Raw genomic sequence first — 121,896 nt, 5'->3', positions numbered from 1 at the left:
AGCTTTCTATGTGATAAAATGTTCAATATGCTTTTTGCAAAATACAAATTCCTTCCTGGATAGAAGCAAAGCCTCTGTTTATTCAGCAGAACCGGTCCCCTGCTCCCCCATTCCAGTTCCTTCTTATGTCCCCCTCCCTCTGTTACATCACATGGCCTCCTGAGGGAGTTCTGGACACAGCACTGCTGTTGTTGGCAAAGGCACCTTGGAGAGGCAGACCTAGTGAGGGGTAGGAGCTCGGCCAGGAAGCAGGAAGTCAAGTTTGAGGGCTGAGTCCCCTAGCCATTTTATCCCAAAGGCTACCTTTTCATAGTGTTCAAGGCAAAAGAATTGTATGATGATTTTTATGAAGCAGAAGTAGCATGTGATACTAAATCCATAGACTTCTCCAAGAAATGCAGTTATCCTTTGGAGTATAAGAGAATTGGTTCCAGGACCCCAAGGATTCCAGTATAATCGGATGCTTGAGTCCCTCATGTAAAATAGCACAGTATTTTCATAAAACCAACGTGCATTCTCCCATAAACACTAAGTAATCGCTATGTTACCCAATGCAATATAAGTGCTGTGGAAATAGTTGTTATCCTATGCTGTTTAGGGAATAAAGACAAGGAAAATTAAGTCTGTTCGTGTTTAGTAGACGTGTAATTATTTTTGGAATATTTTCAATCTGCAGTTGGTTGCAATTGTGGATGTGAAACCCATGTATGCAAAGAACTATTTCATTTCATTTTGTTTTGTTTTTATTTCCCCATCAACTGACACCTAGGCCTGGCAGTACCTTGGCTTGGGTTGGACAGATAGTCGTTTCTGCTCTGGTGTTCTGGCTCTTCCAGGGTTGCATTCAGTCTCAGTTAGGGGTCCCCTGTGTGAGGACCCACACTTCAGTTGTTCTGCACGGACGCAGTGAACATGTTCAGTTACATCCAGATATTACTGGCGCAGTAAAATCATGATCATTGGAAGTTCTGTTAAATTTCTAGTGGCTGTTGGCCATATCTGAAACAATAGATATTGGAAGTATGACTTGCTTCATGATGGAATCAACAATAACTTTCTCTCTCTCTCTCTCTCTCTCTCTCTCTCACACACACACACACACACACACACACACACACACACACACACGATGATCTTGGACTGAGAATGGATCTCAGTGGGAAATTCTTAGCTAGTATGCTCCCAGCCTTAGGGTTGATTCTTTAGCAACCCCTCCCCCCCAAAAGATGATTTTTTCCCATTTATATGTTGAACCCTAATCCCTTATGTGAATATATTTGGAGGTAGGGCCTTCGGAAGGTGATTAGGTCTTTAGAGCGGGACCCTCACAAATGGGATTAATCTCTTTATAAAAAAGATCCCAGCGAGCTACTTTTTGCCTACCATGTGTGGGAATGCAGTGAGAAGGCACCATTTATGAATCAGGAAGTAAGCCCTTACCTGCCTTAACCTTGGACTTCCTGGCCTGCAGAACCGTCAGCAACACATTTCTGCTGTTTATAAGCCACCCAATCTATGACAATCTCCTGCTCCAAAGGGCTGTTACATGCTTTCTGTGCCTGTCTGTGCTCGGCTTGCACTTCACATGGCATACACTTCCCAGCATTGGCCTTTTGTAACTTTTCATAACAGTCTGCTGCAGCATGCAGGTTCACCACCAAAAATGACTGCAAACCTCATCAATAATGATGCAAAGCCACATCAGATTTGCACCTTTCACTCTACCGCAGCAGGTACATTCGAATAATTCTTAATGGTGCAAGAAGTAAATAGAAAACACCCCCCAGGAAACCCCTTTGACTGTTGGAGAATAAATAAGAAATCAGAGTCCTCAGTTCTGAGAGAAGGCACAATTTATTTAGTCAAATTATTTTACAACATAGTCTTCATTGACAGTTGTCAGCTTAACACTTAATATAGTTAAAAAAGTCAACGATTACCTGCAAAATTATATATATATTTTAATGTCTAAAAATAGATTGCATATATAGAGCAGGAAAAATCCCCACCTACACAAGGGAAAGTTTGGATGTTGCGTTCTGTGTTGTGATCATTGCTGTTTTGTTATTTACAAACATGTTCAAAGCATTAAAAATTTAAATGGACTGCTTTGCCCTGCTTGTAAATGCCTGTTAAATAACTGTACCAGTGCTTCTCTTCCTAGGAAGTCAGTGACTTAAACGCCCTGTTTTTTTTTCAGCAATAGTCACATTATGCTTTTTAAAAACCAGCTATAAAAACGTACAAATAGCCCAAATGTACAGATTGACAAAAGATGTACAAATTACATTTAAAAAAATAACAATGATTGATTTTATAGTAAAGTTGCATTTGTGACCGAGGTCAACTCGTTTCTTTATTCTTTTTAATTTTTTATTTACTTTTTAATACTGTGAGATATAGCAAAATAACTCTGCATAATTTATACAGTAAGTTGCCTTCTGATTGGTTGACCCTGGTCGGATGGCCTGACAAGCGCACAGCGCTTGCGAATCTGTTTGAGTTTAGAAATCCCTAGGACTTCTCAAAGTTCTGGGACTCACTGTCATTTAAAAAAACGTTATTTAATTCTCTTTCAGGAATGTTTGTATTTGCATGAGACTCTCAGTTCATATTTTGACTATTTCTGGACAGAATGGTCAGCCAGGTGCACGCTGCCCAAAGAGGGCACCTGCAGTGCCCATGGCATCTTAAATACACACATATACATATGTTCTTTCTTGCAAATTCCAGTTGGGTGAAAACTTCACTGGCCTTACAGTCAATGTTCCAGTTGCCATCCACTGAAGTAGGACCTCCTAAAATAGGACTGTCAGCTTCCTGCCTCTATTTTCACTAAGTCTCAAACCAGACCAGGACTGGTTATGTCCGTGGTTGGTTATTGTATTGAATCTTACAATAACGCAACACGTGTGTTAAGAAACTGCTTCGGTCATAAAAATATAAAAAAAAAATTTACAGCTTCTTTCTCAGAACCATGATATAAACATCCCAGCATTCTAAATGTTCAACTCAAAAGATGACAGGAGACTGAGAATCCAAAATGGCATACTGGCCCACGGAATGTTCTGTCTCTTTGTTCAGGCAGAGGAAACGAAAGTTACTGACATAGAAACAAAAACTGTTTTTAAAGAACAAATACAAAGGTTCTATCATCAAGAAAGAACATCCAGTTTTGTTTTTTTCTTTTCAAGGTAACACACGTCCTTTAGAGTCCAAAATATCCAGGAAGAGTAAGGACTGGGCCTTCAGCCGGAAGACCACCGATAGCTAAGCTTCTAGTAGTAGCTGCCTAAGTGTGAAGGCACGTGGGTGTTAGGATGGCGGGGGACATTGGGGTTGGGGTAGATCCCACCAGTGGGGGAGGTCCAGTATTGTGATGCTGCTCCAAAGAAGCTGGAAGAAGTGACGGGCATGGAGGTTGGGTGGGGAGGGACAAAGTTCACCTTCTGTTGGTGGGCGTGGTAGGAAGGCATATAGGAGATATCAGAAGGGTACTTGTACATGGACGACTCAGTCGGATGCGGCTGCAGAGCCTGGGCAATGCCATGGAAGTCAAATTTGTAGGCGTATCTTTTGCCATGCACTTTGGTCATAATGTTTTTGTCATAGTAATATCGGAGGGCCCGGCTCAGCTTGTCGTAATTCATGTTGGGCTTGCTCTTCCGCTCCCCCCAGCGCCTGGCCACCTCGTCGGGGTCCGTCATTTTGAACTCTCCGTTGGTACCCTCCCAGGTGATACAGCTGGCGTTGGCACTGTCGGAGAGTAGCTCGAGGAGGAACTGCCACAGCTGGATCTGCCCGCTTCCTGCGGCGTGAGGCAAATGGGAGAAAAACAGTCTCTGAGCCTGGAGAAGTCAGAATCGATGGGCCAGGCATGGGATTTACCTGTCCCTTCAAAGAAACCCTTGATTTCCTTTTATATTCAGGGTCACCTTGACCACCCCTTCTTAGCATCCTTATTTAACATAGATGCATAATTGTATAATATAGGAAGCCCTTCTAGATCTTGTAGCTATCCAGGAGCTCACATTTATAATCCCAGGGAAAAGTTACTGGAATTCCAATGCAAAATTCCAACCTACCACTTCCAGTGCATTGCAAGGCGAGAATAGAGATAAATACATATTTGTGGCTGTGGGGAGCCACATTTCGTTGAAACAAAGGCTAACTGGAACAAAGCCCCCCCCCCCCCAGCCAGCGCTTAACTGAGTTTTATTAATTCGTGAAGAGGGGAGAGGCTCAGGGATGAGGGGCTAAAAAAGGAGGGAAGTGTGTGAGTGCTGTGAACTGGTCTAGGGAGGAGGCCTAAGATAGAGACAGAGACAGAGACAGAGACAGAGACAGAGACAGAGAGAGAGACAGAGAGAGAAAGAGAGAGAGGCGGCAGCACAGGTTCTTCCTCCAGCCTCAGGCTCAGCCAACAGTGTGGCTCAGCTGAGCTCACACATACTACTTGGAGCTGTAGGTGGGCATCACTGACCTGTAGCAGTGCTTTAAAGGCTACACATCAGCGCCTCCGCTAGACCATCTGCATTACTTAAAGCCAGTGGAGGAGATCAAGAACTATCCTAGCCAGCTCTGTATATATCAATACATGGAAACAGGGCTGGGTTTAGTCCAAGTGGAGACAAATACTTTTCTTTGAAGGAGCGCTCCTCCATGACATACGTCTCAGTAGAGGTGTTATATCCATACATGTGTACAATCTGATGAGGAGTCAGGGTGGTCAGCATGTCCACCACCTCAAATTTTATCACTCCTCTGTGATGAGAACACTGAAAGTCCTTTCTTCTAGCTAGCTTGAAATATACACTAAATTACTGCTAATGATAATGCCTGCCATTGAGATGGGCACAATAAACAAAGTTAGATCTTAAGAGAATTCGTCTCAAGGCCTAGTAGTGAGGTGCTGCTTTTGGCCAAAACCAGCTGCATGTGATTCCACACACCTGGTAAATAAACTTTTGCCTCTCCTGAATCACTGTCTGATCTCTGTTTAGTGTTTAGTGATGTTCCCTGTGAGCATCACAGCATCAGGGTCTTGGAACATCTGCTGGAGTCACCAAGGGAAGGTGTTTCACAGGTTTCAGGTTGACCCAACCTAATTCCTTCCTGACAGAATTCTAGCTCTTGGCTCTTAGCTCTAAGTTCTGCAAAGCGGAATAGAGTGGCGGGGAAATGATAGGAGACGTTGGGTGGCTTTTGTGTCATTGGGCAAAACGGTCGAGGATAAAGAAAGGGCAAAGCAGCACTGGTAACATTCAGTTTCGTGCCACGAAAGTTGTGTGGCTTTACTACCTCAAAAGGCCTGTAGCTTATAAAAATCTCAGGGGTCTTGAGCTAGCAGAACCCAGAGTTATTTTTAATAATGAACCCTAATGCAGTGTCAAATTCACTTGTGTCACCTACAGGTTTTCTGGGACATGCCTCTTTGAGAAGGCCAGATAATCCTAACTCTCTGAAATTAAGATGATGACACCTTGGAAATGCTTATTCACTTGTGCCTTGCGTGGGAGAATAACTGAGAGCTCACTGAAATTGTCTTCTCCACATCTGTCCCCACTGGAACTTCACTCTGTACCATCTATTGCTAATCGAAGTGTCCGTACAAGACATTGTGCTGGTATGTTTACTTCCCACAAGCACCCCCGGGAATAGACATTGCCAGTTGGTAATAAATCCTAAAATCTTGTGTGTATGCTGAAGAAGCAGGTGCAAAGCATGTGAAAGAAAGAAGCATGTAATACACCCCAGCCTGATGTCTGAACTAAGAACAGAAGTTTCCAGAACATTCTGGAAAGAAAGGCTTGAAGGCCAATGTAAACTCACCAGGATTGGCTAGGCGACTGCTGGTTGGACCCAGGATCTGATAGGGATCTAAGAAGACACAAAAGGAAGTTAGCTTTACTGTTAACTAAAAATTGGATAGCACTGACAAGAACAAAAGCCCTGGAGTTTATACTTTTATTTCAGTGCCATAGGGATGCCTGACTTCGGAAAACTTTACTGCTCTTATCTGACCATCTCAAAGATCCTGACCACAGTTATGTTTGAAACAAAATGACATCATTTTTTTAATATTTGGTTTCTAAAATTTGTAGAGTGAATTGAAGAGTCACTTATGAAATGGGCTTGAAGAATGTCTCATGGTGAGTACTGCTCTACCTAATACTAAAAGCATTACAAATATCTGTTTTCCTGATGGAGTATAAAAACCACATGGCCAGAAACCAAGCAGTGTGGGTTCTAGGCCCCAGCTATGCTGTCAATTAATTTTTCAGGCAGGCTAAATATCAGTTTTTTCATCTGTAGATGGGTTGGGCTCCTCACTCAGTTCCCTCTGACTGATTTTAAGTCAGAAATAGTAACACCAATCAGAATTTGTATTTTAAGCTATAGAATCATTGTTTTTAAACCCTTGGTTTACTTAAAACTTCACAATTGTTTAGCCATTAGAAAGTTTGCAATATTGATTAAGGCGAGATCCATCTTTTTTGCAGTTGAGGATATCATGGCAGAGAGCTGGATCTCAGTTTGGCCCTATGGTCAAATCTTTTGCAGTTTGCCCTCCCCCATTTTTACGATTACAGCTGCAGTGTTAAACAATTCAATATGATTGCAGGACTTCTAATTAGACCGTTAACTCGAAGAGTCCTTAAGGCCATTTGGTTCACTTTTTTCATCCACACTTTTTGCCTGACCTAAAATATTATTGCCAGGTGATTTATAATTGTGCTGTGGCTGGCAACCCATGAAACCCTGCGTTGCTTGGGTTTCACAGCCAGCAGGTGCCTTCTTTCCCCTCCGATGCAATGTACTCTTGTTCTGTATTGGGTGAAGGTCCCATGTGTGCCTATCCCAAAACAAACAGCTACTTCAGAGATTAATCTGAGCCAAATCACGTTATGATGATGAGGCAGAGCTAGAGCTTGGGCACCATGGCAACCGCCAGACCTGTAAAGGCATTTGTATAGCACTTTGCCATCCAGAGAAAGCTGATGGGGCAGTTGTTGGGGACGCTGGCTCAGTGAAACTGACTCGAGTTGGGTGGTCACCTCTACTTTTCTATACGTACTCAAGCAGAGGTGATGAGAGCACAGGACAGGTGATGTTATAGAGGGTGTTAAAGACTTAGTCAATAAACTCCATCTTAGTACTAAAAGTTTCTAAAATCACAGCTTTAGAAGCTCTTCTGCCTTAACTATTTAATAGATGCATGATGAGCTGAGTATAGTTTTGAAAGTATGTTTGGTGAAGCGTAAAAGACTTAGACAAAAACTTGGAAGCCTGAGATTATAGCTCTATTTCTGTCATACATATATCAGCTGTGTGATTTTCAGCTAATTGCTTTACCTCTCTGGGCCTTGTGGGTGGTGGATATTCCTCCTGGTATCCATAAGTGATTGGTTTAGGACCCTCATGGATACTGGTATTTGTAATGCCCAAGTTCTGTACATAAAATAATATACTATTTTCACAGAACCGATATACATATTCCTATTTATTTTAGTCATTGCTAAATTACTTATAATAATATAATGTAAATACTATGCAACCAAAAAAATCTCTATATATTCAGTGCAGGCACAAATTTTTTCCCCCTGAATATTTCGATTGTGGTTTGGGTAAACCCCTGATGCAGAACCCAGAGCCATGGAGGGCTACCTGTATGTTGCCCAGATCCTCCACAAGTAAACTTTGTGGAACCCACAGCTACATAAGAACAAAGGAGAGATCATGCACTGAGGTGGTACCTGGCTGGGGCCGCTGTTCAGTGCTCTTACTCATGGTCTGTGCACCTCCAAGGGGGGGACCTGTGCAGGAGAAAGGAGAGATAGTAGATGAGTCACCGCCCATGGAGGGCAACGTTCAACCCGCAGGAGGACTGAGATGCTCATTTGATTTTGCACGCATATACCAGGCATCAGCATGGCCCTGTTCTCCACGATGGAGACTCGGCAGTGACTAAATAGTTCCTGTAGAGCTTACACCCTACTGTGCAGCCAATGCAGAACGCATTTTTAAAAAATGGAAGCAATAGGACAGCATATCGGCCAAGCCTGGGGTTGTGGAGTTCAGTTTAAAATAGGACACACAGGGAGGCCTTTAACAAGAAGGTGACATTGAAGCAAAGGTCACATGCTTCTAGAGGCTCCACTGTTGTGCCCCTTTCTCTGTGGTATGGCTGTCACACTGCCTCTTTCCTACCCACTGGGGATCACTGTTCTCTTTGCCCCGTCTCTGGCTTAGTCTGACCGGCATCTGAAACCTTTCTGAATCCTTGGAAGAATTATCTTCACACTCTTAATCACAAACACTTTCCTACCTTTCTATATTTTTTTTTCTATCACACACCCTAAACTCCAGGAACCTGGGGTCCTCACTGACTGTCAGACATGCCAATCTGGGGGTCCCCCATCTTCCCAGGGCCAGGTTCCACCTTTCAGTTCAGAGCTAATCAAATAGGAAGAAGGTTGCAAAGCCTTGATACCACCCAGTGGAAAAGAGTTACCTGTGTGTCAGATTTCTCTCTCCTGCCTATGGAACCAACCCTGGTCTGATTCCGCTTCATGGGCCCCATAGAGCCATGAGTTGTGCACAGAGTAGACAAATAATGAATGCATGTAACTGAAATGAATCCTGATTATCACTTGGGCACTAATTTGCAATGTCAGCCTGTTTCTTGTAAGAATTCCCTGAACCACCCATTCATCACTTAATACTGTACTTCCAAAGACAGCAAGATTGACACATTCTGGCTCAGGAATCCATGCATCACCCTCATCCCTTATTCCCTTAAAGAGAGATGCTGGGTGGGCTTTGACCTATCCTGCCTCGCCTGAGCTCCAACGTCTCTAACAATCCCCAGGTCTCTTCAGGAACCTCTTAGGAAATGAGGAGAGGGACACTGTTTTGACGAAGTCTCATCAGTTGAAGGAACAAAGTCGTAGAAGTTTGTTATCCTGACTTAACCAGTGGAATCCAAATCCAATGCTTCTTTTATTCACACAGAAACTTCAGAAGTTCTGAAACCAAGGGCAGTGAAACAAATCTCAGCTTTGCCCATTAAAAATGAAAACTTCATTCTGTCTTTCAAGGGGTGGGTATAACGGACAAAGCTATAAACTAAACATTATTTTTTTTCCCTTTTGATGCTGGGGGCTGAAGGTCAGACCTATGCATGCTAGACACATGGTCTACCACTAACTTACAGTCTTAAGGCCCTGAAGATGAACTTTTATATGAACTCAAAAAGCATGAAAACAAATGTGAGTCCTATTCTTTATCTCATGAACCATTCTCTACCATCATTAAAAAATGTTTTCCCCTCCAGAATGGTATGGTATTTACTTACTTTTGTTGAGGCCAGAATTCATGTTATTTCCCCATCCTCCTCTCCTGACTGAGTCATAAGAAGGGTCTAACAAAAAACAACAAGTAGAGAGACATTAGTGTTGTCTGTTTTGCAGAAAGCTTGCATGAAAATTATCTCTTAGTGGTCAGAAGAAATTAAATTTAATCCAACAATAAATTTTTAAGCATCACTAAATTCCTAAGGAATACTCTTCCCCTAGTGTTGGGGATGGGGCAATAAAAGAAATATTAACACTGATTTTACGAAGAGTTCATTCTTATCTAGCAGCCACAGTCATGGAAAGAACCCTGAATTTGAAGTCAGAAGGTTGACTCAAGTTCATTCCCTGTCATTATTTGTTCTGAGAGCTTGGATGAATTATAAAACCTCTCTGAGCCTTAATAGTCTTTAGTATGGAAATAAACAAATCACAGGAAGAATTATGTACCCACTGAGTTATGCTAATGATCAAATGAGATAATGTATGTCAAGTATTTGTAAAACTTTCTATAAATAAAAGCTAATACAATGTTAGGAAGAAAAAGTGTCTAAAACTGCACAGAATGAAGTCAATTCAAGCAGCTCTGAAGAGCAGGGAATGTTCAGATGAGAGATCCCATGAGAAGTGTCTCCAAACCAAGGCCCCTGCCCTTCCTTAGAGGCCAACCCTAGCCTCTTATTTCAGTGTGCTGGTATTGGGAGACAAGGCGGAGAGGTGTCCTGGGCTGTCAGTCTTCTCCATCAGGAGTGGGTAGATGGGGTCAGGCCAGATGGCTACAGAGGAAGGCCAGAGACGAAGGCCGGAGACATGGCTGGGAAGGGACCAACGGAGACATGAGTCCATCATGGAGCCAGGCACAATCGTGCAAGCTCCGCACTTGGGGGCTGGGGCAGGGGAATCATGAGTTTGAGGCCAGCCAGGGCTCTATCGTGAGTTCTCGGTCAACCTGGACTGTAGAGCTCATGTACAAGAGATGGGCGGGAATGACTCAGGGAGAGAGGCTTCCTGTCTGGAAGTCAGTAGACACCAGAGGCCTGTGTCTAGGCTGTCACTCTATGAACTGTGGTGATCTCTGGTCTTTCCTGAGCAGATCCGCATGCTCTATAGCCATACTCGGACACTGATTAACTGGCTGGAAATGTTCCTTATTTCCTTTCTCATGGTGTGATCCCGTTGAGACATGGAGTAGGAATAAAAGGAGGGCTTAAGGGTGCAGAATTATGACTTTCAAAGTCTTTCCACGAGCAACAAAGAAACCATAAAAGCCATCAGAATAAATGGAGCGAACCTCATCAAACAGCAGCCTGACGGGGAAACGCAAACCATGCCTTAGGGCCTCTTCTGAGCCTCTCCAACAAATTAGAATAAGAACCGGGAAGATGGGTGCATCTGATGGCTTGGTCTCATAGTTACTGGCTAAGAAGAACCAAAAGACAGGGACAGTTTTCTTGTGGAAAAATCCACGCACAGATGTGCATTCCTCATAGCTCTGGAAAAGCCAGCTCAGTTTTTAAATTACAGTCTTTGGCCCTTGGCATGAAAAGCTAAACAGAAAGTGGGGGGTGGGGCAAGGAAGGGGACAAAGAGACAAAATTCTTTTAAGTTGTTTTTATTTTTGACTTTTTCCCCCTTTCACAATTCCTACTGAAAATAGATCCTTCTTGCTTCAGAACAAACCAAGAGAATGGGAAGTCAAGTTGGTTGAGCTGGAATGAGCCTGAAAACTCTGTGGATGTTTTTGAGGGGTCTGTAGAGGGTATGCAATGAGATATGCAAAAAGAAAGGTGAGAGTCATTGAGGACTCTTCTACCGAAGGGGAGAGGTTGCTAATTTGGTCTCCAGTGATTTAGTGGGACCAATGTGCATTGCATTGCATGCTTGGGCAGAGAGTAGAGGTTAAGTATCATGAAACAAGTTTCCCATATGACATTAGAACCAAGATGGGGAAGGAAGGGATGGCCTTGCAACTTATTTAAAGTAGAGCTATTGAGAGCTACTGGAGATTAATTCAGAGTAGCATGGAGAGCTCTTGGGACTGGAGTGTGTCCTTGGCCAGGACAGAGTGAGACATACAGACAGAAACAAGGCGGAGGGGAGTGGCATGATGTCCAGTATGAATGCCACCATATAGAGAATGCCACCTCAGTAGAGAGGTGGAGGCAGAGACGCAGTGAAGGCTAGGAGAGAGCGATATTCAAGGCCATCGAGATGAAGCTAAGGAAGCTTTGTGACATGGTGACTCAAGCACGGGAGCCAAGGACACACGGTAACACCAGGGTGGTGGAAAATGCAAGGTGAGTATATACACAAGGGCCAGGGACAGGAAGCCACTCTAGGAACAGAACAGAAAGTAGAAAAGTGACAAAGTCAAGCCAAAGATAAAGAAAGCCACGGAAATCACCTGAACTCTGACTTGACGTTTCTGGCTTGTTGCACAGATAAAAATCTGCCTCAGATTTTTCTAATAACTTCTGTACGCAATCATTCATCTGCTGAAGGCTTTGATCCTACTTGAAAGCTACGTCATAGCTGTTCAGAAGAACTATGTCTTTATAGCCCAATCTATGGCCATGTTTAGAGTCGCCATTGAGTTTTCAGTAGTGTGTCTTCCTATTCCTCCCTTTGTTCTAGCCCCTAGCACAGAGCAAATGTTCTCAGAGCAGGAGAGAATTCTCTCTCTCCAACAGTGGTTTGGTGATCACCAGATTTTCCTGTAACTCTAAACAAGCTTCCATGATTTAAAGCTAGGAACTTTATCATGGGAGTGGCCTGAGGCTCCACCTTTGCTGCTGTGGTCAGGCCTGGGAAGAGGCTGAAGATCCTGCTGGGTTAATGCAGGCTACTGTGTGGCAAAAGTCTAGAAGTCCCAATCACCCATGTAGTATTCTCTTGTAGGTGAAAGAGGAAGAGTCAGAAACAAGTCACCCAGCAATCAGCGGGAACTGTGTCCTCAGTGTGAAGCTACAGAGCAATCATTGGACCTGCCAACGTTGGCAGCCACAGACTGAGCCAATGCATGGGACAGTGAGTTGATTCATAGCAACAAAGACCACAGGCCTCTTCCCATTTGCTTTCTCATTCCTCTCTATTTGCATGGAAAATCCCACCACAGGCACCTAAAACACAAAAGACAGCCCACGTCCATTTAGTGTGGAGCTTCACAATTGCACCCTACTTAGCTCTGGGTTTCCTGCAGACATCTACTCAGTGTAAATGGACATGAAAACCAGAGCTTTTGGGGCAATCCCTGCTGCAAAGTATGAAGATGGAGAAGGCTAAGAGCCAAGGGCAGGAGCTAAGGTCTGGCACTGTGTCTGAGAGAGGTCTGAGGAGCCACACAGCCTTGCAGCTGAAATGAAAGAAATATCCAAGTAAACACTGAGCACAGTGCTTAGGGCAGCACTGGCCTCAGTGAAAATCAGCAAGAAGGATTAGGATTTCATCTAAAAAATATCAGACCTGGGAACGTGCTGGTCAGCCTACCAGATACACATTACCCTTCTCTCCTCTCCTCTACTTAGTATTTTTCACTTCATGGCTAATTTAGTCAATACTTAATTCATGTTTGTTGTCTGCATCCCCTAACTGAGTGCCAGGCCCCCAAGGTTAGGGAGATTTGTTGTGCCCTGTGATCTATCCAACCACTAAGAGCAGTGCCTGTCACACAGCACACAGTAAGCACTTGTTGCATGAATGAATGGATGGGGCCAGTATCCTCTCTTTTTTGCTAAGTATACACCATTCCTTTTACTGTCCCCTAGGTGAAGAGAATCCAGGTTTTCTAAATGACTTCGCTTCAGGTGACTTAGGTCTGGGGGTGACGAGGAGAGTATGGACCATGTCAAGCCTATGCTCATTTCCTTGGTGTGAACTAGACAAGAGCCACCTATTTTGAGGCACAGACGAACAGCTTGTTCCCTCAGGAGAGCTGAGATTACACGCCACTCAAAGAAGTGGCTTGTATTTTACTTTATAGACAGTCAGGGACCACATAACCATGTTTCAGGAAATAGCATATGCAATATAGGAAGGAGTCTCCAGTGTTGTATCGCCTGGTGCTATGGTGACTGTCTCAGTTTCAGTACCTCGAATGATGTCCACTCAAGGATGAAATCGCCTGTCACAGTGTTACTGGGTTTTTTGTTGGTTGGTTGGTTGGTTGGTACTGGAAATCAAACTCAAGACCTTGCACTTGTCAGGCAATCACTGTGTCCCTGAGCCATATCCCTGGCACCAAATGTATTATTGGAATGAATCTTATTGTTAAATAGCACAGTGTCCTTGCAAAAATGACACTGTGCTACTAAAAAATGTGATGCAAATGAAAACTCACAATGCGTTCAGCTCTGGTACCAGACATACAAACAAAAAAACATCTATAAGCACCCCGGAAAAGCTGCACAGGGACTAGCATAGAAGCTCACATTCCTGAACTAACACCTCCCCACTGCGCCTGATGCTTGCTGGCTGCATCAGCCCTCAGCCCAGTTGCTGCTCAGTGTGGTATATGCAGCTTCCAGGTTGGTGTGTGCTAAGGTGATCCTGAGTGGGGCACATGGTGTCTGCGTTCTGAGAAGCGGCTTCCAAAAGATAGCCTGCGGCAGCAGCCAAAAGACACAGTGCAAAAAAATGTGCCTGCTCAGACCAGAAAGAGGGCCAGTGACCTCAGAACTTCTCTGTGGTGGCAGGTGGCTTTATCAGCAGAAACTGGTGCCCTGATTCTGACAAACTCACTTGTTACTTTAGTGAAGGCTGACACCCTCTGGCTTTACGGAGTACCGAGATGAAAAATCCTATTGTGATTCCTTTTCAAGAACCACCAAAGGACTTTGCTTGGGGTTTCTGGTTTCAGGCAGTCCTGAGATTTGATTTTTTTTTTTTTTTTTTGCCAAAGCAGAGAGATCCGAGTGCCGTTCCAGAGAGTGGAGTGTTGCCAGCCATTGGGGAGATCTCAGGCCCCTGCATAGGATGGCCTGAACAGTTCCTCCATTATGTGATGCTCAGCATGGCTGAACTTGACACTAAATGGCCTCTTGGATTCCAGGAGAGCCTCCCAGGGTAGAGAAATATGAGCTTGCAGAATTTTCCCTGTAAGACCCTGTTGGAAGGGGAAGGCTTTTGCTGGACTTGCCCCTGGCACAGACATACCAGTGTTAACTCACTTTCTGTGTGAAGGCTTTAAATCAGTCCAGGAAAGATGGCCAAGTGTCTCAGGCACGATGTTGCCTTATGCCTTGATACCCACAGCTAGCTGAAGGCCAGAGTCAGCCAGCATATGGCTCTCTGCTTTGCCATGACCCCAGCCCACGGGGATATCAGCAGCACACTGAAACCTCTCTCTGTGCGCCCTGAGACACAAGGCTTCTCGCTCAGTGACTTGGTAGAAAAAGATGCATTTACCCTGAACCTTCTCATTGAATTTCTGGTTGCTGCCGAGAAGGCTGTCTGCTCTGAAGGCTGTTTACCCCGGGCAAGCCTCTCTCTTGAATGCAGGCCTTTCGGCCAAGGGTTGGGCAAGGCTACAAATGAGTGTGCTGGAGAAGAATGCTCCAGTGAATGAGGGCCTGAAACCCAAAGCCCTCAGCTTCCAAGAAAGAGCCCAGCCCAGCACAGGGAAGATACACCACCCGGCTCTGACAGGAAAGAACCAAGCTGGTGAGCAGTGGTCTTTAGTGTTGGGCCATAAGATTAGGACAGGAAGCAGTAGATGGCTGAGCCTGGTAAGCCTGTGAGCCCTAGTTCCCTCTAACAGGCCATGTCTAAGAGGAGGAGTGGGCTCTGCTGGCCACCAAACCAACTCAGGGTATTTGTTCCGGGCCAGACCTTGAGAGCCTGCTGTGCTTCTGGAACTGTCCCGTCCCACGGTTCTTTGTCTGATGGTCTCTGGGCTCTGCCATGGGCCACTCTAGTGCTCCTGTTTGACTCACTGACAGAGGCAGCCCACCAGAAAGTGAGGAAGGCTTGCGCTTCAGGGTCCATCATGGAGCTGTCTGTTCTCTCTAGAGGCAGCTGAGCCTACTTCAGAAGCCACATGTAGCCCTAGGTTCTAGGCCCAGCTCCACCGTTACTCAGCTGGGCCCTGCCCAATGCTGCATGGCTCTTTTTCAACCTCAAGGTTTGCTCCTCTGAAAATCGCAAGCAGCAAATGTGTGATGGTGCTGCTGTGAGGATCAAATACACACTTGACAAATGGCAGTGTGAAGACGCACACGATAGGCGTCTAGCCCATTCCGTCTTTCTTGTATCCCAACAATGCACATCACAGTGCCCTGAGGTTAGAAAGCTCTGCAGTTAAGATGGGGTCTCAATGTCATTTTATTTGCATTTCTCCAGTAACCAGAGATGCTGGACTTTTTTTCATGTATTTATTGGCATCTATATTTCATTTATAAAAATCAAATAATAACAAATGCTGGTGAAGCTGCAGGGGAAAAGGAAGTTTTTTGTATCATTGGTGGGAATGTGAACTAATACAACCACTACAGAAATCGGTGCAGAGATTCCTAAAAAAATCTAACAATAGAAGACTTGTGTGAGCCAGCTGTTCCTCTTCTTGGTATCTTCCCTCTAACATTAAAAACCTTGGAGCACAGTGATATACACATACCTATGTTTACAGCAGCACAAATTGTAATAGCTAAGTCTTGGAAGTGGCCTATGTACTCATCAACTGACGAATGGTAAGAAAATGTGGTCTTTACACACAATGGAATGCTATTCTGCCAGAAAGAAGGATAGATTTGAGTAATTTTTAGGAAAACGAATGCACCTCAAAACCATGAGATTAAGTGGAATAAATCAGATGTGCAAGGTTAATTATCACATGGTTTCTCTTCCAGGAGAAATTCAAAGTATAAATTGTTTTACAAAATTTCCCCCCAAAAGATAGACAATAGGAAACAGTAGATAGAGCTTTTATAAACAAAAAGGGATCTAAGGATGGAAGGAAGGGGAAGGTGTGTTCTGGGCAGCCTGCTGGTGCATGGTGCCAGGGTTCTCCTGCCTCTCTTCCGCATTCACGCTGCTCAAGTCCTTGTACAGCTGAGCTCAGCACCGAGTTCCCAGCATTCTCCAGGGGCTATCCAGCCCTTGCTTCATACGTCCCAAAGAGCCACACAGGAGCCTGGCTTCTCGCAGGGCCTTATGAGGTGCTATCCAGGGGAGCCTCTGCTTAAGCTTAAAACTCATAGAAGCAAGAAAAAAAAAAAAAAAAAAAAAAAAAAAAAAAAAAACCACCTTGGATCAGGTTTCCTTTGCTCAGAGGTCTGTTCTGGAATCCACACAGCTCCTCCGCCTCAGAACCAGCCCTGCTGTGTGCAGTATAATGGGGGCAGTGTTTAGTATATTATGTGAGCAAAGAGGAAGAAAAATGTATGAGCAAAGTGGTTGGGAGAAAGAATGGCTTTGAAATATGAAGAATCTGGAGAGGGCAGTGGCACATGTGCCAGGCACGGCCTTGTGACCATCATCAGGCAAGGTGTCCTGAGGAGCCCGGGCCCTTGGTTCACTCTGTCTCTCCTGTGTCCAAATGACACCGAGTTCTCAATGACCTGTTTATTTTGATAACACCCTCCAAGTAGGATTTTGGGGGCTTAGTGGAAATGCAGTCCACACTGAGTTCAGTGGGTGTTTGCCACAACTCCCTCCACAGTGAGCATGACTGAATCCCAGATTCCTTTCCTCAGATCTTCCATCAGGTTCAAGAGGATCCCACATGGGAAAAAGAAAACAAACTGTAATTCTAGCACACAGGAGGCTGAGGCAGGAGTACTGGCATGAGTTGGAGGCTAGCCTGGGCTACACAGCAAGACCCAGGCTCGAAAATAACCAAACAGAAGAAAAAGAAAAAGGAAAAAAAAAGAAGAAAAGAAACAGCAGTCCTTAGGTAACTGGACATGAGGAGTAACATGAGGCAGATTGTGCGGAGTCCTGCTCTGGTCCCCATTTCACATGGAAACAGTCACGTGACATTGCCTCCCCTCTCCTTAGTCCTGCAGGACAGACTCTGGTTCTATCTCACAGGTCGGCTTTCGGAGTTCTGCAGGCCAGGGCCACCGGCCGCATTTAGTCCCCTTGTCCTGGCCAGCCTTCTGGTGTCTTTCTTGGTGCACTTACCTCCTTTGCTACGTGGGCATCTTTAGAACAAGAGACAATGCTTCAATCCCCTTTGTTTCCCTGCCAAACTAGGTTCTGCCCCTCACCCGCTGACTGAATTTAAGGGATCCTACCCCCAGGCTTTCATTCGAGCTTTTACTGAATGGCTGCCATGGGGCCAGACAGGTTTATGTACTGAGACAATGGTGACAATAGCCAGCATCTTTCCTCTGTGGTGCTTGCAAGCGGGCAGTCGTGAGTTCGATCCCTGGTACCAATAAAAACGAAAAAGACAAAAAATAAAATAAAATAAAATAAAGGGTGAACTACAGGGTAGATTAGAAAATGATGCCTGCTAAGGAGAAAAGACAGCTATGGGAAAAGACAGGCCTGCCGGGTGGCAGGTTGAAGACTTGACGTGACTGTATCACGGAAACAAAGCTCTCTGTGCTCTGTCGTTTTCTGCTGCAAAATCCCTAGTTGCCCTGTATTGATATCAGATCCCTTCCAGAAAGGCCATTCGTTCTTATTAGATCTTTATCTAGTGAGAATGGCTTCATGTGGGAGGATGGCATACTTAGCAAGAAACTCACAGCATCTCTCGGACGGTTCCATGAGGAATAGTGAAAGTTGTGCGTCTAATAAAGAGCCACCCAGCTCTGCATGTTTAGAGGGAGGGTGATTTCCCCACCGGGGGTCTCAGACTCAGGTTGACTCAGAACTGTCATTCCAATCAAGAAATGCAGAATCCTAACACTTCTAGAACTTGTCGTTGGGACTTGAGGCTGACGTGGTTTTCACGAAAGGATGTCTGGAAGAGGACAGGTCAGGGAACCCCAGAGGAGCGTTTCTCTGTTTTGTTTTGTTGTTGTTTTTTTTTTTTTTTTTTTTTTTTCCTGACAAGTGACCAAAAAAAAAAAAAAAAAACTTTGATTCCAGAGTTCTTCACCCACATATAGAAAGAAGCATAAGTAGTTAAGAGAAAGAGAACCATCCATTCTTGGAAGGTGTGGAATGCAGTCTTAACATATGCCATAAAACCGGAGGCCCGGCTTCAGTCTGTAAAGCACTTGAGACATTATCTAAGCCAGACATGCAAATTAGCACAGGCCTGGAGGCCCAAGCCTGAGAGAAAGTATATGTAGCCATGTAAGAATTTTAATAGAAATTGAAAATATGACTCATAGTATCAAAACTGCCTTCCTATAAACTCCACTAGGATACTGGGCACCACTGATAATTATTTTGCAGGCAGGCTAGAGGCATTTCAGGGTAAAAGATTTTTCAAAATTATTCCAAGAGTGATTTTTCATCTCTTTGGAAGAGTGGCACCTAATCCTTAGTGGTATGATTAGGCCTTTAAAGAACTTCCTGGAAAGAAATCCCACCATGCATCTCTAATGCTTTTCAGGCAAGGAAACAGCTCATTGCCAAGGGGAAGACTCTGCATTCGAATCCTGCACGCTTCAGCCACTTCCCAACTGTCAGGTAGGTGCTGGATCTACTCGGGCAGTGACTGAGCCTGTCTGACCCTCAGGGAGGTGGTCTGTGAAAGGAGGCATTTGGGGAAGACATAATCTGCTCTTCTGAAACACAAAAGTCTGTACAAGCAAACGGCACGTTTAGTCCTCTGGGGGATCTTTGGAGAAGAAATAACATAATGCACATAAAAATACTCCGAGGTGTGCTACAGACTTAGTTACAATCCTTCCCCAGTGTTTCAACTGATGGGAGGTAAGAAAGTCTTTCCTGTGCCCACTGAAGCTACTTACTCTGCATTTTTTCCCCTCAACAGAGGACTGAGAAAATACTGAATTAAACTGGCAAAGACTAGCGTTTCCTTCCTAGTGAATCCGGCAACTGTTGGTGGTATTTACCGTCTATAGGGCTGGAAGAAAGGAAACAGGATGAAACTCACAGTCAGAGACTACAGGGTGATCTGTAATTAGGTCCATAAATAGCTTTGGGGGAGGCTGTAGCCTCAGGAGTCAGCAAGAGGATCTTGAGGTGGGTGGAACCTAGCCAGGCACTGAGTGGCCTGCTGGGTTTTGACAGATAACATAATTATTCCACCTCGTGTTATCACTTTCTCTCTACACATGCCTGAAAAAGGACCCAGAATTGAAACTTCTAGATCCACATGTCGGGGAGCTGACGAATCCCTGAGATCAGAGAGGAACAGCCCTCTGCACCTGGTTACTGTAACCTTTTCATCAATGTCTCAAGGTCCTACAGGACAGTTAGTGGACAATAAACTCCTTATTTATCTCTGCTCAGGGCTCTCTGAAGAGAGGAGGCTGTTAATCTATAACAAGTTTAGGAAAGGGTTTTAAATTTAAAAATAATGCTATTTACACTTGGACTTTCTCTAAGCCCCCCCATCCCTGGCTGGCCCAAGAGATGCTTTTGTGTTTCTCTCTCTTTCTTTCCAGACAGATGGAAAGGCAGATAATAGGTATGTAGATAGATGATGGATAGATACATATCTAGATAGATAGTACTTGGATGGATGGATAATAGATACACAGATAAACGGTAGGTGGGTAGGTAGAATTTGGTTTATGAGCATGGGAATAAGAAAGCTTTTAAAAACAAACACAGAGGCCCCTTTGTGCTAACTTCAGGAATTTGGTTTCAGGGCTCCCCCCAGATGCCAGTACCCACAAATGCTCGAGTTCTTGTCCATAACTTATGCACATCTTCCCACACACTTTAAATCACCTCCAGATCATACCTAATACCATAGCGTACCGTACCGTAAATGCCATAGAAACAGTCATCCTGTACTGTTTGGAAAACAATCACAAAAAAACCTATGCACACTCATTCCATACAGATGTATGTTTTAAGTATTTGCAGCCAGTGGCTGGTTGAATCTGTGGTGTGAAAACAGTGGCTATGAGACACTCCCCAGCACCAGTGCCCCCCAAACCACCTCTCTGTTGTGGAATTTCTCCTTCAGTCCATGAGACAAAACCAATCGCACCGAGGCAGCCGTCGGTGGGGTGTCAGCTGGAGCACCTGCGCACCCATCTGTCTCCTTGCAAGGCGCTGGAACCCTGCTCCTCGATGCAGCCAACATGGCCACTCTTACTTTCCATGACAAACCAAGACTGTATAGCACAGGGGATGGAACTACATCAAGGAGACCGATGTCATGCTGGGTCTCAGCTTTGTCATCTTTAGTCCAAGTCAAAGTGAAACTTGGTGGCGATGACAGAGCTGAAATAGCACTGTGAGAACCCAGGGGTGAGTTAGGAATGCGGGACTCAGAAGGCCCTCTGCGTCCGCGTGGACTGTCCAGGGAAATCCGCCTAGGCCAAGCAGGGCTCCGGCCACTCGGAGCCAGGCGTGGTCACGGCCCCTCTCTGGCAGTGCAGAAGTGGCTGTGGGGCTGAGTGTGGCTGAAGGCTCTTTGGGGGGCTGAGTTACCTCCAAATACCTTTGCTCACCACCTTGTGCCACTTCCCCTCCTACCTCTGGGGCTTATGCAAAATCGCTTTTCTTTATGAAGAACAGTTTGGGGTGCAGAGACCAGAGGCAGGTCTGGGGAGGTGGAAGGCCTAAGAGGGAGGGCAGGAGCAGCTGGGGATGGGCCCAGGGTGCAGGCGAGGAGGGGCAAGCCCCAGAGGGGCAGAAACAACGGCCCTGTGGGTGAGGAAGCCGCAGGTCTTCCCCAGTGCAGGTGGGACCAAAGCCCGGAGCTCAGCCGTGGGGTGTGGTAGGGAGAGCACTTGAGGGACACGGAAGGAGATTATTCCAGCACGAGCGCTCATTGTGGTGATGCCTCTAAGGGGCTTTCTGGGCGATTCCAGTATCTGAGCACCGTGGGGCCCTGAAGCTTCCAGGGCAGAGGGCTGTTTGCCTGTAGTCAGAGTGGTCATTTTACATCTTGATTTGCTGGACCACCTGGGTGGGGAGCATCTATCAGGGGAACACATGCCATCCGCTTCACTCTAGCTTTATGACTTAGGCTTCATTGACCTGTGCCTCAGTGTTCTCATATGTAAAATGGGAATAATAATAATATCAAGCTAGCAAGGCTTTATGAAGCACAAATGTGAAGTGAACAGGAAAGTTCTGGGCCCAGAGTAGATGCTTAGTAAATATTAACTGTTATTGGGGGGCTGATAAGAAAAGCAAGGACAGGCAGGTTGCAATGAACAAAGAAAACCCATTTTCCCTGCAATGTCACTTTTTGATGGTCGGGTCTGTCCTCAGCCTCTTGCCACAGGGGCAAGTGGGTGACCTTCAATGGGCATTCAAGCTGACAAACATCTTGGGTGGCATTTGGCCCAAAAGGCCAAAGCAGAACTATAACCTCAAGATTACACCCCGTTCCTTGTGAGCCCTGCCCTCAGCCCTCAGGGATAGGTCTGCTCTCAATTCAAAGCTAGATGAGCTTCAGATGGGAACAGGTAACTGCCTGGTAGGGCGGGTAACTGCCGGGTCGCCACTCACAGCGTGGTGACAAAGTCAGCAAGAGAGCAGAGTCTAGTCAGAAACTCTAGGCATCACCTCTAATCGGTCCCGCCTCCCCCTGCACACTCTGCTCACTCTAGGTCCAGTGGACAGCCCAGTTCATCCGCAGTGAGCTGCCAGGTGACACGATTCTCCATCCACCCATCAGTGCACAGACCAGGAGACTGATCCGGAGGGTATCTTTGTTTCTGTAAGTTTTGAAGAACTCCTCAGAGGAATACAATGTAAAAACCTCCTCCTCTGCTGCAATAGGCTGCCTTTAATGAGACATTGCTGTAATACTTAAAGTTTTTTGCCTTCTTATCCTGGAACAAATTTACACTTGTCTGAGGAAACATGCTAACTGTTTCCAATCATTTAGAGAAAGTGTATCCCTGTCACCCTGGAACCACACGTGTGTAATAACAGTGCACACAGCACACCCACGGGAAGGAATAACAGTTCTTTTACTTAGAGAAAGGAAGGATAATGGTTACTTAGAAAGTGTCCCAGACAAGCTGTCAAATTGAACTCAGAGAGCTGGAGTCTGACTCCGGGACAGGGCTGGCTGGCGGAATTCCCTCAGGACTGGGGTTTCCTGCCTGCTAAACAACGATTCTTTGTTTCCAGTCTCTCCAATCTCTGTCTCTCTCTCTGTCTCTGTCTCTTTCAAAAACAAAATCCTAAACACCCTACACTCCAAAACAATAAAACATGCAACTTTCCAAAAAGAGTTCCATAGAAAGCAGACAAAATATTAACTCTGGAATTCCACAGAAAACATTTTTTAAAAATTAAGGAGGGAGAGCAAGCTACTGCCTCTTCCATAATCATAAATCTTACCTCTGGACCACAGAAACGGCACATACACATTCAGAAATTGTCCCTGCCTTTGCTAAAAATGGATTAAGGGAATTTCATCAGAAAGAAACAACAGCTCATGACAAAGCTCTTAGCGGGCTCTGCTGTGAGACCTCCATACCCTCCACTTTGAAGGACACGGTGACAGAAACAGCCCGGGGGACCACACAACCTGCTGCTGCGCGGGGATACTGTTTACTTTCTCTGAGGGACAGGAGATGACCTCATGGCACCACAGGCCTTTTCCTCTGGGCACATGTGCTCCCGCCATCTCCAGACACAAGAGAACAAGGCACGCTTGCGCTCACACATACACAGCCCACGTCCACACCGAACTCTGCTCTTCTCCACCCTGTCACACACAAACACACCAGGCTGCTGAAAGCCAGCCCCCCACACAGTGCCAAGCCCCAAATCACATTGCTCTCCCTCGCCGCATGGGACAGACATATGCTCAGTATGCAGGGTTAGAAACAAAAGTTTTGTCCTGAGCATCTTTAAAGGCAGGGAAGATTCCACCTGAGGGACCATCGCCCTGCCTCCGCAGATACAAGCTTGCAGCCAATCGCAAGCCAGTGCCACCCTCCTCCCTGTCCCTGAAGATTCTGAGGCAAATCCTCTGCTGAGCTTTCTGTCTCTCAGAGAAACTAACAAAACAACTACATTGCCGAACTGCCTTCCAGTTACAAGAAAGAGGCTGCCTCTCTCCTCATGCTGTGTCTCCCTTGGTGGCTCTCCCAGAGACCTGCCTGGGCTCTTTCTCAAAACACAACCTGGCGGTGCATCCCCTCCATCCCCACACGTGCACCCCACAGCCAAGCACCCAGGCTTCTGTGGGGTCTACCTTGTCCTTTCCACAGCTCCCCCGAGACTCTATGCTTCCCCAGGACTTCCCTGATGAAATCACACAGGGTATCTGGCAGACATGTATGTGCCGGACAGAAGAGAATGGGCCGATCTGGGGAGAGCGGCCCACGGTATTCCCTCCTTCGTCCGTCTGCCTGTCTCTCCTCCCGGAATCCCTGGGGGAAGGCACCGAGCTCATCACACTTCCAGGGCTCAGCCGGTGCTCTGTACCAAGCAGATTCTTAATAAGTAAAGGAATCCATGAAAGAAGGGGTGGAGGAGGGCATGACTCACAGAATTTAGGTCTATTCCTGCCTCAGGGACTGGCGACCTACAACATCTGCCAATATAGAAATAAATTTAACTGAGGTGAATGTCTCTTATCTGAAATGCTTGAGACCTTAAATTTTTCTGATTTTGGAATTCTTCAAATTAGGGATGTACAAATATGTATTTGTCCTCACTCTGTGTGGCTGGCCCAAGCCCACACCTTTTCTGGCCTTAGATTTCTTCTGTCCTATGAAAAGTCTGGAGGAGATGCTCAACGTTCAGCATTAATAATTTTTCTTCCCTTCATACGCTCAGAACTTTCTGTCTGTAGCACATGCTTGTGTATTTGACTACATCATTTTACATTATTAGTTCACAGTTCATAAATGTCTCTCCTTAATAAGTTTTTAAGCATTGTGGCGACTTCCTGGGACATGCTGGCATCCACCACAGACTTATATACAGTATTCTTCATGTGTCAATATCCATCAAGCCCTCAAGAATATTCTAATATTTTCATGGTAATGATGTCAGTTGCCATTATAATTTCATGGTAAATAACTATTTGCCATTATTAGCATAACTTTTGTTAAACATTTATCAGCACGTTACACATCATGCTGATTTAAAGTGTTTTTTTTTTTATCCCCGTGGGACACTGTAATTATCTTTTTTTTTTTCTTAGAGGCACTGGAGATTGAACCAAGACCTTCACACTGGGCCACAGCTTCAGCCCACTTTTGTTTTTTTATTTTCAGACAAGTTCTTGCTAAGTTGCCAGTAGTGGATTCCAACTTGCAATCTTCTTGTCCAGGAGAATGCTGAGATCACAGGCATGCGTCACTATGCCTGGCTAATTGTCCTCATTTTAGATAGGAGGAAACTGAGGCAAAAAAAAAAAAAAAAGTGACTGCTTTGGCCAAGATCACAGCCTGAGCGCCAAGGCTGCGTTCTTTATCCATGTGCTGCATTACTGGGATGGGGGTGGATGTCTACCTTGAGTGAACTGGAAGTAGTGAGACTTACAGAATGCTCAAGATGCTGCCCGCTGCCTGAATTAAACCCGCTGAGATGCAAGTGCAGGAAACAGCCAAGGCTTCCAGTGGAGGCCTGCTCTGCACCAAGGCCAGGGTGTATCTGAGGGGCCTAACGGATGTGGAAAAAGAAAGGGCTGCAGATAGAGGTGGCCACTCCTGCCCAGCACAGTGCTCTTAGCATGCCTTCAGTGCCCACTAGGGGCTTCCCCATGGAGGTCACGGAAGCTAATTTCTCCTTTCTCTTCCTTCCCGGTGGGGAACCTGCTGTCAGTCAGTCCCCCAACAGTGGGTCACGCTTTTTGATTTTCCCATCCTGCAACAGGCTCTGAGAGGCACCCAGGCTGGGGCTTGATTCAGCACACGACCAACGCTGGGTGTTTTATGAGTTCAATTAGGAACTAATAAACAAAGAGCTCAATATCTCCTGTCCTTCGGAGAGTTCGAGGTATTTTACCAGCTTCGGCATGAGGGGCAAAGGAAATGAGGGCTTAGCATGCAGAGCAGCTCTCAGAAGAGATCTGCTGATTCCCACTGTTGCTGCTTCTCTGGCCAAGCACACGGGGAGGCCTCGGGCAGGGTTTGCCCAGAAAAACAAAGAGGAGCTCGGACCTGGATGGCCGTAGACACACAGAGGTCTGCAACATAGAGGGCAGCACGGGAGATAAGGAGATGTGCAGAGTCAGAAGTTTTGGCTCCGGGGTGTTTGTGCTCTTGCAGAGGCCAGTTAAGGTCTAGAACCTCAGTGTCTTCCTGTCAGATCAAGCTGGCAACATGGACTGTTAGCACCAGAATGAGGACACAGAAAAAGGGAATTTGTGAGAGGTGTAAAGCTGTGAAAATCAGTACTAATTCCAACATCATCAATGATAATGATGAAAAGAATTCATCACACTCATAAAGGCCCTTATCAATACACCAAAGATCCTTGTCTAGGATGATGCCCATGTAAGGTCGAGGTCCATCACCTGGCGATCTGCAGGAATGCCTTGGAGGACGCTAGGATGGCTCTCATACCCTCTCTCTTGTGGTCTCTGCACCGTAAAGCCAGGTTACTCATGCCAGGTTGCAGGTTATGGGACTTGGAGAACTTTACAGATTCCAAGGTTCTGGACATTTGGAATTAATTGTTCATGTTTCAGCTTGAGTCTTGGTATTTTGTAACTTTAATTTTTCTTTCTTGGTTCAATAAAATATAAAATATATACAACATGAAATTTAACACACTTTAGCCCCTTGAAGTGTACAGGTCAGCAGTGCCACCTACATTCCCCTCGCCCTGTGACCCTCAGCATCATCTGTCTCCAGAACCTTTTTTTCTTTCCAGACAAAGTGTGCCCCCTGGACACCAACCCTTCGCTCTCCTGCTCTGCTCCTGGTGACCGCCCCGGTAGCCAGCCCTTACTTTCCTCCTCTAGGACTTTGGTTGCTTTAGGAGTCTCCCATGAGCAGAATCAGTCAGATGGTGCCTATTCCAGAGTGTCCGTGCTGCATGTCACAAAGATCTCCAAGTGATCTCTGCACAGTCAGGGCCCAGGGCATTACGCAGTGGGCACTGTGCCTGAACTCACCTTCAGGCGAAGAGAACGGTTTAGGGAGGTGGCTGGGGGTGACAGTTGCAACTGCTGTGAAGGAAAAACTAATACAAAACATCCAACTTTCTGCCCAAAGTGCATGTAAGTTGACACTACTTTCCTGAGGTGACATCTAGAAGGGAAAGGCTATTCCTATCAGCCTTGGAAACAAGGGACGTTTTTAAAATTAAAAAAAAAATTTCTCTGACACATAATAATTGTACATTTTTATGGGGTATCACATGCCACTCTGACATGTGTACAGTGTGCAAGGGTCAGATCAGGACCGCTGGCACATAAGTACATCTCCTCCAACACATGTCATTGTTTGAGAGTGTTCAACGTTCTCTGGAAAGGATTACAGGGCTAATTATTTTGAAATTCAATTAACTGTTCCCAGTCACAGTTATCCTACTGTGCTTACAGAACATGAGACTTTATCCCCCGCCCAACTCCATACCTGTTAACCACCCTCTCTCCATCTCTCTCTAATCCCTACCCCTTCCCAGCCTGCCAGCCAGCCTGCCAGCCACGCCTTCACCGTCTTCTTCTACGCCATCACACAACGGTGCCAGTGAACAGCTGGGCCCCTCACTAACCCATTCTGCCACCACTCACTTTCCTCACAGGGATGGTGCATAAGGATGTGTCTGATGTACCCCAAAATCCTAGCTAAGTAACAGTTGTGGCTGCCCTGGTAAATGGGCAACCATAACTCATGTGCTAATTCACTAACTGCGTTATATTTGATAACTAGTGGTAGGAGGAACACACCTGTTCTAGCCGGGTCCAGCCCATTCCCACTAAAATGTAATGTAAAGAGGCTTAAAGATTGTTATAAATTAATTGTTGAAGTCTAGTCATTTCTTGGGCACTCTTAAGAGAGCACAGCCATTTTTTTTTGAGAAGCTAGATGGGAAATTACCCTATTTTAAAGTAAAAGGGCATTCTAATTGATAAGGGCATTGAAGACACATTAATAGAAATCATCTCTTTAACTTGTTTTCTTTGTGTCCAATGCCAGCACCTGCCCTTTGTGGAGCACACATACACACACGTGCACACACACACACACACACACACACAGAGCTCTGGCCAAACTCTGATTTTCTTTGGGGCTTTCTGTGCACTTCATTCAAAGGAGATGGAGCCAAGGTTGCATGATGTCTTCTCTTTCTTTTTGCATTTAATATTAAAAAATAGAGATAGCTATTAGAGAGCAGAGAGAGGTGGGGAGGAGGGCTCAGGAGGGGAGAGGAGCCTGGCGAGCTTTGTCTTGCTAATGTACTTTGTTTTGTGGGTCGTTGAGTCTCAGACCACCTCACGAGGGAAGGCTGCTCAAGTGGAGAGCTTTATCGGACACAAAAGATGCACCTGCAAAACGAGACTTAATGGTCTCTAGAGGCCAGGCCTGATGCGGGGAGATAAAGGCTGCTCCACCTGAATGGGACCCTGGCCGCGTGGCGTGCAGTGCGTCTGCCTGGATACAGCATCAATTCATTTCAGAAGAGAGGCTGCTACTCAGCAAAAGGAGCTGCTCTCCAAGCAGCCTGAATAAGGGGGTGGTGGGACAAATGTAGTCCCCACACACAAAAGGGCCAGGGGGAGGGGGCGGGGGTCACAGGTAGAGAAGACAGCTGAAAGCTGAGGCCTGAGACCCAGACAGAAAGCAGTCGGTGAGCGACACTTTTCAACTTAGCTAAGCCAGTTTCTAAGATAAAACCTGGATTTCAAGCCCCATATTAGAAAATCTTCTGTTGTCTCTGATGCCCCAGAGCCTCACTGGTTCGTTCTGACGTTGTCAGGAGGCTGCAGTGTGGAGCGGTGATGCCCAATGCAGTGGTTCAAAGGCGTCCCCTGCCTTCCTCCCTTCCGTCCTTCTCTCCCCCCAGTAGTTGCTTCTCTTTCTCCTTCTCTCACTTCCTTCCAAGCCCGCACATGAAGTGAACCTGAATATATGCCACAAATCCAAGCAGAAGGGCTGTGGATGAGACCTCCGCTCTCACGCTGAAGTCCCTGGTCTTCGCCTCAGGAGAAGTGTTTTCCCTGACCTCAATATGTTGGTCATGAAAGTAAATTCTCCGTATTACAGACCTTTGCAATGTGATGTTAAGATAGGTCACAGGCCACGTGTGGCTCAGAATGCAGCATGAGTGAAGGTAACTTCAGTCTTTGTAGCCTGATTGGCTACATCTGATTCAGAAAGAGGAAAGAGCAGAGACAAGACCGGGCCAGCTGAGGTATGAGAGGGGCGAACGAAACATGAATGTTTAAATGCAGATTCACCACGTTATATGTTTCTTCTATTAATTATTGGGGTCATTGTCAAATTATAAATCATTAACAGGCAAAGTCTGGTGTGAACAAAATGTAACCCTGGGCAAGACACAATCTCCGTGGATTTCTGTTTTCTCTAGATACCATAGTGATTTTGTACCAAATGGTCTCCTTGCTTAGAAGAGCCTTATGTATGTCTGAAATATTATGCTGCAGGCTTTCACATGAAAGTACAGCTAACCTTTCTGTGTTCATTCTATATTCTGAGAGGTGTCAAAAATGTTAAAAGAAAAAAAACAGAGACGGAGAAAGAGCCAAGGAAGAAATCATCTTATCTTGCCACAAGCTCCTACTCAAAGGCCTTTCCCCTGTGGAATTTTCTTTCGGTGTGGGAAGATTTCCTATTCATTTCTTCCCTGCTTTCTAATAATTATGTGTTCACATTTTTTCTCCATTACCCAGGTACCATGAATTATTCACTTTTTTTAATCTACTACAGTATCTGGACCAGAACTTATGACAGTTTCATAAAGAGGCTGAGAAATGCTATTGTGATGTGCACTAAAGTCTCCATTTGCTAAAAATGATCTATGGGGATGATTTTCTTTCCTTCTCAATCAAACCAAACCAAACCAAAGCAGATCAAACCCGCAAACCTTTACTTTCATACGAATTGGCACTGTCAAATACCTTAAAAAGTGGGCATGCTAAAACCCTTGACATGTTCATCTCCTCATCTTCAGGAAAGCAAACCCATAATTTTCATTAAGCAGCATTCATTTCATCCCAAGGGCTACACATGTTCTTTCACGGAGTAATGACTTCAAGCCATATCTCTATGAAATTATTACAACATATTTCAAAACCTCTTTTCTCCCAGCTTTGCAGCTGGTGGCGCACATGGTAAAAACTTCAGATTTTTGTACGCTAGAAAACATCAAGTGCCATGGGAAGCTGGGGCCCAGACCTAGCTTCGAGGCTTCCTCCCACCCCCAGCCACACGGGACAGTGTCGTGGCTTGAAGAGCGCTCCAGTGCCGGGGACAGCACTCACCTTCCTTGACACTCAGGCGGGAGGACTGGTCAGTGTGGGAGGTTGTGTTGTAGGCCAGCAATGAACCTAAAAGGCAAAGAGAAGGCCAACGTGACACTCAGCTTTGACCTGGAATGCTTGCCAAAGGCCTGTGTGTGAGAGGCTGGGCCCCAGGGTGTCGGGGGAACCTCTCTGAGAAGCGGCCTGGTCTGTCTTAGGTCACTAGGGGCTTCCTTTGCAGGTCCACTCTTTCCTCTTCTCTTTTTTCCCTCAATTCATGAGATACACAGTTGTTTCACCATAAGCTTCTGCCACGATCTTTCTCCACAGAGCCAAAGCAACGGGCCAATCACAGATGGAAATCTCTAAAATTTACCTGTTGAAATTAACCTTTTCTCTTGATTTGTTGACCATCTCTGGTATGTGTTATAGTAACAGAAAGCTAACCCAGGTTAAAACCCAAACATTGCTTTGCAATGCAGAGGAGAAGGCATGAGAAGTGGATGTGGGAGAAGCAGAGGGAAAGAGGAGCTTCTCTCCTGGGGGGAGAGAAGAGGCTGACATAACCTGTTTGCCTGGTGCCAATCACGCAGGACTCCAGTACCTCCATGGAGTTGGCTCGGAGGACTGTGGAGGAACAGGGCCATGCCTGCCCTCCCTCCAGGGCAGCCACAGTTCTGTGCTGGAGGCCTGGGCACAACGTCATGGAAGGAACACAGGACGGGAACCCTGTCAACCCAGGTCGGTCCTGGTTCTGTTACCAACTCCCTGACTGACCATAAATGACTTTCATGTCTAGACGTTGGTTTGTTCATCAGAAAAACGAAGGGGCTGGATGAGAGCCGGGTTGGCAAACTTTTTCAATAAAGACCAGTTAGTGAATTCTTGAGACTTTATGGGCTAAGCACGATCGTCTTAGTTTTTGTTTTGTTTTGTTCCTGGGCCAGATTGGGCCCGATTTGGCCTGCAGCTTGTAGTTTGTCATACCTGGAGGACAACCAAGTATCTAGCACTGTCCTTTCTGCTGTGAAAGCCTTTGAGTTGACGTAAATGTAGTCATTTTACGGGTGGGGTTGAGGTGATTGGACGTTCATTTATTGGGCAGTGGGGCTGGGAAGTAGGATATGGAATGATGGCGATTCTACAAGTAGGAATTTTACCTTCCTTCCCCTACATCTAAAAGAAAACAACTGAACACAGGAGTGATGCACTGAAGTATCCTCATCCTCGAGTGCTGGTGCACAGTCTTCCAAGTGCCAGTACCCACTTGCACTGTGCCACACCTAGTCTAGGCATTTTGAAGGGATGATCGCTTTTCGTGGTTGCATGTAAAATGCTCATTTTCTTCCTAAAACTGCATTTATTCCTTTATTTAAAAAGAACTAAAAAGTTTAATTTCACAAAATGTAGGCATCTGGGGGTCTCCTTGTGATTGTTCTGGGGGAAATCTTAAACAACCACGGGAGCTAGCCCAGGGGTGTATTTTCACAGAGGATACCATAAGCCCAACACATGTGTCCGAGGCTGAGAGAGGCTTTCTCAACCGCCCTCTTCCTGCTGCTCATGGCCGAGGGGCTGACCGGGTGCCAGGCTGGGAATGGGCTGGCAGACACACCTATTTTTAGTCTCTAGCCCTGGAAGCAGTAGCAAGCAGTGCCTCGCCCAGCTGTGGGCGTTCCGTGATGTGCCCACCAGGCTGGATGTGGAGGGCAAGGATTTTGTAACAATCCTTTAACTCCCCAGGGCTTCTTCCTTCTAGCTTGGTGACTCACCCTTCTGGCCCTGAGACGGCTCCGTATGAAACCAGGAGGGGGACGGAGCGGGTATGGAGGCTGCTCTATGCCGAAGCACTGGTATGAGGACATTTGAGAGATGACACAGTTGCCTGAATGGGACGCCGAAGGCCAACTGAGTCTGATAGTTCTGTGCTCCAGAATATCCATGACAAACTGTGTTCGAGGTGACTTCATTTTAGCATAGGTTATTATGCAAATGAGAGTTTAAAAATTAGACCTGCCTCTTACCACTGACTGACTCGGTGACTTCTACCAATTTGTCTCATCTCTGCAAGCAACGTGTTTCCTCCCTGTACAACAGGCCAACAGTGACACCCACCCGACACTGGAGTTGTGAAGATTAAATAAAATCTTGTGTTTCAAGCACTCAGAGCATGCCTGGCTCATACTAAGTGTTCGATAAATGCTAGCTGTTTTATCCATCCTCCCGCAGACACCACAATTACATACAATAAAACCCTTTATCCAAAAGCTTGCTGAGCATGCGTCTTGTCCTGTGGAATTAGAGTTATGAATGGGTTCTGCTGCAATAAGAAATAATCCTCCATGACTGGAAGGAGGTTAAAAAACAGAATCAAATGTTCCAGGGGAACATGAAAAAAAAATCTCAGGAGTCAGACCAAGAATGTCTGCCTCTCTGTCCTCGACAATCTCTCCCTCAGGCTGAAACCTCACTGCTGCAGCAAATAAAGAAAAATGACGGCCTCTGAGGAGCGCACGGCCCGAGTCATTAGTGTAAAGCGAGCTGAGCGCACGGAGCTTAGATAAACCACATTTATTAAATTTCCCCCCCATCGTGAAAGGTCTTCCTCGGGCACACGTGAATTCCACAGGAAACTCCCAGAAGGCCAAGAGAAAGGGTCGTTTGACCTCTCCAAGGCTTGCATGAAATACATATTTCATGGTAACCTAGGAAAAGGATTTTGCCCCAAGACTGTTCTTGGTTCAGGTTTCGCTCCTGGAAGGCGACGCAGCCTCCCTCCAGGAGGGGCTGGCCAGGGGCACCTGGCCTCTCTCCCAGGGGGCCTGCATTCCCTTCTCTTTGCAAACTTTATGTAACCAGGTCCCAGGCTAGATGTGAAGGCAACGCACGCTTCTGCTGCCACTTTCTTTATCTTTTTTTTTTTTGAATATTGGAGCCTGAATCCAGAGACTTGGGTATGCTAGACAAGCACCACAGGCACACCCCCAAACTCATGACCATTCTTTTCTTAACATAGCTTGTTCTGCTGTACCACAGTCCTTCCTGGAATCCCACCTCCTGCTCAGTGGCTCTGGATTTCCTCCTCCTACTTTGAAGATCCCTAGGGGCTAGCCCTGAGGTGGTCTAGTGGCCCTGAGCTCCTGGTGCTTCATGACACCAGAGTCAGCTGGCTACAGTGGTGGTGGGGGTGAGGATGGAGAGCCATTGCTCTCGGGCCTCTTGCGTTGTCAGACACTTTTGTTCGGTTCTCTGGCATTCTCCTTGCAGGAGCCAAAGCCACCCTGTGTCACAGATGAGAAGATCAGCATGCAGAGAAGTCAGGTCATTGCCCATGTCACACAGCCAGAAGGTACAGGAGGCAAGATCCCCTTCGTGTCCTCTGTGACCTCCACGCTAGATAGATACACAGGCAAACTGCACCGCAGTGCTGGGAGGCAGGGTGGTGTTACCTGGAGGCAGAGGGCCAGGCAGTGATGAAATCGTGCAGACACTTCCTCTATTCCACTCCCTGGCCCAGGAGCTGTGCTTACTGAGAGACTGCCTATGTTTTGTGATAATTCACCCATTATGAGAATTTTTGTAATTCTCATGTGATACTTCAGTGAAAGCCTTTCTCTCTGTAAGTACTTGTGTAGCATGCCTGCATGTATAAGTGTGTATGTGGTGTATCTACATGCAGGTGTGTGTCTACTTTGGGGTGGCACCTTGTGTGCTGTGATGAGTGGAATGGCTTTTCCATAGCATGAGGGAAATGTGATTTCCATCACGCTCCTGCTTGTCATAGGACACAGTGTCTAGGGTCAGAAAGGAGACATGAGCAGGCCCGGTGGTGGCCTGCAGGTGGGGCAGCACCCTGGGCTTGCTTTTCTTCTGGGGCACCTGGAACAGGGCAGACGAGAGTCCGGGTGCCAATGGCTTTGTCTCAGCCTCGCTGTTACCATAGAGCCCACAGCGCCCCTCACAGTCAGCCCATTGAGCCCTGGCCCTTTCTCCCCCTCGCAGCGCTCAATAGCTCCAGCTGAGTGGTGGAGGGAGGGTCTGCACTCTAAACAACAGGCCTGGCTGGCTACCGAGTCCAGGGCTGTCTGCCCTTTTGTCCTGCTGGCATCTCCGCCTCCGTTCCCGGTCAAACTCTGGTCGGGCAGGAGGGATAACACAGTGCTTCGCCAGCGTCAAGGGCTAAGCCCATCACCTCCGCCTGACCCTCTGAGGTTGCAGGTGGGAAGACTTTGAAACCCAAAATGTGTTTTCCATTAAGTTTAAATTAAAAATGGGAATCAAGACAGATACCTTTTTCTATGGTCTCCCTGTCACACAATTTATGTCATTTTCTGGATTCGCCACAATTTGAAAGTCCCAGATGGACCCATAAACTCAATTCATTTATAAAATGCAACAAATAACAACCCTTCTTCCTACTGTATCTGCCAGGAGCTTCTGGGCTCCTGGACCTCGCCAACTCCCCCCAGTGGCCTGAGGCTGAACTGCCAGCAGGGGACATGGGGACAGCCATGAGGTCCGCGTGGTCTCCTCTCAAAGCAGCCAATCCCGTTCCCCGCAGCAAGCAAGGCTTCGGCCTGGTGGCTTTCTGAGAGTGGCTCTGGCCAGGCTGCCACCTGGGCCCTGCACTGGGGGTGCGGGCTGTGAGAATGGGGAAAGATTTGGCTTACTCTGCCTCTTTCCAAGAGGCCACGGGAAAGATTTTAGACAGTTTCTACAGCTTGACACATAGAACAGCTCCAGCAGGAGGGGAGGCGGCTGGGCCCCTGCGGAGAGGCCCCGGGTGGGGTGGGGGTGAGGGTGAGGCAGGAACTGAAGTGGAGAAGGGGTGACAGCCCAGGCACAGGTCTACTCTTGGCTGCACCACAGTGCGGGGCTGGGGAACAGGCCGCTGGCTGGTGCCAAAGCAGAAGCTTTTCTCTGAGTGGACACTTTGGAGCTGCTTTCTAAAGGATGCCAGGCCTCAGTGGCATCAGCTTTGAAATGGGGATTATGGAGTTCTCAGAGCGGTGCCCACAAGGGGGCGTCTGTCTGTGTTGAGGGAATGACATCTGGAGAGGAAGCTGCCTGGAGCTTCAAAATGACCCGAGAAACACAGGCGCCCTGGCCAGACCCAGGCTCTCAGTCCTCCTCCAATTCCACGTTATACGGCCACTCAGTGTGGCCAAGATGCCCAGGTTAGGAACTGCAGGCCAGCTGCCTCCCAGAACGCCTGGCCATCATGCAGGGCACACAGGGAAACTGAATGCGGCTTCCTGCCCTAAAAAGTATGCCTCCCCGCTTTTTTCTTTTTGAGATAGGGTCTCGCTATGCTGTTCAGGCTGGCCTTGGACTCACTCTGTGCCTCAGGCTGGCCTTGAACTTGCCTCAATCCTCCTGCCTCAGCCTCCTGAGTGCTAGGATTACAGGCATGTGCCACCAAGCCCCACCAAAAATACATTTCTAAATTTAAAATTTGGCATTTGTGATTTGAAAATATAGCTCCAGAGAACCAGAATGCCTCTTGTGAAAGTGTACACTTGGCCTTGGAGCGTGGTGATGAACCCCTATAATCTAGCGCTCCGGAGGCAAAGCACGAGACTCACCGTGAGTTTGAAGCCAGCCTGAGCTATGCGGTGACTTCAAGACCAGACTGAACTATAGAGTGAGAGCCTATCTCAAGCTAAATAAATAAGTAAATAAAAATAAAAAAGAAGATGAACATTGGGTGCCAGAACGTGGTAGCCTAAAGCTATTCTTTTTGCTACTACACTCCAAAAAGATTAGACTGCGGAAATGGCACTCAGTGTGACCTTACTGACTTATGACAATCCATGCCCAGGCTCCGATCCTCAGGTCTCCTCTACTGATTTTCCTTCACTGAGCTCCTTCCCACATCTGTGCTGAGGGGCGCTCATCCAAGGAAATGCCTGTGGCCCGTTCCTAACCCTAACAAATGCACGAGATGATAAAGCACAAAATTAGGACTGTTTCCCCAAGCACTGGGCCCCCTCCATGACATACAAGAATGCTGTGGGCAGCCAGTGAGCTGGATGTCAGCTGTGCCTGGGCTCCAGCAGGTGACCTGGCAGCCCCCACCATCTGACCCAGACCTGGAGGAAGGAACCTGCACCTAAACCACAGCTGAAAAGCAGCAGCAATCAGGAAGAAACCCCTTTGGATCTTTTAAATCTATATTGCTCAAGATGCCATGTTACAGCATTATGTGGGGCAAGATTTTCGTTTCTGACTGAACACAACTATTTGAAATTTCATTTTGGCAGGCAGACACGGTTTCTCTGTCAATGCACAGACCACCTTCTATAAAGTGAGCCTTTCCCACCCTGACTTGTATCATAAACAAGTTTTATGTTTTTTCCCCATAATCATTTTATTGTCACAGCTACTTTGCATCATATAGATGCACTGCTGTCACCAACTGTCCTCTGGAGTTGGTAATCTGTCCTGCACTTTCAAAGGTCTTCCACAGACACCTCCTCTCAACTCTGGAAATCAGATCCACTAACCCTCTTTCTGGTAACTTCACGTTTTGATTGTGTTGGGGCATCTTTCTTAATCTATATGTATTCTTAGAAAGAAACACTACATGCACACTCTTCCTGCCATTATGCCTCCAAAATGTCAAACTCTGCCTTTCCCCATCTCCATGACTGCTGCACATGTGGCCACCTGCCCTTGCCAGGACATTGACTTGGCATCCCCAGGACCTTAGCACATGCTGGGGATTTTGAACAGCAGGTGTTGATCTCACTTTGGTGCCTATTTCTCAGGTTTTTTGGTGATAAGAAATGTAGGTGGACAAGGCTGTTCATGGACAGGTCAGAGAGCTGGACCTGTGGGTCATGTGGCCTAAACAGGTTTCTGCCTTATCAAAGCACTTGAATATCCTCCCAGCAAGGACATGTACCGCAGAGCCCAAAATTATTGTGCCCTCTAGCTATTCAGAGTACATCCGCCCTGCTGACTCTCCTCTCCTAGGAAGAAATAAAAGGGTGCCAGGCCCCTCCACTCCCTGCCACAGATGACTCTGGAAGCAGCAGAAACAGCGGCGTGGCTCACATTTCGCTTTGCTGGTCTGCAGTCCCATCCTTTGTGTCCCACCACTGCTCCTATCTTGCCCAGATCATTGCAGAATTCTGCTCGAAGAACTTGATTTTTGCCACCTACAAACCCTTGAAGCCTGAGAATACAGATTAGAAAATGCTAATCATACAACACTCGGGAAGCTGGGTGGAACTGACCCCCTTTATGAAACCGTTCTTTCTGGGGGTGACCTTATACTGCAACAGGAGTCAGACATGAGGTCACTGCTCTGGGCTAGCAGGCGCTGCACCAACCGCTGTGTCCTGCTGGTCACTAGACACCTCGGAGAAGTGACTGGATAGCCCGGGGCACGGGCAGAGACTTCTGAAGGCCTGTTTTGATTTTTAGTTTTTCCAGCCAGTGTGTCTTCCCCTCCCCCTCTGCAGTGGACTGAAAGGTGGCGAGTTAAAGGTCCACTGGGTAAAGGAAAGCAAATGAGGGGTGAATCAACCCAGAGTCCAGGAGACTTACAATCACAAGCTTCTTCCCAAACTTCACCCTTGCAGAACAGCCTCCTGGCTGAGCTTTGGCCACTGAGCAAACACTGTGTCCTGAACCTGCCGCATCTGTCTTAGGATACCACTGGCCCCAGGAATTCCACCTCCATTCTCTGGGTGCTTGGTGTTAAGGAGATTCATATTGGAGAAAGCAGCTCCCTTCTGAAGTTCTCTCTGTTTTGGAGGCTACACTGGGGTGGGGTGGGGGGAGCTTCCAGAAGATCCAATACACCAGTGGCCTTAGCTACTCTGCCTGGGTTACGGTTTAGATCCAGAACATCCTCCAAAGCTCTTATGTCCTCTAGGTGTGGCTTTGGGATGGTGACTGGGTCATGGGGTGCTATACTCATCAGGGGATTCATCTACGAATGAGTTTAAAAGCCCAGTGTGCATTAGGCTGTGGGGCCTGAGTAGACACAAGTCTCTGGATGTCACCTGGAAGGGTGTGTCTGCCCCCGGCCCCTCCCTTTTTGTGCTCTGCTTCTTGGCTGTCATCCTGAGAACAGATTTCCTCCATGGCAGCCCTTCCACCATGAGCCTGTTTCTGCATTTGAACCAGTCCACCTCGGCCTGGAGCTTCAGAAACAGTGAACCAAAATAAACCTCTCCTCCTTCACATTGTAGCGTCAGGCATTATGTCTCGGAGGCAAGAAAAATGTCCCACATGCCACAAGGCAGAAGTCAGAAGGACCCACATGACTTCAAGATAAAAGAAAGTTTATCAGTTTTCAAAGATATACATCCTAAATCAATGAACCAAGAGTTTGCTGTAGGACCTTTAAGTTGCGTCTTAGGAGAACCCCAAGCAAAGCATTGTCTCTGTGTATTTATAGGCAGAAAGGGTTTCCAGAAAGTGGATCTCACGGATCAGCCTTTGGGAGCTCCTCCAGCCCCAGCTCACACTCCCTACTTTTTCTCCTCTGTCTTTTTGCTTCCTTAGACAGCTTGGGTTGGATCTCACGCCGCGGTGGGTTTCACAGAAGCCCCCATGACCTTGACAAGGTTACGGCCCGAGCTCCTTGGCTTCTGCCTCAGGTGGCACCTGGGACCCAGACCCGGGTGCCCAGAGAGATTTGCAGAGCTTCCGCCCGCCCGCCTGCCCGGGCGCTGGGCCGTACTTACTTTCCCTGAGGTAACTGAGGTGTGAGAGCAGCACTTCCGTGTTGTAGAGGGAGGTGGCTCGGAGAAAGTCCTCCTTGCTCATCTTACACAGCTCCTTGCCGTCCATGTTCTGGAAGAAGGAGCTGTCGATCTCCATCAAGCCGTACTCCTTTATCGCCCACTCCAGCCACTGCCGCACGTGCTCTTGTGTCCAGAGAGTGGGGTCTGCAGAGGACAGGACAGGACAGGTCAGCAGCTGCGCCTCCTCTGCAGCCGGGCGCCCTTTCCTCCCTCCTCTGCCTCCATCCTCCCCTCCTCTGCCTCCATCCTCCCTCCTCTGCCTCCATCCTCCCTCCTCTGCCTCCATCCTCCCCTCCTCTTCCCTCCTCACCTCTCTCCTCCGCTCCTTTCCCGCCCTCCTTTTCCTCACCCCTGAGTTCCCTTTCCTCCTTCCTCCATTCATTCCCTCTTTACTCTCCTCTCCCATCCCTTCATCTCTCTTTCCTTCCCTTTCTTGTACTCTCCCTCTCTCTCACGTGTCTGTGTCTTTCTTTCCTGTGTTTCTCCCTTTCTTCCTTCCTTCTTTTGTGCTCTCTCTCTCTCTTCTTCCCCCATCTCTCTCCTCGTTTCTCTCTCCCTTTCCATCTCTCTCTCCCTCTCCCAGTTCCTATCCAGGTGGTTTCTCCAGAACATCCCATCTGGCTGCCTGGCATTTGGTGCTATCTGAAGCACTCAGCACCCCAGGAAGGTTCTTCACTGCCTCACTGTGGACCCTGATCAGATCCTCTGTAAGACTTTCAGAAGGTCACTGAAACCTCTCCCTGTGCAATGGTGGCACCAAAATTACAATAAACAGAATCCCACAGACCCACAGACCAGTGTCTCTGAAAAGGGAAACCATCTATATTTTACAAATATGAATACTTTCAAGAAAGAACACAGATCCTTCAGGGGACTGACAAGTGGTGTTGATAGTCTTTGACATCCGTCCAATCTGGCTTTTCTTTCTGGGGATAGTTGTGTTGAAATCTCTACCAGGTCATCCTCTATAAACACTCAAAGGTGAGGAACTGTCCAGGACACAGGAAACTTCTTTGGCTGTGAGTAACCTGAACAGTGTAGGTCTCTACCACAAGGCCCTCATAGCTCTCTTCAGCCAAGGGTAAGGGTGGGGTGTACACTGTCACAGCCTGGAACCCATGTCTTTAACTGGCAACCAGTCATTAGCAGGTCCAAATGAACCCCTAAAGATGCTTGCCATAAAAAACATCTGCGGGGCTCTAGCCTTAGGAAATACCCATTGCCACCAAACATTTAGATAGAGAAGCGGCAAGAAGATGCTGTGTTTTGTGATGCTAGTTCAAGGTGTGCTGGCTGAGAAGCTGGAGAATCCTACAAGGCTTCCTGGAGGAGAGACTTATCTTAATACAAGGCAGGTATTAGCTCCCAGATTCTATCCGGCCTGTTCTGTTTGACATCCTTCTTTGGCAAGAATATTTGTGCTCCCCTTCACCAGCTCACCCTCTCTTTCATCTGTCTGTGAAGTCTCTTGGCAAAAACAGGACCCAGGTTGCAATGACTAGGGGTGGGGGTGAGAAAGGAAACAGGTCTCTGTGTCGCTCCCATCCTACAGATGCCACAGGCCTATGAATGCCCCAGAGCTTTTCCTCAGGTCTCCTGATGACTGCGCTTGCTGGTCTGTGTTCTCAGTCTCATCCTGCTTGTCAGGAAACAATCTGGCAGGGGCTGGGTCTACTTTACCAAGTGCCCGGCTCTGTCCACGCATGAGATTGGCTGCTGTATTTTGACGAAAGTGGAGGAGCTGGAAAAAGACAGCAGATCTAAGAGGAGCCTTGAGACGTTGAGGGAGGCACAGAGAGGGGGATGGTAGCCAGGATTATAGGGCCTACTGTGTGCAAGCTCCTCCACATGGCTCATTTTCCTTATTAGGGAAATCCTGTGAAATGGTTTTGTTATTATCATTTTATTGATGGAGACCAGAGTCTTGAAAGTTTAATCTCTAGTGCAAAGACCCCCTGCTAGCAAGAATCCAAGCCAGGATTCTTCCTGAAGTCAGAACTCAGTGGAAGAGGAAGGTTCCCTGAAGTCCCTCCTCTCTTCTTGCTTTCTCCGGACACTGCCTGAACTCACCTGTGAATGTCAAAGACCTTGCTCCAAAAACCCAAAGTTCCTTCAAAGCTTCCTGGTGCAACTATGTGTTCCTCTTTTCCAGATAAATTTCTTGTTTAGTTTTATTCTTTCACTCTCCAGAAGCAATTAGGCATGGACTACTGGTAAGTGGAAATACATTTGTACCATTTCAGAATTCTAAAGAAAAATGTCCTGGACAGAGTTGGATGACATAGTTATTTCATCCTTTGCTTTTCCAAATTCCTCACTTTTACCATCCAAGGCCTCAAATTCAGTTTTGTACCCTAAGTTTTATTTATTTTATTGTTTCCTGCCTTGCTTTGGGCTCTATCACAATATCATTCCTCTCCCTGTACAGCACAATGAATTATAAAATCTTCCATTCTGGATCATGCTGAACTCTTCCAAATGTATTTCCTGGATGATTTAGTTCTAGTTTCTTCCCATCTGAACATGGAACTGATGATTAACTAGGGCTCTCATTTTTACTTGTCCGAAAAATCCCATCATAAATTCAATCAGTTGTTCCATGGATGTTTTATTGCCTTGATTTGTGAACTTTGTCTAAGTGAGACTTTCCCTTATGTCCAGGAGGCTGACCTGGGGGAAGCAAAAATGTCTGAGGATCCTGCTTGAAGGTCCCTCCAGTGGTAAATAGCAAGGCAAATCTGTAGCTTATAAATTCATTAACTGAAGTGCTTTGAAAACAGTTTGATATGAATTTGTACTGCTTTCAATCATTACTGCTATGGTTCCCTTGGCCCCTCAAAGCCTGACATTCTGCTATTCTCTTTGAAAGCGTTTTAACACTGTTTAAGGATGAGAGGGTCACCTGAGGAGCCTGGTCCCTTCTGCTTTCTCTCCATGTGCTGTCTCAACAACAGTGCCAGCAACTTGGCTCAGAGTCCGTCTATGGCCCCTGGATGCTCTGGCCCCTCCAGATCTCCTTTCTGTGCTAGCAGCTATTATGCTGAAGCAGGGGCCAGTGGGAAGGTGTGATCCAGAGGAGCAAGGGTCTGGAGATGCCGGCTTTGCCTGGGGAGCACAGTTTCCCACTGCCTTAGCATTAGTACTGTTTTACTGTGTGTGTGTGTGTGTGTGTGTGTGTGTGTGTGTGTGTGTGTGTGTTAGCAGAAGATGCACCTGTGCTGCCCAGCACCACCTGGCTTCCCAGAAGGAGACAGGAGACCAGGCTTCAACGCTGTAAGCCATGTAATGTAGAGAAAGTGATCTGTGTGATGCCTGGCCCTGGGAAAGCACTCCAAGCATTCTTCTGTAAGCCACTCCACTTGGTGAAGAAGGAAGGTGAGCAGCTGCAAGTCCTACGGGGTGCAGAGCAATTCCGACATGCACCTCCTCTCCTGCCTCACCACCCCCCACACTTACAAATCTTTGCCACACTGTGTGGAGCCCAGAAACCTCTGTGGGTGGCTGGAGTCCTAGAGGAAGCTGAGCTGTAGCTTCCCATGGAAAAAATACACAGGGCCTGTGCAAAACCAGCCTTTGGATGGAGGAACAAGCTCCTCAGGATTACTTTCCAGAGAAGTCTAATCCCCTGTTTTAAAACACAACCTTATTTACACTTGGACAAACGGCAAGAGTTAGCCTCTTTGGTGAAGCTAGGATTAGTTTTGGTCTCTGCCCTGTAATTCGCTTTGTTTGAGATCTGGACATTCTTGTCCTTCCCCCTGGCATCCCTCTGCACAGGGCAGGTCTCAGACTGTTTTTGCTCAGGCAGCCCGGCTTGCTGATGCTAGCGGGGCAGAGTGTCCGGCCAACGGACTGAAGGATTGAACAATGGTTTTATTTTCTGTAACCAAAAGCACTATTACCTAGGAAAAAGAGGCTATTTTTACATAATGACATAATACATGGAGGCACACACATGGAGGCGTTCCATTTGTTAAATATAGTTATTTCTATTTTAAAACTGAAAGCACTGGCTGTAATTTTGGAAAGGTGGAACCCAGCAGATGCCAGGAAGCACATGCCTGAAGGGAAAGGCAGACACCAGCAGCTGGTCTCCTCCTGGAAGCCAGAGACAGCTAGCTCTGGGAGTTCATAGGATTCCTTTAGGGTGGCGGCTACCTCACCTCTGCTCCCTGGAGCAGCCTGGCTGCAGGGGACCAGGCCACTGACATAGTTGTCTTCGTCATGCTCCGTTTGAGAGCTGGTCACCTGGAGTCTGCAGCGTAAAGTTTTGGGGATGTTCATGACCCTTTCTGAGATGGCCATTAGGGTGTCAGGGGAGATGAACAGCTGCCCCAGTTTTGCATTTCCATAAAGATCAAGTACCAGGGAAGGTTAGGATGGTCCCCTGATGGGCCCACCCTTTCACTGTACATGCTTGAATGCCTGTGTATTTGCATGTGTGTATTTGCATGTGTGCCTGTGTGCACGCATGCATGCGCGCGCGCGCGCACACACACACACACATTCACCCACGGTGATGTGAATGGCAGCCAGGGAGCCTGGTTCCCAGTGTACCTGCAGGCACGATAACTCTGCGCTCGTTGGTGGTCATGTTGGGGGGAGGAGGGCCGTTCTTCTCATCCATGTAGCTGTTGTAGTTCATGGGGTTGGACTCGCCTGTGCCCACGAGCTTGCTGCATTTGCTCACGCTGCAGTCCACTGGAGACTCCCTGGAATGAGAGAAGACAAAGCGCAGAGGGTCAGCACTGTAGCCGCCAGCCTCAGACAGGCAGGCCAGGGAGCCACTGCCCCACCTGGCGCAATGATGAGGATGGCCATGAGGACGAAGCTCTGCTGCTACCTGCCATGCTGCCAGCAGCGTTTTCTGCAAATCCCAACCCGATCCTGTAATTGTGGGACTGAAACTGTTTGGCAGCTCTTCAGGAAATTTCTCTGGATGTATGGCTCTGCAACCCACCCCACCTACCCCAGGGATTGCCAGATGACTGTGCCTATTTGCTTGTCTCTGCCACTAGATCACCTTCTCTACAGCAGCACAGCACTGGGGGTCAGCCTTGGGTACAGGGCTATCGCACTGTGTGACGGTTAGCTGGCCCTCCCTCGAGATGCTATTTCTTGCCATGCTGTCACTACCTTTTGCTTAACCTCCAGTACTGTACATGGCGCCTTACCCGGGAAGAAAATGTTTTCTCAGCGGGATAGGAGTGTATTCGTCACATGCTGTTTGTTGTATTTGAATCTCCTAGTAACCCTCACAGATGGGCACAGCACGTGTTACTATCCCTTTTTCATGGTTAAGGAAATAGGTGGGGTGACCACTAGTAAAGGTGGATGGAAGCTGGGGGTGCAGCTCAGTGGTGAAGCACCTGCCTAGCATGGTTTAATCCCCAGCACTGAAAAAATAAAACAGACTTAGGATACAGGTACATAGTGTTAAGCTTCTCCATCAAAGCCCCCAAAGCCCTCTTGTACAAAGCAGGAAAGGAGGAAAAGAATACAGAAATTTCAGTGTGGTAGGAGGACTGACCCTTGAAATATTTTGTAGCTCTGACCACGGAGTACACAGAAGATGTAACATAGAATGACACAAAGGAGACAGAAAATCACCCTCCGTGGTCTCAAATGACACACCCCAATTAGCAACTGGTATTTTGCAATATTGGTGATTGAGCAACCAACTGGCAAGCTGGGTTGAAACACCTTTGTGGTCGTCTAGTGCTCCAGACGGGGCAGACAGAATACCCTACATCTCGCTCAGGGCAGCTTCAGGGGCTTCAAAGCATGTCCCGGGGCAGTGCCATTTTGCCCTGCTGAGTTCCTGCTCAGTTTGGGAGCAGGGGCGAAGGAGACCCCCCAAGGGCCTGCAGTGGCTGCTGCCACAGTTACACAGAGCAGGAAGCATCCACTCTCCAGCCTGGGAGCCGGCCAGTTCTCCAGAGAGCTCCAAACCAGGCCTGGAGAGTAGGGAGGTCAGATAAGGTTCAGATTACAACCTTCCAGCTCTGCACCGCCAACCTCTCCGGACATTCCAGAGGCCTGGCCGCTGCCCTCTGTCACTCTGCCGTGGGCAGAAACAAACCACCGAGAGGCCCTCAGGAGCAGAGCCACGCCAGCGAGGGACCCACCCATCCGCACAGCAGGGGAACAGTCACCGCTGAGAGGAGAGGGAACTCTGCGCTTGTCAGGACTCAGGCAGGGTGGGGAGGCCCGAGCACATTCAATAAAGAAAATTAAATGAATTTGTTTCTTAATCTGAAAGGAAAAAAATATTGAAGATCACTTATCATAGCTGGGAGATAAATGCTCCACTGAGATATTAGAAGTCAGACGGTAATTTTTTCCTGATGTCTTACAGAGGGGAACATGGCCTGAAAATGAAAATAAGATGTATAACTTACACATGTTAGAATTTAAGGTTTTACTATGCGCCTACTGTTTTTCCAGGCAGAGAACCAAGAACCAGCCGTCAGAGTCCCAGATTGCTGACGGTTTAATGTCCCCATGGCAGTGCAGGGAGGCAGTAGCACATCAGGGCTTTTCACCAGCGCTTGGCCCTTTGGCTTCTGCTGCCGAAGGACTTGGCCGGAGATGAAGCAGCCCTAGTCAGATCCGGAGCCTCTGTCTGCGCCGGGCTGGCCACGCACGCCCGCCCCGCCTGCTTGCGGCTAACCGCGTGTCTGCACGCATCTGCGCGCATGCGCACGAACACCCACTCTGCACCACGCGCAAGAAACACACACACATACTGCACCACACGTAACACACGGACACAATGTGAATGTGCACACGCGCCAACAGACTCCAACACACATATGAACACATACGTGCACACCACACCACATAAGACATACATGTGTAATGCAAACACCTCTACACTCGAACAAGCACTTTCCCCCACAAATGCACTTATTCCACTATAGATGACACACACACACACACATACACACACGCATACAGATGTGTATGTGACTTTTGTCCATGTGCATGCACATATACTCCACCACAATACACACCCATGTACATCTATGGCTCACCATATACCTATGCATGTGCACTCCACAAAACAAATACACAGACATCCTCACACACCTACAGGCATGCACACACTTCATCACACACGATAGACATGTGCACAGCAGTCTACCACCTGCATGCATCTTATACACACAGGCATATCTGTACATATCCATTACCTACCACATGTGTGTGCACACTCTCCACACAGGCACGGAGAGGCCCTTGCACACATGGTCATACACACACCGCACTACTGTCTGGTAGCCTTTCTGAGTTGTGAAACCATCCAAGTGTCAGAGGAGTCTGGAGGATTAAGTTGGCCTGCAGCCAGGACCGCAAGGCTGTGATTGGCTAGAGGAAGCTCTGTGGGAAAGGGTGGGGCTGAGCAGCACACAGTCGTGAGGCACCCAGAGCAGACCTGTGGGCAGGGGCTGGCGGGAGAGAGGGGAGCTGCCCACTCCACGCAGTCTCCCCATTACAGATATCGGGGAGGTGAGTCTTGAAACACGTTTTCACATCAGCTGGACCTGTGGGAATTTCTGAATGCAAAACTGCCCTTGACACGCCCGGAAGTCAGGACCTGGGAACCACGTCAGCGAAGTGACCCTTAATAGGGGACGATCTGTGTCACAGTTCCAGGTGCCAGGGTCCGTTCTGGATACCAGGTGGAAAGATATTTGAAAAGACAAGACATTTGGGAAGCCTGCCTGATGCAGGTTCTGATACGGAGAGGGGCCTCCGTGCTGTTGGTGGGGGACAGAGGAGTGGGCTTCACGTGGTTCTCCAGCTGGGCAGATGGCCTTTGTGGGCTGTCCTGGGGTGGAATCTGCCTGCTCACTCCAACCCACGGAGGTCCTAGCTGTTCCCTCCTCTTTCTCTGCTCTGGTCTTGCACACACCTGCTCCCCAGCCAGGCTGTCGTGTTTCTGGTCCCACACTTCTGTGCTAGGACCTACAAAGGGGAGTCCTTAGAGAGAAGTCCAGACCCCTACCCTGGAGCAGTGCTTCGGCCGCTAGGGAGGAAGGAGGGACGCGTAACTCTGTGCTGGCCGCCAGCCTCGCCTCCACTCTTCGACCTCAGCCAGAGAGCGAGGCCATGGGCTCAGGGGTGGGCACAGGTGAAGCCCAGCACGGAAAATGCTCCTTAATGAGGCAGCTGGCGCCTATGAAGAGGACTTGATGAAAACAAGAGGGAGGGGAAGGGGGACACCGTGGGGGGAGCTTTTGCCATTCAGCATGTCTCCACTGCAGCTAATTTGTATTGAGACGCGCACTTGCAGCTTGCAAGAGGTTGGGGCCCACAAGCAGCTGATAGCACTGGGGCAGGTGACAGGAGGGCCTGGGGTTGCCACAATAGAGCAGGCAGGAGGTAGTGGCTCCAGAATGTAACTCAGAGCATCTTAATCTCAGGGAAACCACAGCGCTGCTGTTCACGCAAACACAGTGAGGGCTCTGTCACCCTTGGATAGAAGCTTTTACTCCTCTGCTTCTATTTTTCTGTGTTCAAGCATTGCTTTAAAAAGACTGTTAGGCTGGGTGCAGTGGCCAGGCCTGTATAACCAGCTACTGGGGAGGCTGAGGCAGGATTGCAAGTCCCAGGATTGCCTGGGCTATGTAACAAAAAGTGTCTCAAAATAAAATAGAACATGGGCAGGGGATACAGCTCAGGGATAGCATACCCCTGCATTCAGCCCCTGGTCCATGGGGGGAAAATAGACTGGGCTAATGATTTTTAAAAATGCCTTGAAATCTTTAGGCAATTTAAAAGAAGGTGTCAAGCCTTGAAGTTTGGTTAACAGATTTCTCCCAAAAGTTACCTGTTCAGATTATACAAATATCTTCTGTAATCTCCCACTTAACTCAGAGCAATGGAACTCAAGATATATCTTCAGATTCACAAATCTTCAGCCCAGGCAAACCATCCAGGGACATGCAACACTCACACAGCTACCAGCAGGTTAGAGGGCTACCCAAGCCAGAGTTGCACCAGCACCAATCCACTGATCCACTGATTGTCCATACAACAAGCATACTGTACAATACTGCACAATCCACTGATTGTCCATACAGCAAGCATACTGTACAATTATGCAGTCTGTGTTGCCTTTTGGATTTATATAGGATCCACGCATAGATGTGACTTCTTTTGTGTTTGCAAAGTAAATGTAATGAAAGCATATTTCAAGGAAAGAAAAACCATAATGAAACCCTCACCCAAAGCTGTTTGTTGTTTTCACCTCCAAGCATACTGGATCAAGATGTCCCCAGAATTCTGAGTAAGAGTCCCCCAAGGTGACATGTGGCGAATTTCCTACTGATTGCTTCAGTACATGGGGATCAGAGAAGGTGCTAAACAGAGGCATTCAGGGAGAGGCACAAATTACAGGGTGCACAGAGCCGGTCTCTTTGAGTGGAATGTGAGTCCACTGCCCTGCAAGCAGTTGCCATGCTGTTGGCAGGGAGCATTGGGTAGGGTGAGTCGGAGCTCAGGTCCTGAATGCCAGGCAAGTTCTGTGTTTCTCCGCTATAAACTGATCATTCTTGCTTTCATGGGATGCTTGCCCCAGTCCTCGTGGTTGAGACAGGATGCAGCTGAGAGTTATTTGCAGACCGCAACTTGCATCAAGTTGCTGAAGTCTACATCCAGCACAGAACCTATGGGCCGTGTTGTTTCACGGGCAGCCCTGCCTACCAGATTCGACCACAACAGGAAGATGGGAAGAGGGAGTGCAAACCTCCCGTAGCACAAGCACACTTGCTCTGAGCTCCTCAGACCTTGGTCTCTCTACTTGACCCTTTGCCCTGCCCCAGAGGGCTTGCTGCTGGAATCAAAAGCAAAGGAAGCTTCAGGCACCCGGAATGCCTAGTTCCTACCAGAGACACAAATATCTAGGGAGCCGCCAGTAAGCACCACGAAGTAACTCAGACCCATGTTTACCAAAGATTATGGTGTGAATGCACTGTCAGTCACGAGGCGGTCCAAGCCTTTCTGGCCTGGCTGTGTCCAGTCAAAGTAGATCGTGAGTCATGACTGTGAGACATGGATCATTGTAAAGTTTCTAGTAGCTGCACTTCTAAAATGCAAAACAAAAGAAATGAATTTTAATAGTACTTTGAAATATGTGGGCATTTTAATTTAATAAAGGAAATGAGACCATTTTGGTATAGTCAATAATCAACAGGTGTTTTACTTTTTTCTTCTTCTTCTTCTTATGTTAAGTTTTCTGCATTCAGGGCGCATTTTACAGGGAGAGCAGTGTTGATTGGAGTTGGCCACATTTCCAGTGCTGGGTAGCAACTTGGGATTGGTGGCTCTTGCATTGGACAGCATAGGTCCCAGGATCCAGAAGACCCCAAGTTATGTACCCTGCTTTGGTTTTTTCATTGGAAGTTAGGGACCATTAAAACAGCCTTGGCTACCTTTTGTGTTATGGTGAATTTGCCCTTTGGAAACAATCACCTCATACAGAAGTAGCAAAGTGCACTCATTAGTAATACTCAGGAGACAGAAGAAACACAGTGTTTAGGATGAGTTTTAAATAACTTGGCATTTATTTCTTCATGTCATTTCTTTTTGCATTATTAAATAGTAGAGTCTGATGTGGTTCCATGTTCAGCAAAAGCATCTTTCTAAAAATTCTTGCTCCCCTCTCTGCACAGTCCAGATGACGTCAGACACTAGAGAATATTTGTAATGTGCTGGACACTGGTTTGCCTCACCTTCTTAACTCTGAGTCCACTGGGCCATCTTTGTTTTCCCTGGAATAGGTTAGGACACTTCAACCTTTGTGGACCTACTTTGTCATCTGCAGATGTCCAGAGACCCGATGACTGAACGGGAAACAGAGGCTACTTTTTAGCAGCCAGAGCCAGGTAAATGTTGTTGGCTCCCAGATGCATCCAGACAGTCCTCCTTAACTGGCCTCTGGGATGTCCAGAGCCAGGCTTGAGCTGGCAAGAGGGTTTTGAAGTAGCTATCTCCCCGGAGCATCCCACTTTGGCTGGGATTAGTATCCTAAGTGCTCGAGGCTTCTCTGGATGAGGAGAGGGGTGGAGGGAGCCCATTGGCTGACCACCAATCCAGGCTTCACGGAGCAGGGTCTCTGTCCCAGTTTTTCACGAATTATAAGTTGAGCATGCCTACCTTGAAAATGTAAGATCAGAAATGCTCTAAAACCTAAAACTGAGTGCCAACCCATTGCCATCAAAACATAGGTTCATTAAAAATATTATAGTGAATTACTTCAGCCTATGTGTATAAGAGGTACGGGAAATATAAATGAATTCTATGTTTAGACTTGGGTCTCATCCCCAAGATGTGTCATTATATGTATGGAAATATTCCAAAATTTGAAAAAATCTAACATAGAAGATATCTCCAGTCCTCATCAATTCAGATGCAGGATTCTCAACCTGTTTCTATATGCTGTATATAAACAACTCCACCTTTGAGTCTGTTCCATTATAGATTTGTTCAGTTATTTATTTAACTCCGATTCATGGAGTATCCGTCACTGTTCAAAAGCTCTTCCCACATCTTAATGGGGGAGGTGAGGAGAACACAAGGAAACAATTCTGGCCAGATGAAGAGTGGTGAGGGGGTGCCGTGTCAGATGGGGTGATCAGGAAAGGCCTCTGAAGAGGTGATGTTCGGGAAACAGGTGACATGCATGAAGTACGGTCATGTGGTTAGACAGTGTGGGAACGTGCCAAAGGAAGGAACCTGGAGGAGGACACTGAGAGACAGGAGTGTGCTTGGGAGTCCAGAAGTAGCCAATCTTGTGTGGCTGGAGTTGGGGCAGAGGTAAGCTGGGGAGGAGCTGCGCAGGATGTGGGCAGTGTGGTAGGACTGTAAGTTTTGTCCTGAGCCATGGAGGGGTTTTGAGCAAGAGGGTTATGTATTTTGAAAGGATGATTCTGGCTGTTTGCTGGAGAGCAAACATGTAGTGATGGTGAACCTTTTAGATTTTTCAGTGGTACAAACAGCCTGCTGTGGCATGCATGCCAAAGGTTTGCCATCACTGGACTCAGGAAGACCACAGAACTGCTGTTGTCACTAGAACAGCCTGGTGGAGGTGGGGGCGCTGGCTTGGGGTGGGGAGCAGAGCTCAGATGCAGGTTACAACAGACCAGAGCAATCTAGATTTGAGACCAGCATCGAGAGCTCCTTGTCGCCAGGGCAACTTGGAAGCCCCTGTTGAGCAAGCTTGCTCATTGGTAGGTGTCAGCAAAAATGAGATCATGCTGTAAAAACACAAGTACAGGCAGAGAGGGAGGGCAGGAAGATACCTATGGATACCTGAAAGATACCTAGGGATACCGGAAAACCTGGGACAAGTGTCAACACTGCTTCCTCTGAATCCTTAGACAGAACACCTTCCTATCAAAGTCCAGGGAGCCTTTCCAGGTAATAAGGGAGCGACATTATCCACCTCTGAGGAGAGTGGTGGAGGGCAAGAGGTAAAAGAACATGGAAAAACATTTCATGAACATTCCATGAGCATGTACTGTGCGACCGTTAGGAACTACCACAGCATCACAATTCTTTCTATGGAAAGAAATCCATTGGGGGGACCCCTGGCTCAGAACCTCTGAGCTTCCCTGTAACCCCGGAATCTGGGAAGATGATAAGGGCCCCAGTCCCTGGCTTTGGTTAGTGGGGCAGGGGCAGGGTGGGGGTTCCTACAGGCAGATATGAAGCAGCTGCTGAGGCGAAGCTCTCCTCCTGCCCAGCCCCCCCCCCCTTCTTCCCTGATCCCTTCTCTTTCTGGTCCACTTTTGCCAACTCTTCATGTACACAATTAAACCCTTGAAGATGTTCCCAAACCTAAATCCCCACCCCAAAATATTATCTGCGTTTTGGTTTCCTAGTAGACATTTTTATCTGGATGTTGGGCTAGTTGCTGGCAGTGAAGCTCAGGGAACAGGGATGTCCCGCCCCAAAGCGTTTCATCTCCCACCCTCCTAAGGCTGCTAACGATGCCACCCTTCACCAAAGCGTCCAGGCTCCAGTCTTCTCCGATTCTTACCCCACACTTCACTATGTATTCACCTCAGCCCCGTGAATTACCTCTGTGATATGTTACTAATATATCTATCCTTTTATAATTTCCTTAATCAGTATCTTCAGCCTAGTTCATAACTTTATGTAGTATCTTAGCCTTGACTTACTTTTCTGAATTTTCTGTCCCTACCTATAGGAAATTATCAGGTAATAAATGAGCAATGTTTTCTCTCTTTCGAGCCTACATCCATCTTGATCATCATTGCTCTTGAGCACCTCCTGAGTCCTAGACAGTGTGCTGGGTCCCTTTCCCTGCAGTACCAGAATTAACAAACCAGGGAAGAAGTGAATCAGCCCTGGTTTTGGCGGGAGGAAGCTGGCACTCAGAGGGAGTTGGTTAATTTGCAAAATGCAGAGGCAGGACCTCAGACCTGGGCTACCTGGCCATGAGGCTGGGCTCTTCCTTGCTTCTGTGGTTTTTATCTCCCTGGTTTGTCCTCTCATTATTTCTTAGGCAAAATCTCACTTGCTTTGGATCCCTTTCCTAATATTTTCATGCATACTTTCCGGGTGTGGTGCCTCCTCGCTGGCAGTTAGCTCCTCCACACATTTGTCTTTCTCTGCCTTTGCTAGATACTCAGTTTGCTCATCTTTGCTCTAATGAGACCCACTTACACAGGTTAAGGATCTTCAGCTGCACAGGGAAGAGAATCTCACTGCTAAATTATCCCCAAGGGAGGCTGGGCCTGAGCTTGGCCAGACCCCAAACAGTTTGCTGAGTGTGTAAAGTCTCAGCCCTGAATTGAACCTGGCCCTTGGTGGCTGTGTCTAGACTTGTGAAGGTGGGCTTCCGGCCCTCTTGCCCCACCTCTCTAGGGACCAACATGAACTCCTTGATCTGGCATCACAGCTCTTTTTGCCAGCAGCCATTTAGGAGGGGTCTATGTGACTCGGTGATGTGGGTTTGAACTGCGTCTGGAGTTTCCCCCAGCCCTGCACAGCCTGGCAGGCTTACCTCGATCCATTCATGTGGTCATACTCCCTCTTGACGTTGACCCTCACTGGCTGATTGATCCATTCCTGCTGCGGTGGGAGAGGATTGATTTTGTGGGGCTGCCCATAGTCAGGACTCCCCGAAGCGGTCATGTCGGCCTTGGGCAGATGGGCCGCCGCTCCGTAGGCTGAGTCAAAGAGGGACTGGTCGTCGCTCACCACCGACAGAGCCTCCTGTAAAGACAGAGAAGAGACAGAAAGCTCAGCGTCACTCTTCAACCAAGTGCCTGGCTCTCTCACTTTGAGCTGGCAGGGTGGCCCAGAGCTGCTGAGGACGGCTTGCCTGGAAGTTGCAATCATGCCACAGTTGGCTGATTCACACCACAGGGGCAGCTCTACCCATGTGCAAACTGCGAGCTCTTTGTAGGTGACCCTGCAGAAGGAGACTGTTCGGAGAGCATAGCAAGAATAGAAACTCCATAGAAGTGAGTTCACTTGTGGAATGTGTAGGCTGCGAACCCCAGAAGAAGTTTACCCAGTATGGAGCGTGTGCTGGGTGGGGCATCAGTGCTGGGCTCTTGCAGGCCTAAGTGCTGATGACTGTCATTAGTCATAAGGAACAGTCAAACTAGGAGGTAAGGCCAGTGAGACCTACCCAGCGAGGTCATCAGGCTCAAGGTCACACAGGGAATGGTGGTACCCAGGGATGTGGCTAGGTCTATTTTGGTTTCCTTGCAGGTAAACACGAGTAAGAACAACCTCTGCACAGCTGCTAGCTGGATTCAATGAGAAGGTCTGGTACCAACACTCAGCAGTTTCCCGAGGGACTCCCCAGTGCACACTATGGATCTGTGTGAGCTACAGATCTTAATTTTGATGAATTAGTTGAAGATGGTCCGAGGAGATATAGTGCTTGTTGAGGTGTGAAGCTGCTGCCAGGGTAAGACTTCTATGCCAGGCTGAGGTCTGCCCACTCATGTGGTCCCATCATCTGATTCGGGGAGAGCATAGATGGAGAAAGGAAGCCTTGTGCTTTCCAGAGATCCTCTAACAATCAAAGCACGCAACCATGATTCTCCTATTAGTCCAAGTCATATTCTATCACAGGGACCTGAGGCCACAGACTGGGGTATGGCATTACTACAGCCGTACAATTATGATGAATTAACTTACCACTGTTCAGGAAAATGGTAGTAATTCATAATTGACTTGTAATTTGTATAACCTTTAATTATATAGTATGTGACAGTGAAGAAGAGATGGAATAATATGTGAAAGATGCTTACAAAAATGGCAAGTGGTACTCAATAAATGTTAGCAATGATGATTGTCAAAGATTACCTTTGGCTATCTATTGCAAAATCAGTGGTTGAAATCCTAACCCCCAGTTCCTCAGACTGTGTTTGTATGTGGGGTTAGAGCTTTGAAAGGGGTGACTAAGGTGAAATAAGGCTATGAGGGTGAAGCCTAACCCAGTCTGACTATAGTAATTATGAGGCGATCAAGACACATAAACAGATACAAGGACCATGTGTTCACGAGGGGCGGCCACATGAGAAGAGGGAGAGACCACTGCCTGCAAGTCAGGGTGAGAAGCCTTAGGGGAAAACAATCCTGCCGGACCTTGACCTTGGTCTTCAGTCACCAGAACCAAAGCAAAACAAAGAAATTTCTGTTGTTTAGGCCACTCAGCTTGTGGTATGTTATAGCTGCTCTAGAAAACAGCTACCACCTTCACTTAAAAATATAATAATAAATGAATAGGACCTCCTAGGTCTGAGATCTGTCTACACTCCTCATGCAGTTCACACTCCTGGCCCGAATGCCTCCTCCAAAATGAATGCCCTCCATAAGCATAGGGGTCCTTTCTTTTTTTTTTTTTTTTTTTAAGCATAGGGGTCCTTTCATGCAAACCTGAGACCTGCCAGGACCCTTCATGTTCTACCGGTTACCTGTATGTGATGCTCAGAGGCAAGCTGTGCTTCTCAGCATCATTTGACTTTCAGTTATTACATCCTCTATTTCAGTTAGGGATAAACCTGCCTTTATCTCCTAAACAGATTCTGATCTGTTACATGGGTACAAGTTGTCAGGGCTGCAAATCAAAATGTAGCATTACAACCTTTTGGAGTGCTGACCTTGAATCTTTGAAATTTCTTGGGTTCCACACTACTGACCAGCTAGAATCCATAAGTGCCCTTTGGGTAATAAAGATGAAGAACAAGCCCCCAGTTGTGTTATAAAATATTCTTGTTTTATACGTTCTTGTTTTGTCACATATGAATCTGGGAGTTTCCAGTAAAATAATTTCTTCCCCTCACCACTCTAGGTCAGGGGAGATTACAATAGAAAAGCGGAAACAAAGAGAACTAGAGGCAGAATTGGACACAGAAACGCCTGGGAGAAGATGAAAGGACCCTACCATCATCATCACCAAAGAGAATGGGCCATCAAGCAGTAGGAGGCCCAAATGACACACAGAAGGTTCATGGCGAGCAAGATTGCAGCAGAAGCAAGCCACAAGGAGGCTGGGGTTCTGGGCAGTGCTGGAGAGACTTATTAAGGAAATGAGTGGTGAACAAAGGCAAAATACATTACGGAACAGAGTGTAGGCACCGACAGGTACGAAACCGTTGACTCATTTGGAATAGAAGTTTTCTTTAGAATATAGTTCACAGTCCAAGGAAGCTTTAATCAAGTGGCAGTGTCGCAGGAACAGTGCATCCCTGTGCACCTCAGAGTGCTGCACACCTCCACCTACGTCCCCTACCAAGCAGGCCATTTTTTCCCTCGGCTATGCACTTCCCCACTCTCCCCTCATCCAGTCCCTTCTGCACATCCCCCGGTCAGTGCTAGCACCCTTGGAAGTTGTGAAAACTGCTGTCATCCGGGCTTCCTGTCTACCACAGCGATGTATTCTCACTACATCTCTAAGAACACAGCTTCACCTAGCCCCCCCCCCCCATCCCTACGTTTCATGGCTTCCCCTTGCTGTAGTTTCTGTCCCTTCTAAGCATTCCATTGCTGGAACAAAATACCTGATGCCCACAACTTAAAGCAAGAGCACAGTTTATTTTGGTACATGATTTCAGTCCATGATTGACTGGCTTCAAGGCAGAAACTCAACAGTGGAAGGGCGTGGTGGACTATAGCTATTTGCTTCATGGTGAAGGAGGAGCAGAGGACAGACAGCCAGAGAGGAAGGGGCCAGGGACCAGATACAGTGTGCAAGGTCACACCCGGTGACTCACTTCCTCCACTAGCCCCACCTCCTCATAGCCCAGTCAGTGGTGAGCTTATCAGTGGCCTTGCTGTCCTGTTCCCTCTGTGAGAGTCCCTCCATCAGCCATGCTGACAATCAAGATGAACCGCACACTGTCCTCACTGCCCCACCAACAAGCACTACTCACTTACACCCCTGGGTCTCGAGTTTGTTGGTCCACTTGCCAGAGTCTCCTGTCTTGTTCGGTTCATCCCATGGCACAGTCAGTCCCTGCCTTTGTTTAAAGAGCTCGAAGTCTTCCTCCCGCATTAAATTTTCCCTTACGACAGGCTTTGATTAGTTAGAGCTTTTAAATGCCTGGTTGAGACTGTTTGGGTACACAAATGTGCTTGTAGGCACACACACGTACACACACATGTGCATATGCACACACACAGAGTTTGTCATCATTAATAGACATAGGGTTTTTTTCCCTATGACAGTACATAGCAAAAAAAGCCTGGTGGATGATAAAGGCTGGAAGAAGAAAGAAGATGAATAACAATGATTCCCTGTCTGGTTCCCTGGACTGAATCAGAAATTTTAATCTAGGTAGGGGAAATTGCCGAGGGCGTCAAAGTGGACAAAACAGGAGCCCAAATGAACTGATACGGAGTCTAAGGGAAAAAATATAGTTTGGGAGAACTTTCTTATTGCTGTAAGAAATAGCACCGTGTCTGCCAGCCAAGCCTGGACAAAGCCCTTAGCACATACACTGTCACATAATCTGCCACGCCTGTAGACACCAGGGTGCCTCTGTCTCCAGGCGAGGAGCTGCTGAGTCTGCAGACATTTTCATCCCAAACCTGCAGCTTGCTACCATGTGTAGGGTTTGCTGCTTTATGTGTATTCTATAAAGCTCTTATACTCTTACAACTTTTAACAGTTTAAAATTAAAACTCTCACTTGTATTTAAATCTCTTTATAGGAACGAGCACATTGCTGGTCTTTGAGAGCATTCCAATGTCCCAATGATAAGCATTTAACTTCATTTTTGGCATGACTGCCTGGGCACACAAGCGCATCAATATCCACATGCATCAGCCGTGCATCCTCCGAGAAGCTAAAATCCGTCCACTTCTGGTACTTTGCTTCTCCTATGGACTAGAGACACTGATGATTTCATTGAGAGATGACAAGTTGTTCTTGACAAGGCCTGTCCAGTTCATGCTGCTTTAAACCATGTTACATTCAAAGCAAGCACAGTGGGAGGTGTGGGCTCCCTAGCATTGGCTGGTGCCAAACTCTGGGGATTTTTCTGCTCCAGGAGGGGCCACTCTGAAAGGAATCCCTGCGTGGACTCAGCCACTGGATCTCCAGAGGCACCTTTCCATTCCAGAATGCTTCATGGCTAGGTCTGTAGGTCAGGGTGCTCTGGTCCCTCAGGCAGTAAGCTTCGTACCCAGAAGGTGACAAGCGTCCCCTGCTACAAGCAGGAAGTGTCCCACCACATTAGCACCCAGTGATGCCTCTTTCCCAGAGAACACCAGCCAGAACTGCTCAGGCTGGCAACCTGAGTGCTGAGCTAATGCAGATGGTTCACCTTTGTCTGCAGAAATGCCTCCTGCCTACAGTGCCCTGTTGGTGCTGGAAACTGATGGCATATACCTCCACGGTTGCATGTGTCCTAAGGAGGACTCTCCTCCCTACCTAGTTTGGGTGAGGTGCTTTGAGCACATCACTTATCACTTATGATACACCCTGTGTTACATTACAGAGGACAGATAGAGTAGGCAGTTAGCAAAGCACTCATTAAATGAACAACACTGTTTACCTGGCAATTTAATTTAATCCTCCTAGCAATTTTATGAAAGAGGTACTATTAGCACCTCTATATTTTTAAGATGAGAAAATGAATATCAAGAGAAGGGAAATAATTTACTCATTTGCAGAGAAAATGACGTGAGCTGGGATTCAAATCCAGGTCTGCTGGATTTCTGGGCATGTCACCACACTGTTCACTTACTCTCTCCTGCCTCTTAGACCACCGGCTTTTTGGGGGTGACACTTGCATTTATCGTAACTTAAGCAACCTTTACAGTCAGGAAGATTTAACTGCTGATTCTAACTTCACCAATGGCTCCACGGCTGCCTGATACAATTTGTTTCTATGGTGGGGACTTCCTCTCCTTGTCTGTGGATTGTGGATGATAACAACCCTAACCTGGTAAATTTTGACTACGGATAAAAAAATGAAATATTCAAAGTAACTTTCCAAAATTGATTACTTACACTTATTGGAACAGAGTAAATACTTAAAGTCCAAAAACAAAGGTCAATGTCAGGAACCACTGAGTTAGAGAGGGGTAGGGAGGAGTTGGTGTAAAGCCAGAACCCTCCCTGCTTCTCCCCTGTGTCGGTTATTGAAAGATCATTTGCCAAAGAACAGGAAATTGGCCCTCTGTCTTCCAGAGCTGGGGTGCCCCTCTCCCCTACCTACTCTTGGGCATCAGCTCTGGGTTTCCTGGCCCTTGGACTCCAGACTTAAACTAGTGGATGCCTGGGTTCTTGGGCCTTTGGAATTAGACTAAGCCAAGCAGCTGGTTTCCTGGGTTCTCCAGCAGAGCAGATGTCCTGTCAGAGGACTTCTTGACCTCGTTAACTGTGTGAGCCAATTCTCTTGCACACCCTGCTTCCTGTCATCCATCTATCTATCAGTCTCCTTCTGCTATTGGTTTCATTTCTCAAGGCAGCCTTATTCAAACGGATATCCAGTTCAAGAAGACCAGTCTGGGCTTATTCTGCCAAGAGTATGGATTCAGGTCACACATGAAGGAGCCAGTCTCCACTGTGTGCCTGACTCACACGGGGGCCAGCTCAGAAGATGTGAGGAGCCTTACTCCTCTGGATGGTTAAAGAGGGCTGGTATGGGGGAGGGGGTGGGGCCATCATGCAGAGAAGAACAACATCAGAGAGGCGAAGAGGCTGATGATGAGTCTGTCTTCCTTCCCAGAGCCACTGGGCTCCTGCCCCAGTCCTTGGGGATCTGGACACGGTTCCAGAAAGGCTCCTGTATGCTCTTGATATCGCCTCCTTTTTTCTTAAGCTAGGTTCAGTTTGACCAATCTCCATATCAGCCTTCACAAACATCAGGTGCATCTTTCAGGACTGCACAAATGTCCCTGCCTGAAGTCCTCTTTGACGCTGGCAGGTGTGGGTGATTTCCTGCCTGAGAGTCCTGCGCCAGCCCCTCAAGCTGTACTGCTACAGTCATTTCACACGTCACCACCCCAGACCACTGCTGTCCCCCAGCTCAGGGGCAGCAGCAGTGTTTGATTGTTACCCTGGAATGCTTAGGTCATAGGACAATGTCCTGCTCAAACCTCCTCTGCCCATGCCCAGAACAGCATCTGGTACCCACTAGATGCTCAGTAAGTGCGTCTGAATGAATGAATCTGTGAGAGCCTGAGTTTGTGAATAGGAAAATCACTTTGCTGTTATCTGCCAGCTCTCATTCACCTTTGCAGGCTGGAAACTGCTTTCAACTGCATGTAAGAATTAGGATGCCTACGCCACAACAGCGACATGCCTTGTCACCAGGGTAGCTCCACCTCCGAGCACAAGTGCAATCCTGCATGTCAGATACTCTGTAAGTGCTTGAAGGTGTTTGGGCTGCAGACAGTTACTTTTACCTTCTGGGCTTTCTAAGTAGAAATTGTAATTCTTATTTGCATTTTCTTTTTTTAAAATCCTGCAGAAGACAATCAAATGGTCATTTGGAAAGAGTTGTGGCCGGCTGGTTTTTCCTATTTCCACCCTGTCATCGCTCTTCTGAGCAAAGCAGATGGTGTGCCTTGAGGTACTTCTATTTGGTTTTCTTCTTGCTTTTGTCATCCTGGAAAGATCCTGTTTCTCTGATAGCACCTGCTTTCCGTGTTGAGGAGGGCTTCTGTCTCCCCCTGCACTCCTCTTTCTCCCCCTGCACTCTGGATCTCCCATGCCCCACCCTTTCTGACCAGGAGCAGCTGGAAAATTCTCTGCCTGGGCTCTGTCTGAGGCAGAAGGAAGAAAGTCCGATTCTGCTGATCCCTGTCCCAGATGTTTACTGAGTACTTGCTATGTCTTGCCTGTTTGGGTCTTGCTAGAAATAGACTTGGATCTCATATCAAACAACGATCTCTTGTCGAAGGTTCAGAATTAGAAGGCTGGGTGATGATAATTGGGTTCTGAAATGCAAAGCCACTGACTGACCTTCTCAACAGAGCCCACTGCATTCTTCTGCCCTTTCATTCTTTACTTTAAGCCAGAAGTGTTGCTCCCTCATGGGCTCAGCCCCTTCTACTCCTCTGGCTTTAGAGTTGAGGCCTCTAGGTGGCATGGACAGGGCTCAGGGCATGCACAGGATGTAAAAAGCGCCCTGCCAAGATAGCAACAATAGTAGCTGGCTAGCACAGGCCTACACTGCCCTTCACACAGCATGTGTGTATTGAATAGCAAAAGAATGCCCTGGGTATGCCTGTGAATTCACTAAATAAAACTTTTGCTTAGTTTGGAATTTACTATTACTACACATACATGTGTGTGTTATATAAATTCTCTCTCTCTCTCTCTCTCTCTCTCTCTCTCCTTCTCCCTCTCCCTCTCTCTCCCTCTCCACTAGGATGAATCTTCTGATTCTTGCTTTCTTTAGGTGAAGTCAAATATTAGTCTCTCTGTGCCTGTCAGCTGAGTGAGGGAAGGGGTGGTGGTCAGAGCAATGCCACATGGTAACGTGGACGATGCTCATAGTGACCCACAGATCCACCTCCAAACAGCTAAAGCAGAGGTAGAGAAGTCTCCAGAATCCCACAGAAAGGTCTGGAAGGTGCACTGAGGATCTCCTTGTCCTACTCAGGAATACACAGGTTTGCAGCACTGACCTGTGTGCTGGAATGACACACACAGGACTCAGAGTTCCGACAAGACTGTCTGGCAGCTCCACAGAGGGGAGACCCTCACCCTTTCTTAATCATGATCCTCAGGCTAAGTGTTCATTTCCAACACAGGGAATGAGCCAAGATATGGGCCCTGAGAAGCACCAATTTTCCATGGTGCTTTCTCCTTTTTACCCTCCATGTCCTGCTTTGAATTTCCACAGAACAGTTTTCTGTGGCTGGTGAGCCTTGCTGGAGGAGGAGGATGAAAGGAATGTCAAAAGCATCCAGACCGAGTTCCCTGCTGCTGCTCCTGCTCAGTGGGTCCACATAGCTGCTCCTAGCCCTGGGTTCTGGAACGCTAATCTCTGCATATCTGTTACCCAGGGTCACCGCAGGGAGCACGCAAGTTTGGCTTTTTATTACATTCTTTGCATAATGACAAGTTCCTACTCTGCATGCAAAGTGCAGACAGGACTATTGGGAGCACAGTCTTCTACCTTCTCTGCTTTGGGATCCCTGCAGCTTCTGCACTAGGAGCCCCCTCCTGCAGTGGGGTCACCTCCAGGCACGTCTGAAGTTCCAAGACAGAGCTACCTAGCTGGTAGCTAGGTATGGCCTTTGCTTCAGCGGCCTTCTCCTTACCAGCCATGTACCCATTTCTTGTCCATTATTTCTGTCCTCTAAAGGGCCCAGGGAAAATGGGAAAAGGAGGCAAATTTTATGAACACTTGGATAAGAAGAGGGAAACATCTGTCAGTCACCAAGCGTAAGAGAAAATTCTTTTCACGGGGGTCAGTTGTGTTTTCCTGCCAATGCACGCCTCTTCCTATCAAGGCAAAGAGCTATTTCCCTTCCTCTTGACCTAGATGGAACTTTGCAACCCCTTCAACAAGTAGAAGTGGCCTTGCCTGTCTTCCAAGGCTGGATAACAGCAGCCAGTGCTATTTCCACCTGCTTCTCATTCTTTCCTAGCTCTAGTCCTTGGCAAGGAGCTTCCGTGGTGGAAGGATGCCTAGACCAGTCCAAGCAGAGGAGAAACAGCCTCCGTCTTCCAGTGAGTGTGTCTTCACATCGAGCACCTGTCTGCCAAGCACACCCAGCCCCTACACCATGTCCGGTCTGCCCTCTCTAACCCTATGCTGTACGCAGCAAGACCAAATTTCCTCCCAGTCTCAGAGCTCCCTAATGATGTGTCCCTCTCCAAGTATTCTCTCTCTGCAGTGGCTTGAATGTGTTCCCCAAAGCTTATGTTCTGGACTTCATCTCCAATGTGACTGTGCTGAGAGGTGGGACTTTTAAGAGGCTGTTTAAGAGGAATGGATAAGTGGCTGGGGTGAGTGAGCTTGTGATACAAGCAAAGTACATCTCCTCTGCCCTTTCCTCCCCTTTCCCATACACGCACTCTCTCCCGTCTCCGCCATCTCTCATGAGACCCTGTAGCAAAAAGCCCTCACCAGATGCGGCTTCTTGATTTTGGGCCTCCCAGTCTCCAGAACCATAAACTCAGGAAATACCTGTTCACTATAGTAACCCAGGCAGCAGCATTCTGTCCTAAGGCTCTGGGGCAGATTTGGCCTTGGTACATGCAATACAAACCAGACTAAGACACTCGCAGTGTCCCTGCCGTAGCCACGTTCTGGGGAGGGGGTTTCTGTTGAGGATGACCCAGAAAAAGGCAGCCAGCCCAGTTCCCAGATGATGAAATCAGAATCCTTTGCAGATGAAAGTACTTTATTTAATGAGGTCTAATAAATTAAGGGAATGAGCCCAAATGAGTTCAGAGCACAGGATCTCTGTGTTTACAGGGCACGGTGCATGACAGAATCCAGAGCCGTGGCCCTCCGCTAGCCATAGGCTCCCAATAGCTGCTTCCCCAGGTCTCCGTGGGTGGGTGTGTACCTTTGCCTGTTGACTTTGAGTTTTCACAGTCATATTTGACTGTAACCACATTTAAAGGGCATCTCTAAAGATCAAAGTTAAATTCTCCTCCTACGGAGAATGATTCTACTGCTAAAAAGAAAAAAGTGCTGAATGTGGAAACTCACAGGAAGGGGGAATAGAAGATCTGTCTGAGTCCTGAGAAGAGAAGCTCTTAGGGTAGGTTTTACTTTCTGTTTCTTTACAATGGTCTGACCACTCAGCAACTGACTCAACTCTGGCCAGGGGCAATGGTGGAAGCCTTGGCTGTGCTCTGTTTGACCATCTGAGGGCAGAACTCTTCTTAGGGAGTAAAGTGAGGGTGACCTGTGAGGAACCCAAGGGTGCCCAAAGGACAGGGCAGGGTGTGGGTGGGACGTGGAGCTCATTAAGGTGGAGAAACCTCCATGTTCTCTTCTACATTGTCTTGCCTGTCCTGATGAGCAGGTGTTAAGCGAAGACAGGCAGGAGCTATAATAAAGAGGGAACCTTCCAGCCACAGTGACAAAACCCAGATACCACAAGCGGGGCAGGCAGGGAGGGCTGCAGCCTGAAAACCCTACCCAGGTACCCTGCAGGGTTTTGCTCTGAGACTGTTAAGCCTGATTTTACTATGATGGCTATTGTATCAGTGGTGCGAAATACTGAAATGTTGTGTGATGTCCTATGGGTAATTCTCTCCTCCAAAACTCAGATTGTAACTCAGTCCTCAGCATGGTATGTTAGTGGCCCTGGAGGGGTGGCCTTTGGGAGATAGGATGGGGTGGGGAGCATGAGGAATCAGATCCCCCCAATAATATTAGCAGCTGCTCTCTAAGAAAGGCAGGGACACTCAGGTCTGCACACTTGCTAATCTTGCCACGTGACGCCTTGCACTGCCTTGCAACTCTGCAGTAAGAAAGTCTACACCAGATCCGTTCTGGGATGTTCCAGCCTCCAGAAGTGTGAGCTCAGGAAACCTCCATCTTTTAAAAATGGCCCATTCTGTGGTATTCAGATGCAGTGTCAGAAAATGAACCAAGGCAGTCAGGGAACTAAACTGCTGCTTTTCTGAGTCTCCTCCTGTGTGAGTTCCATCCTGGGATGACTGAAGGTAGGTGATTCGCACAGAGGGTCTCCGAGGACCCTGCTCTAAGACAAAGGGTGGGTGTTCTGGGATCTGTACCATCTGGGGCGGTACAGGTTTGAGTGTGTCCCTGGAGAAGGGTCTTTGCACACCAGGGATGGTGCTGAAGCTGGGGATGGGTGGCCCGGGAGCAACCTGTTCCCTGCAGTGGAGCCCAGGCATATTTGTTCCAGTCATAGTTCAAAGGCAAAGGATAGAGGAAGCAAGCAGTTCCATCACTGTCTTTACACCAGAAGTCCATACTATTCACATCTGTTTCAACCAAAATCACCAGCTCTCAGCTACGTCATTGCAAAGCTTTATGGGCTGTGCAAATTTGGGCATGTTACCTAGCCACCTGGCTCCTGAACATTTTAAACTGCCTTCTGGAAGCTCCATGCTTCTCAAGGATAACAAATGCCCAGACTTCACTGACCACTGAAAGCCTGGGGGAAGCGTACACTCTGGGAGTGGCTGTGCAGTTCCTCACAGCCTGGATTTCACCCACTGCAAGGATGACAAGGGGCCAGGAGAAGAGCCATGCACCTTCTTACTGCTTGAGAGAGAGAGGGTACCAGGCATTCCTGGGAGGCCTGGGCTTACTGGGTCTGTCCTGGCAGCTGGGCCCGCAGGGTTAGGAGAGGACTGACAAGAGAAGGGCCATTCAGAGTGAGACCATTCAGATGTGAAGGATGGGCCCCTGGGGGAGGAACAGACACCGCCTGTCAGCGGGGAAGATAGTGACTTTGTCCTACTCCCTGGGGAGAGGAGGAAGGGTACATGACCTGTGCCCCTGGTGTCTCGTTGACTCCTGGAGTCACGAAAACTTTGTTATCCTCTCTCTGGTTAAGTGAAGAAAGAAACCACATCAGTATTATTCATTATTTTCATTATCAGGTGCTTGTATACTTTCTGGCACTTGGTAGGTGTGGCAATCAACGATTTTGATGAGTAAAGACCTCAGAGTGTGATAGGAAATGCAGACCCTCCCCCCCCAGCCAACACGTCAGGTGTCCCCATGATGAGTCCTGACCCTGGCACCCCCGCCCCCAGCTTCTACTTTTCCTGTTAACCAGGCGCACGCAGTGACTATTGTGTCTCATTTAAATTTATACGCAGAACCGCTTGCAGCTCCTCTAAACAGTCGCGAGGTCCTGTTCCTGGAAGCGATGATCTTATCCAACAGTTTCCTCACATGACAGTCACTGTGACAAGTGAAACCCCCAGAATCACAGGAAGCTCAGGAGGAAACGTGCACCCGGGGACTCTCTGCACCTATCCTTCCAGCGACACCCAAGGGCAGCCTGGCAGCAGGAAGCACAGCCAACCTCATAAGCAGGCACCTGCCTGGGGCACTCAGGGTGGGGAACAGGAATGTGTGAGCCACCCGGAGGGCGGGCTGCCCTGGCTGGGGAGATGCTATTCAATCTGATAGACCAGGCAGGCAGCGGGCACTCCATCTACCTCGTTTCTCCTGTGGGTGTGGGAAAAGGGGAGCTCCTGAGTCTGTTTCCCGGCTTCTCATGCCGCTTCCTTCCTGCGATCCGTGGTGAGGAGGCTGGGAGGCAGCTGGGCCCGCAGCCCTCAGGGTGCAGTGTCTCCGACCCGTGGCCCCAGGTCACGTGGTACCACACTGCTGCAGTGGTCCCTGTTCTGGGCTGGCTCGGTGACTCCGGGCCTGTCTCTGCCTGACTCCTGTCCTCTGCTCATTCTCCTTCCCTCCAGCATCCTCTCTTTCCATTCTGTCTTCCTCACTTCTACCTCATGCCCCATTCCTGCCTCTTCTCTAGCTCCTTGTCCTGCATCCTAATGTGCTGCCTAAACGGTTTCTCTCCGTTTCACCTGACCTCCCGCCACTTTCTCGCCTGCATTCCTAACCTTTAGACATTTATTTAATATCCATTTCTGGGCTGCTCTTTGGGTGTCTGTGAAAATCACCTCGCCCTTCCTTTGCTGGATTCAGCCTCACAGAATTGCCTTCCTCCTCCTCTCCAATTCACTCATTCATTGGCCAATGAATTATCCAATCCAATTCATTCATTTCACTTAAGTGTTGATCGCTTTTGGTTCCACCACTTCCTGTAGGAATCCTCGTGGCCACCCTTGGCCACCACAGTCCTCTCAGACTGAAGTCTGTCGTGCATTCCACCTCCACTGTGGATTTTGCACTGTATCCTAGGTACCACGTCACATTACTCTCAGGTCTAGCTCTTGTTTGACCTTCTAATTTGCATAAGTTAATGTTCTGTTTCTCTGACTAGGTCACCAGTGCCTCAGAGATGAATTTTCTTTAGGTGGCCCTTATTATCTGAGGGCCTTGGTGTCCTCATCCATAGAGTGAGCACAGTGCCAGGCCCACCTTCAGGGGCTGGGAGAGCTGAGTGAGCCAGTGCCTGCACTACACTTGCCTGAGGGGGCGGTGCACTCTGCTGTCATCTGAGAAGCTGCTCATGGAGCTGGACCTTAGGACTGCAATTCTCTGTCTTCTGCTAGCTACTTTTGGGAGCTCAGGCAGGTTTGTTGATGTCTCTGTGCCCCATTTCCTCTTAGGGAAAACAGGGAAAACAAGTCTTTTAACTCATGGCTGTTATATAGGAAACACCCCTAAACACGATCTTATTATAATCCACATGTTCTACTATGGGAAAAACAGAAACTCTCTGAGATTGTCTCTGAACCTAGAATATATGAAGACCAAGCTGGATAATCAGCAAGATGCCTTCTGGAACTTAACTCTAAAGTTCATTAGTGAGCTCATCCTATAACCCCATTAGCCTGAAAGAGTTCCCTTTTTGCCTGTTCAAGAAAATACTTAGGAGTACCTCCTTTGACACCCGGAATTGCTCTGGTTGATATCACACATTCCACGATCACTGTCTCTGTTTGTGAATGTATATAGCTCCATCTCCTTTAGCATTGCGGGCTGCTAGCTGCCCTTCTGGCTCTCCTTTCCAGGGAGAAGGCCAGGGGAATTGAGGACAGCCTGGTCTAGTCGTGAAAAGCCAAACAGCTTCTCAACATGGAACTCCAGTAAACAGCTGGTCTCTCAGCTGGCAGCCACTCTCAAAGCTGTCATCCACTGAGCTGGCCTTTGTCCTTATTTCACTGGAGTGCCCAGCCGAGGCAGGCTGGCACTGGGCTGGCTGTCTCTCAGCATCCATCTATAGGAAAAACAGATATTTTGTGAACCAGTCCTGCCATGGCCCTCCAACGAAAATATCTCAGTAGGCTTACATGGAGATATTTTCTTTGTCAATCTCAATAAAGCTATGAGTAGAGAACCCAGCTGAAACCCACTGACAGTTCCTAGGCTCTTGGGACTGGGTTAACTACTCTTAAGAATGCTTAGTGTTCTACTGTTGGAAAAGCCGAGAGGTACTGGCCTTGCTCAGCAGGAGCCGTGCCTGTATGTCTGTCTCAAGGACACATGTCAGGGTGGCAATAAAGCAACCCTTGACATTCCCAAAATTTATAGGAAATGGGAAACTAACCTACCAGGTAGAGATGCCCTGAGGAGAAACCCCAAACCTCATCAAAATATTTCTTAACTCTTTTTCCCTTCTCAGTTCCATTTGCTTTAGAATTCTTAGTCAAAAACTGTTAAGTTCTTACATTGTCATTTCTGCTTGGTTTTCTGCAAGAGTACATTTTGGGGCTGGTCAGTTTCATGAGAGACCAAAGACAATGGAGAGACCATTCCTAAGTCTACCCCCTGGGGAGCGGTGGGACCAGAGACTACCTTGTTATTTCCTATCACCTGCTAAGCCCAAATCAAGAAAGATCTCAGGTTGAGCTGTGGATTTAGCTCAGCGGCATCACCACCTGCCTGCTAACTGCTAGGTCATGAGTTTGATCCCTGGTACCTACCCCACTCCCCCAAAAAAGGTCTGAGGTCTAATAGTGTCTACTTGCAAAGTTTCCAAAACATGTTAAGATTATGGAAAACACAATAGATGCATAATATAATCTTCAGCATCAATCTTACACTAAGATCAGAATTAAGGAAAGAAATGTCTACATAAATCTCTTACTTTTAAGGCAGAGAGAAGTGGGAGCTCTTTAATTTTGTCTTCTAGCCCAATACAGCCCAGTGGAATTTCTGTAATGAAAAAGCTATTCTAAAGTCTACACTGGGTCATGCAGGAGCCACTGGTCATGTATGGCTACTGAGCATTTGAAGTGGGACTAGGGTGACGGAGGAACCAAATGGGAAATCTCCCTTAATTTTATCTAATTTAAATTTAACTAGCCACACGTTACAAGTGGCTACCACATTGGACAGCATAGGTTCTAGGCAAATCTATTTGGTGACCAGACAAAATGCTACTGCAAACATGCAAAGCTTTGAATATTTCTTTAATGTTTTGCCTCATGATTGGATTATTTGGGTTTTTTTTTTTTGTTTTTTGTTTTTTGTTTTCATCTTTTTTCGCTTTTATTGGTACCAGGGATCGAACTCACGACTGCCTGCTTGCAAGGCAGGAGCTTATGCCGCTGAGCTAAATCCTCAGCCCCTCACGATTGGATTATGAAACATCTGTTACACAAAAAAGCATTCACTATTGATGCAGTTATCTATTTATTGGGTATCTGCTATGTGCCAGGTATTGTGCTAAAAGTTAAGAGTATGTCAATGAAAGAAAATGACACCACAGAGTGAACAGCATGTGCTGATTACAGTGGGCCCACTCTATGTACCAGTTCTACATCTGTGGATTCAAAAATATTTGAAATATTTGAAAAATGGTATGTCAGGTGTGCATATGTACAGACATTTCTTTGTCATTATTCACTAAAGAGTATAATATAACAACTATTTATGTCACATTTCCATTTTGCTAAGTGTTATAAGTAATATTTTTTATACTTGGATCAAACTCATGACCTCATGCTTGCCAGGCAGGCATTTATGCCACTGAGCTAAATCCTTGGCAAGTTATAAGTAACCTAAAGATGGTTTAAAGTATGCAGAAACATATACCTAGGTTATAAACGAACATTATGCCATTTTTCAGAAGAGATTGGAGCATCTGCTAATTGCCTGTGGATGCTGGATACAGAGGGATGACTACACCCTGAAATTAGCATAATTTGGAGAATTTTTCCTCCGGAGAGGCGGCAGTATCTTTGGCATGAATATATCTATGACAGGTATGTAGGTGTTTTTTGTGAAATGGATGCTCCCCCTAGACAGTCACAGCCCTGCTCATGTGCTGGATAAACACAGGCTGTACTCACAGGCCAAAAGTTGCCACCGCGCGTAGGGAACAGGCCTGGATTACCTGCAGTGGGAGTTGCGCGATGTGGGGATGTGTGATGATTGAGTTAGATAGGAGCAAGGTCCTCCAAGCACTCTGGGGAGTATAAGCATTTGCCGTTGGAATGGTGCATTGTCAGTGTCCCCAGGAGCTCCTGAAACAGTGGCACAGTGCTTCTCCTCCACCCCAAACGGCGCGACATCTCGAAAGCAATCAAGCAGCTGACTCATTGCCTCACTGGAAGGTGGAAGGACGTGAAGCAAAGTAAAATGGCACAATCAACCGCCAAGGAGGGGGGTTTCAGAGAACACAGAGCCAACCAGGCAGGGACGTTAATGTTTCATGGGCCAAGACATGTTCCTGATCCTAAATCGCCAGCAAGCCTCCAGTGGACCTGCCATGCCATCGCCTGCAGCACACACAGTAGGGAGAAGGTGGATTGACCAGGAGCCCCCAGTATTCAAGTCCACGCCCAAATTCTTGGGCTAATGGTGACTGGATGTGGGTTAGCAACAACGTTTGCACAGAAACAGGCTCTCCACCACACCTCCCCTCCTCCTCTCTCTCCTCCTACCTCCCTTACTGATTACCTGGTCTCCATCCCTCTGAGGCTGTGGCCCGAATATTACCTAAGCAACCCCATCACCATCCCAACTCTACGTGGCCTCTGACAGCACGCTTCAGGTTACCCCACCTCCTGAGGGGAGGACTGTATAATCTTGACCGGCTTCAAATCCCAGCCATGGACAGTGTCTGAGCTAATTGAGAAAGATCTGTTCTAAATGTTTACTCTTGTAACCCAAAGGGATTACCGCACTGTGGTTTTGGAGGGGCTTTCCCCTCCCTCCCAGCAGAAGAACACCACTAATTACTTTTAATTTAAGCTAATGGTAAGATATTTGCCTTCCTTGTGCATGTACAAAATTGATAAAGCAAGAGTGTGGTGGTGGTGGTGGCGGGGTGGGTTTGTTACAAGTATGTGGGGAACATGACCAAGCCAGCCTAGGAGAAATAAGTTCACCGTATTTATAGATTTCTGTTCTTTGACAACCCAGCATAGTTCAAGGATTTCTGAGATCTAGTTTCTGGAATCCCACGGGCCATGATCTCTGTATCTCCAAATAAATGTAAAGGCCAGGGTTAGAAGCAAATAGAAAAGGAAGAAGCTGTCTTTGGACGTGACTATCTGTTATGGGGACAGATTCACTCTTTCAGACCTCTGTGGATCCCTGGAGGGTTTGTGGGACCTCTCTTGGAGTCTGAAGAAAATCAGATCACTCTCTGTCATATGTAAGTGCGCTATCCCCAAATATAGATTGTTCCCAACTTAGGATTTTTCAAATTTGCAAAGATATGAAATTTATACACATTTGATATAAACCATACTTGAAATTTGGATCTTTTCCTGGGCTCAGTGACTTGTGGTATGACTTTCTCTCCTCCAACCCTGCAGTGCTGCTGGGCATTGAACCCAGGGCCTTGCCCAAGCTAGACAAATGCTCTGCTATTGAGCTAGTGAGTTAAGTTCCCACCTATGATCCTCTCTCACCATGCTGGGCAGCAGCAGGGATCCATAGCTACTCATCACAGGGGAAACCACCGATATTCCAGCGTGCTGTGTTGCTGAGGTAAGTGGCTCAGTAAATCAGCTGTATTAAATGCACACATGCACATTTTTGTGTGTGTGGTACTGGAGACTGAACCCAGGACCTTTGCATGAGCTATATCCCCATTCCCTCTCACCATTTTTGTTTTTGGAGACAAGAGCTCACTAAGTCATTAATTTGCCAAGACTGGGATATCACTTGCTGTCCTTCTGCCTCAGCCTTCCAGAGTGCTGGGATTCCAGGCGTGTACCACATGGCTGGCTTTGGTGCATTTTTGACTTAACAATATTTTCAACATATGGAGATCCAAACTTAGGGTAAGTCAAGGAGCATGTGTACCAACTGAGTTCAGCAGGCAGCTTCCCTCCCAACCCCCACTACATGCTGGAGGGTTTCTTGGGAGATTTGTTTTCTGTACTTATGGGGCACAGACATGGGGTAAAATCTGGTGACAAGGAGGCACCTATTCCCTTTTAATATCAGGGCTAGTGAATCGGGGGCATATGTCCCTCACACGTGGGGACAAGAGGCCCAGCCGGAGGGTCTGGCCAGACCTGATGCAGCTCAGACGTGGCCCTTTGCTCCTGCAGCCAAAGGAAAATCCTGTCAAAATGGCTTAACGATCTTCTAATATTTCCATGCAATTAAGGCCACATCTGTCTCCCAGGCCCGTGCACTCCTTACTAGTGCACAGACATGAACCAAACAGTCTGTCTTGTCGATCTGGAAGGTAACAAAGAGCTCCATTCATAACTGTAAGCACTTTCACCATTTTTTTTTCCAAAGTAAAATAGAGTTTTCACTTTGAGAATAACCTGTGTGGCAAGAAAGCGAAGGATTTTCCCCCCTAATAAATCACATTCAACAGCCTAATAAAATGCTGGCTCCCCCCTCCCTGGCCCTGCAGTCCTACTCTGCCAAAAGCCTGGGAATCAAGAGGGTGGTGGGCAAGCCAGAGAAAGCAGGGGAAGGTGGGCTGAGAGGAGATGCAGGACGGGGGTACGTGGGGGCGCTGGGTGGGCAGGCAGCCTGCCTTCTTCTCTGTACCTACTTTTTCAGCCTTTCTGGGCTTGTCTCATAATACTCCTTTCTTCTCCTCCTGCTACTCTGTTGCCCACCCCCAAACAACCTTCTGCTTCCTTCTTCTGCTCAGAGAGGAACAAGAGAACCAAGTTCCTGGAGACATGGCGGGCTTTTGGGCCACACCTGCAGCTGAGACCTGGCAGGAGCACTTGTTCTCCCCAGAGCAAGAGAGATCTCCCCTGTCTTTGAAGCCAGCAGAGCGTGAGTGTGCAGGAGATAAGTTGATAAGCATCGGGGTTGGTGCTTATCCGCAGCAAACACAATCTTTTGAGGTTCTCCACGCTCACAAGCTGTGGAGACTCTAATCAGAAAACAGAAGGGAAAATGCAAAGCCAAGCAGTATTTGCTGCTGCTTTTTCTCCTTTTTTTCTGCTTTGTTTTGTTTTGTTTCGGTTTACACACTGGAAAACACTACTCAGACACTCATACAGGGGGCTCCAGAACAGAAATGCAGTTCTGGGGCTTTGCTCAATTTTTGCTGCTGCTGCTGTTGTGGTTCTGACATCAGCAAAAGAAATCTTTTCAGTCTTGGACATAACGAGGGTGAGCCAAACACTGATAAATCTGCATAGAACAATTTCTTGTCTAAAGTGCCTCAGCAGTCATTGTGCCATCTGGCTCACATGACAACTAGTAAAGAAGCTGCCTGATCAAGATATGTGATGTGCCTGGTGTCACACAGCTTGGAGTGGGCGGGGCTCCCGGAATAAAAGCCAGATCTCTCCGGCTATAAAGCTGGGTTCTGTTCACTCTGCTACATGCACAGGCTCAGCAGCTCGAAGATAAGCAGGAATCAGAATGACCTTGAACTTGGGTGTCCCACCTGGAAGCACTTGGAATGCCTGAGGTGGGGCAGGCAGCTCTGAGCTTTCTATGCCATGAGTAATTAGGAGGAGGTGGAGCCTTGGCTGTCCTCTATTTCACTGCATTGGCTGGGCATTATTTCTTAGTGAGGGACATTAGCAAGAAGCAGATGTGGAAGATACAGTGTACAGCAGAAAGAGCACTACCCCAGCAATGCAGAGAGAATTCTGATTTCTGCTCCATCCTGACCAACTATAGGGTCTGGAGAAAGGTGACTGGTCTGAGTTTCAATTTTCCTTTCTGTAAAACAAGAGTGATGAGATCTGAGGCAGGAGGGCTGGAGGGAAGATGAGGACAACACGGACAGAGTTTGGTCCTCTGTGAACATGTCTTCCCCAAATTATATTACTGTAATCACAGTATCAGAACAAAGGTGGTCATGACTTCACACTAAGGCAAAAAACAGAACAATAGACTCTGGATACACTCGTCGATCCCTCAGGGCTCGAAAGTTCAAGTGTGCTGATGTGAAAATCTCCCTGAGGGAAATGCTTATGTCTATAAAGATAGCGGGTTATGTCCACACATGTTGTGATGAAGTCCTGCTACTGACTGTTAAGCCCTCTGCGTTCAATACGCGGTTAGTACCAGGCATCTGGATAGAAAGTAAACCTTCCCTGAAATCCTAGTGAGTATTACAGCAAACGTAATGGGAGCTTGGCCTAATAGAAAGTTTCTGAAGGGGAAGAAACAAGATAATTTATTATTCAAATGAGTGACTTAGGTACAGACAACTCTGTATGGGCATTTCTAAGATGAGCCTGAGATTGCGGGGATGCTGACACAATGGGGCTTTGCCTTGAACTCTTGGAATCATTTACAAGTCTATATTCATGTGTTACTTATTTGATTAAAATCAATTTTAAAAGATGAGAGGAAGGAATATTTATGGACATCTTCATGGCTTGGAGACAAACTGGGTTCAATTTTCACCAGTGATTCATGGAAATGCTAGCCCTCGCTGGTACCAGCAGAGTACCACACAGCAGAGAGCCGTCTCCGGCATTGCTGGGCACACCTGCCTGGATGGAAGTGCCAAGCCTATGTGTCTGTGGTACAAATCTGCTCGTGAAAACTTTACATTGTGTTTTGCGTTTTGTTTTTTTCAGCTTCCAGTAAAAGCGATCATGATACAAATGCTCAAAGAGGAGCCTCTGCTCAGGTGAGAGGATGGAGTTGCTTCTCTCTGCTCTATTTCAGACTTTTCTCAGGCTTTTAGTCTGGGATCACACGGTCAGCTCCCCAGAGCTAGCTAGATTCAACTCATTCAGTTCAAAATGGACCTGCAGACGTCCAGTCCTCTTAGGAGATACATCTATCACAGAAATGTGCTTCTTGAGCTTCAAAAGATCCTCATACTCTTTTACAGGAACAGGGACCTTTTGTTAAGTGTTGCCTGGGGGGTGGGCAGGGGCTTGGCGTAGTCTTTTGGTTGGTAGGGAGGCTTCCTCAGGAGCAAGCAGGGCGCTGTGCTGAGGGAAACTTTAACCCCACCAGAGAGGTCTTTGTCCTGTCCATGGCCCACACACACCTGCACACACACAGATATCCACAAACTATGATGCATTTTGAAAACCACTAGAAGTTGTACTATATTTAACCTATGCAAATGCTACTGTAACAGAAAGAGTCCACATAGACAAAGCAGCAGCCAGCTACCTTTTCTAAAATCTGATCAATGGTTTTCCATTTATCACAGGAACAGTAATTGTTGAACATCTGCCTTGAAATCCAACAGACAACACAGTTTACTGGTATACTATTAGTAAGACATTTCCGTTTGGAGATGCGTTAGCCATAGTGAATCTTTTTCTCTGTACCAGGCCTATGTCAGGGTGTGTCTGAAATGAATGTGTCCCCAGAAATCTCTTCAAATTCCTACTTTCTCAAACTGAAGCTAGGTAAGGGTCAAACTGACTCAGGATGTCCAATCAGCAATTAGAATTTCAAGTGTGACAAGCCTGCTACAAGTATGTGTCTTAATCATAACCTCATTAAGGGTTTCAGAAGCTAGGGTTTTCATATCTAAGTAAGGTTGTAATTTACCAATCCATATTTCTTTTCTCATTGGAAGTTTTCTAAGTGTAAGATCTCAGATTGTAAAGAATTACTGCTAGGGCCTTTATTTCTAATGAATTAGGATTACACTGCATGCATTAATGAATGTGTGCAGTTCATCAAACAGGAAACAAAGAATAATATACCTTTGCTGGGTGGGGTAGGAGGCTGGGGACCTGAGGGGTGGCTGCAGGTTCAGCTCTAGTAGCTTGCATTTCCTGAGTAGGACAGGGTGAAGGGTTTAAACAGAAAAGGCTCAGTGCTACTCTGGACAGACAGCCCCTGTGGTGATACCCAGGGAATCCCTGCCCTAGGATGATCAGTTTAGTCTCTGGATACCCCATTGAGGCCTGACCCCAGGAAATCTCAGATCAACTACATCTCAATTCCACCTGCTTATTTCAGTTAACTTCGACTGAGTCTTCAAAAATTGCCTTCACCATTATATTAAACAACTTTTCAACCTGGGCATGATGGTGTGTGCCTGTATTTCTAGGACCTTGAAAGACTAAAGCATGAAGATTAATTATCTGAGCCTGGCCTGGGCAATTAAAGAACTTAGTGAGACTCCGTCTCCAACTTTCTTTCTTTCTTTCTTTCTTTTTGGCACTGGGGATCGAACTCACGACCTTGCGCTTACCAGACAGGTGCTTACGCCACTGAGCTAAATCCCTGCCCCCCCCCTTTTTTGAACAACCTAACTTTCAAAACTAAAAACAAAAATAGCTGGGGATACAGCTAGTATGTAGGTCTTGGATTTTACCCATAATACCAGAAAGAGCAAAAACTAACAACAACAAAATTGCATACCAGAGCATATCACACATTCATTTTCCTTGAAGGAAAATCCTAAAACATCTCATTCTTAATACCATTTTCTGTTTTTAGAAAGCATGAGAATTTTCAGGGCATCTAAAGGCGGGAAAAGGCTCAGAAAGGTCTGGAAATTCTTAAGAACATTGCAATTCTCCAAATTCATGCTAATTCATATTCCTGGTTCATTCAGCTCCCCGGGAATTCATGACCACAGCGTGTTAAAATTCCCTTGTGTCTGCCTGTCTTATATGGATGATGATTATCTCCCCTTCATCGAGCTGACTTTGGTTCTCCCGAGTTAGGTATTAGCCCCCTAAAAACCTAAGCCAAATGGTATCCTAAGAAGTACAATATTTTCTTAGATGTCTCCGAGTCAGAAACGGTAAGTGCCTTAAATCTTGACCACAACTGATAATCACAATTACTTCCAGGTTATTATAGAAGGATCTAAACTCACCAGGAGAGACTAGAACTAAATCCCAGCCTGGTTTAAATTCTATATGCAGTTCATTTTCTGCTTCCCTCTCTTTTTAAGGGAAATGGCATTTTCTAGACTTACTTCTTTCTGTACTGTTATGATAGCAATAATAAATGAAATTTGTACAGTGTTTGGTAGGTTAAGACTGATCTTCACAAGAGCCTCCTCCCTCCTACAGTCTCTTTTAATTCCCCTGAAACATTGGAAAGGTAGACAGGGTACCTGCCTCCCCACTTTGCTGATAAAGAAATGAAGGCTAATGACCTCCCTCAAGGCCACAGAGCTGGCAAGGACAGAGAGGGAGCCCAGCCCCCTGAATTGCAGGTATCAGGCTCTTTCCACAGGGCCCACATTTCCCCTGGTACATTTTTGGCCTGCAAACATGGCCATGAGTGCATTTATTTTTCCACGTTGATGTTACTTTCCTTTCTCTTTTGATCTTGCCCCTTTGGTTGGATTGTAGGCTGTTTTAAGGCGAGATCTTTATCTGTCCGTTACTTACTGTTTGAACTTGCAGCAGGCTCATTAGGGGGTCCAGATACTTCTGCTGATTGATGGCATGCACTGGACATGAGCCTGCTGCTGGCTTTGACATTTTCAAACTGCACACTTCCTTCAGTGACAGCGTGCCCCAAGCAACAGGCCTCACTGCCATTTTCTCAAAACCAGGAAGTGAAACTGGCCACCACGAGCAAGTGACCGCCAGCCAGAGCATGGGTGCAGACCAAGCAAAACACCAGGGCGCAGGCAGCCTGGGTCACAAGGATGAACGCGTTGGATTTGCAGTTATCTTTGAAGGAATGTAACACGTTTCTTCCTCTTGCTTAGGTTTAAAACAAAACCACCACTTTAATAAAGGTGAACCCATGTACCTACATGTATGTTTGTAACCAAAGTTCAGCCTTTTGCTGAAAGCTTGGTCTCACACATAGACACGTGTCTGAGTGGTCCAAGGGTGTGATGCCAGCTTACTGTGCAGGACAGCACCTCATGTTTGCTTTGTTTTGTTTTGTTGGTCTCACATTTTCCTTCTTCTATTTCCCGCCCCCTCATCTCTCAGCTCTACTTTATCTTTTAATCAGGTCAAACCTCTGGCAATGGTTTTAAGAATTTTTCCCCACGTGCTCGCATGTGGCTGCAGAAGTATTTTTTGCCTATTGCTGTTTGACTGTTTGGGGCTCTGGGGCAGCTGCTGCAGCACAGGTACTGGCGATCTGAACTGGTGCGTCTCAGTGGCCAGGCCAGTCACCATCACGTGTCCTGTCACCTTTCTGTCCCTGAAGATTGATCCACTGATCTCAAGGCCCATGGGAGAAGCCCAAGGGAGCTGACTCCTCTCTGAAAGAGCTGGTTTCTCTAGGCTTTTTCATCTTGAGAGAGGGAGGGAGAGAGAGAGTGTGTGTGAGAGGAACTTGTTTGCATATGAATGCATCAAGATGTGTCTTTCTGTGTACTTTTGTTCCATTTGAAAGGAAGGGAGGTGGCCAATTAGACAAAGACAGATGAGCACATTAGAAAAAACATCCACCGAATCCTGTATTTGCACAGTTTCAGGAATTTCCAATGCACAGCATCTTGTATAAAGCATGATTGTCCTGCTAACTAAGTCCAAATGTAGTCTAACTTGACATGTGACGCCCAGCAAATTCTAGCTCTTGATTGGATTTGCTGTCTGTAACTCATGTCGCATATATTATTAGTAATAGTATTGTGATATCTGTTCTGGACCAATAAGTCAGTATGAAGAGAGATCAAAGGAATGAGGGAAGTCCAGGAAAGCTCGGATGAGTGAGATGAACAGAACTCCTGAGGTGTTCATCAGAGTTTCTCAAAGCATCATTTCTGGGTTTGCTGCATCAAAATCACTTAAAGCATTGTTGATTAAAAATGTTGAGTTTTGAGACCACTCCAGATGGGGTAAATTAGAATATTGGAAACTGGAGCATAAGAATTAATATTCTTTACATTCCCAAGGGAATCTTACACAGATGTAAATCTGAGAAACACTGTTAGGTGCACAGTTAAAAAACAAAATAAAACAAAATGAAATGAAACCATTCTATAATTACACAATCAAACTTATTTGGAATATGCTACAGACCTCATGACCCTTCCCCTTATGCTAGAGCTTTAGAACAAATACTGTATTAGTATCCAGGGCTCTGATAAATCTTAAGGCAGAGAGGCCTCTTTATGTCTATTAAAATTTCCCACATTCATTTGAAGGCAGAATCCTGTTTGCATAACGCATCTTTCAACATTTTGATAGAACCACGATGACTGTCATTGGATTCAACTTGCCTAGGTCTCCTTCCTTCTTCTTTCCCTTCTCCCTCCCCTCCCCTCCCCTCCCCTTCCCTTCCCTTCCCTTCCCTTCCCTTCCTTTCCCTTTCTGCTCCCAAGCTACCAAGTGAAAGAAATATGGTTTCCTGGACCAAGCAGGCATCACAAGCCCAGGAGATCACTTTGGAGGGTTGGGGGTGGGGTGGGGGTACCTAACTGATTCTTAGAATCATAACTCGCTTTGGTAATAATGCCTTGGAAGCAAGAAGGCATGTTTCTTCCTGCCATCTTAATCATTCGTCTTCAGAGGGGCTTATGTGCATCCTCCAACCTAAAGGATACCCAGCCTGCAGTTCTTTCTTGGAGCACTCTTTGGTTTTCCTCATTTCCATTTTGATTTGTGCTAACGTGCGCTCTGTGCACTCCCTCCCATAAGATGGAGCGTTACGGAGGCAGTTTTGCTAGCTGGTGCACTTGGGGACTCAGCACAATGCCTGGGTAGCAGGAAGCACCTCTGTCTGTTCGTCCTGTGAATGAATTACTAAGTTTTTATTTAGTGGTTCCCACAGAGTGCGAGAGTCACAATGACTTACACTTGCAGTGGTTCTGTTTCTACATCAGAATTTCCTGAAAAGCTTTTTAAAGTGCACGATTCTACCCCAGATCCCCTAACTGAGAGGAGGGAAGGAGCGGTCAGGAACAGCGTGTCCACCGTTGGTCATGTGGCAAAAGGAAGGGAGGAGACGGATGGATCTTATTTTGGTCTTTCCTCCTGGCTTGCTATAGATTTTTGGACAAGGCTCTGAATGTTTCATTGCCTTATTTTGTTGTTCAGGGAAGTAGGAATCCTGTTCGCTGTACACTTCTAGTCCAGAATTACACAGTGACATGTCTATTGATGCATTTTGAAATCCTAAGGAGAGAAGCAAAGACTGAAGTTCAAATTATGGTTACAATTTCTAGTGTGATGGGTTTACAGCAAGTGGCTGTGAACTTTTGGATTATACAACTTCACTCCCGAACTTTGGTCCTGAGACTGCTCCTTCAACAGAAAGGAAAGGACCACCTGATTTGCTAAGCACCTGTTCCCACTTGCCCTCTTGCTTCGTAGTGCAGAAGTCATACAAGTAAACCGTTAGGCACACATGCTGGCTTGTTTGTGATTTTTGCACCCTATCTGTCTGCAGCAAGGCAACCTGCACCCCAAAAGACCACAGCACACTTGCAGACCTCCTAACCCCACATTCAGGTCTTAAGACTCCTTCCCCCAGCAGCACTGGGCTTAGACCAGCTCCAGCAAGGCTGTAAGCAGCACAGGAAGCAGAGGGCATAGGCCACTGTACATGTCACCATGTGGCGTATGGCCACAGCCTCACCCTACCTTCAAGCCTGCAAAGCCAGCCGTAACAGCAACAGGAAATGGCCAAGGGTGTATATATAGCCACATTGTGTTTATCCAAAGGTGCTGTTTTGTGCAGATTATCATGAACATTTTGCATTGGGAGGGGACAGGGCCTATGCCTTTTTACCAAGGCCTTCAGAGGCTCTTGTCAAAGGAATCCCTCTCCATAAGAAAGAAGGATATCAGATTGGTTTCTTCATGTTCAAGGTGAACAAACCAGTGCACTTTCTTCCCCAACTGATTTCCAGCTACACCCAGCAGAAGCTCAGACAGGACTGGAAATGGTAATGGGAAGATGCAGGACTTCCAGGAGCCTCTAAAGATGGCCCACTTGGGGAAATCATTCATTCCACAGACTGGGTTTCCCCGTAAAGCTCACTAATTATATTCCCCTGGCAAATAACCAACCCTATCTCTTTTGGTGTATCTATCACATAGCCCTTGGCCCAGCTCCTCCAAGATCCTAACAGCAGGAAAGGCAATGGAAAAATCAAGAAAACCCAGGCTCAAAGGGCTCGCATCTAGGGCTGCCTTGTTCTCAAAGACAAAGCAGCCACCAAAAGCAAAGAAAAATGAGCCTCTTGGGATCCAGGTCTGCCCTGAGCATGGAGCACTTCTTCATTGCTTTGGAAGAGATTTCCTGGGCATGCCAGGATATTTCTCTGCTTTCTGGACTCAACTATGTGTTTTCAGTGCTGGACTATGGCTTTTGCTGTGCTGGTTTGCTTTTTCCTAGGCCCTTACTCTATTGAACAAGCCCTAAAATAAGTCTTAAGATCAGTGAAGCTGTGAAAATCCACCAAAGTGAGGGTCTGGGTTTTTGTCTCCACATGCACTTTGGTAAAGCTGGGCAAGTTAGGAAACCCTTCTGAGACTCATGTCTTCATCTATGAGATTGGGCTGCGAGGGCAGAGTGGAAAATTTACACAGAGCTAGGAGCATGGGACCTTCCTGACAAATGCCCAGTGCGGGGCAGTTGAGCTGGTTGTTTGAAAATTACAGTTGGACTTCAGAGCACACAGTTATATAGGAACTCTGATTTCAACATTTTCAACTTTTTTATGGCTTGAAACCTCCCATGCTGACTTGGTTGGCTGGTTTACTTAACACGGTAAACTATATTCAGACATTGGAAATACTTTGCAAGGCCTTTTGGGGCACACTAGCATCGTGTCACTTAACACATGAGGTCCCTAAAACTCCTGGTTCACTCCTGAAATGATGTAAGTTTGCATTACAAAAAGTAGGCAAGCCTCTAGCAGGAACATTCTGAGGAACATGTTCAGAAGTTTTTCCATCTCCCTACCAGCCAATGCCTGGAACACAATTCTCCAGGCTGAGTCCCAAGGTCCCAGTCCGACAAGCAAAGGCAAATGCAAATTTCTGCCCGCCATCCTTTAGAAAAGGAGGCTCAGTCAGGACCATATTGGGTGCATTTTACATGTGATGTAATGAAGATGAAGGGAGTCCAAGGGGACCCAGACTGCCCGAGACCCAGATGCCTTCTGGAACCTGCTGACTGGACCTGTGTTTCCCTCCTGCCCTCTTTACCCTGATCTGCACGCTCCCTGCACTTGTACAGACTTCTGAGGCATTGTTCTGCCTCATTACTGAGAGCTAAACACACAGTAGCAAGGCTTGAAGCTGAGCCTGTGTGTGTGCTTGAGATTAAGATTTTATCTGATCTCTGACAACTCTCAGAGGAAATCCTGCTCCCAAACCTAGAGCCCAGAGAGAAGAGTTGCCAGCAGTTCTTCCCTCCCACCCGTGAGATAAATCAGGACACCTGAACCACAGACACGGGCTCATTGTTTATAGATATAATAAACTCACTTCCTGTTCCTCTATTAATCAACCCCTCACCCTCATCTTTTGACTCTGAACAGAGCGGAGCCAGGCTGGGAGTCATGGGCTGTCCTTACACACCTGGTTACAATGCCAGCAGAGTGTGCTTCTGCTGGGGGGCAGGAGGGACCTGAATTCCTGTCCAGGCTACGGATCTGGTAGCTGGAACAGTCCCAGGGAGCCATGGCCTCATTGCTAGACCCAGACTGGTTCCCTCTTGGCCAGGTGGAAGGATATGTGGCAGAGGCTGTGTTTTCCGGAGGTGGAATGGAGGTTGTGGAAAGCTGTAGTCTCCTCCCATGGTCCTCACTTTGCCTCCTAACTAGGGATCACTAGAATGTGGCTAGCCTTAGCCTGCTCATCAGATCTGCTGGCATGTTGCCCGTCATGTTGGTCCACTATTCCCTGCACCTGAAGGAAAACATACCAACACCAAATGTGCTGGGGCCTCTGTCTCCACTCTGCCTTTACCATTGCTCCCTTTACTGTTAAATGGGCACAGATCCGGCTTACCAACTAGTGTACAAGTGCACCGCAGATGGTGCTGTGAATGTGCAGGAAGGGGACGGCAGAGATCATGCAGGAAGCTTATTCTCATAGGAGCCACAAATATTACAGGAAAAGAAACCCCAAAACAAAACACAGGCTGGAAAAAAGTGTTGGCGTGTCAACACACAGGTGCTCTGGACATCGGCTGGCAAGACAGCAAACTGTGCCTTCAGAGGTGACACAGTGACCAGCTTGCCCCCGGCCTCGCATCCTCAGCTTTGCAGGAGGGATGCACTTAGACCACTGCTGATGTCTTCATGCTCAACATTCCATGCTCTACAACAAGCCCTGCCTGGTAGTTCTTTAAGGACAAAGCCAGACCCTCCCTGCTGCCACCCTAAAGAGAAACAGAGTTCACTGCCAATCCCCTTGCCAAATCTGGGTGTGTGTGTCTACATCAGGGCTGCTTCGCTTGCAGGGTTGAGGGGGGCGGAGCAGTACTGGCTCCTAAGATGAGCATGCTGCTGGAGGGTGAGAGTCCATGACATTTGGAGTGCTCCCTCGTATTCCTCTGAAAACAGAGTCTCCCTGCTGACTGGAAAGGGCCACTTTTTTTGGTTACCATTGTTGTTGTTTTGTTTTGTCTCATTTTGTTTTAGCTCATGAAGAAAATGAAATTGCTAGTCAGTATGGAACCGGCCCAAGGGGGAAGTGAGTCCTGGGAGGGAAGCTTTACTTCTGCCCAGCACAGTACAGAGAAGAGCACAGAGATACCTCATCTTTCCTCCCTTCCAGCTCCTAGCCTCTCTGCTGAAACGAATCAAAGCAAAGCTAGGCTGGGTACTGGGTGCAGAGGGCAGGTGTGCCTTCTGCTGTAAGGTGGATCACAGCAATCTTTGGGATAGGGTCAGTAGATGCAGGGGTGTGCTGGCAGTGGCTTCCGTAGCTCACTCAGGGCCAATGGGGTACATCTCTTTCTAACTGCATATCCAGGAACATCATATCAGGAGACTGAAGTTGGCCCCCATGGGGCATCTACACCATGGAGATAAACAGGTGAACATTAAACAAGCCTAGAGAGCAAGTGGTTAGACATTTCTCAGCACCTGTGGCTAGAGGTACCTGTTTCTCAAGCCAACAGATCCCTAACCCAGGTACGGAAGGCTCAAGCTGCAGCAGGTCAGGGGTGAAGCCGACCTGTCAGTCCTCCTGGCAATCAGGACTGTAGACACAGCACTAGGGCTGTCTGCAGATCTTGGCTGCTTTCACCATTGGAAAGATTGACACTGGGCCTGCCTTGTTGGGGCTCAGCATTCGGACACCCCAGGTCTTTCCTCTCTTCTGCTTTAAGACCTGAAGCAGTTTGCCATGGCTGCTTTTCTAACTTATAGGCTGCAAAACATAATGGTAGCCGCTGTGGAGTTAGGAATTACACTTGCCTTGCGTGTAACTAAGTACTTTGCATCTACTCTAATTTCATTCTCATCATATCCTTAGGAAGTAATTTCCTCATTTTATAGTTCATGAAGGTGAGGCCTGGGAGCTGACCCAACTCACAGACAGCAGAACTAAGAACTGCACTCAGGTTTGTCTGACTCTGACGCATGCTCTTTACAAAGTCTATGCTCTTTCCAATGCATGCGCAGCCTGTTGTTAATATCGGGCATGAATCGTCTTCCTCAGAAACATATGCCAATGATATTAATGCCAGCAGGGCCTTTAAGTGTGGCACAGCGTCACCACACCATCAGCAGTCCCCTTCCCAAAGACAGTGGCCTCCCCCCAGTGCACACTTCCTCTTCCCCCTGGCCTAGCTACGGCCCCTCCCTCCTGCACCCTCTGCTCAGCACTAACTTCCTCCTTGCCGCTTTCTCTCCTTAACCCCACCCAGTGCTGTCTCTTCACCCACTTTGCTTCTCCTCAAATTCTTCACCCTTGATTCCTTCTGAGTCCACTTGGGTCTTTTCATTAAGGTGCACTCGCACGCAAGATATGGTCTGCAGTGACCTCCTAGGGCTTAGGCTCCTGGTCTACATCTGAGAGTGTATGAATGATCCACCTTTCCTGTCCAAAACAGCAGCTCCTCACCACTATCTGGCCCAAGGATTCCAAAGTATCTACTTCATTCTTGCAAAGAGTACCATGGCCACGGGGCCTTAGTTAGGAGGACAGGAGCAACACCGTGAGCCAGGGAGTGTCCCTTCGGAAAATTCACACTTCTGAATGTCCTTTATCCAGCTTGAGGCCAGAGAAGGATCCTGTCACACTGTTCTCCCTCCTACTCCCTTCAGTTGAGCAGTGGAGTTTGGGTTGGGTCTGGGGCATCTTGCTGTTTGAAGGAGTCTTCTGGAAGGTACGAATGTACAGGTGAGCTTGAGTGGGCACTGGCTGGGGGCTGACACAGAAGTAGGGTGACAGTTTACATGTGTCAGCCATGCCTCGGAAGCTCCCAGTGAGTCTCAGGAAGGCTAGATCTTGGGTCTCTTGGAAGAAGAGAGCAGTAACATGACAGCCACAGTGATGTCTGCTTTGCATTTGGGAAGCTGGCTGCTTCAGAGAGCGCGGCTGACTCTGGAGCCATTCCTGAGAGGCCTCTCCGGCCAATCGATCAGTACTCCTGTACCCCCGGCCTCCTCTTCCCACCTCATCGCACAAGTCACAAGATAATCCCTCTCCCCTAGAACCCTCTCACGGGGATGGCATGCTGCCTGCTTCTGTCTCTGAACGTTAGCAGGCTTTCCTCCCGCACGGACTGCCACTTTTAGACTGGCACGGTTTTCACAAGACGGGGTTTGTGGTTTCAGTTTTTTTTCCTTCATAAGTTTGCAGCTGCTAGTTTTGAAACCACCAGCCCTGTGGCAATGAGAGAGAGAGAGAGAGAGAGAGAGAGAGAGAGAGAGAGAGAGAGAGAGAGAGAGAGAGAGAGAGAGAGAGAGAGATAGAGAGAGAGAGAGAGAGAGAGAGAGATAGAGAAACAAGATAGATGTCTTTGTGCACATCATTTATTACATCCAAAGTTCTCTGGGAGCCTTATTGCTTCACCTTCCCTGCCCAGCCTCCCTTGGTGAAAGGCTCCAAGGCACAGTTGAAGTCCTACCAGAGTGGCTTTAATGAAGTGAGTTTCACATGGCCATGCCTCTGGCTGCCTGAGGGTGACAGGTGAGTTGTGAAGGGCCAAGACTTTCTGCTGTGATCTGAGCAGCCCACAGCTTCCTAAGACTCATTTGAGCCTGTATGTGTGGGGACAGAGGAGGGGAAAGGAGGAGGCACAGGAAGATCCTGATTGAGTCTGAATGTGACACAGGGATCCTGCTCAAACCCATCTTACTTTGCATATGCAGCCATAAGAATTTAACTGAAACCAGACTTGAGGTAAGAAGAGAGCCAGAAATAAACAATCCAGAAAGATTCACATTCAGGTCTCCCTCCAATCACCTCCAATCACCTGGTACCGTGGTGGTTAACTGTAGCTTTTATCCAAACCAAGACAGCATCTAAAGTCTCGCTAGGGTCGCAGCCTGGGCAGAGCACGTGGCTGGAGGAGGCCGAGCTGCAGGGCTGCCGGAGTAGAAGTGAGCCTCCCAGACCCCTGAGCCCGAGGAAAGCACTGTTGCTGGTGGCGAGAGGGAGGCGTGTGGAGAGGAGAGATGGCTGGGCCTCTGAGCCAAGCTTGCTTTGACCTGGGAGGGTGGGGACAAGCCCAGGCTGCTGGGAGTCAGGTCCCTCTTCCATAGCCATCTCACATTCCAATCACTTGTGCTGCCTCTTTCTTCCCACCCTTTCTCCTAGCTAAAGCTTCCCCAAATTTATTGGGCGTCCCCAGCTTGGCACAGATTTGGGGTTGCTTGTGTTATCCATAAAACTACCCAATGCAGTGAATCCGCTGCATATTGAAAGGGGTCTCTAAGTGCCTGTATGTAACTGAATTGAAAGGAATGCCAGGCATCAAACTCTTTCAGAGAAACTTGCACTGACTTTTCCATCATCGACAACAGAAAATCCAAATTCTCCAGAGCCTGGTATGAAAAGTTCTGCCAGGTCAGACTCTAACATGCTGTTTTGCTTTTCCACTGGAGGTCCCACTCTTATGGCACTTCTTACAGCCTGGCGTTCATGTCTCTATCCTTACTGGTCCCTCCTCCAGGTGGCCTATCTGGCAACTTCAGGACATTTTAAAAAAGCTCAGGGGTAGAGTACTTGATTTACATGTAAGAAGGCTTGGGTCCCATCTCCAGCACCACCACTGGGGAAAAAAGTCAACTTGAGGGCCCCTTCCCCTGTGAGGCCAGCCCTGCGTCCCTTGGCCCCTCCTGGTAAAAACAGTCACCTCTCCCCTTGGCCCCTGTGACACTGCACATATTATCTTGAAAACATTTGCTTGCTCTAACTTGAGAGCTCCTTTCTGTTTATTTCCTTCAGAGGACCATGAATTCATAAAAGACAGAGACAAAGTCCGATGCATTACTGTTTTTTTAATGCTGCTCATTGGCCCACGATAATAAGTGCTCAATAAATGCCTGATGATGAAATTTATGAAAGAATGAATGGGTTCTGGGTCTATTTTTGGAATCTCTGGCAGGGAATTCCTATACCTCTCCTCCTTTCCCTCCATTTCCACACGTGGCCGCCTCCTGGAGCTCAGCAAACATATGGATCCAGAAATGCATTTCTTTGATTCCCATTTCTGAACTGTCTCCTCCTGGTGCACAAGTTCCTTAAAATTATCCGCAGCAATTCCCATTTGCCACGTCGTTCAGCTGCCAATGTTTGCCAAGACCCTGACTCCTGGCACACATATGAGCCCTCCCATATCAGAATGCACCTCCTCTGGGAAGCTCCCTCACAGAATCTCAAAGGCTTTTGCTTGGGGCTTTTTCTTTTCTTCTGAATTCCTTTGGCTGATCCTGTTTATGCCCCCTGAGTCCTGCTTGCTCCTGTGTTCACTTTCATTGCACCATTGCTGTCTGGACTTATACACCGCTGCCATGGTGGAGGGGACAAATGTCTGTGCTCTCCTAAAATACATGTTAAGTCCTAACTCCCAATTCGATGAGATGCAGAGGTGTGGCCTGTGATCTTGGAGGTGGAGCCTTCATAAGTGGGATGAGTGTTTTTACAAAAGGGATCCCTGAGTGCTGGCTCAGACCTCTTTCTTCCACCTGAAGACACAGAGAAAAGTCCAGCATCTGGGATCCAGAAGCCCTCCGCAGAACCCAGGCACATTAGCACCCTGGTCTTGGACTCTAGGCCTCCAGAACTGAGGCTGAGTTCAAGTTTCTGCTGTTTATATATAGGTCACCCAGTCTATGGTACTTTGTTATAAAGGCCAGAACTGACGAAGACATGGCCATTTGTCTTCTTGATTCTTCGAAAGTTCCCAGTGCTTGCCATGGGATCAGCATGTAAGTTGTGTGACTATGTTAGATACCCCCTTGCCATTCTCTTGGATTTATCTGTCCCTTTGTCCCAGCTGTGGATTTCCCAAGGCATCTGTACCTCAAGTGACTACCTCCTGCTCTAACAAGATTATTAGCAACACCTCCACGATGAGGGTTTTTGTTATGAAACAAATCTCTGATAATTTACACATTTTTGCGTGTGGTTGTACTTTCTTGCGGAAGCCACACAAAAGACCTTGTTGTGACTATCGTTAAAAATGGTAAAATTCTTCCTAGGAGACAGAGCTAACTTGCTCAGGGGAACACATCCCTACCAAGCTCACTGGCACCCAGACAACAGATAAGACCGTGAAGAGGCAGCACAAGGGCCAACCCCAGCTAAGTAAGCTGGCGAGGGTCTTGGCACCAGTGTCTGCTCCTTGTCTGAGCACCCTCTCCCTGCCCTCCTCCCTTCCCTGGGTCAGGTCTCTCTGAGAAGCATTTGCTGATATGGACCAGCTTTTCCTCTATCTTCCTTCTTCTCTTCCCTTATTCCCTGACAAAACGTTCCAGGTTTCCTGTCTCTCCAGGACCTTGCTAGGCTAAGTTCACACAGTAAACACCATAATATCACATGTCAAGTACGAGTCACCTCAAGGGCAACTCTTGAGTTTTCAACCTAAGCCTCCTGGGTGCTCAAAGGTGTGAGCTCACGGTGGGGATTTCAGACAGGCAGGAACTGATGATGGAGACTTTAGGGGAAGGATTATTCATAGCATCCCACTATACCACCGGAGGTCCCACATCTAAGACCAGGTGTGGACAGACTGAAGAATGATGAGAATGATTCCAAAGTCCTTCTGTGGGGCTCTTATAAAGCCACCTTTTGGGGGAGTGGGAGCTTCTCCTTAGGTAGGAAGGGGAGAACAGGGGGTCTCTCCAGTTAGTAATTGGACTGAGTCATCCAGCTTAGAATTCTGGGTACAGAATGTCACCCTGATGCCTTTATTCCCAGACTTGACCTTCCAGAGAGCCTGGAGCTGGCAAGATTCATTTGTGTCAACATGTTGTTTGGTTAATGCAGCTGAGCATCGAAGCTCATTTTCTTAGAAACAGGAAATCCCAGTGTGCCAAGAATAAACAGATTCCAGCCCCCAAAGGTTTGAGTTCATTCAGAACTCCCTGACCACAGGGGCTGTGGGGCCATGTACTTTGGCTAGGCATGCTCTGCAGCCCATAACTGGTCTTGTTATAAAGAGATGGTCCCCCCTGCAGCCCCGATAGCTGACCTGTGCACCTGGATCACACTGGAGGCTATCACAGTTCAAATACAAAGCAAAGAGTGTAGGGTCTTCTGAAAGTTGGTAGGCATCTTTCTTAATATCCTGATCATAGGCTTTTCTCTTCTTCTTTTTATTCCTTCTCTTCTTCTTCTTCTAACAGCAGTGGGAATTGAATCCAGGGCCTTTACACTGAGCTATAGCCCTGGCACTTTTTAAAAGTTTAAAAAACTTTTTGAGACATGATCTTGCTAAGTCACTTCGTTGCCCAGGCTGGATTTGATCTTGTAACCCCCTTGTTTCCAGCCTCCTAGAGTGCTGGGATTGCAGGTGTGCACCGCTGTGCCTGGTTGTATTTTTTTTAATCTTTCATGACAGAAGAGACCTTGTTTATGCTATGCTCCTTTCTATCTCCATGCTCTCTAGTGCAATGCCCAGAAGAGGAGAGTGCAAACGAGTGGAATGGAATGGTTAGAAAATGGCACCGTGACAGTAGAGGCGGAGGATAGAGAAGGCACCAATGAAGCTCCATGGCTCCGGCTCTCTGCAAGGCTTCCTAAGTGGGAGTCTGGCATGGTGGGTAATCTCGAGGGGCTCACAGAGAATTCTCCCTCACAGTTTGTCAGACTGCTATTGGAAAGCTCATGGCAGAAACTGCCAGAAAGTTCCAGCTTCTTTGGGTGAGCTGAAGAGCTCAGGTTAGCCGGGGGAGAGGAGAATAAAATCGTTGCCTGTGCAGAGCTTGACTGGGTGGAGGAGGAAGAGTAAGGGGGTGGCAGGAGGGGGCTCCTGCCGCACAGAGGTCTTGCTCGCTTGCTTGCCAGACAAAGAGCCCTCTGAAAGCTACCTTCCAACCTCCGCCACACACAGAGAGGGCGGAGAATGCCTGGCCTCTCTCTGACAGCCAGCAGAGCTCTACTGACCCTATGGGTGGGGGAGGCAAAAGGGTGGCAGACACCGCCTGTACAAGACTCGGGAGTCCCTAAGCAGGGATTTGGTAATTGAAGGAAAGAGGCGACCCTTCTGTTATTAGGAGTTGCTTTCCACACCCGTGGAAGTCAGCCTCTGTGAAAGAGCCCTCTGGGCAGCAGGGGGTTTGGAGCTGTGGGCATCTTTCTGCCAGCAGACAAGGACTTGGGCTGTCCTGCGATCTGCTTTCAGACGAGCTCCCCATTTGGGCTGTATTAAAGGCACAAGTTGGTGAGTGAAGGCCTGACCCTGCCTCCCCAGGGTTTTTGGTTTTATGACTCAAGGGGTCTTTGTGACTTCTAAAACATCACTTTTCCAGCATTTCATGTGGGCTCATTGTTAGAGCCTACCTTGAATATTTTACTAGACTAAAAAAGAGACATGTCTAGCTCTGTTACAAAACACTTTCCAAGGACCAGAAGCTGTAACCAAGAGGACATGCATATCTCAAAAGCTCATACGAGGGTAAAGTTTGGTGGTGGAGCACTTGCCTGGCGTGTATGAGGCCCAGGCAGATCCATTCCCAGCACTGCAGAAAGACTTTTAAAAGCTCCGACCTTCACTTACTCATTTAATGGTTTCGCTGCACACATACATTAGAAGTAACAATATAAATATTTTGTGATACAGCACAAGACCCACAACTTAATATTAGAAGAATAAAAAAGTTTCCAAGGTGGGGAATTTAGCTCAGCAGCACAAGCACCTTGTTGGCAAGAGCAAGGTCCTGAGTTCAATCCCTGGCACCAAAAAGAAAACAAACAAAAAGGGAAAAAAAGTTTCCAAGACAATCATTCTGATTATATTAGAACAAGACACATTTGTCTATACATTTGCAATAAAAAAGACTGAGTGGAAATGCACCAAAGCATTAATAGGTTGTTTCCTAGGTTGCAGGACCATGGGTGCTTTTGCATTTTTCTTTTGTGGGTTTTTTATTCTCCAAATTAAATTTTACACATGCATGAGGTAGTACTTTGGAAATTAATTTTTTAAATTACAAAATAAACGACATGTTTTTAATAAGTAAGTCCACAAGAGAGACACAGCATATACAGAGTAAGTTCCCTAAGGCAGCCCTATGGGATTTCAGCGTAGGTCCCTTCCCTGGCCCTGGCTGTCTCTCCTTCTTGTGTACTCTCTAGAGCTCTTGTGCCTTTCAGCTGAGGAGCACTGGTGCACCCAAACTTCCAACATACCTGCCTGCCCAGAGATCCCCCCAAGCAGCAAGGGCGAATATAATAAACCCAGTTCCACCTCCCAAGTTTGCTGTTAGTCTCCCTTATCACTCAGGACTGCCCAAGACCTCACCAGCTAGGAGCTCACCCTGCACAGCTGAGCACAGAGGCCTCTCAGTGGGCTTTGTGCACAGGGCCTTTGGACAGCTAATCCAGTTGATTCCAGTGATTTCCAAACAATGTATCTATCACAGGTTGGTTGCATGAGACTCTCAGGGGAATATATTCAAGCTATGGATAAATAAATATATCCTATATATATTTGAATGTACATATATATACTGTATATATATAGTACATATATAGTATATATGTAATACATATAGTATATATGCACGCAGATGCAGTGTTTATATATGTGTATATTTATGTCTTGCATATATAGGCTCTGCCAAAAAATGTAAATGTTGGGAAACAAAAATGTTGTATAATTTTTTAATTTTTTAGTGAAATATCATAAGATTAATACAAGTTACCTGTGGTGTCTCCAATTACAAGAGGTGCTCAGAGTAGTAACTATTAGCTTTCAGACATTTACTGGTGCGGCAAGCTGCTAAAATGGGCATACATGTTTTGGTAGATGTAGTGAGAAAAGAGGGAGAGAAATACAGATGTAGAGCTGTCTGGCTGCACAGGGATACCATGTACCTGTATATTTTCTTCACCTCACCAGTGAGGAAACTGAGACTGAGATCTGAAGTCCACGGCCAGAAGTGGCAGGACACAAATTTGAACATAATCCTGCCCCTGCCCAGAGCCCGAATTATTCACCAGCGAGGCATCTTCCCTCCCCTTTTGCAGTCCAGGCAGGCTGTTGTGGTGATGGTGAGATCCAAATGTCTATAATTACTGGGTTCAACTTCATCTCCAGAATAACACTGACAAAATTTGTGGAAATGTTCGTAACAGCTCTCTACTTCCAGGTTCTGAGATCAGAAACGGAAGTTTCAAAATATCGAAAGTTCGTTTATGTTGAACACACTGCTTAGGCTAAAAGCAGGAAGTCTAAGAAAGCCTGATCTCATGAGATTTTTCAGCCCGATTTGGATCCACATCTGCGCCTGTGGATTTTCCACTGAGGCGAGCCTCAGCTGTTCTGCTGGTCTTACTGAGTCTCCTGCTCTGGGGCGTGCAGATACACAATGCAGTCTGTTTCTGTGCACCGAGACAGCCAGGGACGCCAGTTGCAACATAGTGAATGAACTGGGACCAGTGAGAGCGAGGAACAATGGAAATTTGGAAAATATGGAAGTTTCTTTCCGTTGGGTTAAAAAAAAATCCCTAACGCAAACAAACAAAAACCCTAAACAATAAGTCATCAGAATAATGGCCTCTGTTCTTGTCCCCAGGTGCAGGAAACAAGTGGAAGGGAATCGCGCCACCTACGCCTTCCTGCCACAGACCTGGTCAGATTCTGGCCAGCAGAGGGGAGGGGAAGATAGGGGGCTTGGATCACGGGAGTTGGGGCGGACACCTCAGAATGTTGAGGGGAATAACTTCTGCCAATCTCTCAGCTTCAGCAGCTTGGAAAGCAAGTCCCTCATGCTGTAGGTGGAGAAACTGAGGCCAGCAGAAACTGCAAGATTTGTTCAGCCCGTGCATCTTGCACACAGTAGGAGCTGGTGCGAGCAGGCAGAGCCACCTTATCGAGTGACCTCTTTTTCAGTCCCGAGAGCTGCTTGCTCTGCCTGCCGCTCAGCTTTCAGATGAATTAATGGACATGACACGGTTTTAAATGGCAAAATGTAAGGTGTCAGCTTACTTTATATTTCATCGCTTACATTACTACATATCACAGTGTGGTGTGCTGAATTTGAATCTGTCTCCGCGCCAATCGAAGAGCTCTCTGGAGATGCCACTATCTACGAGGCTTCCCTGCCAGGCCGGATGGCTCTCCTTCCTCAGCACCATGGCAGAGATCTGCCTGGGAACATCTGGAGGACTTCTGCACAGCAAACGTGCACAGCGCATGGTGGATTGCGCTTTGCTACTGATGAACCAGAAGCCTCCTTTTGAAGTGCAATTTCGAATCAACCACACCCAACTGAAACTGGCCAGGAGAGGTAGCAGACCGCATCCGAGGGCTCTGTCCTCAGTTGGAGGCGCTCAGGTGCACGTGGGGTCCCGCTTGCCCTGCCAAGCTGTTCAGACTGAGTGCAAAAGGGACACAGCTCAATGTGTTTAGCAGCTGCTTCCCCTGAGTCGGTGATTCAACATCTCTCTCCCTCGTTTCCTCGTCCGAAAATGGTAAATGCAATTTACATCTTATAGGTTGGCAAGAGAATAAAAGAAGGTGTTTATGAACTGTGCAGCGTGCACACAAACCTGGCTCTCAGTGTCCTTCCCTGCAGCCCATTCCGCTGTTTGGTGCAGACCTTGGACACCTAAATTTAGATGCCCTGGAAGCCCTCTTTCTGAGCTCAGAAGAACTTCTAGAAGCTAGAAGAACAAATACTCGTATTTTTTTTGTCTGATATTTTAGGGGGATTTCTTGTACCTGGAGTCACTAATGTCACTTTACAACATCATCGCCCTGGTCTGCTTTTGTATTAGAACCCTTCTGGGAACCTCCCGTCTCCTTTCATAGGTGCAGGGATGCGTCCTCACCCACACTGCAGGTGTGCATTCCTGTGCATTACTCTGGCTTGGGGTGCTCTTGGAGCAGGGCTGAGGAGGGTAATCTCACCCATCCTTCGAAGCTGAAGTGGGAGGAAACAGGGCCTTTCATGTGGCAGGATCAGGCATCCTCTGCGGAGCAGTTTGTTCCCCGGAAGCCTCGCCAGTGGGGAGAGGGCGAAGCCACCACTCGCGGCTGCTTCCTCCCCACCTTGGAAAATTACACAGAGCCCTGCTTTGCTTTGGCGGTTGGCTACCAGGCAAATGCCCTCTGCCTGCTGAAGCTGTCCTGCCTCCTTAAAAAGAAAAACAACAGTAGGCCCATGTCACCCGGGGGCGGGGGACACCTACCCTGTCTTCTTTCTCCTCCCTGGCCTGAAAAAGTACATGATCGTAAACAAGTCATTAGATTCGAGATCCTGCCCAATTTAGACTCTTTGTCTCTGTTCTCTCCAGAGTAAACTCGTGGTCACACCCACCCAAACCCAGCAAAGCCCAGAAGGAATGCTGGGCCTTGTGGCAGCCCAACCACAACTGACCCCAAGATGCCCAGCGCGGGGAGCTCTCTTGGGCTGGCAGAACAAACAGCAAAGCTCAGAGCATGCTGTCCTCTTGGGATGGTGGGTTCAATTCCCCCACTCAGCTTTTATTTTTGGAAATGCCTCCCCAAACTCTCAAAAGTCAAAAGTCTACCCCCTTTGAAGTCTGGCAAGAAAACCCCCAAGATCAGCTTCTCTTTATTCCTGTACTTCCTGCGCAGGCAGGATTCTAGAAAACAGAGGTTGGAGAAAATGAAAGTCAATGCCAAATACTAACCAGACAGAAGAATAACTGCTTTTCCCCATGGTCCCCACCCCCAGCTCTGGCATTATGGGCTGGGGAAGTGGGCCCCTCTCCTGCAGTTGAAGATCTGTTTATTTTGCACTCCATAAAGGGAAACCAGGCCCTTTTTCTGACATTTTGGCTTGGAGGGGGTGGGGAGAGAAGGAGGTCCTGAATTTAAACTCAAAACCAGATCAACTTCTTTAAATCTCCTGGTGCTTTTGCTATGATTTCTAAATGGGCCACATTGTATGAATCAGGCTTTTTACTCTCCCAAGCAATCTGCCTCCATTTCTAACAGTCTGGCTCCTAAGCCCTATGAATGCCACGAACTAAAATGACCCTTTGCTGACTTCCAACCACACAAACACTCCTCCGATGAAATCAGGGACAGACACACTCAAAGCACCAATCCCACTGTGCCACCAGCCAAGGTCTGCCTCTCCTCTCACCAGCAGGAAAATATGCCTATGTCCCAACCGTTGCTCTCCTCAGTGCATGGTGGCTTCCTTTAAACAATAAAACAGAGAATTTCCTTTGTCCTGGAAATGTGCCACTTGTCATCCAGGTTACCCTTATCAGCAGGCCACAGCGCAGCAAGGGGAGGCCCCCATGTGTGCAGGATGCAGGGGGTATCATTGCAAAAAAAATTTTTCCCACATTTTTCCTGTGCCTTGAATTCAAAGCATGACCTTTACGAGTGGAATTCAATCAGGTCATCTCTCAGATGCCCCAGTGGGGAAATAAACGTGGCACAGGCAAAGCTTATTGTTTCTGTCATATGAAGGTAGAAATGGGGCTGTATTCTTCTCTAAATCATGCAACCAAATGAAGTGGGATGGAGGTAAGAGGAGACCCTTAAAAACCGTTTCAGGTCTTGTTAATAAAACATAGCCCGGATCCTCATCTTACATGTTCTCACCAATGTCACATACTCCTCAACCCCAGTCCTTTACAGTAGCTTTTGCTGTTTTTAATGTAAATCATTTTCTAATTGGAGAGGTCTGAAAATAGATCCCTGCCCTTAAACAACAAGAGAGTAACACAGTTAAGAAAAAGAATGGAAGTCTGTAGAAACACCAGGAAGCCAAAAGAATTGCAAAAATAAACTCCTACTAATGGTGACACTTCTGTATTCCAGGACGAGAATCATTAATTTTACTGTATGCTTTAGTCACCTAGCAACCTGGAGCTCTTATTCTGAAAAGTTCAGATTGTTTTACAGATGTCATGAGTAATGTCTTCAGTATCAGACATACCTTGCTCCTAGAAGCTGTAGATCTTCTGGCAAGTCACATGAGTTCAGTGTACCTCTGGCCTTCTCACTGAGAAAGTGGGTACAACAGTAGATGAAGTCCATGGGGCTGGGATTGAAATGAGGCTCTAAAATGCCTGGAAGCCTTCAGCACTGCGCTGGGCTCCTCAGTAATGACCTAACAGACATCCTTGTCATCACCTTCATTATCCTTAGGCTCACCCTTCCCTTCTGTCAAAGTTGTTTTAAAGTAATAGTGAGGCAAAGGAGGCAGAAATTCCAGAAAAGATCTTAAAGCCCATCCCAGTTCTTAACCTTGCTAGAGTCTTGGATCAGAGAATCTCCCCTTCAGAGGATCTCCTCCGAAATTCTAACAAACGCCAGACAGAGATAGCCTGCCTGTTCAGTGGGTGGTGTGTTTTGTTTTGTTTTGTGATCTTGCAAAAAATGCTTTTACTGACATCTCTATAGCAATACCACCTTGAAGTAAAATTATCTGGGGCAGAATCTCCCTGATCTGCAGTTGAGAAACCAAAGGCTGGGGAGACCTCAGCCTTGGCTTAGGTGAGGTAACAGCTCAAAGCAAGCAAACGCCAGGCCCGACGCTGCCTCACATTGCCATTGTTAAGCTGAAACCAGACTGGGACTTCAGAGATGAATGTCAGCTTTCAAGAATGGCCTTGCCTTAGAAATGCCCAGATGCACCACACATTAAGAGAATATCAACGGCTACTCTAGGTATTCCCACTGAGCCCTCGGCGTCCACAGTGCTGCCGGGTCCTTTCCCCACATTCCTCATAATGCTCTACTTGCCTTTCTGGAAAAAGAGAGTGGCTAAGAAAATGGCCAGGTAGTGCCCGCAAGGCCCACGACTAGAGTGACTAAGCTTTGGTACTTCAACTTCCAAGTCCCCAGAGTGACCATGTAGAAAAGCAGCCCTGGTTCTTGTCCTCTCATTTGTGGAGACGTGCTGAAGGTCAGTTCTCGCTCATTCTTATCATTCAGGGTTCAACCCGAATGTTACTTCCTCCGGGAAGCCTTTGACCTCGGAGAGACTAGGTTAGGCCCCCATGTTGGGCTCTCTGAGGCACCCAGACTTCCCCTTTCACAGAACTCTTAGGGCTGAATACCTGTGCACACGCGTCAGGGTAGGAACCACATCTATGGCTTTTACTGCTGTCTCCCACCAACTGGCCCATGGAAGCTGCTCGGTTAATCAGTGTACATCAGGTGTCAAGGATGCAAGGACAAGCAAAGAGCAACTCTGTTCTCAAGGTGCTCAATGCAAAAATTAAAAACCAGCATTCAGGTCCCAAAAACAAGGTGGGGGGGGGTGGGACACTGAATCACCTTGTCACAGCACTGTGTTCTATACAGACAGTGCAAGGTGCAATCTGAAAAAGAACCAAGGTGAAATATTTCAAGCTGAAGGCAGACTTTGCTGAAAATGCATGAGCTGCAGAGTGATATACTCGCAATAAGCTCGGCACAGTCAGCATGAGGTAGTTAAAAATGCTAACTGGGCATTCACTGGGTGAGTCTTGCAGGTAGATTTGTCTTCAAGACATGGTGGCTCCTCCTCCCCAAAAGTGCTCCTCACAGAATTCTCCCTCCTTTCTGTAAGGAAGCTGTCAATCTCAGGTTTAATCAACTCAAATCACAAGTGAGTATCATAGATTTAGTGATGGACACAGGAGTGACCTTCACGATGACTGAGACTTCCAGATCTAAAGCCACGGTAAGCCTGCTCAGTGCAGAAACCTTAGTGAGAAGGACAGATCTCCCCAGGAGAAGGACAGGGGAATTATTCCTCCTGGTACTCCTAAAGCCACAATTGGAGCAGCAGGTCACATAGTTGCATTATCTATGGATTGGGGAACGAAGACGACAGATATATTGCTTCACGTTTTGAAATATCAAGGATATAGAAGCAGGACATGGTGGGACACATCTGTAACTTTTGCACTCTTGGAGGCTGAGGCAGGAGCAATGCCAAGTTTGACTCCACATTTTGGCAATTTAGGGAGAGCCTATCTGAAAATAAAAAAATTTAAAATATAGACTGGGATGAATGCAGTGCTAAAGCCCTGGGTTTGATTTAGTTGGAAAACCAGTAAAACTCAAGGGAACACTCATGGTAGGGAGTCTAGCTTTCTAATACAAGCACTCTGCTACTACTAGTGCTTTCTAATACAAGCACTAGTTACGTACAGAAATGAAGTTTTTGTTCACTTTTTTATACTTCAGTAGAACTTTTCTTTTAAAAGAGTTACAGATATGTGGGAACTAGGGACGTAAACCATCTGCTCACTGTACAGTGTCTGGAGTCCTATGCAGTAGGAAATCATATTTTTATGGTGGCATAAAGCATAAAGCATTAGACCTAAAAATGACCTTAAACAGAACTTAGTACGGTGCCAAAACTTTACAAACGAGGAGAATGAAGTCACCAGGCTGCATCAGGGTTCTTCTTGGCCAAGGTTATTTTCCCATGAAAAAGTGTATAGCAAAAGTCCTGATCTTTTTTTTTTTTTCTTTTGATATGTGCAGTGTATACTCTATCATGACTTATGAATATTGCTGATAAATTCCAAATGCCCTATTTTGTTGAAGGGAAATAAATGATTATATTTGTAAAGGTCAGCTTCAAGTTGGTTACAAAGCCAGATGATTCCATGGTCAGCCTTAGCTCTAGCCCCAGGCCAACTTGGGCAGGAACTCTGCAATGTGGAACACGCACTGTTATTTTGCTCTTCATTCATGTGAGTCCTCAGAGTATGTGGAAGTGTCAGCCTGGACGTGGACAACAAGCCCAGTGCTGACTCGGACAAGAAACTGTCCACATAAGTATACCCTTCTGACTCAGTTCACATGAAGTCAATGTTTTTGACCTGAATTATGTAGACTTACTTGCTCTAAGCAATATGGTAGCTACCAGCCACAGAAGGCTGTTTAATTTCAGGATAAATTCAGGTCACTTTGGATCTTATTTCTTTTTTTTGTACTAGCCACATTTCAAATGCTCCGTTGATACCTGCTTAGCTAGGCCAGTGGCTGTGCTATTGAACAGTACTGAATAGAACATTTCCATCTCTGCAGAAACTTCTTTTGGACAACCCTATGACACTTTTTAATCCACCATCCCTCACCTATAACATAGGGTAAGAATGCTGAGAGGCACTGATGGAGTTCTCCAAATATTTTCTTTTAAGAATTGTCCATCAGCCATATCTCTTGTGAAGCTTCCTACAGAAGAATAATTTCAAAACCTCTGTCTGACCCTTCTACAGTCCAAGAAAATGTTTTTGCTCCCTTTTACCCAAATCAAATGCAAAACCAGAAATTGAGAGTCATTTGGAAAGATGAAAAAGTGATACAATAACTATTTCTGGATCTGTAAATATTCAGACAAGATGTAGGGCACGATAAAGATGGCAGGACCACGTGTTGGTCCAAAACTTTTATGCAGGCCAACCTTGTGAAAACACACATCACAGTCAAACAAAGACACTTCCTGCAAAACTACCTTGGCTTCCACTGAATGAGATGGTCTTTATAATTTGCACTTTTACGGCTTATGAAAATACCGAATGCTCTTTTGACACAGCATCCAGGTCTTGCTGATTTTTCTTTCCATGGAATCAAAAACAAAACAAAACAAAAAATAGGGCTGATACTGTTATATTTTGGCCCCTAAGAACTTACAGGTTCAGTATCTAAGGAGCTCAGTGTCAGCTCCACAGACCTTTTGGTACTGAGAAATTGGATGCAGAGCCTTTACAAACTACCCTTTAAAAACTTTTTTTAATCATTATTTTGAGGTAAGATCTTGCTAAATCACTAAGTTGCCTAGGTTGGATTCCAACCCTCCATTCTCTTGTCTCAACTTCCCAGAGTTCTGGGATTGCAGATGTGTGTCCCTATGCCTAGCTCAGACTTTAAAATCCCAATTCTGGAGTAAAATCCTAATACACAATTCAACCAACTCCAAAAAAATATTTAAGAAAAAGGTCATAATCTCCATTGTAAGTGGCTGGATAGCACTTAAAATGTACAGACCCAGCTGCATTTTCCTTTCTTCATCTCTCCATTCTTCAGCTGCCTTAGTGTGGGCAGAAGCAAGTGAATGTCTTCTTTCTTCACTTCACTTCTGGTCACACAGTCATATCTGGTGTCTTCATGCATCCCCAACAGCTAGCATACGGGTGAATAAAGAGGGAGCTTGCCTTGCCTGGGCTCATTAAGTGACAACTGTCGTTATTCCTGACATCTGCACCAACAGACCCGTCTTCAAGGCAAGTTGCTTCTTATGCTCTAGTGTTCCTTCAGTCACCCTTAAAACAGTTAACTGGTATCAACAGCTATTGGAAGCATCGACACTTCAGATGGACCCTTGCGGCCAAACAAATTCACATCCATGTGTCAAGGAGGTCAACTTTCATATCCCTGAGGGTTGGAAAACTCTTCTTTCATGAAATAGAGAATAAAGCAATGAATAGAGAAGGGCTGGGATGTGATCTCCTCCTTGAACTGACAAACTGCAGGCCTGGCCCTGGATTCTCTTCACCTATGTCACAAGGGCATTAGGGTTATAGGAGACAAGGTTGCCCAGGTGAGTGAGGGGAGGGGGGCAGCAAGTATCCGGCCTGATAGAAGGGCATTTAGAAACTGTGACATGTATTTTAAAAATGCATTTTGTAGTCTAGGATGTTCTTGACTCTATAAAGGAAGAGAAAAACCTGAAAGCAGCCCCTCAATAAATAAATAAAATTAATTTAAAGTTTGATAGGGGTGGGTGACATAGGTTGGACACAACCTGTTTCTCTGATGTTTTCTGTTTGCTGTAAGTCTTATTATCAGCAACACAAGCCTGGAATTCCTGAAGCCACACTCATATCCTGCCATCATTTTTTACTTTTTACGTAAAACCCCCCATGGACTGGAATGGAAGTTTCAGGATTGAAACAATGGCCGGATACGAGGGAGGGGAAGGAGAAATGTGGGATGCTAGGTCTGCACTGGTGGACCGGCAGGGACAGGGTCTGCGTGGACACAGAGATGTGGGTAAGTCTCTCATTGACAAATTTCCCAAAGGCAAGTGTCTCTGGAAATCTTACAGACAGAAGATAAACCAACTCAACAAATTCAATTTAAGTAACGAGAAAAATAACCAAGGTGATAATAACTAGCATTTGTGAAGCACATACAATTAGGAAGTACTTTTATTTCCATATGTCTTCTCAAGCCAGTCGGTAATTAGTGAGGCAGAACACTCACCATTACTTATTACTATCCTTGTTTTACAGAGAGAGATTAAGGAAGTTAGTATCTGGCAGCTAAAAAAAAAGAAAGTGGGTTGAACCTAGATTTTCAAACTTCAAACTGCGTAGATTTTAGAGTCCTTTTCTGTCATCATCTCTATAATGTAGAAAGACAACCCAGCAACTCCCTGACAGTTTGACTAAGACTCTCTGTCACCTTTTTCAACCAAGAACAAAGCATTTCCTACTGCAGCACACTGTCCACACAGAGTTACATTTTGTAACTTTGGCTAATTGACTATTGCTACACAGCTCCTGACAATAAAAGGAGAGAAGGCTGGGTCCTTAGTGAAAGTTGTAAATAAGGCTCAAAATCTGAAGCATCTTATGTTTAGTAAATGGCAAAGAGAAGTTCACAATGAGCTCCCCAGGTGCTAGTCAACTTGGATTAATCAACGAATGTTTTTCTTCAAGACAATCAGTGATTTCAACTCCGTATTACACTGAGACATTTCTCCCATTCTCTCTTTTCCCCATTTAAGTTTGCTTGTGTTGTGCACACTAGTGAAACACCCTCTTCTGTTTCCAATTATTTATAACAATTAAGCATGCAAATGTCTGAACAACGTTTACTGAACTTCGGAGGATGCTTAGGAGGAAAGATGAACCAATGAGAATTGCAATCATCAAAGAGCTCTTACAAAACTAGTATTCTGAGCCTTTAATTGGAAATGAATCAGAAGCAGGCATGTGCAATATCCCATGAAATACACTTAGAGTTTGAAACGTTTTAAAAAGGATGCTCTGGGTCATACCCAGCCCATCTGGATGGAAAGAAAAGGAATTCCAATGAGGCACGAGCCAAGCCCCACTGCCTGTTCCTACTCAGCTGCAAGACTTTCTGGGGGCAAAATCAGCAAAGGTGGGCAATTCCTTTACCAACTGCAGGCCCAGGAGCTGTAACAAAATCTACAGATCTCCAAAGGGAAGACTTTTAAAGCTCAGAACAGCAAAACTGCATGACCAGATACCTTTCTCACAGCACCCTACAATAACTTTCTGTGTGCTCACTTCTTGAAGTGACATTTCCAGAAAAGTTACCTGGTCTTTCTCCCTACCCTTTCTAGAAAAATGCAGAGAGCACAGGTGTACCTCTTAAATCCCTGACTTCTAGGAAAGCCCTATGTTATACTAAGGACCTTATTTATTTATTTATTTTTGTAATGCTGGGCTTCAAAGCCCAGAGCCTGACACATGCTAAGCGAGTACTCAGCCACTGAACGATACCCCGAGGTCCTAAGGACCTAGTATATGCAAGAGGACTTATATAATTTACCCCAGCATGCCTTTATAGAGAAAAGCAAGGTCAGGTCAGCCTGGGTCTCTACAGACCCCGGTGTCAGCTCAGATGCCAGTGGCATCTGAGATGAGACAATGCATGATCTTGGCTCTGAGAATCCTGGTTGATTGCAGACATAGCTACACGGCTGGTGGAAAATGACAGCACACCAGGTGCAGTCATTCTGTCCCTTTCTCGCTGGCATGGTCAAAGCAGGTGATGAGAAGCTGAGCAGGCCAGTCCTGCCCAGACCCAGCCTCCTGATGGTTGTTTGAGCTCTTTTCCTCCTCAGGAAAACCCTTTGAGCCCATGTTCTTCTAAAGATACTAACACGGGACTGGAGGGTGGGGGGGTAGTAGTATGAATTAACTGTGATCAGTCTTCTTAGAGATGACTCTTGCCACTGAGTACCATTTAGATTCAGTTTTTCCCCACCCACATCAGGGATCCCTATAAAGAGAGAAGTCTGCTAGAGTGGCTAAGGTTGGGTCACTGTCTCCAGGTTCCCTGTGAAAACTGTACTGCTCAGTTTCTCAGGTATAGTGTGATCATAGCCAGGAAACAGGCGGACAAACAAACAAAGTGTGAACCAGTGGGTTCACTGGGTCCTGGATTCCGTGCTGTGGAAGATGCTTTGACCTGTGATGTGTTGTTTAGAAGCGCAGGAATCCGTGAGGTCTTCTCCTATTGTCTCTTGTCCTGTTCTCATCTTTGGATACACTGTCTCTTAAAGCCTCACTTATCTTTTCTGTGTGATGTCTCCTACTTTCTAAGAGTGTGACGGAAGGCACCATAACTTGGATGTGCGGGACAGTTGCTTAGGAAGACATAACAAAGATACAAACAACTTCACCAAGAGTGCTTCCTTGCTATCCTGGGTCATCCCCAAAGTTCTTTCAGCAGCAATATATATAGTTGGTCTTGGGGCCAAGTGGCATGGGTGATATGGGGTACTTCATGCAAAAGAAGAAAGCAACAACTCATTCTAATTTCTAGAGTTTCTTTTTCAAATGACTTTGATGATCCTTTGGAGACACTGTGAAGCTCCCTTTCCTCTACGTAAGTTTCTAGAGTAAGAATGTCAAACACAGACAGGTTGAAATCTTGTTCAATGACCTGTTCTGTTGAATTAGGTTAACAAAGATTAAGGTCTACATAGGAAGAGGCAGGTGTCCCATATCATTCTTTCAGGTGGATGTGCACACACAGTGGAAGTGCTTTCCCTCCCCACAATAACTCCAGGGTGAGTTCAGGGCCTCATCGGCTCCTGATCTTTGCATGGAGGTTCAGTACTGTGCTGCAGAAGGGGTCAGAGTAAACGTGAAGGCACACTTAGCCCTCCCTATGTGCTGAGAATGAAAAAATTAAAATAATAGGTCCTTCAGTGCTAAATTATGTTTGCTCCCAAGGATCCTTGGAGTTACGGTTTTCTTTGTTCTGCCAAAGGAAAAAAGAAATATATCAGGAAGCTGGGCCAGTCCACAGGAAGTCTCACTTGGGCTGATAAAAGGGACTGATGTGAGGTGGCTTTGGACGCAGTTATAAGTCAATCAGCCTTGAAATAACAAGAAAGACTATTCAGGAGAAACTGGAGCCTGGAGTGGGCCCTGCTCCGCGGTTTCCTTTTAACCTTGCCCAGCATTCTCCTCTTTGTGCTTCTTACAACCTCTCCAATCTGCGATTGAAGAAAACTATGTATAGGTTCGCGAGTATATGAGTGACAGAGAACTTTGAAAAGAGCAAGAGTTGGAAGAAGAGAGAAAAGGAAGGGAGAAATGGGGGGGGGGATAAAACAGAAACAGAGCTTTGTGGATAAGGAGGGGAAGAGGGGCTGAAGAGAGGGGAGCAGAAATGGGGAAAACAAGAAGAACTAAGCTACGTTACCCACAGTGATGCCCTGTGATGACTGTGATCAATATGTATGTCTGTACTGTACCGCTGAACGTAATTATACCAAAACAAAAACGGAGGAAAAAGGAGGAAAGAAAGAAAGAAAGAAAAGGTAGGGAGATGGAAGAGGCACTGCCAGAGCAAGGAGCATGCTCTTCTCTATGGGTTACAGAGCTATCTTTTAACCAAATCTTTAGCTCGCTATGGTCAAACGGAACAAGCCGGTTTCATGTCCTCTCGCCTGCTCCCCAGTGCTGCTAACAGAGCCAGCTCAGGTCTCTCCCCTGGACATGCAGGGGTTAGGCCTGCTTGAGTGGATGGAGGGATACTGAGCAATTTAATGAATCTGATCCGTGTAGCCTGTCACTCACAGGCAAAAAACCAGCAAGGCCCACCTTAAATGGGCCCGGTATGGAGTCCTAAACCGTTCACATGTGTATGTATCAACTGATAATACAGCATGACGGTGAAGCCCTGCAGACTTTAGGTAGACAGGAATGGGCTCCAATGACTGCTGTCTCGCTGTATGACCTTAGGTAAGTTGGAAGCAACACATTCATCACAGGGCTGCTCCAAGGGTCAAGTGTGAGTGTGTTTTAAGGATTAGGGCAGATACTAGAGCTGAAAGCCAGAAAAATAACTTGTTCTCCTTCTCCTGGTGACTTGTGTTTCTTATTCCTTAGTTCTGCTCCATCTTAGATGAAGAGCGAGGGAGTGTTAGGCTCTTAGGTGTGCGTTAGAGGGCCAGAAGGGCTCAGCTGGGAGCCCAGGCCCCATGCACGTGGTGCGAGATGCAGTTTCCAACTGAACTGGGGCCTTTGGGGGTTGAGTGTGTTTGCCCGTAGCTCGGCACCACTTCCTGTTTCAAGAAGCAAAAAAGCCTTCCAGAAAACTCATTAAGAGACTCAACATTCTTCTTGGACATCAAATAAATCCTCAAAATATTGTTTTTTAAAGAGTTAAGTGTAGATGAATCAAAACCAGACAAATTCAATTTCCCTTCAATTAAACAGGATTTAAAAAAAAGTCCAGAGACCAAAAGCCTTTTGGTTTTTAAATGAGCCCAAATTTTGGAAAAGAGTGTGAGAGAGACCCCAGAGCAGAATTGAGACCTATCTCAGTTTGCATTAACGTGAAGGGAAGAGGCTGGCACAGCTCCAGGGTCACCTGGCACTACAGTCAGCCCCCAGAGATCACCAAGCACCCCTAGGGGCCCAGAGTTCAGCTGGCCACAAAGGTCACAGTAGGGAACTTAGTCCAAAGAAGATAAGGGAAGAGCCACACAGGACCAGCCCAAGCATCTGCAAGGGGCTCAGTTATTCAAAATGCAAAATAAATCAGCAGCACAAAGTCTATCCAGGGCCAGAGCCATATGAACATAAGAGAGGAAAAGAAATTTTGAAATCAAAGCTTCATTTCATACATGAGAAAACCTGTGACAGGAGAACTTTCACGTCAGTCCTGAGGAAGTGAGGGACTTGTCTAAGACCCCGGAGTAGGCTGAGGTAGAGCTGGGGCTAGGAGTCAAGTGTCAAATCCTCCTTGGACCCTTTGTTCCCATGGTCTCTGAAAAATGGGATCCCAAAGTCACCAGAGTCAACATATTTGGGATACAATGATCTTTACAAGTCTGTTTCTAATAGCCCTTCGCTGTTTTCACATCCTTAATTTTTAAGTACAAAAATAATGTACACCAATGACTAAAGACAATGTGCTCCCCAAGTTTGTAGCATCAAAAGTAATAGTCTATGCTTCTATGCCCTGCAGCAGACATTGTCAATTACTTCTGGCATATCTTTCTAGAAATTTTCTAGACATTATCATCAACAGGTGGTTTTTAATTTTTTTAACCTAACATATTTTGGAATTTTCTTTTTTCCCATGTAGTAATATGCCTTGAAATGCTTATAAATCAGTGTACCATTTACAGTAACTGACTTTATCCTATTTAATATTGGTACATTTATTTATCTAGTCCTGTTAATGGGTACTTAGATTGTTTCTGATTTTTGCCTTTACAAGTAATGCTACCTGGGCTGAGGATACAGCTCAGTGGCACAGCGCCTGCTTGGCAATTGCAAAGTCCTGAGGTCAATTCCCAGTATCAAATAATAATAATAATAATAATAATAATAATAATAAAATGCAAATACCCTGCATATATATTTTTGATATTTGAATGAACCTATCTGTATGATTAATTTTTAGAATTGGGATTACGTATTATAAAATTTGTATACATTTTAGATTCTCAAAATAGATGATGCCTTCTGGAAAGACTACACTACATTATAGTCCAACAAAAGGATAAGACAGAGACATCTCATCCTACTCTTTCTAACATTCTTAAGATACTTTAATTTTTGCCTTCCTCTGAGATCACAAGTATTAGAATTTTATTATTTTCTCTTGAGTATCTTTATCAAAGCCTCAAGATTCTTTTCATAGATTGATTGTTCACTTGTATTTCTTTTCTGTCACTGTCCATTTATACTTCTTTTGCCTATTTGCTATCAAGTGATTCTTTTCTTACTGATTTGTAAGTAGACATTAAGACATTCTGTGTCTTAAGTGTAATAAACTGAGCTATATCGTGTACAGGTACAAACTCCCTATGTTGAATGTGATCATTATGAATATCTAACTTGTACTAGGACAATAAATTTAATTATAAAATGTATATGTAACAGTCTTTTGCAGTTCAGCATTTGTCTTTTTACTTATGCATTTTTCTCCCTGGTAACCTACAAATTGTGGAACTAAACATGAGAAGAGAAGAATAAGAATTCTGAAGACTTAGCTTCCCAAAAGTGTCCACACAAGGCACTCATATCAGCAAAATTTAGTGAGCAATGGAGACTGCAAGCCTGTTGCCACCCCTACAATGTTATAGAATAATAAAGCCACAGGAAAGATTCCTTCAATCAGTATCACTTCGTTTGAAACCATAGATAGGTTTAAAATCAAAAAGCAGAAAAACCTCTCTTTCTAGATGTCTGAAAAATGGCAGAGAATCTTGTTCTTGTCCATTCCATTGATTTCTCTGTTGAGGCTGAGTCTGGCGGTACTGCTCAGCTTCTGGGTAAATGACTACGTGATGAACATGAGTTAAATGGTAAGTGTCTAAAGATAAAATGACTCCATAGACACGAATTTCAGTCTAACCGTATGCCTATATGGTCTAACTGTATTTTAACGACATTAAATCATAGACAACTTGCAAAATGAGCCATTTTATAATATTAACCTGTTTGGTTTCACATTTTAGGTGCATGAATAGAATTGCAAAATTGTTCATTTTCAGACTTATCCCAACACACACACACACACACACACACACACACACACACACACAAATCAATGAGCTTCCACATATTTAGAACTAACAGTTTTGCTACTGGAATGTCACATTCCAGAGACATGTGAAACCATAGATGCCTAGAAAGTCAAGGTTAAAGCTCCCGTGGCACCTGTAATGCTGGCCTCAAGCATGTCTGCGGTGAGATGCAACACAAAATCTCCCCTGCCTTGGACACATTTACACTGACTACGTCAATGGGCCTGCTTCTGGGAGGAGACTTTAGCGTTCAAATCAGCTTTCTCCTTGAGGTGGTTTGAAAAACTACACCCTGGGATTATTATCATAAATCGCAGACACACTGTTCTCCAAAGATTAGAAGTATCCTAACCTCTGCAGCAGTTTGGTTCATCTTTGTACGTACAAATGATTTTAAAGCTGATCTGGATTATCTGATAATACACCTTCACCCTCAGTTCTGACCCTACTTGGAAAGACCACCGGTGACAGTGATGAGCTTTGGTTGTTGGGGGAAATGTCATTATTTCTAAAGGAAACAATGGACACAACCAACCCACGAGAGAATGTCAGACCTGTCTAAATTTCCATAGAAATTTGATTTGAGTTTTAGGGAAACAACCTTCCCTTTTGTAATTAATATCTGCTGATTCGTTCTCAAAAGGAACTAAAGTCGTAGCCCAACATGGCTCAACTGAACAGAGAGTTTGTGGTGAGGTCCCTGAAACATGGGGAAGGAAGATACACTTATTTAAAGAGATAAAAGGATAATCACATTTTTATAAGATCTGATGAAACAGAATTTCTTTTTTTCTTTCTTTCTCTCAGTACCATATATAATAAGCAAGGACAAATGATAGTATTTCTGGCTGCCTGAACTGATCAATAGTTGTCTAATCTTTATGGTTACTCACTTCTCCCATGGCCTCTGATAAGTGACAGAACCAGTCCCTTCTGAATTTCCTAAGGGGAAGGGTGACAGCAGGGAGGCCGTAGTTCATGAGGGACTTACGTAACTGTAGGCCATCCTTCAATTCAAAAACTTTGCATTTCTCCCCTCTGTGTATTTTCTAAAAGTCTGCTATGGTATTGATGGTCTTCCATAATTGGATTCCATCTAATTTTTCCACTTTAACTCTTCCCTACACGTACTACCTGACGTATTCTGTTCTCTTAGAAAGCCTGTGTAAGCCCTATACACACCTCAAGGCCAGCTCCAGACCCACCTATGTCAGGAGCAGTATACTGGTATACATAGGGAAAGCACGTTTAAAACCAAGTTTGGCCACCCAACTGTGTAACCCTATACAAGTTACCTCAGCCCTGGGTAGAGGGCTTCTGTAGGAAGTGGAGAAGTGAAGATATGACCTGTGCAAGGCTACTGTAAGAATAACAAGATGCACGCCAATGGGAAAGACAGAAGTAACTAGTCTCGGTCAGTGTTTCTCTGGTTCAAATGGCTCTTTCCTTTCTAGGTACTATCACAATACCTGCTGTGCTCTGCTGGCTCCCACCAGCTTCACCTCTGGCCAGGTAGCAGACCTTTGGCACCAGCACACTCTCTCCACAAGACTTATCACCCAGTTCAAGCCCCAGAGAACAGTCGGACTGATGCATTGATATGGCTGCTTGGTTTACGATACCCATGAGACTGAGGTTACAGATTTCCATCAGCCCAGCTCACTATGCACAGAAAAGGTCATTCCATACACTGGATTTTGAAATACTGCCAATTTTTAAAGGTATGATCCCTGAAGGTGATAGTGTGGGATAAGGAGATGACTTCCTCCATTGGCTTTGGGGAAACTCCCAGTGCCCAGGCCATCAGGTCCCAGGCAGAACTGTAACTCTGGAAGAGTGACATTGGCATCACTTAGTAACACCATCTACTGCTGAACGGGTACCCAAGCAGGACAGACCCTCCAGCTATGAAATCATGAGAGCAACAGAAAACTAAACAGAATGTAGCCTACAGGAAAAAAGACATCTGCGTAGTTTTGAAAAAATATTATTAGGACTGGTTGAAGGTTTTAAGAGGTTTTCAAGTATTGCGTGCGCATGTGTGTATGTACGTGTGTGTGTAAAATAGTGTCCTTTAGTTTACTCAGTGTATTACAAAAGAATAAGCAAGATATGAGTTAGAAATATCGCTTTAAGTGAATTCTTAAAAAACAAATTTGTGTTATTCAAAATAAAACAAAACATTATTCAATACCTGTGTTTTGTAGCTGATTGTCTAAAGCAAAGAAAACAGTGCATTTCACATTCTAATTCAGGATAGCTGGTCCCTAATCTAAAGAACCTATACATCAAACTTCAGATTTAGAGACTTTAATTTGGGAATAATTTGAAAAGTCTGAGGTAAAATAAAAATCCTGCCTGGTCACCCATCAATAAATATATCAATGTAAACATTTCCCCAGCTTTTCTGTTTAATGCCAACTCTATACCTGTATTACTAATACCACATTTTTAGAAAAACAAGCTTTGCTTAAATCACCACTTTTTAAAACCAGTCAATTTAAGTAGTTAATCCTAAACAGTGGAAAACAGTGTCATTCTAAATCTTATTTAATATGATTGTTATGCAAGACCTATATACTGTACACAGGAAAATGGATCCATAAGACACATTTGAATACAATATATTTAAATAGCCAAATATTTAGCTATAAAGAGTTGGAACAGAAATTTAACTTGACCTGAATCGGGAGAAGGGCCTATTGATTATTTAAGTAAAATGCTGTATTTTGATTGTTTCCTGATAACAGAAATGTTGTTTACTTTGCCTACAGTAGAAACAAAAGAATGTGTTTTAGGGAAGCTGTGTAAAATTCTTGTCTAAAAATTTTGAATTTTTTAAAGTATGGAAATAGTTCAAGTTGGTAGAACTTCATTTTTCATAAAATGAAGAAGTGTCATTAGTTCCAAGTGCAAGATTCTTCAGGATTTCCCTTTTAAAGGTTTCTGTCTATCACACACACACACACACATACACACACACACGCCTCCAGTATTGTATAATTCAAAATAATATAACGTAACAAAATCAAATGATGTCTTTAAGGAAGAGTTGAAAGTTCCCTGTCTTACAGGTTGGAAGACGTGAATTCTCTCTCTTCTTTAAGTAATTAATTGTATGATTATAGATATTCCATGTAACCCCAGGCCTTAGTTTCTCCACCCATAAAAAACAAAGTCCTGATAAATATTCCCTTAAGCTCTGAAGTTGCAAACTTATGAACTGGAGTTTGGACAGCAATGGAAGTAGAAGGGAGCTTTTTAGTAAAACTCACTTGCACATAAATCAGGACTCACCATGCATAATCATCTTTGGGCACCAATGGACACAGTCTTGGGGTCAGATAAACCAATAGCCTCGTCTGTAGTCCACATGAATCCAGGTTAAAAGGTGATGGGAAAGGAGCGAAGGTAGCATCCCCTCCTGAGGACAGAAGCCAAATTTGCGCACATGCTGTTGCTTCCCAGAGGTCTTCCTGAAAATTTCCCGTCCTACCAGCAATCACCACCCTCCAGGGCCTGCTGAGTATGTCAACTCCTTTGGCTCGCAAAGCCCAGCAGTAACTCAGACCTTTCTTCCCCACTCATCATATTCCCTTCTTTACTGGTTGTGAGGTGCCGTATTTTCCGAGGTAAAAAATGAGACTGGGTAATCTCTGCTCAGCTGTGACTTTGTTAGAAAACACTGTCCCTGGCCATCCTCCCTGGCACAGCCCCATCATCTTCTGTGCCTACTCTGCTCTACTGTTCTTCAGAAGGTATGTCACAGCCAGACATAAATCTCTTTCTGTATGTACCCACCACCTCTAGCACAGTGTACATTTCCTAGGAATGTTGCTCACTGTTTCATCCTCAGTGCATAAAGCAGAGCCTTGGCATGTAAGAGACACACCATAAATATTTGTTGAATTAATGAAAAGCACAACTACAGTAAATCCAACACTATGATACAACACTCTGACCAGTAGATCCCACAAGCCCTAATCCAAAGGAGAAGCTAAGTTCATACAAGACAGCTAAAGGCACTCAAGTTTATTTCATCCTTACTGTGTCTTAGGGCAAGGAGGCACTTTGGCTTTATTTTATAAATGAGAAAACCAAGACTCTGAGAAGCTAGTCCCTTGTCACAAGGCACACAGGAATAAAGGAGTGAAGTTGAGAATGAAACCAGGTTTCCTCCCTGCAGGTCTCCTCTGGCTTTTCCTATTTCCCTGTTTGGTTCACCATATCTCCCTCTTTCGTTTCTCCATCTTAGATGGTGCCATATGCATTTGGGCTGACCTCCATGAAAACAAATGGATTCAACCAAAGCCTACCTAGAACTAAGATGCAATTTTTGAAACCAGGCCATTTCTTGAAGCAGCAAGCAGTATCACATGCTTCTCAACACTGATAATATCACTGTGGGCAAGGGGGTGGGGTGGGGTGGAGTGTTGTTTCATCACAAAGGTTAACTTGTCTGTGGCAAAAAGACTAACAAACTTGGGAGCCCCAAATGTGATGTTCAGGGCTTGACGGGAGACATTCTCAGAAAAGAGACAGAACGTAACACCAAAGGACTCACAATAAGACCAATGTGATAGCGAGTTTATAATTCCTTAGAGTCTTGCTAGTTACATACACAAGGGGTTTCTGCGAAGCAATCCAGAGTTTCCTAGTATGCTGGATCAGATACCTCCTAAGTACTGAGCCCCACAGGCATTCTGAGATATAACCATGCCTTATATTAGAGGAAGAAAGATGAAAGTATGCAAAATCACACTCCAGAATCACTCAAAGCAGATTTTCCCACTTTCAAACTGGGAACATGCACATTCTCAACTTGTATATAGAAATTAGATCTGGGCTGGAGTATCTTCAGATCTCTCGTAGTATAGCGTAGGATTTAGTGCGTAGTGGTGTAAGCATTCTAGTACAGGAGCTTAATATACTAGGCAGAGAAAGGACTGGATACTGCTTTAGAGGTAACTTGGTTTCACTATTTTTTGTTTTTCCAAAGATTACGAAGCTCAAAGAGGTTTAATGGGTTGTGCATTCTCATAGCAACACCAGAAGCTGGTTGGCCTTTCTTCCAGCTCACTGTCTTTTCTAAGCACAGTACTAAACCACTGTGGAAGTGGGGTCTGGGAACCCCGAGATCCAAAGGTCATACATGAACAGGAACGTGTGGTTTCTGCACCACTGAAATGCCACAGTACATGCTAAGGACTCACCTTGCAGAACCTAGGGGAATAAAGATGACTTGAAAAGCCACTACTCTGTGGATGGCTCTGCAGGACCAGGCAACCTAGATGAGAGATGAGGGTCCTCCTGAAAGGTTTGGAGGGCTCCAGGCTCTCACCATCTGCCCTGAGGGACCTTCATTGCCATCTGCAGTGAAGTCCAGGGTCCTGGTCTGGGGTCTTCTTGCTGCCTGCCTCACTGAGCTGATCCCTATGTGTGTATCTAAAGAGGTTAGCACATCCTGTGTACACAGACCGCAGCTTCCTCCCTCTGCTTAGGCCTGTGCTTAGAGGTCTGAGCACTGCGGAGATATTGCTTCACTTCTCCTTGGGGTGTCCGGAGAAAGACCCTGAAGCCATTTTACCACTCTTTTGGAGCAGATAGGTGTTTTGGGGTGAGTGGTAAGTGTCCCAGTGCAGGGGAGTTTTCAGGAAGAGAGCACCTCCTTACTGAACCCACAGCAACAGGAAGCAGAGGAACTGGCATAAAACGGCCGGGTGACCCCACTCCTAGGTCTCAGCAGCAGCCCTCTGTCACCCACTCACTTCAAGTCTGAGGAACCCACAGAACTCTTACAGTCTCCTTTTAGCCCTTTACAATCAGTTATCTCCAGAGTCTCAAGTTCCTGCCTTTGGTGCGTTGTACCTGTCAGCATATTTCAAACTTTCAGAGGGGAAAAAAAAACTTAGAAAATAAACCACGCGGACCCCACCCAGATGATAAAAATCTCTTGCACTCTCTACACCCAACATCTCAGCCTGCTCTCACCCTGCCCTGGGCGAGGAGTTGGCTCCTTGGCTTCTGGGGTAGGGGAGGCTCTGCCGGTCCCCACCTCAGCAGCCTAATGGTTTTTCCAGGCAAATTCCTGCCTGCTGGTGCACGGCAGCCTTGGAGCTAACTCCTGGTCCCATTCATTCCCTGGGTCCTCTCAGGCCAGTCACGTTAGGGGGTGTCCCTCCTTTCTGTTCCTGGCTCCACTTCCCCCTTTCAGAGGGAAGGAGCAGCCAACTACTCAGAACTCTGAGACGGAACCCAGACCCTCGCCGTCCCTCAGGGTTGCACTTTGCAGCCTAAACCCCGGCGTGGCGGCGCTGACGGGGCGGGATCGGCGAGGCGGGCGTCGGGGACCCGCTCCAAACGGCCGCCGCCGCCAGGGGCCGGCTCCGCGGGGCGCGGGAGCCCCTCGGAGAGGCAGCTCCGAGCAGCCGGCGCGCGGAGGTTCTGAGCGCGGGGTGCAGGCAGCTGGCGACCGAGGCTCTGCGAGGCCCGCCCGGGAGCCGGAGAACCGGCCAAAGAGGCGGCCGGAGGGAAGGGAAACCGGCCTGGTTGACATGTAAACAGCCGCTTCCATCTGGAAGCGCTGCGCAGACAGACTCGCAGACAGACCCGCAGACAGACCCGCAGACGCACGCCGCGCACCCCCAGCCTGCAGCCGAGCCGCTGACAGCCCTGGGCCCAGCAGGCGGGGACCCCCGCCCCCGCCGCTCTCGGCCTCCGGCGGGAGGAAGCGGGCGGCCAGCAGTGCCCAGCGCCGGGCCGGGGCGCCCAGGGCCGGCGGGGAGGGCGCCGCGGAGGTCCCTCCCCGGGGACTGCGCCCCGCACCGGGGGACCCCGGGCTCCACGCCGCCCCCGCCCGCAGCCCGGCCCGGCGCGCCGTGGAAGGGACTCGGCCTCGGCTTCGGCGCACGGGAACGGGGCAGATCGCCCTCGGCGGGGAGCCCGGCCTGCCCGCCCGAGCCCCGGAGGAGACGGCGCGAAGCGGGGCAAGGAAGGAAGGCAGCGCGGCCACGTCTTCCGGGACCCCGCGCCCGGCCCTCCCGCCCCGGCCCGGCCCCCGCCCCGCCGCTTACCTTAATAGTCCCGTCCATTTGGCCGAGTCTGCAGGCGAGCCCCCCAATATTCCACGCATTGACCCGGTTACAGCCTGACCTCGCAGCCCCTCCAGATCCGCCGGGCGCGGCCTCCCGGGCCCTGGGCCCTCCCCGAGTGCCCCCCGCGAGCGCCCTGCCCTGGCTCCCCTGTGCACGTTTGTTGTTGTAGCGGAGCGAAAAAGAGACAGTTAACCGGATGAAACTTTTTTCAGCTAATTTTGGGAAGTGACTTCACTTTGCGAGTGGGGAGGAAGTCCTATCTCTCTCTCTCTCTCTCTCTCTCTCTCTCTCTCTCTCTCTCTCTCGTCTCGCGCGCTCCGCTCTCTTCTCCCCTCGGCTCTGCCTCGTCTTCCCTCCCCCCACGCCCCCTCTTCCTCCCCGCCGCTCCTGCTTTTCGCATCACACACAGTATAAATATCCGCGGGGATGCCCAGCGCGCTCCTGCACCGCGCACACAGGATGCTCGCGCCGGGGAGATAAGAGCTCGCCGGGAACAATGACGGGGCCCACGCCCAGCGCCCGTGCCCGGATCCCCGCAGTCTGCACCTCCCTGTCCCCTTCCCCAGGACCCAAAGCCTCTGGCCGCTTTTTCCTTTTCCCCGGCCGCTGGCGGAAGGTGGCCCTCCTGACGCGTTCACTTTCCGTTTCTTCCCACAGATACGTTCATTAATGCTTTTTCCAGCCGGAGTCTGAGTTTTTGGGGCTGGGAGGACGGCGAGGGCCGGGATACCCTGGCGCCCGCTCCGGGGAAGATCTGGATGCAGATCGCGACAAACCAACCCTTAACAAGCGCGTCGAGTGGGAATTTTCCCACTCGGGCCCTCTGCTGCGGAGACCGACGCACTCGCGGATCTGCTGTCCCACGCAGGATGCGGACGCGGGGCTCCTGCCGGCTGACCTGCTGCGCCGTCGGGGGCGCGGTCGACTCCGGGCGCATTGTTAGGAGAGGGGCGCCCTCCAGGCGCGCCTCTGCTCTGGGCTCCTCGCACTCGTTAAAAGGCGGGGTCCACCCTAGGCCACCTACCCGGTCTCGCAAGGTTAAACCCTCGCGCCTGCCTGACCCGATGGCCCAACACCCCCCCCCCAGCTGGAGTCTCCCTCCAGTCCTCCCGAGGGCCCCCTGAAACTGACCCCACAGCAAACTGTTCGGCCATTCTGGTTAGCAGGTTCCCGAGCGCAATCTGCAAGGCGCGACACAGAGCCACACTTCTCCGGCGGCGCGACCTGGGGCTCTGGCTCCAGGCTGCCGTCCCACCCGACCGTGGGGCCGCCCCCCGGTCACTTCGCGGGCGCGGCTCAGTCTGAGACTTGGGTCCCTTACTGGGCAGCCGCGCACGCTGTTAGGGCAGCACCAAGGTCCAGGCGCTTTCGGCCTGACCTGAGTCCCCTCTCCCCGATCTCCAAATCATGTTACCTTCCTTGTCCACGCTCTGCAGACCGCACTCAGGACTTTCTCACTTTTATTTAAGTAGTCCTCCCGGGAAAGAGGAGGGAAAAATTTCAGAGGCGATCCGAATGAATTGGAAAGAAAAAAATTTCAAAACGGTGTCCACAGCAGCGAAAAAGGTGACTTATTAATTCTTTATTTCTTCAGGAGCAATTGAGCTTTGGAGCTCGATCGCCTCCCACCCTCCCTCCCCCTCCCCGTCTCGAAATTAGTCTCATCAATTCAGCTCCAATTTTGGGTTCCAATACAGACACCGGTCTGAACGTGACCAGACCAGGAGTGGCGGGTGCAGCCTGCCAGCAATTGAGACTCGGGTGTGCGCGTGGGGGGTGGGGTGGGTTGGGGGCTGCCCCCCCTCCTGTCTGCTTCTCAATCCAGGGGTCTGCTCCGGGGCTCCCCTGGGACAGCCACATCTGGTTACCGCTAGCGGGGTCAGTCCCCCCCTTTGCCTGAGGCCACCAGTTCTGGAGTTCAATTAAAAGCAATCAGGCTTAACCCTTTCCTCCCCGCAGCCAGGCTGCTCACCCCGCTGTTCCTCTGTTCAGCGTTTCCACATGCTTTCCAGAGAGGAAAGAGGTTAAAGGGAAAGGAAGAATGAATTACATCCTTTCAAACCCCAAATTGTTTCCTTTTCAGCCCAGACTCTACCGACCTTCAAACGACAACAGGGCTTGATTCAGGAGAGTGTGGGGAGACCACTTCCCACCAGGACCTCACCAGAAACTCGGAACCCCGGCCACACTGCTCTTCTTTCAGCCTGAAAGGACTCCAGCTCCATGGCTAAGAGGCCCCCTTCCTGAAGCTGGGCAATCACAGAAGCTGGTTTAATGGCCACGCCACACATGTTGCCCCCCCACCCCCAACACACGCAGAGCGTACTCCTCCCAGTCTGTTGGAAGGTACTCAGTGGCAATCACAGTCCACAGGTTTCTCTTTCCAACTCCTAGCAAATGATGATCATCTTTGATGCAAGGATCAGTAGTCACCCCCATACCCCTGGTACCCCCAACTCCATTTATAGCACTAGTTGCCTCTTCCATTAGAAGTGCTCAATACAGAAGATTAAAATAAAGACTGGGCCTTCCGTCTGAGCTGTGGAACTCGGACAGTACTTTCTTTCCATTTCACCCTGTAAAACCAAAGCTACAGTGATTTCGTGCTTTGGGGAAGGGAACCGGCATAGGCCTTACTGTAAGGATAGATGCAGAGGCATCCTGGCTTCTGTGACTCACTGATGGGCAGGAGGCCACTACTGCCCTTTCACTAGGGTCTACACACACACACACACACACACACACACACACACACACACCCCTCACGGAGCTAGGAGAGGACACCAGATTCCTCCCATCCAGAGTCTGAGCTGAGGGCAAGTTTACCCTGCTTGTGTAACTCAGTTTGATGCCCCCTCTATTGCCACTTTGAAATCCCAAAGTGGGGGGGAAACCCTAACCAAACACAACAGTAAACAAGTCTGCCCTGTTTCATGTGGTCAGCACCAGACATCTGGAAAGATGGTTTGATCCTGGCAGCCCGCTTTGCTTTCACGAGCAGCCCAAGAGAATATTTTGAATGTTTGCATTGAGACAAATTGATAGAGAGCCTGCGGTGAAGCCGGGCTACAAATGAAAACTGTTCTGTGTGTGGGGAGTGTGCTTTGCTGGGGGCGTGGGAGGGAGGGGCTTTCCCTGTCCTCTCCCCTCCCCCTCCTCCCACCTCACCACCTCAGCTCCTGCCACTCCGCTCCTTTGCCAGCCTAGCTGGGGCGGGGTTGCTCCTGCCCACACACTCCGCACCCCCTCTTTCTGGGCTCACCAGGGACCGCCTGGCCTCATGCTTCCCCAGACTGGGTAGGGCTGGTGGCCAGGATCTGGTACCAGTAGTACCATTGGTGCCCATTTCCACCACCCTATTCCCAGCTTAAAAGTCAGAGGATGCTCACAGCCAAGGAAACCAAGCCAGGCTGAGCAATATTTTTTTTTAAAGCTACCAATTGGAGGGAAATGATTCCTCCTCAACAAAACAACCCACCTCTCATTTTTAAGTCTCCTAGAAAGCAGTGCATATGTGGGCGATATTCAAGAAATATTTATATTTGAGCATTTTTATTAAAACATTCGTGAGACCACTTGCCTCGCACCATTCGCACTTGACAATATTTTCAAAGACGCGGAAGTCTGGCTTCCCCCGGGAGGAGAGCGGAGGGGTGAAACGTGTCTTGGCTCGCTCAATGTCAGCCCTTTTGACCCGGTCAAGACTTTCCAGACAGAGGCTTCCCGGGCTCCTACGGTCCGGCCTGCTGCACTGGGGGTGAGAGGATGCGGCCCCTGGATTTGGGTCTCTGGGGTGCCTTGGGACCCGGGGACCTCCTTGGTGGAAGCTTCGCAAGATGCCGGCCTGGCAGAGCAACTCGGGCGGATCCTTCTTCCACCACCAGGCTGGTCCAGCTTGGCCAGCCGCAGCGGGTATCCGAGCTGGCAGAGGGGGCGGGGAGGAGGAGGAGGGCGGGCCAGCGCTCAAACTCCAGACTGCACAACTGCAGCTTCAAGTGTCTGGCCTCTCGCTCGAGGCCATAATTAATTTGAGATTTATTTTTATTGGAGAACTCCAGTCTCGTCTGACCTTAGCCAAACAAGGCAGCTCGAGCCGGCCCTGGATGCGCTTGAATGCCGGAGAGTATTTCTGCAGGAAGGCTCTGCAGGCGCGCCTGCTTTGAATTTGTTTCTCAGACTTCATCTCCTCACAGATTGAAGGAAGATTTAGAGCCTCTGCTCGCCCTGCCCGCTCCCCACGCTCCTTCGAGCCTCAGCACAGAGCGGGTTCAAAACGCTACGTGGGAGGCCTGGGAGGGGGAGGGTCTCTGCGCCCCCGAGCTCCAGGCGCTCGCCCAAGGCTGAGCCCCCAGACCACGCGGCGTCAATGAAGAAACCTCCAGGGAGTCCGGGGTGACCAGAGAGCACAGGCTGACCAGAGGTGGAGACCAGCCAGGTGTCTGGACCTTCACCCAGGGGCGGCGCCGAGACGGAGGTGGGGGGAGAGAGGGGGAAGCTGGGCTTCTCCAGTCTGCATCAGTCCCCTCCTCCAGGCTCCCCAAACAGTATCCACTCCAAATTCAAACCAGTGCTTTTGAAACAGCTTCAGGACCTGCCCACCAGACAGGCTTCTGGTCTTGTTGCTGGGAATATTTGGGAGCAAGCAGTCTGGGAGTGGGAGGGGGGGAGGGCGTCTTCCCCAAGATGCAGCCTGGGTTGAACGTAGGAGGCATGGGAAAAGGGGGAGAGGAGGACCCCCAGGGAAGGGGAGGCAGCAGAAGCTTTCCTGGGCTACTGGTAAGCTTCGAGCAAGGAGCAAGTGTTTTGAAGTCCTAGCGTCCAGCAAGTCAAGATTTCTGCTCTGGACCTCAGAGGTACTGCCCACTCCTCTGCCTCCTCCGGAAGTAAGCACCAAAGTGGACCATTCTGGTGGCTGGTGGGTTGCTAGGGCCCTCTGGGTTTGAATGGTAACTCTGCATTCAATAGGTCAGTGGCCTGGAACAAATTCCTTAAGCTCCCTGTGCCTACATCTGTGCTGGGTGGGGGTGGGGCTTATCCTAGGACCTATCTCAGGGATGGTATAGTAAGGAACTGTCTTGAACTTGCCAGGCAGTCAGGGTGACTTTGCCTGCATTATCTGAGTCATGGCTTCATCCCTTACCAGCTCCACATTGCAGTAACCTCAGGGTCTCAGTGTTTCTCATCTGCAAAATAGACTACTACTACTGTTAGGCTCCTGACTAACACCGGAGCTGAGTTAATACAAATACCCAGTGTAGTACAGGGCTGGCAAGGGGAGGGCCCTCTGAGATGAGGCAGTGTCACCTGTTGGCCTGCTACTGTTGCTCCCTGGGAGTCCTGAAGAGTCCCCTTCCTCCTCTCTTCCCCTTCCCCTTTCCAGCCTTGTTCCCCTAGAGTGCTTCGCCATTGCACCGGCACCCAGAGTGCCCTGCCAGGCTACTCAAAGCCAATTCTCAACCAGGATCGCACCCTATGCAATGGGCAGGTCCCCTCAGGGCCCCGCTGGATTCCTGGCTCCTGGGGTCTGGTGCCTGCGCCCTGGTGTTTGTCAACAACACAACAGTCGGGTACCCCACTGGGAACGACGAGCTGTGTCAGCGTAGGACTGTTTGTGCCCCTCTGGCAAACGGTCTGCGGAGGGAATCTGCGGAACAGACTCAAGATTGTCCCAGCCAAGCAGGCCTTTCCCGTCATCAATGCACCCCTTTGTGCAACAATACAAACTTTGTGGCTGCTGAAAAATCCATTTTTCCTCTTGAAAAGAGCTCCCGCGGCGAGCGGCTTCCCGGGGCAGCCCACAGCTCCCCAGCTGCCCCACCCCTGCGCTTGTCTGCTGCGGGGACCTGGCCAGGGCCCGTGTGCTTCCTGCTTGCCCCTCAGCCTGAGCTGGCTGCTGAGCTTTCATTTGCCTTCAGGTGTCAGCATCCCTGCGATTCTGGGTCCCCAGGCCGCGCCTTTGCAGAGCGCTCTTTGGGCTAGGCTGCCTGGACGCTGCTGGCTGGGATGAGAGAGGCGCAGCCCTTGGCGCCACCAAGGGAAAGTGGGGCGTCACCAGCCGGTGCGCGCTTTAGCACAACTGTGGAGCTGAAATTGCTCCTGCCGGAGTCAACCTTCAGCAGTTGGCTGGCTAACGACTGATAGAAGGACTCGCTCGCTTTTTCTTCATCTATCCATCCTGTGATCCGCACCTCCACCGGTTCAACCTCTCAACTGATTAAACAAGATTTCTGGACCAGCCTCCTCCTCTGAATTGGCCACAGGTTCCTCCAGGCCTCAAAGGCAGAGCGAGTAGATGCTCTCGTTTCAAATTTCAGTTTAGACCGATGCCAGGAGGACTAGCGCTAGCGACCTGGCACTACTTGGGCAAAACTTTAGAGTCTCGCTGGATTTTCTGGAGCGAATTGGGGGGGGTTGGGAGGGGGTGAGGGCTCTGGGGCGGGACTTCATGATGGGGCGGGGCGGGGCCCCCAAGAGGCTCTGCCTCTGCGTAGGTTTGCAGCACCCAAGGGAGCTTGTCCTTCCTCAGATCTAAAGCAGCTCGGGCAGCCCCAGGCTTTGGCTCACTGGATGGCAGGCAAGGGGTCGTGACTGCGCAGTGCTGGAGTGAGCTGCTGTCCCTGCCCAGGGCGGGGCCGCCCGGTGCGCATCCTCACCCGCCCTCTCACTTTCATTAAACGTGTAACCCAGATGTCCGGGCCTCGGTTTGTTTACATTCTTGAGAACTGTTGTGGAAAGGGGTAGGAGAGAACCCCTCCGATGTGCCGTCAGATACAACAGTCTGCTCCGCGGAGGGCCGGCCAGCTAAGGCAGGCACCTCAAGGAAGGACGCGTTTGCCCGCACTTTTGGATGCAACCAGGAGACGCACATCCCTTCCCCTGGGCGCACTCGCACACACACGCGCGCGCCCACGCACACACCTGCACGCAGACGCTCAATTGAAGCAACCACGCACCCTGCACGCAGGGAACCGGCGCCACCCCTAGGGCCCCTGGTGGCGCGCATCTCTCCACAGCTTTGCTGGACTCGCCGGCTTTGAGCGCCCCAAACCCAATTTGCCAAGCGTTATTCCTGAACCTAGGGTTTCCAAAGAAGTCCCGGCTTCCCTCCCTCACGGCATTTTTTCTGAGGAAAGGAGGAGAGGACTGGGGGCTCAAAGCCCTGTCATCTCCGCACTCACTCAGGCTGAGGCTGGCAGGGCTCGGTGAGTTCGAGGCCCAGCTGGACTCCAAAGCCAGTTAAAGGCAGCCTGAACTACACAGTGAGACCCTGCCTTAAAAAAAAAAAAAAAAAAAAAAAAGAGGGTGGAAGAGGTTCATACCTGTTTAAATATGCTGTCATGTCTTACCTTGACGTAAGACGATGTGTCTGGGACTCTCTGAAACATCCTGCTTGGTGCGGAAAGGATTAGGAAGGTCCAAAACCCAACCTAGGAGGGAGAAACTTTGGTCACTTCAGAGTGGAGCAAGAGAGGGGCCCTGTGGTGGTGGCTGACAGTGAAGAAGATGGG

The 121,896-nt window shown here is 47.4% G+C and overlaps 1 protein-coding gene across 3 annotated transcripts; it reads right to left on the bottom strand.

The window, feature by feature from the left end:
• Window positions 1-1,835: 1,835 nt before the first annotated feature.
• On the bottom strand, window positions 1,836-115,894 carry Fli1 (Fli-1 proto-oncogene, ETS transcription factor). Of its 3 annotated transcripts, XM_063256056.1 has the most exons (10): window positions 114,368-114,728; window positions 110,592-110,718; window positions 52,609-52,820; window positions 43,128-43,282; window positions 38,511-38,714; window positions 29,830-29,895; window positions 9,359-9,424; window positions 7,758-7,817; window positions 5,833-5,880; window positions 1,836-3,808 (listed from the first exon to the last, which is right to left on the bottom strand). In XM_063256056.1, the coding sequence occupies exons 2-10, from the start codon at window positions 110,592-110,594 to the stop codon at window positions 3,279-3,281; spliced, it is 1,344 nt and encodes a 447-aa protein (XP_063112126.1). In that variant the 5' UTR covers window positions 110,595-110,718; window positions 114,368-114,728; the 3' UTR covers window positions 1,836-3,278. The 3 variants fall into 3 exon arrangements, with proteins under 3 accessions (XP_063112126.1, XP_013011075.1, XP_063112125.1); XM_013155621.3 differs by lacking the exons at window positions 110,592-110,718; window positions 114,368-114,728 and adding an exon at window positions 115,520-115,894; XM_063256055.1 differs by lacking the exon at window positions 110,592-110,718 and having other exon boundaries at window positions 114,368-114,727.
• Between the last annotated feature and the right edge of the window lie 6,002 nt (window positions 115,895-121,896).

The sequence above is a fragment of the Cavia porcellus genome, unplaced genomic scaffold (genome assembly GCF_034190915.1).
Source record: "Cavia porcellus strain 051 isolate PalLab524CR breed Dunkin Hartley unplaced genomic scaffold, mCavPor4.1 scaffold_9, whole genome shotgun sequence".
Taxonomy (NCBI): domain Eukaryota; kingdom Metazoa; phylum Chordata; class Mammalia; order Rodentia; family Caviidae; genus Cavia; species Cavia porcellus.
The sequence above is the reverse complement of the archived record's forward strand: the minus strand, read 5'-3'. Positions and strand labels throughout refer to the sequence as shown.

Coding starts and splice junctions, on each gene's coding strand:
- Fli1 (XM_063256055.1), bottom strand. Junction 43,283..52,608: donor GACCACATGAATGGATCGAG/GTAAGCCTGCCA, acceptor CTCTCATTCCAG/GGAGTCTCCAGTGGACTGCA. Junction 29,896..38,510: donor CCTCAGTTACCTCAGGGAAA/GTAAGTACGGCC, acceptor TTTGCCTTTTAG/GTTCATTGCTGGCCTACAAC.